Here is a 144179-nt window from a genome sequence, read left to right as displayed (position 1 = left end):
ACAATAGTATTGGGGGGAAATGATGAAGTTATGCCCCAAAGAAGTTCAAGAAATCCTCGGAAGAAAGGGTGGGGAGGCAAAGAAAAACCACGGTCGACGTGGGTGGCGAGGAGCACACACTCACCCTCCTGCGGCTGCGGCTCGGTCTCGTCCTCCGGGAGCCGCACTGACTTGTGGGGAATCAGTCCTCCCTCGACCAGATCATCGATGTCGTCTTGTCGGATCGTCGACCGAATCCAATCTCCCTGGATCCAGCCGCGCGGCAGGCCGGATCTCGACGAGGATCCGCCCCGGCTGGTCTGATTCCCCCTTGCCTTCTTCGTGCGCTCCAAGGCCGTCGTCTTCTCCTTACCCATTGCAGCGAATGGAGCTCGAGAGGACCGGCAGCGCCGAGAGCAGAGGTGGATGCGGTGGAGAAACAGAGGAGGAAGGGAGAGAATGGGGTGCACTATGTAGAAATCCCCAGCCACGTCGCCTTATATGAGGTCTTTTCCCGAGTGGCTGACTTGTGGTTCCAAGTAATCCCATCAAATCCCACAACAGTCGCGTGCGCAGTACGTGGCGAAAAAGGTGGTGCAGGAATCGAGGCGCCCCTGCCTAATCTTCTCCGATTATTGTGGCCTCCTCCTCCCCATGCGCTTCCCGAAATTCGAATCCCATAGGGTCCGCAAGCAGCAGAGAAACCTGTCAGACAGAAGATTTTTTCCATATCAACACTCGAAGCTTTTCAATAAAAGTTCACTCGACAAACTAAGAATGGATCAAGGCGACTGAAAAAGAAGTTGAAGTCATCGTGATTGGTCATTTGATCTCAGTAAGATGCTTCCGAAGCGCAAGAATTGAGTCGGAGGTATTTTCAACTCCTTCTCCACTCAAACCCTGAACCATTCGGGGGCTAATGATGAAGCTATGTACCTAGGGTAGGGTCATAGGCCTGACCTAGACACCCTCCACTAGGACATCACCCTAAATCTAGAAGTATTAAAGGGATACCATCATCCACTCGACCAGAAATGTTCCACTCGAAAGACTCAGTGTCACTCGACCATGACAATGATCACTCGACGATTAGAAGACCTAAAGCCACTCTGTATAGCAATGGTCGAACGTTTACCCTATAGACTTAATGGTCATTTATGTCACTTTATTGCTGGCGTTACCAGAAATGCCCTGTCTTTATGCACCTTAAACCCTGTGTAACTGAGGGATGGAGGGGTCTGCCGAACTCTATATAAGCCACCCCCCTCCTCAGGGACAAGGGTTCGCATCCCTGTAATACCACACTCATATAATCCAGTCGACCGCCTCTGGGCATCGAGACGTAGGGCTTTTACTTCCACCAAGAAGGGTCTGAACTCGTAAATCTTGTGTGTACAACTTCACCATAGCTGGGATCTTGCCTCCTCATACCTACCCCCATTCTACTGTCAGTTTTAGAACCATGACATCACTAAAGTAAGCGAGCATGCATAATAGGTAATCGTATGCGCTGGCCTAATTAGGTGGGCGGGTCGCTCCAGTTCTCCCCGCTAATTAGTTAGTTGAGGGTAAAACTGGGTGAAGAAATAGTAACAGAATTAATTTGGTTACCATAGTATGTGCTAGTCCACGTAGGCCTCGCTAATTAGTAAGTTGAGGATAAAACTGCTTGAACAAATAGTAACAGGATTAATTCGCTTACCATCATATGCGTTGGTCCATGTACACCCTATGCGTTGGTCCATGTACACCCTGCTTCTAAAGTCACTAATTACTGGCAGTAAATAGATAGAATAGGTAGTAATGGAAGGAAATACTTTACCAAGCAAAAAGGTAAAGGTGGTTCGGTCTGTTTGCTCTTAAACCTAGTAAAACCATGCTAATATCTAATAACGAATTATTACATGTACATTGATCACAAAGTTGGTAGTAAAAAGGATGAAGCAGATGGTAATGAAAGAAAATGCTTTACTAATCAATAAATTTCCTAGTAAAACCATGCTAATATCTAGTACCAAATTAACATGTGGGAACTCTAAAGGCTCGTATTTTCATTTGTAAAATGGAAAAAGGACAGAGTAAATGGTAATGGAAGAAAATGCTTTACTGATTTGATATATTCACTCCATGACTCATATTAATAACCATGGTAAAAGGCTATTGGTTTCTTATACTACATGCTAGTAAAAAGACATGTTAAATAAAGTAACAAAATTAAATGAGTTACCATCAGGAGGCAACGTCTCCTTCCCACATTCTCATTACTCATGCTAGTAAAAGAACTTGGTAGATATAGTAACAGAACTAAAAAGGTTACTATCAACATGTAGTGTTCCCTGCTTTGCATTCTCAAACCTCATAGTGGTAAAAACATGGCAAATATAGTAACTGCATTACCATCTCCATGCACCGTCCCGTGTAGTATTTTAGTTTCCTACGGTAGTAAAAAAACTACTAAACATCGTAATGGAACTAAAGATTTACCATAAGCATGCAACCTCCTCTACCCTGCATTCTCGTGTCGCACCCCAGTAAAAAACATGGTAAATAAAGTAACCAAATTAAAAGATTTACCATCTGCATGACGTGGTGGGGTTAACTAGAGAATAGCGTAACTGTTGGAAATATGCCCTAGAGGCAATAATAAATTAGTTATTATTATATTTCCTTGTTCATTATAATCGTTTATTATCCATGCTAGAATTGTATTGATAGGAAACTCAGATACATGTGTGGATACATAGACAACACCATGTCCCTAGTAAGCCTCTAGTTGACTAGCTCGTTGATCAATAGATGGTTATGGTTTCCTGACCATGGAGATTGGATGTCGTTGATAACGGGATCACATCATTAGGAGAATGATGTGATGGACAAGACCCAATCCTAAGCCTAGCACAAGATCGTGTAGTTCGTATGCTAAAGCTTTTCTAATGTCAAGTATCATTTCCTTAGACCATGAGATTGTGTAGCTCCCGGATACCGTAGGAATGCTTTGGGTGTACCAAACGTCACAACGTAACTGGGTGGCTATAAAGGTGCACTGCGGGTATCTCCGAAAGTGTCTGTTGGGTTGGCACGAATCGAGACTGGGATTTGTCACTCCGTGTAACGGAGAGGTGTCTCTGGGCCCACTCGGTAGGACATCATCATAATCTGCACAATGTGACCAAGGAGTTGATCACGGGATGATGTGTTACAGAACGAGTAAAGAGACTTGCCGGTAACAAGATTGAATGAGGTATCGGGATACCGACGATCGAATCTCGGGCAAGTATCGTACCGATAGACAAAGGGAATTGAATACGAGATTGATTGAATCCTCGACATCGTGGTTCATCCGATAAGATCATCGTGGAACATGTGGGAGCCAACATGGGTATCCAGATCCTGCTGTTGGTTATTGGCCGTAGAGTTGTCTCGGTCATGTCTGCATGGTTCCCGAACCCGTAGGGTCTACACACTTAAGGTTCGGTGATGCTAGGGTTGTAGAGATATTAGTATGCGGTAAACCGAAAGTTTTTCGGAGTCCCGGATGAGATCCGGACGTCACGAGGAGTTCCGGAATGGTCCGAGGTAAAGATTTGTATATAGGAAGTCCAGTTTCGGCCACCGGGAAAGTTTCGGGGGTCATCGGTATTGTACCGGGACCACCGGAAGGGTCCCGGAGGTCCACCGGGTGGGGCCACCTATCCCGGAGGGCCCCATGGGCTGAAGGGACGTGGAAACCAGCCCCTGGTGGGCTGGTGCTCCCCCCTTGGGCCTCCCATGCGCCTAGGGTTGGAAACCCTAAGGGGTGGGGGCGCCTCCACTTGGCTTGGAGGCCAAGCCACCCCTAGGGCTGCCGCCCCCCTCCCTAGATGGGATCTACAAGGGGCCGGCACCCCCCTTAGGCCCCTATATATAGTGGAGGGGAGGGAGGGCAGCTGCACCTGAAGCCCTGGCACCTCCCTCCCTCCCGTGACACCTCTTCCTCCCCGCTTGTGCTTGGCGAAGCCCTGCCGGGATCCCGCTGCTTCCACCACCACGCCGTCGTGCTGCTGGATCTCCATCAACCTCTCCTTCCCTTGCTGGATCAAGAAGGAGGAGACGTCTCTCCCAACCATATGTGTGTTGAACGCGGAGGTGCCGTCCGGTCGGCGCTAGGATCATCGGTGATTTGGTTCACGACGAGTACGACTCCATCAACCCCGTTCACTTGAACGCTTCCGCTTAGCGATCTTCAAGGGTATGAAGATGCACTCCCTCTGTCTCGTTGCTAGATTACTCCATAGATTGATCTTGGTGATGCGTAGAAAATTTTAAATTTCTGCTACGATCCCCAACAGTGGTATCAGAGCTAGGTCTATGCGTGGCTTCTATGCACGAGTAGAACACAAGTTGTTGTGGGCGTCGATTTTGTCAATTTACTTGCTGTTACTAGTCTTATCTTGATTCGGCGGCATCGTGGGATGAAGCAGCCTGGACCGACCTTGCACGTACTCTTACGTGAGACAGGTTCCACCGACTGACATGCACTAGCTGCATAAGGTGGCTAGCGGGTGTCTGTCTCTCCCACTTTAGTCGGATCGGATTCGATGAAAAGGGTCCTTATGAAGGGTAAATAGCAATTGGCATATCACCGTTGTGGTTTTGCGTAGGTAAGAAACGTTCTTGCTAGAAACCCATAGCAGCCACATAAAACATGCAACAACAATTAGAGGACGTCTAAATTGTTTTTGTAGGGTATGCTATGTGATGTGATATGGCCAAAAGGATGTGATGAATGATATATGTGATGTATGAGATTGATCATGTTCTTGTAATAGGAATCACGACTTGCATGTCGATGAGTATGACAACCGGCAGGAGCCATAGGAGTTGTATTAATTTATTTATGACATGTGTGTCAATGAAAACGCCATGTAATTACTTTACTTTATTGCTAACCGTAAGCCATAGTAGTAGAAGTAATAGTTGGCGAGGCAACTTCATGAAGACACGATGATGGAGATCATGATTATGGAGATCATGGTGTCATGCCGGTGACGATGGTGTTCATGCCGCGCCTCGAAGATGGAGATCAAAGGCGCAAGATGATATTGGCCATATCATGTCACTTTATGATTTGCATGTGATGTTTGTCATGTTTACGTCTTATTTGCTTAGAACGACGGTAGCATAAATAAGATGATCCCTCGCAATAATTTCAAGAAAGTGTTCCCCCTAACTGTGCACCGTTGCTAAGGTCCGTTGTTCCGAAGCACCACGTGATGATCGGGTGTGATAGGTTCTAACATTCGGATACAATGGGTGTAAGCCAGATTTACACACGCAATACACTTAGGTTAACTTGACGAGCCTAGCATGTACAGACATGGCCTCGGAACACGGAAGACCGAAAGGTCGAACATGAGTCGTATAGTGGATACGATCAACATGAAGATGTTCAACGATGATGACTAGTTCGTCTCACGTGATGATTGGACACGGCCTAGTTGACTCGGATCATGTATCAGTTAGATGACTAGAGGGATGTCTATCTAAGTGAGAGTTCATTGAATAAATTGATTAGATGAACTTAATTATCATGAACATAGTCAAAAGGTCTTTGCAAATTATGTTGTAGCTCATGCTTTGGTTCTACTGTTTTAGATATGTTCCTAGAGAAAATTTAGTTAAGAGTTGACAGTAGCAATTATGCGGACTGGGTCTGTGAACTGAGGATTGTCCTCATTGCTGCACAGAAGGGTTATGTCCTTAATGCACCGCTCAGTGTGTTGAACCTCGAGCATCGTCTGTAGATGTTGGGAAACATCTAACATACACGTTTTGATGACTACATGATAGTTTAGTACGTAATACTAACGGTTTAGAATTGTGGCACCAAAGACGTTTTTGAAACATCGCAGAACATATGAGATGTTCCAAAGACTGAAATTGGAATTTCAGACTAGTGCCCACGTCAAGAGGTATGAGACCTCTGACAAGTTTCTTAAGCCTGCAAACTAAGGGAGAAAAAAACTCAATCGTTGAGCATGTGCTCAGATTGTCTGAGTACTGCAATCGCTTGAATTGAGTGGGAGTTAATCTTCCAGATGAGATAGTGATGGTTCTCCATAGTCACTGCCACCAAGCTATTGGAGCTTCGTGAAGAACAATAACATATTAGGGATAGACATTATGATCCTTGAGCAACTCGCGATGTTTGAGACTGCGAAAGTAGAAATCAAGTAGGAGCATCATTTGTTGATGGTTAAACCACTAGTTTCAAGAAGGGCAAGGGAAAGAAGGGATACTTCATGAGACGGCAAATCAGTTGCTGCTCTAGTGAAGAAACCCAAGGTTGAACCAAACCCGAGACTAAGTGCTTCTATAATGAGGGGAACGGTCACTGAAGCAAAACTACCCTAGATACTTGGTAGATGAGAAGGCTGGCAAGGTCGACAGAAGTATTTTGGATATATGTCATATTATTATGTACTTTACTAGTACTCCTAGTAGCACCAGGGTAATAAATACCGGTTCGGTTGCTAAGCGTTAGTAACTCGAAATAAAAGGTTGCGGAGACTAGCTAAAGGTGAGATGACGATATGTGTTGGAAGTGTTTCCAAGGTTGATGTGATCAAACATCGCACGCTCCCTCTACCATCGGGATTGGTGTTAAACCGAAATAATGGTTATTTGGTGTTTGCGTTGAGCATAGACATGATTGGATTATGTTTATCGCCACACGGTTATTCATTTAAGGAGAATAATGGTTACTCTATTTATTTGAATAATACCTTCAATGGTCTTGGACCTAAAATGAATGGTTTATTGAATCTCGATCGTAGTGATACACATGTTCATGCCAAAAGATATAAGATAGTAATGATAGTACCACGTACTTGTGGCACTGCCATTTGAGTCATGTTGGTATAAAACACATGAAGAAGCTCCATGTTGATGGATCTTTGGACTCACTCGTTTTTGAAAAGATTGAGACATGCGAACCATGTCTATTGGTAGATATGCATGAAGAAACTCCATGCAGATGGATCGTTTGGACTCACTTGATTTTGAATCACTTGAGACATGCAAATCATACCACATGGGCAAGATGACTGAAAGGCCTCGTTTTCAGTAAGATGGAACAAGAAAGCAACTTGTTGGAAGTAATACATTTTGATGTGTGCAGTCCAATGAGTGCTGAGGCACGCAGTGGATATCGTTATGTTCTTACTTCACATATGACTTGAGTAGATGCTGAGTATATTTACTTGATGAAACACAAGTCTGAATTATTGAAAGGTTTAAGTAATTTCAGAGTGAAGTTGAAGATCGTCGTGACAAGATGATAAAATGTCTATGATATGATCATAGAGATGAATATCTGAGTTACGAGTTTGGCACACAATTAAGACATTGTGGAAATTGTTTCACAACTAATACCGCCTGGACCACCATAGTGTGATGGTGTGTCCGAACATCACAACTGCACCCTATTGGATATGGTGCATACCATGATGTCTCTTATCGAATTACCACTATCATTTATGGGTTAGGCATTAGAGACAACCGCACTCACTTTAAATAGGGCACCACACAATTCCGTTGAGACGACGTCGTATGAACTATGGTTTAGAGAAACCTAAGATGTCGTTTCTTAAAAGTTTGGGGCTGCGATGCTTATGTGAAAAAGTTTCAGGCTGATAAGCTCGAACTCAAAGAGGATAAATGCATCTTCATACCCAAAAATAGTTGGGTATACCTCCTATTTCAGATCCGGAAGCAAAAGTGATTGTTTCTAGAAACGGGTCCTTTCTCGAGGAAAAGTTTCTCTCGAAAGAATTGAGTGGGAGGATGGTGGAGACTTGATGAGGTTATTGAACCGTCACTTCAACAAGTGTGTAGCAGGGAAAAGGAAGTTGTTCCTGTGGCACCTACACCAATTGAAGTGGAAGCTTATGATAGTGATCATGAAACTTCGGATCAAGTCACTACCAAACCTCATAGGTCGACAAGGATGCATACTACTTCAGAGTGGTACGTAATCCTGTCTTGGAAGTCATGTTGCTAGACAACAATGAACCTACGAGCTATGGAGAAGTGATGGTGGGCCCAGATTCCGAAGAATGGCTCGAGGCCATAAAATCTGAGAGAGGATCCATGTATAAAATAAAGTATAGACTTTGAAAGAACCACTTGATGGTTGTGAGGCTGTTGGGTGCAGATGGATTTTAAAAGGAAGACGAACAATGATGGTAAGTGTCACCATTAAGAAAGCTCGACTTGTCGTTAAGATGTTTTCCCACAAGTTCAAGGAGTTGACTACGATGAGACTTTCTCACTCGTAGCGATGCTAAGAGTCTATTGGAATTATGTTAGCAGTTACTGCATTATTTATGAAATCTTGCATATAGGATGTAAAAAAATTGTTTCCTCGACGTTTTTCCTGAGGAAAGGTTGTATGTGATACAACCAGAAGGTTTTGTCAATCCTGAAAGTTGCTAACAAGTATGCAAAGCTCCGGCAATCCTTCTAAGGACTGGAGTAAGCATCTCGGAATTGGAATATACGCTTTGATGAGATGATCAAAGATTTTGGGTTTATACAAAGTTTATGAGAAACTTGTATTTCCAAAGAAGTGAGTGGGAGCACTATAGAATTTTTGATGAGTATATGTTGTTAACATATTGTTGATCAGAAATGATGTAGAATTTCTAGAAAGCATGCAGGGTTATTTGAAAAGTGTTTTTCAATGGAAAATCTGGATTAAGCTACTTGAACATTGAGCATCAAGATCTATAAGGATAGATCAAAAACGCTTAATAGTACTTTCGAATGAATACATACCGTGACAAGATTTTGAAGGAGTTCAAAATAGATCAGCAAAGAAGGAGTTCTTAGCTATGTTACAAGGTGTGAATATTGAGTAAGACTCAAGACCTAACCACGGCAGAAGAGAGAGAAAGGACGAAGGTCGTCCCCTATGCTTTAGACACAGGCTCTATAGTATGCTATGTTGTGTACCGCACCTGAAATGTGCCTTGCCATGAGTCAGTCAAGGGGTACAAGAGTGATCCAGGAATGGATCACAGGACAACGGTCAAGGTTATCCTTAGTAACTAGTAGACTAAGGAATTTTCTCGATTATGGAGGTGGTAAAAGAGTTCGTCATAAAGGGTTATGCCGATGCAATCTTTGACACTAATCTGGATAATTCTGAGTAGTAAAGCGGATTCGTATAGTAGAACAGTTATTTGGAATAGCTCCAAATAGAGTGTGGTAGATGCATCTACAAGATTACATAGAGATTTGTAAAGCACACACGGATCTGAAAGGTTCAGACCCGTTGACTATAACATCTCTCACAAGCATAACATGATCAAACCCAGAACTCATTGAGTGTTAATCACATGGTAATGTGAACTAGATTATTGACTCTAGTAAACTCTTTGGGTGTTAGTCACATGGGGATGTGACCTTGAGTGTTAATCACATAGCGATGTGAATGGATTATTGACTTTAGTGCAAGTGGGAGACTGTTGGAAATATGCCCTAGAGGCAATAATAAATTAGTTATTATTATATTTCCTTGTTCATGATAATCGTTTATTATCCATGCTAGAATTGTATTGATAGGAAACTCTACATGTCTGGATACATAGACAACGCTATGTCCCTAGTAAGCCTCTAGTTGACTAGCTCGTTGATCAATAGATGGTTACGGTTTCCTGACCATGGACATTGGATGTCGTTGATAACGGGATCACATCATTAGGAAAATGATGTGATGGACAAGACCCAATCCTAAGCCTAGCACAAGATCATGTAGTTCGTATGCTAAAGCTTTTCTAATGTCAAGTATCATTTCCTTAGACCATGAGATTGTGCAGCTCCCGGATACCTTAGGAATGCTTTGGGTGTACCAAACGTCACAACGTAACTGGGTGGCTATAAAGGTGCACTGTGGGTATCTCCAAAAGTGTCTGTTGGGTTGGCACGAATCTAGACTGGGATTTGTCACTCCGTGTAACGGAGAGGTATCTCTGGGCCCACTCGGTAGGACATCATCATAATGTGCACAATGTGACCAAGGAGTTGATCACGGGATGATGTGTTATAGAACGAGTAAAGAGACTTGCCGGTAACGAGATTGAATGAGGTATCGGGATACCGATGATCGAATCTCGGGCAAGTATCGTACCGATAGACAAAGGGAATTGAATACGGGATTGATTGAATCCTCGACATCGTGGTTCATCCGATGAGATCATCGTGGAACATGTGGGATCCAACATGGGTATCCAGATCCCGCTATTGGTTATTGGCCGGAGAGTTGTCTCGATCATGTATGCATGGTTCCCGAACCCGTAGGGTCTACACACTTAAGGTTCGGTGATGCTAGGGTTGGAGAGATATTAGTATGCGGTAAACCAAAAGTTGTTCGGAGTCCCGGATGAGATCCCGGACGTCACGAGGAGTTCCGGAATGGTCCGGAGGTAAAGATTTGTATATATGAAGTCCAGTTTCGGTCACCGGGAAAGTTTCGAGGGTCATCGGTATTGTACCGGGACCACCGGAAGGGTCCCGGGGGTCCACCAGGTGGGGCCACCTATCCCGGAGGGCCCCATGGGCTGAAGGGACGTGGGAACCAGCCCCTGGTGGGCTGGTGCGCCCCCCTTGGGCCTCCCATGCGCCTAGGGTTGGAAACCCTAAGGGGTGGGGCGCCTCCACTTGGCTTGGAGGCCAAGCCACCCCTAGGGCTGCCGCCCCCCTCCCTTGATGGGATCTACAAGGGGCCGGCGCCCCCCATAGGCCCCTATATATAGTGGAGGGGAGGGAGGGCAGCCGCACCTGAAGCCCTGGCGCCTCCCTCCCTCCCGTGACACCTCTTCCTCCCCGCTTGTGCTTGGCGAAGCCTTGCCGGGATCCCGCTGCTTCCACCACCACGCCGTCGTGCTGCTGGATCTCCATCAACCTCTCCTTCCCTTGCTGGATCAAGAAGGAGGAGACGTTTCTCCCAACCGTACGTGTGTTGAACGCGGAGGTGCCGTCCGTTCGGCGCTAGGATCATCGGTGATTTGGATCACGACGAGTACGACTCCATCAACCCCGTTCACTTGAACGCTTCCGCTTAGCGATCTTCAAGGGTATGAAGATGCACTCCCTCTCTCTCGTTGCTAGATTACTCCATAGATTTATCTTGGTGATGCGTAGAAAATTTTAAATTTCTGCTACGATCCCCAACAGTAACTAAGCGGGCAACTGGGTGCACTCGATGGGCCGGAGCGTAGGATAAACTACAATGCGCTTTGGCTCACTTTAACGACCCTATATATATAGAACAGCACTATTCTAATCCATAGTTATTTGGATCACAACATCCCTTATAAGTGCCCGAGAGGGTTCCTCCCGAACTCGCGAGCTGGTACCGAATAGGAAAAAAGCCCACCTATATCCTCCCAGATCCCGAACTCCCTAACCGATCCCCATGACGGCCTCCAACCGGCGTCTCCGTCGTCGCCCGGAACGCGCCACCGCTCCAAACTGGCACCGCCATCGACGCACGGAACGCGCCACCACGCCCAGCCGGCGCCGCCACTGTCCCTCGCCGCGGATCGCTCCACCACCATCGTTCCTCGCCCAGAATCGGGCCGCCTCCACCATCCCACAATGTGGATCGCGCCACCGCAATCGCCACCAACCCACCTCCCGTTGCCGGAAACCTGCCGATGCGCGAACTTGCTCCACTTGCCGCCACGACTTTCCTCGAACTGCCACCACAATCTTCTTCCCTCCCGCAGCTGTCGGAGCCCTGCCACACAGAGCACCTCCAACCGCCGGCCCACTGCCCCCAGCCTCCCGTGCTGGAACTCCGCCGCCAAGTCACTCCCGTGGTCGGACCGCACAACGGCCTCTCCTACTACTCAACGGCAGCCATGGCCACTGTTTGCCACCTCGCGATGGTGCCGGCTAATGTCATCGCGTGCACTCACTGCATGGATGGAGATGGAGTGGGGGAGAGCTTGGGACCGAATAGCGGCTGGCGAACTTAGCGGGGACGGGAGCACACCCCATGTCTTCGGCCACACGTGCGTGTTCCATGCTTTGGTTGTTGTGTGGTGTTTGTTGAGATGCAAGTGGGATGCCTGCATCCACGGTGATGCTGCAGACTAAACTGGTTACTAATATTATTATTCACTCGGAGACAGTACTGATCCAACCATCAATAGTCATAGCATTCTCTAAATCACAGTATGTAGTATCAAATGCTCTTGTACTGCTCTGCATGTCAATCGCCCTTAATTACCATATGCATTCGATGATTGGGTTGATGGCAAGCCTCCATGCCAACTCAAAAATAACACATCAGTGGTGATATAGTTCCATTGTAGTAGCAGCAGCAATCTCAATTTTCGTAGTAGTACAAGATAAAGAGGGCCACCATATATGTGTGTGCATCTTCGGGAGACAACTGGTAGCAGTACAGTATTGAGGAGATGCACGCGCAGGGCATCCCTGATGCATTGACCAAAAAAGTTGGATGGCCTTAAAGCCCATATACCCCTGATGCATTGGCCACTGTGTTCCCGGCCACCGAGCTCGCCCTAGCCTGCCGCCTCATCCAAAACAAATTCCCATGGCCATGGTCTGCCATTCCAATCTTTGTTTTAGTTGAACTTCTCGGGAGGTCGCCTCGACCTTCTTCAATGACAGAAAGTGTTGTTTGACCTACCTGACTGCCAACTACGGATTTTAGCAAACAAAAAAGGATGTTTGTAACTTCATATATTGAATTTTTTAGTGAAGTATGTTCAGGAAACAACGCTAGGTTTTTACTGAATCCTACATTTAGTGAAAAGCATTTTTGGTGTTGTGTGACGAAGAACAGAGAGCACAAAAACATGAAACATGGATGAAGTTCATATATATATATACGACAGCAGTTCAAGGGGATATATTATGGCGCTAATTATTGTATTCCACCAACAAAAAGTTCTGGAAGTGTACAAGAAAGAAATGGCACTGAAAATATGGGAACCATGAATCGATTATATGTTCATGTGAGAATGTATTTTGTCTACGCGACAAAATTTATGTGTTGGTTTTCATTTGTCGCAACTTATCTTTTTGGGATTTTTGTATGTATAGATTATCGTTCAAAAAAGATAATAGACTTTCCTCGTTTCTAAAAAAACCTAGAAGTTCAAATTTAAATAAGAAGACAGTTAGATGTTTATTACATCACTAGGATTGCTCACCATTAATAAATAAAAAACCAAGAAATTTGAATTAAAAAACCATAGGAGTTACAAAATTTATAAAAAAACTGGATTTTTGTTGTTTCTAAAAAAACCTAGAGGTTCAAATTAAAGAAAACAGAAGAAGTGCAACGTTCATTACAATCCGAGGAAGGTCTAACTAAAAAAAGCATCTCAACACAAATTTATTAAAAATGGATATTCTCCGCTCAAAAATCCCTAGAAGTATCAAATCTAAAAACCGAAACGGCTCGATATTTAATAAAAAACTAGGATTTTTATTCCCAAACTAGGAATTTTCTATTACTAAGAGAAATAAAACTTGTGCCTGTGCTAAACACAAGTAGGTCGATGTTAAAAAAATGAAGTTTTTAATATCTAAAAGACAAATTTGGAAGGTCAAAATTTGAGCAAGAAGTTCAAATGAAAAAAGGTACTTCAAAATCGTTACAACGGATTTTCCCCTTTTGTAAAAAAATCAGAGAAGTCCAAATTAAAAAAGAGGAGCATTTCAAAAGATTTTGTAAAAACATATTTCCCCCATTATATAAAAATTAGAAGTTCAAATTAAAATAACGGTGCGGTTTCATTGTCTATATAAAAAAACTTTTTCCCCGTTACTAACCAATAGACTAAGGAGTTCAAGTTTAAAAAATGGTGAACTTCGATGTCTATAAAAAATTCAGATTTTTCACCTTATTAAAAATAAAAACAAGAAGTTCAAAATTTTAAAACAAGGAAGTTCAAAAAACTTGATTTTCCTCGTTACTAAAGAATAAAACTATGAAGTTTAAATTAAAATAACTGAGAACTTCAAAGTTTGTAAAAATCTCACATTCTCGTTACAAAAGAATCAAACTAATTAGTTTGAATTAAAATAAGGGAACAACTAAAAAGTTTAAAAAGATTATCCCCATTTTTTGAAAACTGGGATTTCCCCCGATACTAAAGATTAAACCATGAAGTTCAAAAAAAGAAAAAAGACAAATTCGATGTTTATTTTAAAATCATACACCATTCTTTACTCAAAAAATAAAATATGTGAAGTTCAAATTAAAATAACCGAGAAGTTCAAAGTATATTAAATCCCAGGATTTATAAGCTCAAAAAACAAAAAAAAACAATGTCATTTTGGGCATTTTTTCCCCAATACTAAAGATTAAAATCAAGAAGTTCAATTCCAAAAAACGGAGTAGTTAAATGTATGTAAAAAGACTCGGGTTTTCTATTTATTAGAGAATAAAACCAAGAAGTTCAATTGGAAAACGCGGAAAAGTTTGATATTTATTTGAAAAATTAGATTTTTCTAGTTACTAAAGAATAAAACCAATAAGTTCAATTCCAAATAACGAAGAAGTTTGATGTTTCTAAAAAACCTCCAATTTTCACATTTCTAAAAATACACAATGAAGTTCAAAATAAAAAAGGTAGAGCGGTTCGATGTCTATAAAAAACTCAGATATTTTCATTTAATCGAGAGAAGTTCGGATTGATAATTGCAAGAAGTTCAAGTACTACATTATGTGCATTTTGTATGAAAAAAGAATGAAAAAGCGAAGGCTAAAAGTTTTGTTGCTAGAAGTTCAAGTGCTCGGCCCGAGAAAGTTCAAAAATTCTTGTGAGAGAGATTGAACAAAAATACGAGACAGAAGTTTAAGGGGGAAACAACGGGAAGTTCAACTACTACACATAATGAGATTTAGGTGAGAATAAAAGAATGTAAAACTAAAAGCCTAAAACGTTTGTTGCAAGAAGTTCACGTAATCCTCCAAGTGAAGTTCAAGAACTCTAGTGCGAGACATCCCGCCTTCAATTACATGTAGAAAATAGGCAAAAACAATGTTGTTTTAGCCATTTTTAAAACTGCTCTCAAACGACAACGAATTTGTAACGCCTGTCTACATAAAAAGATGGTCCTATTCATAAGCTTTCCAATGATATATTATATGCTATATTCCGATGAATGGTTTAAAAGTTTTTTATGTATACTGTTTAAAACACGTTTTTGTGTGTTCAAAAAATTCTTTTGAACCATCACAAGTATGAAAAATTGATCAACACAGGAAAGTTGCGAGTTTTCAACAGTGGTTTGGGAGTTACGGGTAAAAACAGCACGTCAAAAACAGAGTGAAGTTCAAACAGACATGCCCGAGAAGTTCAACTACTTCACGCAGTGCATTTCTGTTCGTGATGAACGCAGAAATCATGATCTCGCCATTTTCTAATTTACTTCAAAATGGCAGGAATATCATTTGTGTAAGTTCAAGTCCTCGGTCGGAGAATGTTAAAAAAATTATTGTGAGAGAGGTTTATACAGAAGGAATATCATTTGTGTAACACTGAAGAATGGATGAGAAAATTACAAATAAAAATACGTCATAGAAGTTCAACGTAAAAACAGCAGGAAGTTCAACTACTATGCTGAATGAATTTCGGATGAAAAACTTTTAAAGTCGTTGTGAGTACGAAAAAATAATCAACACGGGAAAGTTACGTGTTTACGGCAGCTTTCCATCGGTATATCACTTGCTCAATTTCGGTGAGTGGATGGAGATATACGAGCAAAAAAAGCACGTGAAAAACAGAGTGAAGTTTAAGTAGACATGCCAAGAAGTTCAGGTTCTTTACGTGGTGCATTTTTGAAGAATTTGTTTCGCGATAAAAGCAGAATGAATGATCTTGCCATTTTCGAAATTACTTGAAAACGGTTAGGAATCACAGAAAACCATCAACATAAAAAAGTTCCGCATTTTCCTTAGCTTTTCAACGGTATATTATTTGCCCCATTCTGATAAAGTTTCTAAAAATTACGACAAAAATACGTTTTTAGCCATTTTTAAAATTAACTTAAAATAATAAGGAATTGGGAGAAACAATATATACCAAAAAGTTTCGCATTTCTTCAAGCTTTCCAACACCGTATCATTTGCTGCATTCGGACGTATGGTTAAAAAATAGATCGAAAATACGAACTCAGTGGAACTTGTATCGTTTTCTAAATTACTATTAAACCGTTCAAAATTAGAAAAAAAACTTTCTACATGAAAAAGTAGCGCATTGTCATAAGCTTTCCAACGCCATATCATTTGCCTCAATTGGATTAGCCGTTTAGAAATGATATCAAAATACGAACTCGGCTATTCGGTTTGCGAAATTTTATGATTTTCCAAATTACTCTTTAACCGTATGGAATTAGAGAAAACTTTCAACATGTGGAAGGAGCGGTTTTGCAGCAGCTTTCCAATGCCATATTATTTGCCTCGTTCCAATAAACGGTTTAGAAATGCGACCGAAAATATGATTCACTTTTTTGTATCAAGAAAAAATGGTTTTCAAAATTGCTCTTAAACCGCTTACATTTTGCCAAAAAAATTATTTGGGTCATGATACTGGTGTCCATAGCTTTCCAACAGTGTATCGCAAACCCCATTTGGGTAATGTTGGCGGAAGTTCAACCTAGCACTGTGAGAAGTTGAGGTCGAACAACTCAGGCAGTAAAATTGCAAAAAACGCAACTTCGTCATGACCCGGGAGCAAAATCCGCCAACGAGCGAGATTCCTATTTAAAACCGGTATTTAGTTGCTTAAAAATATTTCTAAATTACACTAACATCATATAGAACATGGCTAACAAGAATAATTCGCGGGGGAAGCCACGATTGCGAAGATAGCCCGAAGGTCGAGTTCGTACAGAGGGAAGTTCAGGCGCATTACTTAGGCAGTTCAGGTTGTGATCAGAATATTATTCTGATCCCGTGATCAGAATAGTGTTTATGTGTTTATATATATATAAGTAGGGGCTCTCCTTTTGACCCCTTTACTTGTGCACGGGCAGTCAGAGCCACGCGCCGCGGCCACACTTAGCAGGGCAGAGGAGGGCAAGACCAGAAGCACAGGAGGGCAAGAGGGTGAGGTGGACTCCCTCAGCAAGATCCTTGCCGAGGCGGCCCCCCGCAGCCCCGACAAGAGCCTTGCCGGGGCAACTTGCCCAACACCAACAGAGCAAGCCACCCTTGAGCCCACAGGCTCTGACCCAATCAACTACATTCGAGCCAAGGCTCGGGAGGCGCCTCTGTGGTGGCATGCAAATCTTCGTCAAGATCATAAACATATCAGTTCAGATGAGGACCAGAAGACGGCGACCCTCGGCAGGATCCTAGCCGAGGAAATACACAAGACCCCCGACAAGACTCTTGCCAGGGATGACAGCAACGCCACGGCAAGACCCTTGCCGAGGGCATCAGCAGGGCCACTGCCAGGCCTGCGCCAGCCAAGACTCCACCGTCGTCCCCATGCAGCTGCCAGCTCAACCAGTTGAGCAGGCGCCTGCGTGGCCACGTGCGGCCTCTACACCAACCCAGCAAGCTCATGCGTGGTGGCATGCAAGTCTTTCTGAAGGCTCCACCACCGCGCCAGCCCAGCAGCCAGCCAACGTGGCGCCACGACGCCCCGTCAGCTCGGACGCGTGTCAAGGCCAGGCGAGGTGGCGACAGCTGGGACGTGCTTCCCTGGTATCCCCGATAAAGCAAGAGGGGCACATCAGCAGCGTATTAAATGTGTTTGTCCGACGGTCCCAGAGGATAGGCTCATCGACTGTAGACCTTTCCACATCCTGTGTGCCGCTGTGGTGATGACCCACAAGTATAGGGGATCTATCGTAGTCCTTTCGATAAGTAAGAGTGTCGAACCCAACGATGAGCAGATGGAAATGATAAGCGGTTTTCAGCAAGGTATTCTCTGCAAGTACTGAAATAAGTGGTAACAGATAGTTTTTTGATAGGATAAATTGTAACGAGCAACAAGTAACAAAAGTAAATAAAGTGCAGCAAGGTGGCCCAATCCTTTTTTAGCAAAGGACAAGCCAGAACAAACTCTTATAATAGGAAAAGCGCTCCCGAGGACACATGGGAATATCGTCAAGCTAGTTTTCATCACGTTCATATGATTCGCGTTCGATACTTTGATAATTTGATATGTGGGTGGACCGGTGCTTGGGTGTTGTTCTTAGTTGAACAAGCATCCCACTTATGATTAACCTCTATTGCAAGCATCCGCAACTACGACAAAAGTATTAAGGTAAACCTAACCATAGCATGAAACATGTGGATCCAAATCAGCCCCTTACGAAGCAACGCATAAACTAGGGTTTAACCTTCTGTCACTCTAGCAACCCATCATCTACTTATTACTTCCCAATGCCTTTAGGCCCAAATAATGGTAAAGTGTTATGTAGTCAACATTCACATAACACCACTAGAGGCTAGACAACATACATCTTATCAAAATATCAAATGAATACCAAATTCACATGACTACTAATAGCAAGACTTCCCCCTTGTCCTCAAGAACGAACGTAATTACTCACAAAGCATATTCATGTTCATAATCAGAGGGGTAATAATATATAGGATCTGAACATATGATCTTCCACCAAATAAACCAACTAGCATCAACTACAAGGAGTAATCAACACTACTAGCAACCTACTAGCGCCAATTCCAGACTTTGAGACAAGAATTGGATACAAGAGATGAACTAGGGTTTGGAGATGAGATGGTGCTGGTGAAGATGTTGATGGAGATTGCCCTCTCCCGATGAGAGGAGCGTTGGTGATGATGATGGTGATGATTTCCCCCTCCCGGAGGGAAGTTTCCCTGGCAGAACAGCTCTGGCGGAGCTCTAGATTGGATCCTCCAAGGTTTCGCCTCGTGGCGGCGGAGTCTCGTCCCGAAAAGTTCCTTCTTATTTTTTTCTCATCGAAAGACTTCATATAGGAGAAGATGGGTGTCGAAGAGCCACCAGGGGGCCCACGAGGTAGGGGGGCGCGTCCTGGGGGGGCCCACCCTCGTGAGCAGGGTGTGGTCCCCCTGGCCTTCATCTTTGGCGAGGATTTTTCTTTATTTATTTTAAGACGTTCCGTGGAGTTTTAGGACTTTTGGAGTTGCGCAGAATAGGTCTCTAATATTTGCCCCTTTTCCAGCCCAGAATTCCAGCTGCCGGCATTCTGCCTCCTTATGTAAACCTTGTAAAATAAGAGAGAATAGACATAAGTATTGTGACATAAAGTGAAATAACACTCCATAATGCGATAAATATCGATATAAAAGCATGATGCAAAATGGACGTATCATGTGGCGACCCCTTTTTGACTATAAAAGGAGGCCCGAGGTGACCAGGAGGGGGATTCGGCTCTTTTGGGCAAGTTGCACCCCGCAGCTAGCTCAAGAACACAAGAACACTCAAATACATCCACCAAAGCAGAACTAGGGTATTACACATCTTCGCGGCCCGAACCTGGGTAAACGATCCGTGTGCTCCCTGTCAGACCCGCTCTTCTCACAACCCCACGCCCGCCTACCGTAGAAGGGATCCCAGTGACCCCATAGGTATCGTTCCCATCGACATCTCTGGCACGTCAGGTAGGGGGCGCGGTTGTGAAAATCTAGTCTGGCAGTCAGCCTAGCAGTTTTTGATCGTCATGGCTCCCAAGAAGAAGAAGGCCATGGCGGCCGGTTCATCGGGAGCCGGACGGCCCGTACCAGTGCGGGCGAGCAGCAGGCCGGACGCGGACAGAACCCGAGGTGCGAAGGGCGAGCACCAACATCGCTCTGGCAGTCAGACTCTGGCGAGCGGCGTTGTTCATGCGCAAGGCAACGGGCCGTACGCCGCGAAATCCAGAGACGGAGTTGGCCCCCCGCAGACGGCGCGGGACCCTCCGGGGGCGTCGCCGTACCACCCGCGGGCGGTGTGGCAATCTCCAAGACGCCCACTCCGGCACCCATAGCGCGCTCTTCTTAGGTTGTGCGCGACGAGCAGCGTCACCACACCGGTGACCCTGGACGCCGCCGTGGGAAGAGTCATGTGTGTCATCCGCGGGACGAAGGAGGCCATCATGCCTGCTGAAGTGCTGGCGAAGATGGCGCACAGCCGCTGGGCCGTGAAAGAGCTCCTTCTAACGTGGTTAGAAGTCGAAGCGCACCACGGTCCATGCAGCTTTCGCTGCCACCCACGCCAGCAGAAGCCTTGGCGCGTGTGCAGCTGCTCCTCAACTTCCCTCCCGCTGCGGAGAAGCTCGACAAGTGGAGAGCCACTATCCGGAGCCCCGTCGGCGTCGCCAACAAAGACGAGCCACGGCCGGTGGGGCCCTCAGGCCGGTGCTCCATCGAGCCACTGCATGCCGGCGGTGGAGGGGCCGGAGGCACCGTGGCCATGGTGCACTCTCCTCCTCCATGCCAACCACCGCGGATGTCGGTCCGTCATGATGACGCCTGCGATGAAATTTCCATAGCGTCGTCCGACCCACAGACCCACCACGACCAACGCCGGGTTCTTTGGGAGCGAGCCCATGAAGACGCTCGAACCACCATCGAGCGCCGGCGCGATACGCGCCACCAGTCAGACAGGTGGGCGGGGCCCGCTATGGACCACCCAGCACCGGGAGGCTCTGACGCCCTACCTTACGAGGTGGGTTGCCCAGCCTTTACCCGTGAGCTGCGGCAGTTCCAGTGGCCGTCCCACCGCACGTTCAAGCCCGACGTCGACGAGAAGTACAACAGCAAGACCCACCCGTCAGAGTTCCTCAGCATCTACACCATCACGATGCGAGCCGCTGGAGCTCGTGACAGCAAGGTGCTTGCCAATTACTTCCCGTTGGCCCTGAAACCCAATGTCATGTCTTGGTTGATGCACTTGCCAGCGGATTCCATTTCTTCTTGGTCAGATCTGTGCCACGAGTTCGTTGGTGCCTTCACTGGAGGCCACCAGGCTCATGGCCAGGCGAGTGATTTGCATATCATTCCCCAGAAGGAAGGTGAAAACCTGCGCAAGTACATACAGAGGTTCAGCCGAGTGCAATACAACATCCTAGATGTTCATCCTACCGCCGCGATTAGCGCATTCCATCAGAATGTGCATAACCGCAAGATGCGTGAAGAGCTGGCAATGAACAAGGTCAAGGGCGTGGCCGAACTTTACGTTCTGGCCGATAGATGCGCCCGGGCTGAAGAGGGAAGGAAGTACCCCAGCGAAGACGCCGGTGCGAAAACCGAGTCTACCGACGAAGACACCGCCGCCCTGACAAAGAAGGGCCGGTGTCGCAATAGGAAACGCAAGGACAAGACCGTGCTTGCCATCGAGGGATCCGGCGACACCAGCGTCGCCAAGAAGGCCAAGGCAGACGACCCCGGCAAGGACATTGTCGGGTGCGCCGCTTGCCGGGCCTTGGCGGCTGCCGATAAGCCAGGGGGCTCCGACAAGCAGTACTGCAAGATCCACCGCACCAAGGGCCACGACCTCCAGAACTACCGACAAGTTGAGCCGCTTGCTGAAAAGCAAAAGGCCGAATATGAGAGGCGTGACAAGGAGAAGGGTCAGGATGGTGCCGAAGGATCCGGCAAGAAGCGTGGCGGCCAAGGAGGTCGCCGCGACAAGGATAACCAGCAAGAGAGGCCCGCTCGGGGCCGCGACAAGAAACAGGAAGACGATGATCATGACGAGGATGACGAGTCCGGTGAGCATGAGTTCCAGAAGGCTACGGAGGCCATGTGCGTAGATGGTGGTGCCTCGCTGCATACTTTTCACCGCCAGCTCAAACAGTGGGCGCGTGAGGTCAGAGCAGCGAAGCCCTCGTTCGACGCTCAGAGGCCACTGAAGTGTTCCAGCACGCCTCTCATATTTTACGCTGAGGACCACCCTGACCACACAACTGCGGTCGGTTGTTTGCCGTTGTTTGTCTCACCAACGATACGCAACCTCAAGGTGAACAAGATGCTGGTTGACGGCAGAGCCGATCTGAACTTGATCTCACCCGTTGTGATCAAAAGGCTGCAAATTCCTGATGGAGACCTTGAGGAAATGGTCACGTTTCAAGGGGTCAACCCGGGAAGGAGCCAGCCAAAGGGGAAGATCACGCTGCCTATGACGTTTGGAGGCGAGCTGAACTACAGGACGGAGAAGATTGTCTTCGATGTAGCCGAGATTCCCTTGCCCTACAATGGGATCCTCGGCCGCCCGGCACTAGCCAAGTTCATGGCGGCGTCGCACTACGCCTACAACACGTTGAAGATGCCTGGGCCGATGACCATCATCACCGTCCCCTCCGACAAGAAGGACGCGATGATCTGCACTGACCAACTCTACCGAGAAGTAGTTGCAGCAGCTACCGCTAAGGCACTTGCTCCTGCCACTGAAGCCCCGGGAGGGAAGAAGAAGACCGGCAAGACCTCTCGCACCCACTCCGGCAAGCGCACCTCTTCGGAGTGTTGTGCTACCGTCGAGGACGTGCCAGAGAGCTCCTCCGACAAGGGCAAGAAATCCAGAGCTGCACCACCAGAGACCAAGAGGGTTTCCGTCAAGGAGGATGGCACGGGAGGAGCTTTCACCATAAGCTCCACCCTCGACAGCAAATAGGAAAGCGCGTTCGTCACTTTCCTACGCGCGAATGTCGATGTGCTTGCATGGAAAGCATCCGACATCCCCGGCGTTCCCAGGGAAGTGATTGAGCACCACCTTGCTATCTGTTCCCATGCACGTCCCGTCAAGCAGAAGGTCAGGAAGCAAGCTTTGGAATGGCAGGAATTCATCACAGAGGAGATCAGGAAATTGGAAGCGGCGGGCTTGGTGAGAGGAGTGCTCCATCCGACGTGGTTGGCCAATCCGACGGTGGTGCGCAAGGCGAACGGGAAGTGGAGGTTGTGTATTGATTACACAGATATCAATAAGGCTTGTCCTAAGGACCCCTTCCTATTGTCGCGCATTGACCAGATTGTTGACTCCATGGCCGGGTGCGATATGTTATCATTCCTCGACGCCTACTCGGGCTACCACCAGATCTTCATGGCAAAGGAAGACGAAGAGAAGATAGTGTTCATCACCCCATGTGGTACGTATTGCTTTTTACGCAAGCCTTTCGGGTTGAAGAGTGCTGGCTCGACATTCGCAAGGGTGGTCCAAATTGGTTTTGAGCCCCAGCTACATAGAAATATGGAAGCTTATATGGATGACATAGTGGTCAAAACCAAGGACAAGACAACCATTGTAAAAGACTTAGAAGAGACATTTGCCAACCTACGCAAGATCAACCTCAAGCTGAGCCCTGAGAAGTGTGTGTTCGGTGTTCCGTCCAACAAACTTCTCGGGTTCTTTGTGTCGCAGCATGGGATCGAGGCAAACCCGGACAAGATCAAGGCTTTTGAGCAGATTGAGGCACCCAAGCAGATCAAGGATGTGCGTCGGCTCACTGGCTGCATTGCCACCATGAGCAGATTCATCTCCAAGTCCGCTGAGCGTGCCCTTCCCTTTTTCAAGATCTTGAAGAAGGCGGGCCCAATGGAGTGGACCCCAGAAGCCGAGGCAGCATTGCAGGATCTGAAGAAATACCTTTCCTCCACACCAATATTGGTTGCGCCTAAACCACAAGAGCCGTTGCTGCTGTATCTGGCGGCGACGAATCAAGTGGTCAGTGCCGCGCTAGTGGTGCAGAGGGAGGTCGGTGAAGAGGCAGTGGAGGTGGCGGGACTGGAGGATGGCGAGCCAGAGATTCCCCTGGCAGGGCCCGATGCCGGCAAGGCAAGGCCCCCGGCGGAGTCTGACACCATCAGGACAGACCCCATGCAATCAAGTGAGGCGGTGCAGAAGAAGAAGAAGAAGATGATGCAGCACACGGTTTACTTTGTCAGCTCCCTCCTGCAGGGGGCTCGGTCAAGGTACTCTGGTGTGCAGAAATTGCTCTTTGGCCTCCTTATGGCCTCGAGGAAGCCGCGTCACTACTTCCAAGCACACGAAATCACCGTCGTCACCCGCCTCCTGTTACAACGGATACTGCACAACCCAGACGCAACCAAAAGGATTGTGGAGTGGGCCTTGGAGCTTTTGAGCTTTGGTTTGAAGTTTAAAAGTACTTCGACAATCCAGAGTAGAGTCTTGGCGGAATTCATTGCAGAATAGACCTCAATGCCTGACGAAGAGATCCAGGAGACCACCCTCCCCGGCAAGGAAGAAAGTCGCAACTGGATCATGTACTTTGATGGGGCTTTCTCGCTGCAAGGCGCCGGTGCTGGTGTGCTGCTCGTCGCGCCCACTTGAGAGCACATCAAGTATGTAATCCAGATGCACTTTCCCAGGGAGAAGTCCACCAACAACACTGTTGAGTACGAGGGGTTGCTTGCCGGCCTCAGGATCGCGGCAGACCTCGGGGTCAAGAAGCTCATCGTCAGGGGCGATTTACAGCTTGTCGTCAGGCAAGTTAACAAAGATTATCAGAGCTCGTTGATGAAGGCCTACGTAGATGAGGTGAGGAAGCTGGAGGAGCGCTTTGACGGTATACAAGCGGAGCACGTTCCCCGAGTGGAGAACAACTTGCCGATTACCTGTCAAAGCACGCTGCATTCAAGTTACCTGTGGAACCAGGTACTTTTTTGCTTCGGTTAACTCAACCATCCATCGAACCATCAACGGAGCAGAACAAACGGAGGAAATCAGGCCCTGGGAAGTACTTTCCCACTGAGCCCCAGGGGGGCCACCGGCGAGGGTGTTGCCGCGGATTCTGAGCCTGTCGAGGAGCGGCTGATTCCGGTGGGCCGTCAAGCCCTAGTCGTACAGATGGCCACTCCCATGGCAGAAGAAATGCCTTTGGCCCTTCCCGTTGAGCCCCAGGCTCCGGCATGGGCATAGCATACCGTATGATTCCTCCAAACAGGGGAGCTTCCTGAGGAGCAGGAAGAAGCGGAGAAAGTAGCCTGTCGGTCTGCCATGTATCAGTTCGTCGATGACGTCCTGTACAGGAAGCGACCGAACGGCGTGAAATTGAAGTGCATTCCCCGGGAGGAATGACTGGGGTTGTTGGCAGAGATACACGGAGGCATATGTGGCTCCCACATAGGGTCGAGGGCCCTTGCCGGCAAATCGTTCCGGCAAGGTTTCTTCTGGCCCACTGCCCTCCAGGATGCAACGGCGCTAGTAACCAAGTGTGAAGCGTGTCGGTTCCATTCAAAGAAGCTTCATCAACCAGCTCAAGCCCTTCAAACAATCCCCCTCTCCTGGCCATTTTCGGTCTGGAGGCTCGACATACTGGGCCCCTTCCCCCGTGTTGTCGGCGGCTTTGAGTACTTGTACGTTGCAATCGACAAGTTCACAAAGTGGCCGGAGGTGGAAGCAGTGAGGAAGGTGACAGCACAGTCAGCCGTCAAATTCTTCAAGGGACTAGTTTACCGTTTTGGTGTGCCAAACAGAGTCATCACCAAGAACGGCACGCAGTTCACAAGTCACACCTTCATGCAGTACACCCAAGGCCTCGGCAGCAAGGTCTGTTTCGCTTCCGTGGCTCACCCACGGAGTAACGGCCAGGCGGAGAGGGCAAATGCTGAAGTATTGTGAGGCCTGAGAACAAAGACTTTTGACAAGCTGCACAAAAGCGGAAGGTGCTGGATTGATGAGTTGCCGAAGGTTCTTTGGTCGATCAGAACGACGCCAAATCGAGCCACTGGCCAGACACTATTTGCCCTAGTATATGGGGCAGAAGCAGTTCTCCCCACGGAACTCATATACGGGCCACCTCGAGTGCTCGCTTATGACGAGCTTGAGAAAGAGCGATTGCGGCAAGATGACGCAACGCTCCTTGAGGAAGATCGTCTTCGGGCGGCTGTGGGAGCAGCACGCTACCAGCAAGCCTTGCGCCGCTACCATAGCCACAAGGTTCATGCCCGAAGCTTTGAGGAAGGCAAACTTGTTCTTCGGCGCGTTCAGTCGGCCAAGAATTCCAACAAGTTGACGCCAAAGTGGGAAGGCCCTTATCGGGTAATACGAGTCACCAGGCCCGGCGCAGTCTGCCTGGAGACCAAAGATGCTATTCCAGTGAGCAACTCCTGAAATATTGAACATCTTCGCAAGTTTTACCCATAAGGCGCGGTTGCCGGGCCCCCCGACAACCCACCTTTTGTACAAGCCTTGCCGGCAAGGCATGTAACCCTCTGTACAAAGCCAGGCGCAGACCCTGAGCATAAATAAACAAAGCGCTGGCGCCCTAAGTTTTAGGATGCATGCTAGGTTAAGTCTCTCCCTCGGTTTGGGTTGATAGTGTGTAGTGGCGACTAACCCCTAGCCTAGAGGTCGAGTATGCGTTTTTCTGTCTTTTGGTTCGCATGGCACATGGACACTTCTGCTGAGCCGCTTGGAAGAAAGAAAACGAATCGGCGCTCCGGCCCCGGCAAGCCGAGACTGCCGGGGGCTGAAGACACAAGGATCTAACCACGGCAAGCCAAAGTTGCCGGGGGCTGCGGATTCAGATAAGTCCTTCATCCCCTGTTATGCATTTCCGTATAGAACTAGGACAAATGAAACCTCGTTTTTCTCCAAGACCACTGTGCTCCCCCTTCTTCTTGTACCCAAGTCCCTGGGACAAAACCGGGTCGTAGACGCGGTGACAAGGAAATAAACGGAGGGCCTAACTCTACTTCACCCCTGCCTCCACCGACGGCGTGAGAATGGTCGACCGAACTCAGGGAACAGCAAGGCCTATTGCCGAGCGACAATGTTTATCTTAAAAATAACAAGGATTCGTTCCTTGGCATGGGCCTCACTCACGCACAGATAACCTGGCAAGCACCCTTTTTCATTAAAAACATCCCATACAGGTACAATTCATACGGAATTAAAAACATGAGCAAGGGGATAACAAGTCTTAAAATTAACAAGTGCCCGTAGGCTTACAAACTAAAAAAAGATAAGATGCCCGTAATCCCTTTCTTGCCCCTCTCCTCAGAAGGTGGAATAAGAGGGCAGGAGGGCGAAAAGAGCACCTAGGCGAGGTGCGAGGAGCAGAAGGCACCAAGAGAACGTCCCGGGTGCTGGGAGGGGAGCTGGAAGATGAGGCAGCGGGCCGGCAATACGCGACGAAGGCGTCGGTGCCCGCATACTCCGACTTGACGGCCGCCACCCGCCTTCTTTGCCTTCTCCGGCCCTCCTATGCCAGCCACCCAAGGAGACGACGGGGAGCGCCCCGATGGAGAGCTTGGCGAGGAAGGCCCTCGGCAGGCCGCGCGACGTAGGGCGGGGCGACGCGGTCAGTCGGAGACGAGGTCGATGTGACCCCGCTCGACGCTCTCGTCATCGCTGTCGCTGCCCTCCTCATGACTCCCGCTTGAAGAGGAATCTTCATCGTCTGAGGAGCTCTCCACGCAGCACGTCAAGCGAGTTCCGAGATCTCCAAAGACCTTGATGGAGAGGAGGCTTCCCTCCATTAACTTGAAGTAGAGGACAAGCCCCGCCGTCAGGCTGTGGATGCGAGTGAACGTCTTCCATCCGCGACGGAGATACATGACGTGAGGAGCGGGGAAGTCGACATCGACCCGCGTGCCGCCGTTCCCGCAGCCCCTCATGTGCAACCAGAGGGTCTGGGGTGGATCAAGCCCCATCTCCCGAGATGCAGTAGGGAGACGGAGGTGGCGACACGGTGGCCGGCGCAGCCTGATGAAGAACTCGCGGGGTTGGTCCCCGACATGGCCCTTCGTCGGGGGAGGCATCTCTGGCGGAGGCGAGGCCGATGCGCCGCCCCGTCCTCCTCTCCCCCGAGCGCCGTGACGACCTCGGCCTCGCCCCCTCCCCCTTCCTCTCGTGTCCGGTTCCGCCGCCACGAGCTCTTGGGGAGGAGGAACGCGCTGACGAGAAGCAACCCTCGCCGCCACTGTCGAAGGGCCAGCGCTTCCTCTCGCCATGGCATATGGAAGAAAGAAGCGGAGGTGGAAGGAGACGGATGATGGAAGAATGTGGAATGCCTCCCCCTCCCCTTCTTATAAAGGGGCGGAGTCGGGGCTCGGCCGCCCCACTCGACCAATCCGGTCATCGGGGGCGTAGGGAATCAGGACCGGCCCGCTGCCCCAATCAGCGACGGTCTGGTTTCCCGCCTCCACCTCCTGCCACCTGCATGAGGGACACATGGCGAGCGAGCAGCATTAAAGGGACGGGCGAAGCAGCCGCTCCCCACCCCGTGATCGTGGCGCGCGGGCGCCTTGAAGACCACGACCCGAGTCCACCCAAGTAAATGGGCCATGCCTCTACACCTTCCTCCTTTTATGCGGAAGGCGTGAGCCGCCTCTTTACCACGATGTGATGCATGCGTGCGTGAACCTCCCCACGCATGACCCCCATGTCACGCACGACCCTCCACGTCGCGTGTTCAATGCAGGTCATGGGGAAGCGCAGTGCACCAGAAGTTAGTACGGTAAAATCCGCCCCACCTGCCCGCGCACCGTTCTGGGCCCAGCCCAACAACGCGTCACGCTTATGTGTGGCTCAGGCCCGGGGGCTACTGTCGGTGTACAAAAGTAGGAGCTCTCCTTTTGACCCCTTTACTTGTGCATGGGCAGTCAGAGCCACGCGCTGCGGCCACACTTAGCAGGGCAGAGGAGGGCAAGACCAGAAGCACAGGAGGGCAAGAAGGCGAGGTGGACTCCCTCGGCAAGATCCTTGCCGAGGCGGCCCCCCGCAGCCCCGACAAGAGCCTTGCCGGGGCAACTTGCCCAACACCAGCAGAGCGATCCACCCTTGAGCCCACGGGCTCCGACCCAATCAACTACATTGGAGCCAAGGCTCGGGAGGCGCCTCTGTGGTGGCATGCAAATCTTCGTCAAGATCACAAATATATGAGTTCAGATGAGGACCAAAAGACAGCGACCCTCGGCAGGATCCTAGCCGAGGAAATCCACAAGACCCCCGACAAGACTCTTGCCAGGGATGACAGCAACGCCACAGCAAGACCCTTGCCGAGGGCATCAGTAGGGCCACTGCCAGGCCTGCGCCAGCCAAGACTCCACCGTCGTCCCCATGCAACTGCCAGTTGAGCTGGCGCCTGCGTGGCGACGTGCGGCCTCTACACCAACCCAGCAAGCTCCTGCGTGGTGGCATGCAAGTCTTCCTGAAGGCTCCACCACCGCGCCAGCCCAGCAGCCAGCCAACGTGGCGCCACGACGTCCCGTCAGCTCGGACGCGTGTCAAGGCCAGGCGAGGCGGCGACAGCTGGGATGTGCTTCCCTGGCGTCCCCGATAAAGCAAGGGGGGCACGTCGGCAGCGCATTAAATGCGTTTGTCCGACGGTCCCAGAGGATAGGCTCATCGACTATAGACCTTCCCACCTCCTGTGTGCCGCTGTGGCGACCCTTTTTGCCTATAAAAGGAGGCCCAAGGCGACCAGGAGGGGGATTCGGCTCTTTTGGGCAAGTTGCACCCCGCAGCTAGCTCAAGAACACAAGAACACTCAAATACATCCACCAAAGCAGGACTAGGGTATTACGCATCTTCGTGGCCCGAATCTGGGTAAACGATCCGTGTGCTCCCTGTCAGACCCGCTCTTCTCACAACCCCGCGCCCGCCTACCGTAGAAGGGATCCCAGTGACCCTATAGGTGTCATTCCCACCGATATATATATATATATATATATATATTATATAACATGTACAATATGATCGGTTCTACGAGAAATTCTATTTATATATATGCATAACGTGTACAATATGTAGTATCGTAAAATACCAGCAAACGAAAAAGAATTAAATGGAAAACATAAAATTAAAGGAAAACGAAATCATGAACCCAAAACCCCCCATACCTTTTAGTACCGGTTGGTGTTACCAACCGATACTAAAGGGCTCCCCGCCTCCGGCGCTGGCTCGTGCCACGTGGTGGCCCTTTAGCGGCAGTTCGTGCAGAACCGATACTAAAAGGAGGGGACCTTTAGTCCCCACCCTTTAGTGTCGGTTACGTAACCGGCACTAAAGAGCCTTACGAATCGGTGCTATAGCCCAGTTCTGCACTAGTGTGCCGGCAGTCTAGATAGATTTATTATATTAATTAACTTCAACCCTTCAAAATCATCGGCAATGTTAAGTAAACATCACATGCCGACTATTCAGTATTAGTCACAACGTCGTGCAAGATGAATTGTTGCATGTAGCCCTGTACACTACCCAGATCAAATTAGCTAGGCACCAGAATGTATGGACGTAACTAACACATATCTTTCTTTCAAACTGTGAATATACTTTTAGACTTACTAGCACATATGCCTGTGCGTTGCAACGGGAGAAAAAAATAATATGCATTTAAAGTTAATGAGAATTATATCTACAAGCAAAACTATGTGTCCACGTGAAAAAGGAATATTTAGCTTCTCAGTTTCGCCGGTGTGAAGTAATCAATCCACTATTTTTTCCATTTATTGATCGAGGAAATTTAAGAGTTTTGTTACGTCATCATACGCCAGAGAAGGCCCATGAATTATTTGATCCACTTTTCCTTTCAACCAAGGGCATTTTAATGTATGAAGTTTATGAATATTGTAGGAAACATGAATCATTATTTAAATTCTGAACAGGTTATTGAAAATTATGTACACTTTCAGAAAAAACACGAACTAAATTTGAAACAGGAACATCTTTTAAAATTCACAACATTTTAAGAAAAAACCAACCTTTTTTTGTAAAAACATGGACACTATTTGAATTTGTGAACATTTTTTAAAAATGTTTATCTTTTATACACGAATATTATTTTGAATTTTGAAAATTTCACTAAACCAAGAATATTTTAAAAATTGCATATTTTTAATGCCATTTTCTTTTTATAAATCTCAAAACTTTTTAGAATTTTTTTTAAAATTGGGAAACTTCTTTCAAGTTAACAATATTTTTAAAAATAGCAACAAAATTTTGTAATTCTAAAGATTTTCCAAATTTGATTTTTTTGAAATTATGGAGATTTTTTAGAAAATTAAATTTATGAAATAAATTTTGTAAGAAAATGAACTTGAGAGGGACAAATGAGATAGAGAAAGGAGAATAAAAATAAAAGTAAAACAAATAAAATTGAGCCAGCCCATTATTGGTTGTCCTGTGCGAAGATCCGAGTATTTGCCCGCCTTTGCGGAAAATAGAATTTTCTCAGCTGTGTGGGCAGAAAAATAAGTGGGCTGGCTTTGCTGTGGCACAGCAGGCGGCCCACGTATGAAATTCTTAAAACCTTTTTTCCTAGCAGACGAACGCATAAAATTTAGTACCACCTCCAATAGAAAAAAAAATTGACGAAACTCACCTTGCATTAATAGGTATATAATAGATAGATATAGATGTCCGTTCATTATTACGAGAGTCTTTTCTCAATTCCTCCTTGATTACAGTTGCTTTGCGGTCATCTTTATACGAGGTCTAAATTTAGTAAGAATGGAGGTTCGGTAACATGTAATCAGTCAATATAGAAAATTGAAATCGTCCATCTATGTTGTGTGGTGCCTGGTGCTGCCCAGCAGTCTCTTTTACAGTGAAACACTAAAGATATAGTGATTATGCAGTAATTACATGGAGTACACCGAACCTGAATCCCGCGTATTTGCGATTCTGATTTGTTAATCTTATTTGTTTCATATACTATTGTTTTTCTTTTTTCTGGTCGTGCAGTGTCAGGACACCACAATAGTTGTCTTCACATTTTGGACAACGTGATGTATTCACTTTAATTTATCTTTCAGAGTGAAGCACGAAATACATTCAAAAAAGATTTGGTCTGTACCCTAGCTCGAGCAGGGTTCATGGTTCTGTGGCAACCACTGCAGAACAGTCGAGCGAGGCTTCAAAACAGCATGCTGCTCCAGGGCTCACTGAGATCTTACTATGTGACGCCAACTGCGATCTCATGCGACACTGCCGACAGACGACGAACCCAGCGGTTGCCGATGCACAGCGACGGTGCTCCTACAGCCTAGAAAGGTACGTGTTTCTTTTCTTTCTAACCTCCGGTTTTAGCTGGTGACAATAGGTCTGGATTCTACATCGATGGATGTAATATTGCAAGGAATCGTTACACTGTACTATATATAGATCATCTGTGCATCACAACAGTGAAGATATTACTCCCTCCAGTCCTTTTTACTTCGCGTATTCGATTACTGTCAAGTCAAACTCAACCAAGTTTGACCAAATTTATATTAAAAAATATGAACATTCACAATACCAACTATATATACTATGAAACTACATTTCATAATGATTCTAAAAATATTGATTTGGTATTGTGAATGTTGATACTCTTTTCTATAAGTTTGGTCAAAGTAAAGATACTTGAACTTCGGACAAATCTTATATCCAAACTAAAAAGGACCGAAGGGAGTACTACAAGTGAGTATCTCTGAAAAATAAACATAGTACCTGTAAAGAGCAAAATCATATAATTGATATGTAAACCATGAACTTCCTGGAGGATATAAAGAATTGACTACTGTTAGTGAGTACGACAATTGCCCGGAGTAAAAAAAAGGATAAAAGAGACACAAACAAAATGTGACCCTTGCACAAAGAGATGACTCCTGTAAGGAGCTCCACAAGTGTTAGCAAAGGATCGTCCGCTCACACCCTTTGCCAGCAATTAACATGCACATACTATTTATCAACTCACGATCAAGCTGTTATTTGGGAAATTGATCTTATAATGTACAAAACTATGTCGGTGGTGTTATGTGTTGACAAATGACATAATTATGAGAGATACAATCATAGTATCATCAAATCATCAATTAGTACCATGCACCAGATCACTAATATGGCTAATGTAATCATCTCTCTCTCTCTCTCTCTCTCCAAGTTGGATGGAATCAATATGTATGATTAAACTTCTTGAGAATTTGTATGTCATTTACTCAAATGGAACCTATAAGTTGGTGAGGTTTTTAGCTTGATGGTCACTATAACCAGAATGGTTCGAGAAACAATATCGTTTATCGGACAAACTATATACTTCACAGGCAATAAAATAAGAAAATTCCTTTGTAGCTTAAGAAAGTGTGGTCAAAGTGGACGCTCTTCAGTAATTACGAATTGTAAAATCTCTTTCAGTTGTGCTTCCTGTCATTTCATAGAAACTGATGAACATCCTTCTTCTTTGGATCTAAAACCCTTTGCTAAATCAAAATGATGTATATCATTTGCGTTGTTCCATAAAGATGAGAATTTATTACAAGGAAAATATAGTGATTAGGTAAAGATGATACCAACCAATAATTTGTGACCTTGCAATTTAGAAGTTTTGAGTATTACTTACGAAAGATTTACATGCATGCATGAGGAAACGAGCACTTATGAAATTTCATAGACCTCGAAATTGAGAGCAGAGATGAAGCATCGAACAATGGAGATCATAAGCTTCATGTTGGAGGCGCGATGATTGTTAGCTTAAGAACAAGGTGGTACATGTTGTTATCACAAAAAGAGGGTTGCCTTCCAAACATCCTTATTTCTTATGTGGTTGCATTCCAGTGATGGTCTGTCAAGTACTATAAGATAGTAGAGACAATATCCATGTAATAAGACTCGAGAGTTGATGAGGACCAAAAGGTGGCATATTTAGCATGTTACCTGATATTGTTTGAATTTTTGAAAAAAGGAAAAAAAACGAGACTGAAATGTAAACGAGTTAAAGTCTTATGTAATGTTCTTCCATCTCCTATATAAACTATGAAAGAACAAGTACTGAAATATGTATGTTCTTCTATATGTTAAGCTTCATGCAGTAGCCAACGCAACTAAAAGTTTTAACGGATGGAAAGCGCTAGGCAATCCACATATACACCTCAACACCCCCTCTCACACGTGAAGCAGAAATTCAACACGTGGATAGACTCAAAGGTATGGACTTGAACTCAAGACCTTAGCTCCGATACCATGTTAAGCTCCATACACTTGCCAACGCAACCAAAAGTTCCACATATACACTTCAACACTATATACATTTTCATTTTCCTGCCATGCTATCCTTTACGAAATCACAAAAAATGTGCCATATATTATAAGTTAGTACAGATTCTGTCCACATAATAGGATCGAAATTGATGTGGACCATAAAAGGGCGGATTTGGGATGCTACTTGATATCATTTGGTTTTCCGAAACAAAACAAAAAGGTGATTTAAAACATGAACGCCTTAAAATTCTTATGTCACTTCAATTTTCCTGTGTAATATAAATAATGAACACAATTTTTAAAATATCTCCGCAGTTCTACATACATTTCAAATTTTCTGCCATGTTATCATTTAAGTGATTATAAACATGTTACTGTGAAGCATGATGAAAAAACGTCATTAATCTACTTTTGCTTCTTTTATTACTTGATGCCTCTAATCGCTCTTGAGTCCCCCTTCATGACTTTTTTTTTGCGGGGAGAAAGAGAACTTATATTTACTTTGGGTGGGATGTCGCTCATACACAACTTCATAGTCTCCTCCGTACCCAGGCCTAGCCGCACCGTCGTATGTGGCGTACTACGTCCATAAGACGCAAGGCTATGACTAACTTTATTTTGCGAGCGACTAACTAAGCTTAATACAACCTCTCCTTCAGACATCAGGATTGAATCTCACACAATTCAGCCATATATCTTGAACGTTCAGCTTGCTGCGACTTCAAGTACCATTATGGCTCTTCACCAGGGATACTACGTGCTCGACAAAATATCAACATGGACTTTCACATATGAATTAAGATTTATGACATAGGGTGGCAACAATAAAAGCAAATATGCATTTTGCCTCATTATTTATTCTTTCCAGGTTGCCAGCAGTTTGCCAGCTAGTAATTCAAGAAAGTGGTTTTCTTCCATGTTTTTCTAATTTATGCGATACCATTAGAAGAATTCTTAATTTAAGATGATCCCCGCGGAAGGACTGATGAACCTCTGTCGTTCGGTACATAGTAGTTTGTGCACATTTTAAAGAGAAGTATCGTGCACAATTTTTTTTCTATTAAAAGTGTGCAAAACGTTATACCAAACGTTCTTTACTTGAAAATATGAGCCAACTTCATCATCCTTAGTGCATGTATCTTAAATTAACTAAAAAATTATCATGCAAACAAATACCTAATATGACAGTGTTAATAGATATATATCGTCTATAAAGGCACACTAACTTCATATAGCTAACTTTTTTTAAAAAACACTTACAGTAGAAATCACTAAAACAGAAAAAAATATGTCAATCTTGCACAACGTTAGCGAATATACATATGCATATATGATAACAATAAGGTCTATTAAATTTGTGTTTAAAGGAAAATAGTACAATGCAACATGATAAAACTGCAAGAATAATGATACAAATATAAATTGCACAAAACCACTGATTATAAAAATACAGTTAGTCTGACAGAAATAATGAGACGTTAAACGATAAACAAATAACATTTAAAAATCAATCATACATAAGAAATAAATAAATAAGCAGAGGTCTTATATTATAAAAATGTCATAACATTTGGCTCCAGTATTTCTTTGCACAAATCAAATTATATGGTCTCATTATTATACTTTATGAAATTCTAGCCCGCGCATCGAGCGGGCCACTTTGCTAGTTATTCTAAATAGCAGCAGGCAAATACAAATAAAAGAAAATGATGCTCCAAGCAAAACACATATGATGTGTCGAATAAAAATATAGCTTCAAGTGAGGTTACCGATAATGTTGGAGATGAAAGAGGGGATACCTTCTAGGGCATCCCCAAGCTTAGTTGCTTGGATCTTCCTTAAATATTACCTTTGGTGCCTTGGGCATCCCCAAGCTTAGGGTCTCGCCACTCCTTATTCTCCTCATATCGATATCTCATCTAGGGGGGAGGCCAAGGAAGAAGAAGAAGAAGAAGAAGAAGGAGGGGTGCTCTCTCTCCCCTCTCTCCTGGTGGCGCCAGAGTGCCGCTGGGGCAATCATCGTGATGGCGATCTACATCAACAATCTCACTGCCGTCAACACGAACTCTCTCCCCCTCTATGCAGCAGTGTAACATCTCTTCTCCCCACTGTGATCTCTACTTAAACATGGTGCTCAACGCTATATATTATTTCCCAACGATCTATGGCTATTTTATGATGTTTGAGTAGATCCATTTTGTCCTATGGGCTAATCAACGACCGTGGTTGATATGAGTGCATATTTTATTATGGTGTTGTCCTATGGTTCCCCCTGTGTCGCGCAAATGTGAGGGATCCCCGCTGTAGGGTGTTGTAATACGTTCATAATTCGCTTATAGTGGGTGGCGTGAGTGATAGAATACACAGGCCCGAGTAAGTGGGCTATTGTGTATGGGAGTAAAGAGGACTTGATACTTAATGTTATGGTTGGATTTTACCTTAATGATCTTTGGTGGTTGCGGATGCTTGCTAGGGTTCCAATCATAAGTGCATATGATCCAAGTAGAGAAAGTATGTTAGCTCATGCCTCTCCCTCATATAAAATTGCAAGAATGATAACCAACAGCGGAACCTGGATGTTCATATTGGCTCCCACATATTCTACGAAGATCTTTATCGGTCAAACCGCATAACAACATACGTTGTTCCCTTTGTCATCGGTATGTTACTTGCCCGAGATTCGATCGTCGGTATCCTCATACCTAGTTCAATCTCCTTACCGACAAGTCTCTTTACTCGTTCCATAATGCATCATCCCGCAACTAAATCATTAGTCACAATGCTTGCGAGGCTTAGAGTGATGTGCATTACCGAGAGGGCCCAGAGATACCTCTCCCATACACGGAGTGACAAATCCTAATCTTGATCTATGCCAACTCAACAAACACCATCAGAGACACCTGCAGAGCATCTTTATAGTCACCCAGTTACATTATGACATTTGATAGCACACAAGGTGTTCCCCGGTATTCGGGAGTTGCATAATCGCATAGTCAGAGGAACATGTATAAGTCATGAAGAAAGTAGTAGCAATAAAACTGAACAATCATTATGCTAAGATAACAGATGGGTCTTGTCCATCACATCATTCTCTAATGATGTGATCCCATTCATCAAATGACAACACATGTCCATGGCTAGGAAACTTAACCATCTTTGATTAACAATCTAGTCAAGTAGAGGCATACTAGGGACACTCTGTTTGTCTATGTATTCACACATGTACTAAGTTTCTGGTTAATACAATTCTAGCATGAATAATAAACATTTATCATGATATAAGGAAATATAAATAACAACTTTATTATTGCCTCTAGGGCATATTTCCTTCAGTCTCCCACTTGCACTAGAGTCAATAATCTAGTTCGCATCATCATGTGATTTAACACCAATAGTTCACATCTTTATGTGATTAGTTCACATCTCCATGTGACTAACACCCAAAGGGTTTACTAGAGTCAATAATCTAGTTCACATCGCTATATGATTAACACACAAAGAGTGATCATGTTTTGCTTGTGAGAGAAATTTAGTCAACGGGTCTGCCACATTCAGAGCAGTGTGTACTTTGCAAATTTTCTATGTGTACAATGCTTTGCATGGAGCTACTCTAGTAAACCCTTTGGGTGTTAGTCAACGGGTCTGCCACATTCAGAGCAGTGTGTATTGATCCCACTTTCAATATGTATCTAGATCGAGACTTAGAGTCATCCAAATCGGTGCCAAAGCTTGCATCGACGTAACTCTTTACGATGAACTCTTTGTCACCTCCATAACCGAGAAACATTTCCTTATTCCACTAAGGATATTTTTGACCGTTGTCCAGTGATCCACTCCTGGATCACTATTGTACCCTCTTGCCAAACTTATGGTGAGGTACACAATAGGTCTGGTAGACAACATAGCATATTTTATAGAACATATGACTGAGGCATAGGGAATGACTTTTCATTCTCTTTCTATTTTCTGCCGTGGTTGGGTTTTGAGTCTTTACTCAGCTTCACACCTTGCAACACAGGCAAGAACTCCTTCTTTTGATTTTTCCATTTTGAACTACTTCAAAATCTTGTCAAGGTATGTAATCATTGAAAATATATCAAGCGTCTTGATCTATCTCTATAGATCTTGATGCCCAATATGTAAGTAGCTTCATCGAGGTCTTTCTTTGAAAAACTCTTTTCAAACACTCCATTATGCTTTCCACAAAATTCTACATTATTTCCGATCAACAATATTGTCACATCCCTACTTATGGTCTGCTCTGGGTTAGCTAGTCTTGTGTTGCATCATGTTTAAATTTCTCTTAAACCTGAAATGGGGATCAATAAACCCGAGCACCCCCCCTGAAAATACCAGGTTCAACTGAAAAACATTTCAATGAATCCAAAATGCCCTTCACAAAAGTTCATCATTTTTGAATTGGTCTAGAACCTCTCCCAAAAATGGTGCACATTTTCTAGGCCATTCTGGATTTTTGAATTAAATATATAGTATTTGCATTTGGGCATTTAATTGCTAATAATATTTTAAATGCTCAAATAATCACAAACTGAAATGTTTGCTGTTGGAAATATTCCAAACAGTGACATGGAGCAGTTTCATGATTTTTGGAGATACCCCGTCATTTTTAATAAATCCAAACACAATTACAGAAAATAGAAAACATAAAAGGAATGATAGAGAGAGGAGAAAACCTTACCTGGCGCTTACCTCCTGGAAGCCCACCTGGCCCAACTCCAGCTGGCCCAGCCCACCGCAGTCGCCACCGTCTTCAACCTCCTGCCAGTAGGCAGGAGGGCGTGTGCGCGACGCGTGCCAGCACGCGCGCGCCACCTCCTGCTTGCTGCCGCCTTCCCGACGTCGCCCCGGAGATGCCACGCACCTCTCTGCCTCTCTCTCGCTCTCTGGTTCTCTCCCCCCTCGCTCCTCTGCTTTCCCTCCCCATGGCCGAGCATGCCCACCGCCACCCACGCCGTTCGCCGCAGCCAGAGCCATTGCCCCGCCTCTCCGTCGTGTCTAGAAGAACCGCCCCGTCGCCCTACTCCTCCTCGCCGAGCCGCACAGGTCGGGAAGCCCTGCTTCTTCCTGAACACCACCGTCTTCTTCCGCGGGATCCGGCGATCGCCGTCGTCGCTCCGTCGTCTACAAGCCTTCCCCGAGCCCGACGAGTACTTCAATTGACGCGCTGTGAGCCTCCGGTCACTTTCCCCCTAACGCCGCGTCCTTTTGCACACCGTAGCCGTCATGTTCATCGAGGCCGAAGCTCACCTCCGCCCGAGCTCGTCGCTGGCATCAGTCCGGTGACCCTTTGATCATGCTAGCATGCCCAACAGCCTCGTTAGCAGGTGCAGCTGCCGTAGATGCCAAGCAACGCACGCCTTGCTCACCGTAGCGACGAATCCGTCGACGCCCGAGCTCCGGTCGCTGCTGACCTCGACGCCATCGTCGTTTCCGGCCGCCCCGGCAGGTGCTGCTTGCACCGTTGGATGCGCGCGTTCTCCAGCAACGCGTAGATGCCCTCTTCCGCGGGTTTGGTCGCCCGTGGGCGAAACCCGAGCCGTTCCGCCGTCACTGACCTCGCCGGCGGCTAACTCCGGCTGTGTTGACGTGGCACAGCCATTAGCAGCTAATTGCGCCATTAATTAACCTCCGGTGAAACTGACAGCCGGGCCCCACATCCTAACTAACTGGCTAACTAAACTAGATTAAGTTTAATCTAATTGCCCTAGACCCACGCATCAGCATTGACTGTGCTGACGTGTCCGTTGACCAGGTCCCACCTGTCATTGACACTAAATACCACTGTGTCACTGACCAGTGGACCCCACTGGTCAGGTTTGACCTGGACCATGCCCCGTTGACCTGCTGACGTCATGATGATGTCAGGCTGACGCAGTAATCTGTTTTCTGGATTATAAATAAATCACAAATGATTTATTTATTTCAGAAAATATCCTAAACTTCTAAAAATCATATAAAATCAACCGTAACTCCAAATGAAATAATTTATATATGAAAAATTATCAGAAAAATTCAAGGAATCTGTTTATGGCATTTTCATGCATGTTAGAACAACTTATGGCTGCTGTTTAGGCCCAATTCATATAAATGGAATTTAAACTCTCACATATGGAGTTTGAATTTGAACCTAGGGTTCAAACCAACTCCATTTAACATGTTGCTAGTTGCATTAGCTCAAACCACAACATATTGACATGTCATGATCATGCATCATATTGTGCATTGCATTGATTGTGTTTCTTTCTCTGTTGCCGGTATTTGTCCCCTCTCGATAGACGTGGTTTCGACGATGAGATCGATGACACCGATGAAGAACTATGTTATCTTCAGGAGTGCCAGGCAAGCAAAACCCCCTTGTTCATTCCGATACAGTCCCACTCTCTCGCTCTTGCTCTCTTTTACTGCATTAGGACAACACCGTTTCAACTGTTACATGCTGCGGTAGCTGAACCCCTTTCCTCTGCATGACCTGTCATTGCCACAGTAAATAGATGAAACCCACTAGCATGAGTAGGAATTGTTTGAGCCCTGATGTGCCTACTCATTCATGCTTGTTGTCATGCCTGCTACTGCTTAGAGTTGAGTCAGGTCTGATTCATCGGGAATGAATTGGAACGTGGTGAACATGTCCTACCGTTGAGAGCTAAGTGTGTGAACACGATTTGGTAAAGGTAGCGGTGAGAGGCCATGTAGGAGTACATGGTGGGTTGTCTCATTGCAGCCGTTCTCAGGAACTGAGTTCTGTGTTTGTGATCCATGAACAATTTCTACCACACATTGGGTTCCAATAACTCGGCCCCTCTCGGCTTATTAATCAACTCGATCTCTGTCCAGGAGTTGCAACTAGTTTCTACTGTTTGTACGTAGTGTTAGTAGTCTACCAAGTGGCACCCGGTACAGGTGGGCTTGGGACAGACTAGGCACAGTGGCACGGTGTACCAAGTGGCACACGGATGGTGGGCTTGGGAACCCTGCTCACATCGTTTGGGGCCGTGTGCGACACGCCGGCCGGATCTCCTTGCGGATGGAACCCGAATAGGCGATAAACCTGGACTAGATACTTGTTGGTTAGTCAGGTCGTGGCCGACTCCCTCGCCTGGCTTCCGCTTGAAGGTTGCCGAGGTACATGACGTGTACAGGGCGATAAGTGGCGAGAGCATGTGTGAAGAAGTACACCCCTGCAGGGTTATCATTATCTATTCGAATAGCCGGATTCCTCGGATATGGAAACTTGGACCCCTTGCATAGTTCATAGACAAGTGGAAGTGGATACTCTAAAATGCGCAAGATAAGCGTGAGTGCTATGGATGGCGTTCTCGTAGGGAGACGGGAGCGGATCCATAGTGGTGTATTGGTATGGTGAATATGTGGACTCGTGTGCGCCACCTCAAAAGAGTTACTTGCAGTCGTAGTTCAGGATAGCCACCGAGTCAAAGCTGGCTTGCTGCAGTTAAACTCCACCACGCCTTTGTTGATACCGATGCATATGTAGATAGTTCTGATGTAAGTCTTGCTGGGTACATTTGTACTCACGTTTTCCTATTTTATGTTTTGCAGAGACGTCAGTCTCGCTAGTAGTTCCGTGTGGACTTCGACGTTTAGCTTGATACATCAGCTACGATCTTGTTCCCTCGGCAGGATCTGGTAGATAGTCAGGCTTCTCAGCCTTTTTCATTTATAGATGTCTGTACTCAGACATGTTAAGCTTCCGCATGTGCTTTGATTGTATGCTATGATTGTTGGGTCATGAGACCCATGTTTGTAATATCTCGCTCCTCGGAGCCTCATGAATAAATACTTTGAGTCATAGAGTTATGTTGTGATGCCATGTTGTATTTGCACATATCGAGCATATTGTGTGGATGATTGAAATGCTTGGTATGTGTGGGATCCGACAATCTAGTTGTTTATCCTTGGCAGCCTCTCTTATGGGGAAATGTAGTCTAGTGCTTCCATGAGCCATAGTAGTCCGCTACAGCCCGGTTCACCGGAGTCCTGCTAGCCCAGCACTACTGCTCAGGACACTTGACTGGCCGGCATGTGATTCACTTCGTTCCTGTGTCTGTCCCTTCGGGGAAATGTCACGCGGTGACATCCAGAGTCCTGCCTAGCCTGCTATAGCCTGGGTTCCCGGAGTCCTGTTAGCCCAGTGCTACAGCCCGGATTCGCACGCTGCTGACCGACATGCTCGATGTTGATTCATGTATGCCTGTCCCCGTAAGTTAGTGCCACTTTGGGTTCACGACTAGTCATGTCGGCCCGGGTTCTCTATCATATGGATGCTAGCGACACTATCATATACGTGAGCCAAAAGGCGCAAACGGTCCCGGGCAATGGTAAGGCGACACCCGTGGGACTACCGTGCGTGAGGCCGCAAAGTGATATGAGGTGTTACAGGCTAGATCGGTGTGACTTAGAATCGGGGTCCTGACAGCTTTGGTATCAGAGCCTGACTGCCTATAGGATTATCAAGCCAAACTGGTCGAAGTTGAGTCTAGAAATGCTTTAGTTATATAAGGGAGTTGATTGTGGAAGGGAACGTAAGGCTCTTTTTACTCCTTTATCCTCATGACCTTCTGATCTGAGTCATCTTATATTTCTACGGGGTTAAGAACTAGGCTTCTCTTCTATCTTTCAGGATGATGTGTTACTAAACCGTAGTTGCCTAGGATTGTTGAGTTCAAGCCCCAGTTCAGTTTCTACTACCTCCGTGTGATGACAGTTGATCTCAGAATCTTGATATTGTGATGTTGAGTGGTTATGCCACCATTTTGCAGGATGTCTCAAATCATTTTGAGCATTTACAGCCGTTATGCTGTCCGAGTCATCCCAGGTTTCTAAATAGTCTGATGCATTTGCAACTCCCTTCTTTCTGTTCCCGATGTTCCTTTGGACCAGATTAACCACACTAACCGGTGCGTTGAGGTACTCTATTGCCTCGGTATATATGTTGGGGCTATTATTATGACCCTAGATGTTTTAGGGAGTCACCTAGTAATCTAGCCATGTTTTGTGTTCCCGGTGTGATGATTCTGGCCACCATTCTCGAAAGCATCCCGTGATGCCATTTAGTAGTAGGTATTCTACTCCTGGGTTCTTGACCCAAGATTCACTCTACTTACCTCGTGTTGATAGTGTTGCTCGTACCTTTAGGATATTAGTAACCTTTGCGGTAGTCCTCGAGGTCCGTGGTATTTCCTTCTTCCAAATACCATGAACCATTAAGGCAGAAGTTCTTTGAACCAAAAGCTCACAATCGGAGTACTCTTGAGGAGTTCTCCATCCATAATTGTGATTCTGCCAGTTCTACCTTTCTGCATGGGTTATCTGGAAGAAACCTGTTGAACTTGGTTCGGCATATTAATCTACGCATCCGCAACTCAGAAAGATATATGTTCCCTTGAGTTGTCCCTCTTCATTTGTATTCCGACCATCATCTATCAATTGATAGTCAAGAGTATGCGTGCATTCGTTCATCGGTGCCTATCATTCTTGTGGTTCGTCAAGCCATTCTATTCCGGAATGACTAGGAGAAACAAACTCCAGTACCTTATCCATTTCTAGGATTGGGTCAAAGCAGATGTAATTCGCAGATCCAAATGCCAATCTAGCTTTTTCTCTGTTCTACCGTGGAGTGTCACCTTCTCTCTTATCAAGAATATCATGAGAATTGCACCACCTCTTATGAATTCTTGATTTAGTGATACTTCCTGCCATCATTGTTCATTTCTCGGTTCCGTGTTGTTGTAACCAGAATGCCGACAAGTGAATTGTGATGTGTGAAATCAATACTCCGAGCAACTCGTTGCTTTGTAGTAAATGGACAATATTCTCATTCTTAGCATGTTGGTTATTGAATCATCATCCTAAGATTGATCGTGCTACCTAGTCCATATTTCTGGTGCACACTTCGATCAATGGGTTGGGATTGTGCCAACTCCTCGCTTATTTGATCATATTGTCTTGCCCTGAAAAGCAAGATTATTCTCGAGCTTAATAACATATCGGTGGTTCGTGATTTTCTGATTATCTTCTCGGAAGTATCACCAGGTTGTCCCCTGACTGTTATGTTGAGCTTGTGATTAAGTTGGTTTCTTGCAAACCACCCCTTCTCCAAGAATCTGTGTTGGATACCCCCTGAGCTAGTTGGATAAGCTAAACAACAACTTGGAGAGTTGGAAGATAAAGCTTTGTCTGACTTAGTTCATCTCTAAGGGATATATTTGGTGTGTGTGTTGAAGAAAGATGATATCTTCATCGATTGGTCCTCGTGATCAGTTATTGGATCTATTGTCTTGTCCAAACTTTGATTTGAGTGTGGGCTATCCTCAAATCAAATCAGAACCAACGATGTTCATAATGTTGTCTTACTCGTGGTTGATCCCTCGAGCATACACCATTACATCCTTTGGTCTGACCAATGCTATCACCATGTTCACTTAATTGTGGAATTCCATCTATATGGAAGCCTGGATGGTTTGTTGTTGAGCCCATTGACAACATTTTCATCATGTCCATGATTCATGTTGAACATCTAAGTTAGTGTTGGAAACTTTTGAAAGCATTTTCTTCATGCTAGCTCATGAAGTTTATGTTTGATGGAAGAAGTGACTTCCTCTAATTCATGTGCACATGATGTAAGTTGCCGCCGTGAACTTGAGAAAGTTTGTTTCGCTTCCTCTGGAATTATCCCAAGTTAGTCATGCATATGTGTGAAGTATTCTGTGGTCTGGAGACTTGCAACCTTCATTCTATATGAATCCCTAGCACACCAAGCCACTGATTGACTTGTTCAAGGCAAAGAAGTCTATGCTTGGGATCTAATCCATGGACTTGCGTAAGACTTCAAAATCCTTGATGATGGTTCCCCACCTGAACTCGATAGTGTTTTACTATAAGACTACTACGTGGTCATGCTCGTCTTGGATAGCGTGTTCACAGGTTTGTAGCAGAACCAGCTCATGTTTTGGAGCTTGCTATCGCAGTTCATTCCCCGAGAATCTCGCAACGTCATCTCATCAAATTGTGTTGCAAACTCTCATTTCCTTTCTAGACTAGATGGGTCTGGAATATCCTAACACCAACCAGATCTGAATCTCAGGCAGATATGATGGTTGGAACGTACTCCAAGAACTATAATGTTGGTCTCTCTGTAACCGGTAACGTGGATGTCGTGGCCAACACACCTAGCCGGAAGGCCTATTATTGTAGTATCTTGGTTGAAGAAGTTGGTCACCTCCCCATAAGGATCTCGCAGGATCTGCCTCTGTAGTTATTCCTTATGGATTCTTGAGCTTTCGAAGTCCGACCTTTTACTTGATGTTCTAGATATCAAACCATATCTATGAATGGATTAGCTAGCACATCAAGGAGAACATTAGAAGCGGAGTGCTAAATGTCTCTCGGTCGATCGCCCAGATTCTGTTCCCTTAGCCTCGCTAAGGGAAGATCTGAGAAGGTGTTATCTTACTTTGTATCCGCATCATCCATCACTAGTCATCATGGTAGTATGTCGTGTTGCCAGGATCCTTGCCACGGATGTTGGTAGAACCTTGATGAATATGGAAATGCTCAAGTTCTTGAGAGCACGCGCAAGCAAAATCATCCCTTGCGTTGTCTTCAACAAGGTAGTCCACATCATCCATCCTAGTCCGAGTATGCCATTTCTTCGAGCTATCTCAAACGATCAATTGTAAATTGCCTTAAGCTGGTATGAAGAGTTTCAATGATTTATGGATCAAAAGTAATTCTTTTTGCCACTTAAGGGAACAGTTCAATGAGTCACCTTCTCCGAGGTGCCCTGTTATGGGTTCATGACAATTATCTCCTCGCAACTTTGAAACCTTGCACCACCTTACTCAAGCGTGGAATTGCTACCTACCAACTTGAATCCTCGTCGTCTGATTTCCATCACCCTGATGTGAACTTTGTGTCTCAATTGGAGAGATGTTCCTATGTCTCACTCCATGAGTTGATCCTGAGTTGTTCGATCTTTGAGAAGATCGATCCTTCTAGAGTTTTCCCTTCCCTCTCGTTGTCATGTTGGTTGGAGTTCTCAGAGTAAGACATCGAGACAAAGATGGTGATCAAATCAACGTTCTTATGAAGTGCAAATTGGATCGTGAAGATTGGGTTAAGTTTGCGTCCCCCTTCATCTTACCCTACGCTTGAATCTCGGGACGAGATTCTTATTTAGTGGGGGTGAGTTGTCACATCCCTACTTCTGGTCTGCTCCGGGTTAGCTAGTCTTGTGTTGCATCATGTTTAAATTTCTCTTAAACCTGAAATGGGGATCAATAAACCCCAGCACCCCCCCTGAAAATACCAGGTTCAACTGAAAAACATTTCAATGAATCCAAAATGCCCTTCACAAAAGTTCATCATTTTTGAATTGGTCTAGAACCTCTCCCAAAAATGGTGCACATTTTCTAGGCCATTCTAGATTTTTGAATTAAATTATATAGTATTTGCATTTGGGCATTTAATTGCTAATAATATTTTAAATGCTCAAATAATCACAAACTGAAATGTTTGCTGTTGGAAATATTCCAAACAGTGACATGGAGCAGTTTCATGATTTTTGGAGATACCCTGTCATTTTTAACAAAGCCAAACACAATTACAGAAAATAGAAAACATAAAAGGAATGATAGAGAGAGGAGAAAACCTTACCTGGCGCTTACCTCCTGGCAGCCCACCTGGCCCAACTCCAGCTGGCCCAGCCCACCGCAGTTGCCACCGTCTTCAACCTCCTGCCAGTAGGCAGGAGGGCGTGTGCCCGATGCGCGCCAGCACGCGCGCGCCACCTCCTGCTTGTTGCCACCTTCCCGACGTCGCCCTGGACATGCCACGCACCTCTCTGCCTCTCTCTCGCTCTCTGGTTCTCTCCCCCCTCGCTCCTCTGCTTTCCCTCCCCATGGCCGAGCATGCCCACCGCCACCGACGCTGTTTGCTGCGGCCAGAGCCACTGCCCCGCCTCTCCATTGTTCTAGAAGAACCGCCCCATCGCCCTACTCCTCCTCGCCGAACCGTGCGGGTCGGGAAGCCCTGCTTCTTCCTGAACGCCGCCGTCTTCTTCCGCGGGATCCGGCGATCGCCGTCATCGCTCCGTCGTCTGCAAGCCTTCCCCGAGCCCGACGAGTACTTCAATTGACGCGCTGTGAGCCTCCGGTCACTTTCCCCCTAACGTCGCGTCCTTTTGCTCACCGTAGCCGTCGTGTTCATCGAGGCCGAAGCTCACCTCCGCCCGAGCTCGTCGCCGACGTCAGTCCGGTGACCCTTTGGTCATGCTAGCATGCCCAACAGCCTCGTTAGCACGTGCAGCTGCCGTAGATGCCAAGCAACGAATGCCTTGCTCACCATAGCGACGAATCCGTTGACGCCCGAGCTCCGGTCGCCGCTGACCTCGACGCCGTCGTCGTTTCAGGCCACCCCAGCAGGTGCTGCTTGCACCGTTGGATGCGCGCGTTCTCCAGCAATGCGTAGATGCCCTTTGCCTCGGGTTTGGTCGCCCGTGGGCGAAACCTGAGCCGTTCCGCCGTCACTGACCTCGCCGGCGGCTAACTCCGGCTGTGCTGACGTGGCACAGCCATTAGCAGCTAATTGCGCCATTAATTAACCTCCGGTGAAACTGACAGCCGGGCCCCACATCCTAACTAACTGGCTAACTAAACTAGATTAAGTTTAATCTAATTGCCCTAGACCCACGCATCAGCATTGACTGTGCTGACGTGTCCGTTGACCAGGTCCCACCTGTCATTGACACTAAATACCACTGTGTCACTGACCAGTGGACCCCACTGGTCAGGTTTGACCTGGACCATGCCCCGTTGACCTGCTGACGTCATGATGATGTCAGGCTGACGCAGTAATCTGTTTTCTGGATTATAAATAAATCACAAATGATTTATTTATTTTAGAAAATATCCTAAACTTCTAAAAATCATATAAAATCAACCGTAACTCCAAATGAAATAATTTATATATGAAAAATTATCAGAAAAATTCAAGGAATCTGTTTATGGCATTTTCATGCATGTTAGAACAACTTATGGATGCTGTTTAGGCCAATTCATATAAATGGAATTTAAACTCTCACATATGGAGTTTGAATTTGAACCTAGGGTTCAAACCAACTCCATTTAACATGTTGCTAGTTGCATTAGCTCAAACCACAACATATTGACATGTCATGATCATGCATCATATTGTGCATTGCATTGATTGTGTTTCTTCTCTGTTGCCGGTGGTTGTCCCCTCTCGATAGACGTGTTCCGACGATGAGTTCGATGACACCGATGAAGAGCTATACTATCTTCAGAAGTGCCAGGCAAGCAAAACCCCCTTGTTCAGTCCGATACAATCCCACTCTCTCGCTCCTGCTCTCTTTTACTGCATTAGGACAACAACGTTTCAACTGTTACATGCTGCGGTAGCTGAACCCCTTTCCTCTGCATGACCTGTCATTGGCACAGTAAATAGATGAAACCCACTAGCATGAGTAGGAGTTGTTTGAGCCCTGATGTGCCTACTCATTCATGCTTGTTGTCATGCCTGCTACTGCTTAGAGTTGTCAGGTCTGATTCATGCGGGAATGAATTGGAATGTGGTGAACATAGTCCTATCCGTTGAGAGGCTAAGTGTGTGAACAGATTTGGTAAAGGTAGCGGTGAGAGGCCATGTAGGAGTACATGGTGGGTTGTCTCATTGCAGCCGTTCCTCAGGAACTGAGTTCTGTGTTTGTGATCCATGAAAGTTTCTACCACACATTGGGTTCCAATAACTCGGCCCCTCTCGGCTTATTAATCAACTCGATCTCTGTCCAGGAGTTGCAACTAGTTTCTACTGTTTGTATGTAGTGTTAGTAGTCTACCAAGTGGCACCCGGTACAGGTGGGCTTGGGACAGACTAGGCACAGTGGCATGGTGTACCAAGTGGCACCCGGATGGTGGGCTTGGGAACCCTGCGCACATCGTTTTGGGCCGTGAGCGACACGCCGGCCGGATCTCCTTGCGGATGGAACCCGAATAGGCGATAAACCTGGACTAGAGACTTGTTGGTTAGTCAGGTCGTGGCCGACTCCCTCGCCCGGCTTCCGCTTGAAGGTTGCCGAGGTACATGACGTGTATAGGGCGATAAGTGGCGAGAGCATGTGTGAAGAAGTACACCTCTGCAGGGTTATCATTATCTATTCGAATAGCCGGATTCCTCGGATATGGAAACTTGGACCCCTTGCATAGTTCATAGACAAGTGGAAGTGGATACTCTAAAATGCGCAAGATAAGCGTGAGTGCCATGGATGGCGTTCTCGTAGGGAGACGGGAGTGGATCCATAGTGGTGTATTGGTATGGTGAATATATGGACTCGTGTGCGCCACCTCAAAAGAGTTACTTGCAGTCGTAGTTCAGGATAGCCACCGAGTCAAAGCTGGCTTGCTGCAGTTAAACTCCACCACCCCTTTGTTGATACCGATGCATATGTAGATAGTTCTGATGTAAGTCTTGCTGGGTACATTTGTACTCACGTTTGCCTATTTTATGTTTTGCAGAGACGTCAGTCTTGAGTAGTTCCGTGTGGACTTCGACGTTTAGCTTGATACCTCAGCTACGATCTTGTGCCCTCGGCAGGGTCTGGTAGATAGTCAGGCTTCTCAGCCTTTTTCATTTATAGATGTCTGTACTCAGACATGTTAAGCTTCCGCATGTGCTTTGATTGTATGCTATGATTGTTGGGTCATGAGACCCATGTTTGTAATATCTCGCTCCTCGGAGCCTAATGAATAAATACTTTGAGTTGTAGAGTTATGTTGTGATGCCATGTTGTATTTGCACATATCGAGCATATTGTGTGTATGATTGAAATGCTTGGTATGTGTGGGATCCGACAATCTAGTTGTTTATCCTTGGCAGCCTCTCTTATGGGGAAATGTAGTCTAGTGCTTCCATGAGCCATAGTAGTCCGCTACAGCCCGGTTCACCGGAGTCCTGCTAGCCCAGCACTACTGCTCAGGACACTTGACTGACCGGCATGTGATTCACTTCGTTCCTGTGTCTGTCCCTTCGGGGAAATATCACGCGGTGACGCCCGGAGTCCTGCCTAGCCTGCTACAGCCCGGGTTCCCGGAGTCCTGTTAGCCCAGTGCTACAGCCCGAATTTGCACGCTGCTGACCGACATGCTTGATGTTGATTCATGTATGCCTGTCCCCGTAAGTTAGTGCCACTTTGGGTTCACGACTAGTCATGTCGGCCCGGGTTCTCTGTCATATGGATGCTAGCGACACTATCATATACGTGAGCCAAAAGGCGCAAACGGTCCCGGGCAATGGTAAGGCGATACCCGTGGGAATACCGTGCGTGAGGCCGCAAAGTGATATGAGGTGTTACACGCTAGATCGGTGTGACTTAGAATCGGGGTCCTGGCAAATATGTCATTCACATATACTTATCAGAAATGTTGTAGTGCTCCCACTTACTTTCTTGTAAATACAGGCTTCACCGCAAGTCTGTATAAAACCATATGCTTTGATCACTTTATCAAAGCATGTATTCCAACTCCGAGATGCTTGCACCAGTCCATAGATGGATCGCTGGAGCTTGCTCACTTTGTTAGCACCTTTAGGATCAACAAAACCTTCTGGTTGCATCATATACAACTCTTCTTTAAGAAATCCATTAAGGAATGCAGTTTTGACATCCATTTGCCAGATTTCCTAAAATGCGGCAACTGCTAACATGATTCGGACTGACTTTTAAGCATCAATACGAGTGAGAAAATCTCATCGTATTCAACACCTTGAACTTGTCAAAAACATTTTGCGACAATTCGAGCTTTGTAGATAGTAACACTACTATCAGCGTCCGTCTTTCTCTTGAAGATCCATTCATTCTTAATGACTCATCGATCATCGGGCAAGTCAATAAAAGTCCATACTTTGTTCTCATACATGGATCCCATCTCAGATTTCATGGCCTCAAGTCATTTTGCGGAATCTGGGCTCATCATTGCTTCCTCATAGTGCGTAGGTTCATCATAGTCTAGTAACATGACTTCCAGAACAAGATTACCGTACCACTCTGGTGCGAAAGTACTCTGGTTGACCTATGAGGTTCAGTAGTAACTTGATCTGAAGTTTCATGATCATCATCATTAGCTTCCTCACTAATTGGTGTAGGAATCACTGGAACTGATTTCTGCGATGAACTACTTTCCAATTCGGGAGAAGGTACAATTACCTCATCACGTTCTACTTTCCTCCCACTCACTTCTTTCGAGAGAAACTCTTTCTCTAGAAAGGATCCATTCTTAGCAACAAAATAACTTGCCTTCGGATCTGTGATAGAAGGTGTACCCAACAGTCTCCTTTGGGTATCCTATGAAGACACATTTCTCTGATTTGGGTTCTAGCTTATCAGGTTGAAGCTTCTTCACATAAGCATCGCAGCCCCAAACTTTAAGAAATGACAACTTGGGTTTCTTGCCAAACCACAGTTCATAAGGTGTCGTCTCAACGGATTTAGATGGTGCCCTATTTAACGTGAATGCAGCCGTATCTAAAGCATAACCCCAAAACGATAGCGGTAAATCAGTAAGAGACATCATAGATCGCACCATATCTAGTAAAGTACGATTACGACGTTCGGACACACCATTACGCTATGGTGTTTCGGGTGGCGTGAGTTGCGAAACTATTCCGCATTGTTTCAAATGAAGACCAAACTCGTAACTCAAATATTCTCCCCCATGATCAGATCGTAGAAACATTATTTTCTTGTTACAATGATTTTCCACTTCACTCTGAAATTCTTTGAACTTTTCAAATGTTTCAGACTTATGTTTTGTTAAGTAGATATACCCATATCTGCTCAAATCATCTATGAAGGTGAGAAAATAACAATATCCGCCGTGAGCCTCAATGTTCATTGGACCACATACATTAGTATGTATGATTTCCAATAACTCTGTTGCTCGCTCCGTTGTTCCGGAGAACGGAGTTTTAATCATCTTGCCCATGAGGCATGGTTCGCAAGCATCAAATGATTCATAATCAAGTGATTCCAAAAGCCCGTCAGCATGGAGTTTCTTCATGCGCTTTACACCAATATGACCTAAACGACAGTGCCACATATAAGTTGCACTATCATTATTAACTTTTCATCTTTTGGCTTCAATATTATGAATATGTGTATCACTACGATTGAGATTCAATAAAACATTTATATTGAGTGTATGACCATTGAAGGTTTTATTCATGTAAATAGAACAACAATTATTCCTTGACTTAAATGAATAACCGTATTGCAATAAACATGATCCAATCATATTCATGCTCAACGAAAACAACAAATAACATTTATTTTAGGTTCAACACTAATCCCGAAGGTAAAGGGAGTGTGCGATGGTGATCTTATCAACCTTGGAATCACTTCCAACACACATCATCACCTCGCCCTTAACTAGTCTTTGTTTATTTTGCAACTCCTGTTTCGAGTTACTACTCTTAGCAACTGAACCAGTATCAAATACCGAGGGGTTTCTATAAACACTAGTAAAGTACACATCAATAAAATGTATATCCAATATACCTTTGTTCACTATGCCATCCTTATTATCCGCCAATAATCTAGGGTAGTTCCACTTCCAATGACCATTTCCTTTGCAGTAGAAGCACTCAGTTTCAGGCTTGGGTCTAGCTTTGGGCTTCTTTATGGGAGTGGCAACTTGCTTGCCATTCTTCTTGCAGTTCCCTTTCTTTCCCTTGCCCTTTTACTTGAGACTAGTGGTTTTTTCAACCATCAACATTTGATGCTTTTCTTGATTTCTACCTTCGTCGATTTCAGCATCACGAAGAGCTCGGGAATCGTTTTCGTCATCCCTTGCATATTATACTTCATCACGAAGTTCCAGTAAATTGGTGATAGTGACTAGAGAATTCTATCAATCACCTTTTTATCTAGAAGATTAACTGCCACTTGATTCAAACGATTGTAGTACTCAGACAATCTGAGCACATGCTCACTGGCTGAGCTATTCTCCTCCATCTTGTAGGCAAAGTAATTGTCAGAGGTCTCATACCTCTCGACTCGGGCATGAGTCTGAAATACAAATTTCAGCTCTTAGAACATCTTATATGCTCTGTGGCGTTCAAAATGGTTTTGAAGTCCTGGTTCTAAGCTGTAAAGCATGGTGCACTAAACTACCAAGTAGTCATCATACCGAGCTTTACCAAACGTTCATAACGTCTATATCTGCTCCTGCAATAGGTCCGTCACCTAGCGGTGCATCAAGGACATAATTCTCCTGTGCAGCAATGAGGATAATCCTCAGATCACGGATCTAGTCCGCATCATTGCTACTATCATCTTTCAACATAGTTTTTCTCTAGGAACATATCAAAAATAAATGAGGAGCTACATCATGAGCTATTGATCTACAACATAGTTATGCAAATACTATCGGGACTAAGTTCATGATAAATTAAAGTCCAATTAATCATATTACTTAAGAACTCCCACTTAGATAGACATCCCTCTAGTCATCTAAATGATCACGTGAGATGGAGTAGTTTTCAATGGTGAACATCACTATGTTGATCATATCTACTATATGATTCACGCTCGACCTTCGGTCTTCCGTGTTCCGAGGCCATATCTGCATATGCTAGGCTCGTCAAGTTTAACCCGAGTATTCCGCGTGTGCAAAACTGGCTTGCACCCGTTGTATGTGAACGTAGAGCTTATCACACCCGATCATCACGTGGTGTGTCGGCACGAGGAACTGTTGCAACGGTGCATACTCAGGGAGAACACTTATACCTTGAAATTTAGTGAGAGATCATCTTATAATGCTACCGCCGAACTAGGCAAAATAAGATACATAAAGGATAAACATCACATGCAATCAAAATATGTGACATGACATGGCCATCATCATCTTGTGCCTTTGATCTCCATCTCCAAAACACCGTCATTATCTCTATCGTCACCGGCATGGCACCATGATCTCCATCATCTTGATCTCTATCAACGTGTCATCACATGGTCGTCTCACCAACTATTGCTTTTGCAACTATTGCTATCGCATAGAGATTAAAGCAATTATATGGCGCTTGCATCTTATGCAATGAAAAGATAACCATAAGGCTCCTGCCAGTTGCCGATAACTTCAACAAAACATGATCATCTCATACAACAATTTATATCTCATCACGTCTTGACCATATCACATCACAACATGCCCTGCAAAAACAAGTTAGATGTCCTCTACTTTGTTGTTGCAAGTTTTACGTGGCTGCTACGGGCTAAGAAAGAACCGTTCTTACCTACACATCAAAAACCACAACGCGGTATAGTGATTGCTTTTTGATCTTCAGAAAGAACCCTGTTCATTGAATCCGATTCAACTAAAGTTGCAGAAACAGACACCCGCCAACCACCTATGTGCAAAGCACGCTAGTAGAACCAGTCTCATGAACGCGGTCATGTAATGTCGGTCCGGGCCGCTTCATACAACAATACCGCCGAATCAAGAAACAACTAGTGACGGCAAGCAATATGTATATCCCACGCCCACAACTCCTTTGTGTTCTACTCGTGCATATAACATCTACGCATAGACCTGGCTCGGATGCCACAATTGAGGAATGTAGTATTTCAAAAAAATTCCTACGCACACGCAAGATCATGGTGATGCATAGCAACGAGAGGGGAGAGTGTTGTCTACGTACCCTCGTAGACCATAAGCGGAAGCGTTATGACAACGCGGTTGATGCAGTCATACGTCTTCACGATCGACCGATCCTAGTACCGAAAGTACGGCACCTCCGCGATCTGCACACGTTCGGCTCGGTGACGTCCCATGAACTCACGATCCAGCAGAGTGTCAAGGGAGAGCTTCATCAGCACGACGATGTGATGGCGGTGATGATGATGCTACCGGAACAGGACTTCGCCTAAGCACCGCTACGATATGACCGAGGTGGATTATGGTGGAGTGCCCCCCCCCCCCGTATATAAAGGAGTGGAGGAGGGGGGAGGGCCGGCCTCCTAGGCGCGCCCAAGGGGGGAGTCCTACTCCCGGTGGGAGTAAGATTCCCCCTTTCCTAGTTGGAGTAGGAGAGGGAAGGAAGGGGGAGAAGGAGAGAAGGAAAGGGGGGCCGCCCCCCTCCCAATTCGGATTGGGCTTGGGGGGGGCGCCTTGGCCGCCTCCTCCTCCTTTCCACTATGGCCCATTAAGTCCCATTGACTCCCTGGGGGGTTCCGGTAACCCCCGGTACTCTGGTATATGCCCGAACTCTCTCGAAACCTTTCCGATGTCCAAACATAGTCATCCAATATATCGATCTTTATGTCTTGACCAATTCGAGACTACTCGTCATGTCCGTGATCACATCTGGGCCTCCGAACTACCTTCGGTACATCAAAACACAAAAACTCATAATACCGATCGTCACTGAACGTTAAGCGTGCGGACCCTACGTGTTCGAGAACTTGTAGACATGACCGAGACACGTCTCTAGTCGATAACCAATAGTGGAACCTGGATGTTCATATTGGCTCCCACATATTCTACAAAGATCTTTTTCGGTCAAATTGCATAACAACATACGTTGTTCCCTTTGTCATCGGTATGTTACTTGCCCGAGATTCGATCATCGGTATCCTCATACCTAGTTCCATCTCGTTACCGACAAGTCTCTTTACTCGTTCCATAATGCATCATCCCGCAACTAAATCATTAGTCACAATGCTTGCAAGGCTTAGAGTGATGTGCATTACCGAGAGGGCCCAGAGATACCTCTCCGATACACATAGTGACAAATCCTAATCTCGATCTATGCCAACTCAACAAACACCATCGGAGACACCTGTAGAGCATCTTTATAATCACCCAATTATGTTGTGACGTTTGATAGCACACAAGGTGTTCCTCCGGTATTCGGGAGTTGCATAATCTCATAGTCAGAGGAACATGTATAAGTCATGAAGAAAGCAGTAGCAATAAAACTAAACGATCATTATGTTAAGCTAACGGATGGGTCTTGTCCATCACATCATTCTCTAATGATGTGATCCCGTTCATCAAATGACAACACATGTCCATGGCTAGGAAACTTAACCATCTTTGATTAACGAGCTAGTCAAGTAGAGGCATACTAGGGACACTCTATTTGTCTATGTATTCACACATGTACTAAGTTTCTGGTTAAAACAATTCTAGCATGAATAATAAACATTTATCATGATATAAGGAAATATAAATAACAACTTTATTATTTCCTCTAGGGCATATTTCCTTCACTCCCACATGAAGCAAGGTTGCGGTTCTCGTATCTGAAAAGTAAAACGCAATTGTGTTTCTCTGAAAAAGTGAAGCACATGTGTGCTTCCGCGTGAATCACAGTTATGCTTCTCGCATGTGCAAAGTGAAGCACAATTGTGCTTCTCTAATAAAGTGAAGTACAGTTGTGCTTCATGCACTATGCTTCTAAAAAAAGAGAAAGTGAAGCACATTTAGTATAGTTTGAAGCACATTTTATTTTTGAAGCACACAAAAAAGTTCGTCAAAACCTTTCAATATGAGATCTAGTTTTAAAGACTACGATGCGAGAAACGCAACCGTAAAAATTGTTCATGATTTGGACGCACGGTTCGTGAGATAAATCATCTTGAAAAGACAAATCCAAGAAAAAGAACAAACAGACAACCTCTCATCCTCTACACATGTAGTGCGAAAATCTATCAAAACTCTCTAACTGCCACAAGTTGTGTCTATGTGGTGCCTCAGTTCTCATCACCAGAATGTGCGAGGACCTTTGAAACGGGTACCCTAATTAGTGATTTTTTATGTGTGTGTGTGTGTGTGGGGTGGGGGGCGATCAGCAAACACACACACTCCATGAGAGTTGTCTCCTCAGCCCCATTTTCATTTTGTGTTTTACCATGTATTGAGTTCCACCCGTTATGGGAAGGTTCTAGAACCTTCCATGAATCGGGTTCCCTTCTTCTTTTTCTAGTTTTTGGTACTTTCATTTTTTTGTTTTTATTTTTCTAATTCTTTTTATTTGGATTTCATTTTTATCTTTTGCATTTTTTAGCACAAAACATCTTTCAAAGTTGTAATTTTTAAATAGATGATTTTTTTATTTACGTGAGATATCAAATATGTGATTTAAAAAAATTAAAATGTTTTTGGAATAAATGATTTTTCCTGAAATCATGAACACTTTTTGAAATTCAATATGTTTTTAAATCTGTGAAAATTATTGAAATCTGAGAAGTTTTTAAAATTCATGAATAGTTTTTGGATTGAATTTTTTTACATTGCAAATATTTTTCTGAATTCAAGGTTCCATTAAAAACATGGTGGCATTTTTCAATATCATGAACATTTTTCAGAATTGTGTATAGTTTTTAAAATAGGGAAACATATCTAAATATGTGAATAGATTTTGAAAAAAAAAACAGGAAAGATTTTTTAAATCTGGCAACATTTTTAGATTCCGGATCATTTTTAATACCACGAACAACGCCTGAAATCACAATTTTTTATAAAATAATATATATATATATATTATATATATTCAAAATTCAAGATTTTTCTATTTGAGATCAACTCTTAAAAAAATGAAATTTTCTTGCAATTCACGAACCCGTTTGGTCGCTATCCAATGTACAGCTCGGCCGCGCGGTTCCTATTTGGCGCGTCGGGCGTTGGATAGCGACCAAACGGGTTCCCATGCGGTCCCTACATTATTGTTGGGCCAGCTCAATCAGGCTTCTACGACAGACTCCTTGTCAAATCATCAGGTCATAGAAGACCTTCCCTGGGCTTCAACAACCTTCTTTATTTGATTTTTTCACTGTTTTTCCTTTATTTTTTGTATTTTATTTTTAGTTGATTTTCTCTATTTGATTTATTTCATTTTCATTTTCGTTTTTTCATAATTATTTCTCTTATACCTTTTCATTTTTGCAACAATCTTTCAAATATATAAATATTTTTTTTGAAGCCATGAGAAGTTTTTTTAAATCATGAATATCATTCAAATTCACAGATATTTTCAGAATTCGTGACAATTTTATACAAATTCACGAACATATTTTGAACTGTGAAATTATTTTTGGATCGGCTAACATTTTTCAAAATTTTGGTTTAATTTTTGAAGTTCACGAACATTTTTGTCCTTATGACGAGCATGTTTTAAAAGTCATGATTTCTTTTAGAATGAATGAATTTTTCGAATCAGAGAACATTTTTCGAAACAGAGAACATTTTTTGAATCGATGAACTTGTAATAAAATTTGGTAATAATTTCTTAAATTTTCAGTCTCATGAATACTTTTCAGATATGTGAACCTTTTTTAAAAATGATGATAATTTTTTATTTCTTAAACAGTTGTTTTAAAATGGAGAATATTTTTTAAATTTACAAAAAATTACAACATTATGAACATTTTTTGAATCCACAAAAATTTTACCATTTCATGAATATTTTCAAAATTAAGAACATTTTGTCAATTCAGATATGTTTTGTGATATCTCCAAAAAAATGAAACTCACTATTTTATGTTTTTTAAATCCCAAATTATTTTGAAGAAGAAAATGGGAAAAGGAAAACAAATTATCAGGATTTGAATAGGCGGTACCCGCGAATAGGTTGGCTCAATTGCAGCAACCACAAGCGAGCGAAACACATTGTACTGTATCTCTACTCTTATAAAAAAATCGAGTTGGTGATGATGGTGTGCTTGCCATCCTGCAATATAGACCATTCGATCTATATCTGGCGGATAGAAAGCAAACTATGACAATTTTGCAAAAAGATACCCACACGCTTCTCCATATTTACAGATAAGGTCTTCTTCATCTTCATCTTCCACAAAATAAACAACTCGTATAAATGCATCTTGATATTCCATGCAACGCATGAGCCTCTTGCTAGTAAATCTTAAAAATGAGGGCGCCTACTAGGGGTTGTACTCGTGACATGTTGCTGCTGAATACCTGATGCTTGCCAGCTAGGCTAGTTATCCTTGGTGTTAGCTGAACAATGCGAAACTATGGAAGGTTGAATATGCTTTGTTTTAGGAAGATCAAAATGGTGTAGTAACGAACACGCAAATCGGACCGGGTGCTTTAGCTACCGGACCAGGTATAGCAGCGAAACAACTAGGTACTATAGAGATTTTAAAAACTCTATTTTAAAAAAACATGAACCTTTTCGAAAAGCATGAACATTTTTTTGGAAATTCTAAAAATATTGGTAAATACTAACAAACAATGAAAAAAGTCAACCATTTGTTTTAAAAAGAATTTTTTAAAAGTTTTAACATTTTTGGGAATAAATAAATTTTGAATCCACCCACATGTTTCAATTTTTTTGAGTATTTATTGAATTATTGAACTATTTTTTAAAAACAGGAACATTTTGTGAAATTTCAACCAAATTTGGAAACTATGAACAGTTTTTGAATTTTTCAATAATTTCTATGCATTTTTGGAAACATGCACATATTTTAAAATTCCTAAAAATTTTATGAATTTGTCAACAAATTTTGAAAGGAATAACATTTTTGGAAATTCCATACAAAATTTGAAATTATGAACTTGGAAAATACAAATATTTTTAAAATTTCCACATTACTTTTATAATTCCATTTTTTGAAAAAGATCGGAACATTATTTTTCTAAATTCTGAACAGTTTTATAAATATAAAAATAAACTTGAAAAAGGAAAAAGGAAACGAAAATTAAAATAATAGACAGAAAAAGCCCAATATTTATTCGAAAAGAAAACTAGCAAAAAGAACAGAAAAAAGAAAACCTGTTTTTGCCTGCGTCTAGATCAACAGTGAACATTACAGCCCATTTACCCCCGTCCGCCCGCAAGCAGCTTAATGAGCCGCGAACAATATGGACCATTGGAAAATGTACCACTTTTTTATTTTCTACTAAATTTTAACAGAAATACATTTATCATAACATGTATTAATTTATTTTACTTTTACTTGGAATACTTAAATGTTAAGTTACTTTAACGAAATATTCATATATTATTAGAAAGTGTTGATGATATTTAGAAAAGTGTTCATGTATTTTTGTGATATTACCATATTTCTAAGAAAATGGTCAGGAAATTTATAAGCAGTCAAAAAATTGATAAGTTGTTAATGCAATTCGAAAGAATTCACACACATTAAGATTGTGTTCATGTGATTAAAACATATTCACATATTTCAAAAAAATATTGACGCATTTTAATGCAAATAATATATTTTTAAAGATGTTAATATTTTGTAATTGATTTGTGTGTTTATTGATTACTTTATATACTGTTGTTTTAGAAATATTTAACAAAAACAGGAAAGAGAGAAAACTTAGAAGAAGAAAAAGAAATAAACAAAAGGAAAAACATGGAAGGGATAAAATGAAGGAACAAAAGAATGAAAAGAAAAACTAAACCCCCAAAAAGGAAAACCGAAAAAATAAAAGGGAAAATAGGGAAGATAAATTTTAAACCGTAAAAAAGAAAAATTGAACGACCTCATAAGACCAATGAAATCACAAAAATTAACTGATGCCAAACAAAACTGAAGAAAAAACACCACTCCCGCGCCTCACTACTAGGCTAATGTATTACACGCCCACCTATAACTCAATCAACTAAGATTTGACGAAATCTCGGTCGACTGCATGTGTGCTGGATATTGGATTGCTTGTGCTCCCGACATAACATAAGCAAAAGTAAATTAGTTTTGTTGCATATACAGTATTGTGTTGACTGGGTACCACGCCCATGGGCTTGAATAAGACAATTGTTTTATTAACAAGGCTTAACACATAAATCGAACACTAACACCACTATAGGAGAAACTTTTGTACCCTCACCTTTGGCTTTCATCTTGGCCCCAAGAGGAGGGGGCCTTGAATCTTCAAGAAGTTTGTAGTACTCGTCAAAAACTAGTAGTGACTGTGATGTTTCTCTAATTCTTTGTAGCACTACCATGGAGACAAAGAGATAGGTATTTGTAAAGCCGGTTATTTGACTCTGATGAGTTTATGTTATTGTGTCATGTTATTTTTGTTTGTTTGATTCTTTGTGGAGTTGGAATCATCGACATTGTGTTTCGACGCCCTGTGCAAGGACATTCATCGGCCCCGGATTCAAGGGGCTTTCAAAAACCTTTATTAGTAATCAACTTCGAGCTGGTGATCGAGTGGCAGTACCGTTGCTTCAGTCCAATCACGGTCTATTTATCGAAGTCTTGGCAACATTTTGGCTTGCAAATATTGATACCACTAAGAAGTTGTTTTCAAGAGGTTTCGTTATACTACTTTGTAATTTCTTGTCTAAAGTATACAAAATCAAATGCACATAGCATGAAAATATATTGCATAAATAACTCATGAGACCAATTTAGTTTTCTTTAATTCTTCTTCAGTTTTGCTGAAATGTAAATAAATTTGACTTGGGATAAAAACAGAACTTCAACTAATTTTGAATGGAGGTGGTACTTTTGAGACTACATCGTTAACATACAGTTTTGATATCCCGGGAGCTGATCGAAATTGTGGAGTGTGAGAGTGGGAGCAGCCTGTGCTAGTGCGCGTGCCACCCGCCGTGCGTCACTCTGACGCCGGCGTCCACCCTCCCTTCGTCTGCCACTCCAGCGGCGGCGGTCACCCCCCTCCTGTCGTCTGCCACCCTGGCGGCGGAGCCTCCCCCTTCATTTACTTTGCGTCGCCCTCCTTCCCCCTGTTGTGAGCCATGGCGGCAAGCCCTCACTCGGTCACTATTAGGGAACGTAGTATTTCAAAAAAATTCCTACGATCACTCAAGATCTATCTAGGAGAAGCATATCAACGAGAAGGGAGAGTGTGTCCACACACCCTCGTAGACCGAAAGTGGAAGCGTTTAATAACGCGGTTGATGCAGTCGAACGTCTTCGCGATCCAACCTATCCAAGTACCGAACGTACGGCACCTCCACGTTCAGTACACGTTCAGCTCGATGACATCCCTCAAGCTCTTGATCTAGTTGAGGCCGAGGGAGAGTTCCGTCAGCACGACGGGGTGGTGACGGAGATGATGAAGTTATCGACGCAGGGCTTCGCCTAAGCACTACGACGATATGACCGAGGTGTGTAACTGTGGAGGAGGCACCGCACACGGCTAAGAGAAACTTGTGTGTCCTTTGGGGTGCCCCCTCCCACGTATATAAAGGGGGGAGGAGGAGGAGGCCGGCCTAGAGGGGGCACGCGCCATGGGGAGTCCAACTAGGATTTCCAATCCTAGTTGGAGTCCCCTTCCATCCAAGAGAGGGAGAAGGAGGGAAGGAGGAAGAGGGGAGAAGGAAAGAGGCCCCCCCTCCCTAGTCCAATTCGGACTGGCCATGGTGGGTCAGCCTTGTGGCCCTCCTCTCCTTTACACTAGGGCCCATGAAGGCCCATGAACTTCCCGGGAGGGGGCGGGGGGGGGGGGGGTTCCGGTAACCCCCGGTACTCCGAAACTTATCCGAAACGACCGGAACAATTCCGGTGTATATGCATCTTTATGTCTCGACCATTTTGAGACTCCTCGTCATGTCCGTGATCTCATGGGGGACTCCGAACAAACTTTGGTTCATCAAAACATGAAACTCATAAAACAAATTGTCATCGAACATTAAGCGTGCGGACCCTACGGGTTCGAGAACTATGTAGAAATGACCGAGACATATCTCCGGTCAATAACCAATAGCGGAACCTGGATGCTCATATTGGTTCCTACATATTCTACGAAGATCTTTATCAGTCAAACCACATAACAACATATGTTGTTCCCTTTGTCATCGGTATGTTACTTGCCCGAGATTTGATCATCGGTATCATCATACCTAGTTCAATCTCGTCACCGGCAAGTCTCTTTACTCGTTCCATAATGCATCATCCCGTGACTAACTCATTAGTCACGTTGCTTGCAAGGCTCATAGTGATGTGCATTACCGAGAGGGCCCAGAGATACCTCTCCGATACATGGAGTGAAAATCCTAATCTCGATCTATGCCAACTCAACAAACACCATTGGAGACACCTGTAGAGCATCTTTATAATCACCCAGTTACGTTGTGATGTTTGATAGCACATAAGGTGTTCCTCCGGTATTCGGGAGTTGCATAATCTCATAGTCTGAGAAACATGTATTAGTTATGAAGAAAGCAATAGCAGAAAAATTAAACGATCATTATGCTAAGCTAACGGATGGGTCTTGTTCATAACATCATTCTCTAATGATGTGATCCCGTTCATCAAATGACAACACATGTCCACGGCTAGGAAACTTAACCATCTTTGATTAACGAGCTAGTTAAGTAGAAGCATACTATGGACACTCTATTTGTCTTTATATCCACACATGTACTATTTTTTCGGTTAATATAATTCTAGCATGAATAATAAACATTTATCATGATATAAGGAAATATAAATAAAAACTTCATTATTGCCTCTAGGGCATATTTCTTAATACCCAACTTCATTTATCATGAACATGCTCAATTAAGAACTTGCATAAATACCCAAACCTGCCACAAATGGGATAAAAAGTTTACCACAGCATGTTGACGCCACTCCATGATAGCATGCCAAGTTTCATGAATTTCAGACGGGTTTTGGTTTTACTAGAATTTAAAAACCAGGCATCTCAATGTTTTGTCGGCAATCAACGGTGCCCTGGTGTTTGAAATTCATTCCCATTTCTTGCATGTGACCTAAGCATGCACCCAAGGACACAAATTTGATTTTTCAACCAATTTATATGCACTGGAGCATGTGCATGTAGTTAAAATTTGAATTGTGCACATAAATGCATTGAAAACTCAGTTAATGCATAAAAATGTCCAAACGAACCCTGAAAAATCACAAAAAATGACACAACACTCCTGTTGTTCTATGTTCACACGAGAATTTTTTTGGAAGAAATAAGAGGCAGTGGATATTGTTTCGTCCCCAAAGGTGGGACGTTCCCTACCGAAACCATGATGCTTGTTGTGAGAAGCTCTGGTTTGTGAGAAGCATATACCCAAATCTGCCCCAAACGGGACAACATTTTTACCACGACATGTTGATGCCGCTCCATGAAAGCATGCCAAGTTTCATGAATTTCAAACGAGTTTTGGATTTACTAGAATTTAAAAATGAGGCATCTCAATGTTTTGTCGCCAATCAACGGTGCCCTGGTGTTTGAAATTCATTCCCATTTCTTGCATGGGACCTAAGCATGCACCCAAGGACACAGATTTGTTTTTTCATCCAATTTATATACACTGGAGCATGTGCATGTAGTTCAAATTTGAATTATGCACATAAATGCATTGAAAACTCAGTTAATGCATAAAAATGTCCAAACGAACCCCCCAAAATCACAAAAATCCACACAACACTCCTGTTGTTCTAATGGATATCGTTTCGTCCCCAAAGGTGGGACGTTCCCTGCCGAAAACCATCATGATTTTTGTGAGAAGCTCCGGTTTGTGAGAAGCATATACCAAAACCTGCCCCAAATGGGATAAATTTTTTACCACGGCATGTTGATGCCGCTCCATGAGAGCATGCCAAGTTTCATGAATTTCAGACGAGTTTTGGATTTACTAGAATTTAAAAACCAGGCATCTCAATGTTTTGCCGACAATCAACGGTGCCCTGGTGTTTGAAATTCATTCCCATTTCTTGCATGGGACCTAAGCCTGCACCCAAGGACACATATTTGATTTTTCAACCAATTTATATGCACTGGAGCATGTGCATGTAGTTCAAATTTGAATTATGCACCTGAAATGGCTAGAAAACCAATTTAATGTATAAAATATCCAAACGAACTTTGAATAATTCCAATTCTTTTACGACACACATATAGTTGCATGTTCACTCCAGATAAAAGGTCTAGCAATTCAAACACCGTACATTGCCGCGGTGATCCCATTATGTAATTCAAATCAAGATGAAAAATCATGTAGATCGCACATAGTTTATTAGCAGCAACCGTGTGAGATGTAGCACAAAATATCCTAGAGCACCGTCGGTGTATAGTACACCTATGGCTTACGCGAGAAGGTGCGCCGGCTACAGTCCACAGCCGGCATCTCAAGCACACTAGCTCGCTCCCCAAATATCATTTCACTGTTCAATCATCGTCGGTGAAAGATGGGCACGTGGACCCGCGTCATGAGGGCAACTTCGGTAGCCCACTCCGGCAAGAGCGCGGCAGTAGCCGCCATCCGTGTGCTAACAAGGTGCATGAGCGTGGCTGCAATCTGTGACCGGGCAGCAAAGGCATCCCAATTGGCCGCTGTTGCTTCTCAGGTGGTGGCAGCAACATCTGCCTCAGGGATAGCAACTGGCGAGAGCGGCGCAGCAGTTGTCCATTCCGCAGCGGCGGCCTTAGCCCTGATGGAGGACGCCCACGACCATGCCGAGGTCGCCCACGCCCAGCTCCTGGCGGTCACCGCACAAATCGAACGAAGCTTCTCCGACAATGGTCGGCAACCCACGGCCGAAGAGCTAGCAATCGCCGAGAGCGTTCGGGCAGCCGTCCGTTCCTCCACCGCATACCTTGCGACGACGGATCCTGTCCAAGCCCATATCGCGTCCGCCCACGCCCAGCTCGTGGTGGCCTTTTCCAAATAGATGGCGGACGCAGATGGCGAGATGCTTGCCGAGTATGGTGCGATGGAGGCCATGGAGCCCCTTCCCCAGGAGACCGTCGGGCGCGAGCTGGACATGGAGGCAGCAGCGGAGATCGACGGGCACGAGCCGTAGTAGTACTCTTTGTTTTTTTAATTAAGAGCGCCGGTCTTTAATTTGTTAGAGTAATGTTTAGGTCAGTTAGCTCTGTTTAATTGCTGAACTTGCTCGATTAAGAAGTGTAGGTGTGTTGTAGTCTCCTTTGTGTACCCAAATTATGTAATGACGTGGATGACCACTGTAACCATGGAAATTCGAACCAAAACTTTTGACGTTCAAACTCATCACACACGGGTGAAGCTATCTGAATCATTTGTGATGTACACATATCGTACACAGTTCTGAATAAGGGACCGTGTCTGATGACACTTTGCGCGCCAGTTTTTTGGCTGAAGCGATTCCAAATTTTTGGCTTCCGCGAAAATATCTACCTCCCCGCCCCTCCCCCTTACAAAAAGCCACATTTCCCCTCTTTCCGGCTTACTTTTCAAGTTGAAACCTTCACTCCTTGCTTGCAGTGCTGCCTCCTCGTCGGCGACCCTCCTTCATGCTGCTCGACCTCGTCTATCCAGGCAGGTAATCCACACCCGACCCCCATCCTCCTCCTCCTTCCACATCCCACATGCCCCGACCGCTAGCGCGAGCGTGAAACCTTCCACCCAAATCACCGACCCCTCCACCAAATAAGCGCCGCCCTAAGCCATGGTGCACGCAGTATAGCCAGGATCTCAAGGAGCATTTGGCAGCGGAGAAGCAAATTGCGGCCGCATGCGCGGATGAGGATGCAATGGCTGCCATTCGTGTCGACCCCCAGATCTTGGAGGAGCACCTTGCCATTTGCTAGCTACGCCGGTTAAGCATGCTCGGTTTATCCGTTGTGTGTGCTGCTCCTGCCTTTCCTTCACAAATTCTAGTGAATTGTGCTATCTAATTTTACCATGCAATCTGTTGCTCTAGTGTATATGTTCTATATGTCATGCAGTATGGTGCTCACTTATTAACTGTTTTATTAATTAGCTGTCGTCTTCAGTTAATTGTTTGGTTCAATTCTACAAATGTGATGTTCAATTCTTCAGGCTGCAATTTTGTATTGTCTTCCATGTGAGAAATAAATTGAGTTTATCTTTACAAAATACATGAGAAACGAATACAATTGCTATATTTCCAAGTTGTCAAGCATGCTTGATTTGGTTATACATTGTGCAATGTGGTGCTCAGTTAACATTTGGTTTATTTGTGTAGTGATGTTTAGTTAACTGTTTGGTTCAATTCTGCAATGCGATGTTCAATAGTTGTGGGTGCATTTTGTTATTGTATACCATGTGAGGAATAAATTGAATTTGGCTGTAGTAAATACATAAGAAACAAATACAATTGCTACAATTGGCTGTAGTTAATTGTTTGGTTAACTGTCTGATCTTCTATTAGGAGTATGTTATATTGTGCAATGTGGTGCTCAGTTAATGTTTGGTTCATTTGTTGTGGTGTTTAGTTAACTGCTTGGTTCAATTCTGCAATGTGATGTCCAATTGTCGTGGGTAGAATTGTGTATTGTTGTGCATGTGAGGAATAAATCGAATTTGGCTGCACTTAATACATGAGAAACATATGCAAGTGCTATATTTCCTAGTTCTTAATCATGCTTGGTTTGGGTAAATGGGTTTTCCGTGTGGCTTGAATTAATCTGATGAATCTGCAATGTGCTTATTTTTCATCAACATATTTTACTGATAGCATGCGAACCCATACTTAACCTGATGACTAACTACCTTATATGTGTTGCAGGAAAACAATGGGAAGCACTGAGGTTTAAAATCGAGGTTAGCACGTGCATGGTTCGCTCTCTAATAGCACATTATTGTGCAATTGCAGGAACCATTCTAATATTTTGGTTTTTAACAATTTGGTCTTGCACATGTAGGTCCTGATGTCAGAGGTTTTGACCCACTGTTCGACCCTTTTTGCATATGCGGAAATGAGTTGTCCATGAATATCAATCAAATGAAGAAACTTAGAAAGATTGTTAGGATAAAGAAATTAACGACAAAAAACAACAAGATCTTTGTCTGCACAATGAACAAGACATCAGTTCACTACAAGATGGTACTAACTATTATACCTTGCCTTTTTTTATTCCTTTGCCCCATTTCCAGTATAGAGAAGATATTTATGCACATCCTTGTTTTCTGGCCTTTCCAAAGCAGTTCACTAATGATTACCTCTCAAACCACCTCTATGGTCAGGAGGTGAGGAAGGTATTCATACAACACCCATGGTTCAATATTGAAGTGTTCCTTAAGAGGACGAAGGACAGACGGTCAATCATCCACAGGCACTGGCCTAAAGTTGCAAAGACCTTCAACATGAATGAAGGCTCAATATTCGCCTTCCGCTTCAGCAGTTTTCCAGATGAGATGCATATGTCTATATATCGTCTACGATGCTAATTTTGAAAGGCTCTATATGTTGCATGTGGAACTTGCTGCTGTTGCAGTTGTGTAATGGGGTAGCTGAGTGCTGAAGCTATATCATGTTGTACTCTGATGTATTTCAATTATAAAATTCTGCTTCCTTAATATGGAAATGAAATATATTGTGCGCCTAATATGAAATGTCAATTAGATTAATAAATGGATTATGAATAATCGGATAATTAGCCTGCTAATGGCGAATTAGCCTGCTAATTGGGTTTTGCTATTCCAAACGGTTGTTGAAAAAATACCGTGGGCAATGACCTCAGGCAACGCACACAGTTCCTAGGAATAAACCGTGTTGGATCAATGAACAATCACACACGACTTTCTCTTGAAAACTCTTTGTGTTAGGCCACCTTGCGCAAACATTTACCACATAAAAACTGTGTGTGATGGACAGCCTTTGCCACACAGTTTCTTCTACGGACCGTGTGTGATACATTCAATAACGCAAACGATTTAACGGGAAAAATTGTGTGTGATGTACCTGTGAACGAAAACGTTTTCCTTGGAGCGACTGTGTGGGATGTACATACGAACGGAAACGTTTAGCGGGGACTGACTGTGTGGGATGTACTTTCGACCGGAAACAATTTCGCTGTATAATTGTATTTTTTAGCTCTACTGTACGTATTTCCGTATTTGAGCACTCGCCGGTCGCACATGTTCTCATTTTGCCGAGCGTGCATGCCAGGAGGGCATATCCCCGACGGTTTCTGGGTCGTGTGGGAAGGACCCCCTATCGCCCACACTCATTTGGCGATGGTTCCAAATGCCGTCGCGAAAAGGGGTTAAAAACGTTTGTTTAGGACCGACGTGCACCAGTGAGAGACTTGCCGGTAACGAGATTGAACTAGGTATGATGATACCAACAATTGAATCTCGGGCAAGTAACATACCGATGACAAAGGGAACAACGTATGTTGTTGTGCGGTTTGACCGATAAAGATCTTCGTAGAATATGCAGGAACCAATATGAGCATCCAGGTTCCGCTATTGGTTATTGACCGGAGATGTGTATCGGCCATGTCTACATAGTTCTCGAACCCGTAGGGTCCGCACGCTTAACGTTCGATGACGATATGTATTATGAGTTATGTGATTTGATGTACCAAAGGTTGTTCAGAGTCCCATATGAGATCACAGACACGATGAGGAGTCTCGAAATGGTCAAGACATAAAAATTCATATATTGGAAGGCTAGATTCGGACACCGGAATGGTTCGGGTCGTTTCGGATAAGTTTGAGAGTACCGGGGGTTACCAGAACACCCCCCCCCTGAGAAGCTAGGGCCTCATGGGCCTTATTGGAGAAGAGAGAGGGCTGGCCAGGAGGTGGCTTGTGTCCCCCTTGCCCCAATCCGAATTAGACAAGGGGAGGGGGCGGCGCCCCCCTCCTTCCTTCTCTCCTCCCCCCCCTTCCCCCCCTCCCCTACTTGGACTAGGAAAAGGGGGAAACCTACTCCTACTAGGAGTAGGAATCCCCCCCATGGGCGCGCCCCTTGTGGCCGGCCCTCCTCCTCCCCTCCTTTATATACGGGGGAGGGGGCACCCCATAGACACACAAGTTGATCTTTAGCCGTGTGCGGTGCCCACCTCCACAGTTTTCCACCTCGGTCATATTGTCGTAGTGCTTAGGCGAAGCCCTGCGTCGGTAAATTCATCATCACCGTCAACACGCCATCATGCTGACGCAACTCACCCTCGGCCTCAACTGGATCAAGAGTACGAGGGACGTCACCGAGCTGAACGTGTGCAGATCGTGGAGGTGCCGTGCGTTCGGTACTTGACCGGTTGGACCACGAAGACGTTCGACTACATCAACTACGTTACTAAACGCTTCTGCTTTCGGTCTACGAGGGTACATAGACACACTCTCCCCCCTCATTGCTATGCATCTCCTAGATAGATCTTGCGTGATCATATTAATTTTTTTGAAATACTACGTTCCCCAACAGTGGCATCCGAGCCAGGTCTATGCGTAGATGTTATATGCACGAGTAGAACACACAGAGTTGTGGGCGATAATAGTCATACTGCTTACCAGCATGTCATAGTTTGATTTAGCGGTATTGTTGGATGAAGTGGCCCAGACTGACATTACATGACCGCGTTCATGAGATTGGTTCTACCGAGGTGCTTCGCACACAGCTGGCTAGTGGATGTCTATTTCTCCAGCTTTAGTTGAATCAAGTGTGACTACGTCCGGTCCTTGTTGAAGGTTAAAACAACACACTTGACGAAAAATCATTGTGGTTTTTGATGCGTAGGTAAGAACAGTTCTTGCTAAACCCATAGCAGGCACGCAAAACTTACAACAACAAAGTAGAGGACGTATAACTTGTTTTTGTAGGGCATGTTGTGATGTGATATGGTAAAGACGTGTTGAGATATAAATTGTTGTATGAGATGATCATGTTTTGTTAAAGTTATCGGCAACTAGCAGGAGCCTTATGGTTGTCTCTTTATTGCATAAGATGCTAGTGCCATATAATTGCTTTACTTTATCGCTATGCGATAGCAATAGTTGCAAAAGCAATAACTGGCGAGACGACCATGTGGCGTCACGTTGATAAAGATCAAGATGATGGAGATCATGGTGTCATGCTGGTGACGATGGAGATCATGACGGTACTTTGGAGATGAAGATCAAAGCACAAGATGATGATGGCCATATCATGTCACATATTTTGATTGCATGTGATGTTTATCTTTTATGCATCTTATTTTGCTTAGTACGACGGTAGCATTATAAGATGATCTCTCACTAAATTTCAAGGTATAAGTGTTCTCCCTGAGTATGCACTATTGCTATAGTTCGTCGTGCCGAGACACCACGTGATGATCGGGTGTGATAAGCTCTACGTTCACATACAATGGGTGCAAGCCAGTTTTGCACAAGCAGAATACTCAGGTTAAACTTGACGAGCCTAGCATATGCAGATATGGCCTCGGAACACTGAGACCGAAGAATCATATAGTAGATATGATTAACATAGAGATGTTCACCATTGAAAACTACTACATCTCATGTGATGATCGGACATGGTTTAGTTGATATGGATCACGTGATCATTTAGATGACTAGAGGGATGTCTATCTAAGTGGGGGTTCTTTAGTAATATGATTAATTGAACTTTAATTTATCATGAACTTAGTCTTGATAGTATTTGCATATCTATGTTGTAGATCAATTACTCATGTATAGCTTCCCCGTTTTATTTATGATATTTTCCTAGAGAAAACTATGTTGAAAGATGTTAGTAGCAATGATGCGGACTAGCTCTGTGATATGAGGATTATCCTCATTGCTGCATAGATGAATTATGTCATTGATGCACCACTAGGTGACAGAACTATTGCAGGAGCAAATGCAGACATTATGAACGTTTGACAAGCTCGGTATGATGACTACTTGATAGTTTAGTGCACCATGCTTTACGGCTTAGAACCGGGACTTCAAAAACGTTTTGAACACCACAGAGCATATAAGATGCTCCAAGAGCTAAAATTGGTATTTCAGACTCATGCCCGAGTCGAGAGGTGTGAGACCTCTCACAAGTACTTTGCCTACAAGATGGAGGAGAATAGCTCAACCAGTGAGCATGTGCTCAGAATGTCTGAGTACTACGATCGCTTGAATCAAGTCGGAGTTAATCTTCTAGATAAGATAGTGATTGAAAGAGTTCTCTAGTCACTATCGCCAAGTTAATGGAACTTCGCGATGAACTATAATATGCAAGGGATGATGAAAACGATTCCCGAGCTCTTCGTGATGCTGAAATCAATGATGGTAGAAATCAAGAAAAGCATCAAATGTTGATGGTTTACAAGACCACTAGTTTCAAGTAAAAGGGCAAGGGAGAGAAAGGGAACTTCAAGAAGAATGGCAAGCAAGTTGTCACTCCCGTGAAGAATCCCAAAGCTAGACCTAAGCCTGAAACTGAGTGCGTCTACTGCAAAGGGAATGGTCACTGGAAGCGGAACTACCCCAAACATTTGGCGGATAAGAAGGATGGCAAAGAGAACAAAGGTATAGTTGATATACAGATTATTGATGTGTACTTTACTAGTGTTCATAGTAACCCCTAGGTATTTGATATCGGTTCAGTTGCTAAGATTAGTAACTCGAAACAGGAGTTGCAAAATGAACAGAGACTAGTTAAGCGTGAGGTGACGATGTGTGTTGGAAATGATTCCAAGGTTGATAAGATCACCATCGCACACTCCTTTTACCTTCGGGATTAGTGTGGAACCTAAAATAAATGTTATTTGGTGTTTTGCGTTGAGCATGAATATGATTGGATCATGTTTATTGCAATACGATTATTCATTTAAGTCAAAGAATAATTGTTATTCTGTTTACATGAATAAAACCTTCTATGGTCATACACCCAATGTGAATGGTCTATTGAATCTCGATCGTGGTGATACACATATTCAAAATATTGATGCCAAAAGATGCAAAGTTGGTAATGATAGTGCAATATATTTGTGGCACTGCCGTTTAGGTCATATTTGTGTAAAGCGCATGAAGAAACTCCATGCTGATGGGCTTTTGGAATCACTTGATGCTTGCGAACCATGCCTCATGGGCAAGATGACTAAGACTCCATTCTCCGGAACAATGGAGCGAGCAACAGACTTATTGGAAATAATACATACTGATGTATGCGGTCCGATGAGTGTTGATGCTCATGGCGGGTAGCGTTATTTTCTGACCTTCACAGATGATTTGAGCAGATATGGGTATATCTACTTGATGAAACATAAGTCTGAAACATTTGAAAAGTTCAAAGAATTTCAGAGTGAAGTGGAAAATCATCATAACAAGAAAATTAAGTTTCTACGATCTGATCGTGGAGGTGAATATTTGAGTTATGAGTTTGGTCTTCATTTAAAACAATGTGGAATAGTTTCACAACTCACGCCACCTGGAACACCACAGTGTAATGGTGTGTCCAAACATCGTAACCATACTTTATTAGATATGGTGCAATCTATGATGTCTCTTACCGATTTACGACTATCGTTTTGGGGTTATGCATTAGAGGCAGCTGCATTCACATTAAATAGGGCACCGTCTAAAAAATCCGTTGAGATGACACCGTATGAACTGTGTTTTAGCAACAAACCTAAGCTATCGTTTCTTAAAGTTTGGGGTTGCGATGCTTATGCAAAAAAGTTTCAGCCTGATAAGCTCAAACCCAAATGGGAGAAGTGCGTCTTCATGGGATACCCAAAAGAAATTATTGGGTACACCTTCTATCATAGATCCGAAGGCAAGATCTTTGTTGCTAAGAGTGGATCCTTTCTAGAGAAGGAGTTTCTCTCGAAAGAAGTGAGTGGGAGGAAAGTAGAACTTGATGAGGTAATTGTACCTTCTCCTAAATTGGAAAGTAGTTCATCACAGAAATCAGTTCCAGTGATGGCTACACCAATTAGTGAGGAAGTTAATGATGATGATCATGAAACTTCAGATCAAGTTACTACCGAACCTTGTAGGTCAACCTGAGTACATTCCGCACCAGAGTGGTATGGTAATCCTGTTCTAGAAGTCATGTTACTAGACCATGACAAACCTACGAACTATGAGGAAGCGATGATGAGCCCAGATTCCGCCAAATAGCTTAAGGCCATGAAATCTGAGATGGGATCCATGTATGAGAACAAAGTATGGACTTTGATTGACTTGCCCGATGATTGGTTAGCCATTGAGAATAAATAGATCTTCAAGAGGAAGACGGACGCTGATAGTAGTGTTACTATCTACAAAGCTCGACTTGTCGAAAAGGGTTTTTTGACAAATTGAAGATGTTGACTACGATGAGATTTTCTCACTCGCGTCGATGCTTAAAGTCTGTCCGAATCATGTTAGCAATTGCCACATCTTATGAAATATGACAAATGGATATCAAAACTGCATTCCTTAATGGATTTATTAAAGAAGAGTTGTATATGATACAACCAAAAGGTTTTGTCAATCCTAAAGGTGCTAACCAAATGTGCAAGCTCCAGCGATCCATCTATGGACTGGTGCAAGCATCTCAGAGTTGGAATATATGCTTTGATAAGTTGATCAAAGCATATAGTTTTATACAGACTTGCGGTGAAGTCTGTATTTAGAAAAAAGTGAGTGGGAGCACTACAACCTTTCTGATAAGTATATGTGAATGACATATTGTTGATTGGAAATGATGTGTAATTTTCTGGAAAGCATAAAGGAGTGTTTGAAAGGATTTTTTCAAAGAAAGACCCCGGTGAAGCTGCTTACATATTGGGCATCAAGATCTATAGAGATAGATCAAGATGCTTGATAAATTTTTCAATGAGTACATACCTTGACAAGTTTTTGAAGTAGTTCAAAATGGAACAGTCAAAGAAGGAGTTCTTGCATGTGTTGCAAGATGTGAAGTTGAGTAAAGGCTCAAAACCCGACCACGGCAGAAAATAGAAAGAGAACGAAAAATCATTCCCAATGCCGCAGTCATAGTTTCTATAAAGTATGTTATGCTGTGTACCAGACCTATTGTATACCTTAGCATGATTTTGGCAAGGGAGTACAATAGTGATCTAGGAGTAGATCACTGGACAACGGTGAAAATTATCCTTAGAGGACTAAGGAAAGATTTCTCGATTATGGAGGTGATAAAAGAGTTCGTTGTAAAGAGTTACGTCGATGCAAGCTTTTGACACCAATCTAGATGAATCTAAGTCTCCATCTAGATACATATTGAAATTGGGAGCAATTAGCTAGAGTAGCTCTGTGTAGAGTATTGTAGACATAGAAATTTGCAAAATACATACGGATCTAAATGTTGCAGGCCCGTGGACTAAACTTCTGTCACAAGCAAAACATGATCACTCTTTGGATGTTAATCACATAGCGATGTGAACTAGATTATTGAGTCTAGTAAACCTTTTGCGTATTAGTCACATGAAGATGTGAACTAATCACATAAAGATGTGAACTATTGGTGTGAAATGACAAGACAATGTGAACTAGATTATTGACTCTAGTGCAAGTGGGAGACCGAAGGAAATGTGCCCTAGAGGCAATAATAAAGTTGTTATTTATATTTCCTTATATCATGATAAATGTTTATTATTCATGCTAGAATTGTATTAACCGAAAACTTAGTACATGTGTGAATACATAGACAAACAGAGTGTCCCTAGCATGCCTCTACTTGACTAGCTCGTTAATCAAAGATGGTTAAGTTTCCTAGCCATGGACATGTGTTGTCATTTGATGAACAGGATCACATCATTAGAGAATGATGTGATGGACTAGACCCATCCATTAGCTTAGCACTATGATCGTTTAGTTTATTGCTATTGCTTTCTTCATGACTTATAGATGTTCCTATGACTATGAGATTATACAACTCCCGAATACCGGAGGAACACCTTGTGTGCTATCAAACTGTCAGGACCCTGATCCTAAGTCACACTGATCTAGCATGTAACACATGATATCACTTTGCGGCCTCACGCACGATATTCCATGGGTGCCACCTTACCTGGCCCGGGACCGTTTGCGCCTTTTGGCTCACGTATATGATAGTGCCGTTAGCATCCATATGACAGAGAACCCGGGCCGACATGACTAGTCGTGAACCCAAAGTGGCACTAACTTACGGGGATAGGCATACATGAACCAGCATCGAACGTGTCGGTCATCAGCGTGTGAATCTAGGCTATAGCAGTTGGGCTAACAGGACTCCGGGAACCCGGGCTGTAGCAGGCTAGCAGGACTCCGAAAGTCATCGCATGACATTTCCCCGAAGGGACAGACACAGGAACGAAGTGGATCACATGCCGGCCAGTCTAAGTGTTCCGGAGCAGTAGTGTTGGGCTAGCAGGACTCCGGTAAACTGGGCTGTAGCGAACTACCAAGGCTCAGTGGAAGCACCAGACTACATTTCCCCATAAGAGAGGCTACCAAGGATAAACAACTAGATTGTCGGATCCCACACATACCAAGCATTTCAATCATACACACAATATGCCCGATATGTGTAAATACAACATGGCTTCACAACATGACTCTACAACTCAAGTATTTATTCAACAGGCTCCGAGGAGCAAGATATTACAAACATGGGTCTCATGACCCAACATTCAGAGCATACAAGTCAAAGCACACGCGGAAGCTTAACATGTCTGAGTACAGACATCTACAAATGAAAAAGGCTGAGAAGCCTGACTATCTACCAGATCCTGCCAAGGGCACAAGATCGTAGCTGAGGTATCAAGCTAAACGTCGAAGTCCACACAGAACTACTAGTGAGACTAAAGTCTCTCTGCAAAAACATAAATTAAGCAAACATGAGTGCGAATGTACCCAACAAGATTTAAATCAGAACTAACTACATATGCATCGGTATCAACAAAGAGGTGGTGGAGTTAAACTGCAGCAAGCTAGCTTTGACTCGGTGGCTATCCTAAACTACGACTGCAAGTAACTCTTTTGAGGTGGCGCACACGAGTCCACATATTCACCAATCAATACACTACTATGGATCCGCTCTCGTCTCCCTACAAGAACGCCATCCATAGCACTCACTCTTATCTTGCGCATTTTAGAGTATCCACTTTCACTTGTCTATGAACTGTATAGGAAACCTAGAAGTCCTTTATCGCGGACACGGCTATTCGAATAGATGATGTTAACCCTGCAGGGGTGTACTTCTTCACACACGCTCTCGCCACTTACCACCATGTACACGTCGTGTATCTCGGCAACCCTCAAGCGGAAGCGTGGCGAGGGAGTCGGCCACGACCTGACTAACCACACAAGTCTCTAGTCCAGGTTTATCGCCTATTCAGGTTCCATCCGCGAGGAGATCCGGCCGGGGTTTCTCTCACAGCCCCAAACGATGTGTGCAGGGTTCCCGAGACACCAAACGGGCGCCCGGTACACCGTGGCATGGTGTATCTACCGCATCATAGCCCACCCCTAGGGTCAGCGCTATGCACGGCCTCCAACACATATCCTACAAACACCAGAAACTAGTTGCAACTCCTGGACAGAGATCAAGGCGGTTAATAAGTCTTGAGGGTCAATTAAGGATCCCAATGAGTGGTAGTAGCTGTTCATGGATCACAAACACAGAGTTCAGTTCCTAAGGATGGCTTCAATGAGACAACCCACCATGTACTCCTACATGGCCTCTCACCGCTACCTTTACCAAATCGTGTTCACACACTTAGCTTACACAGTAGGACATGTTCATCACCATTCCAATTCATCCTCGATGAATCAGACCTGACTCAACTCTAAGCAGTAGCAGGCATGACAAACAAGCATGATGAGTAGGCACATCAGGGCTCAAACAACTCCTACTCATGCTAGTGGGTTTCATCTATTTACTGTGGCAATGACAGGTCATGCAGAGGAAGAGGGCTTCAACTACCACATCATGTAACAGTTGAATCATTGTTGTCCAAATGCAGTAAAAGAGAACAAGAGCGAGAGAGTGGGATTGTTTCGGAATGAACAAGGGGTTTTTGCTTTCCTGGCACTTCTGAAGATAGTATAGCTCTTCATCGGTGTGATCGAACTCATCATCAGAACACGTCTATCGAGAGGGACAACCACCGGCAACAAAGAAGGAACACAATCAATGCAATGCGATAATATGATGCATGAATATGACATGGCAATATGCTGCGATTTGGACTAATGCAACTAGTAACAATTTGAGTGAAGCTGATTTGAACACAAGATTCAAATTCAAACTCCATGTAAGGCATTTCAAATGCCATTTATTCAAATTGTCATATACAGTGGTTGTAAGTTGTGCAAACATGCATGAGAATGCCATAAACAGATTCTTCGTATTTTTCTGATAATTTTTCATATATAATTTATTTCATTTGGATTTATAGATTAATTTCTATGAATTTTTGAAGTTTAGGGTATTTTCTGAAAATAAATAAATCATTTAGATTTATTTGAATTATAGAAAAGGTTTTACTGCATCAGCACTAGGTCATGCTGACCTCAGCAGGTCAACATGCCCGGTCCAGGTCAAACCCGACCTGTGGAACCCGCATGTCAATGTCAGAAATAACTAACTGTGCCTGTTAGTGCTAATTAGGTGATTAACTAAACTAATCTAGGGCTAGGCCCACATGTCAGTGTCTAACTAACTAACTTAGGTTAATTAGCACTAAACCAGGTTAGTTAGCGAGGTGGCCCCCACACGTCAGTGACTCAGGCGGTCAAACCTGGTCAAGAAGGGGTCAACCTCGCCGGTCAAACCGGTCAACCCGCCGGCGTTTAGCCGCCGGCGAGGCCAGACGCGGCAGAGCGCGTCGAGATCCACCTACAGGGGCCCTTTTGGTGCGTAGAGAGCAGCTACGGGAAGAGGGCGGAGTGGCGCATCCAACGGTGGTGGTGGCGGGAGCTGGGGTGGCCGGGAGCAGCGCCGACGACGAGGTTTGCGGCGGCTGGAGTCGGCAGCGAGCGAGGACGTGGTTGTAGTGGCTGTGGGGATGTGCGCTTAGCACCTATGACATCTACGTGGTGCGGTGAGTACAATGGACGCATGCCTGGGACCAAATGGTCACTGGAGCATCACCGGCGACGAGCACGGGCGGTGGCGCGTTCGGTTGGAGGCGAGGCGACGGCTACGGTGCATGAGGGGGAAAATGGAGAGGGGGAGCAGGAGCAGGAGCTCACGGCAGGTGCGACGAGATGCTCAGCGGGCTCGAGGATGCGCTGAGGTCGACGGGGCATCGAAGGCGATCTCCGGTGGCCGGAGGTGAAGACGTCGGCGATGGCGGCTCTCCAGGGCTTCCCACGTCACGTGGCTTGACGAAGAGGCGTAGGCGACGGTGGCAGGGCTCGTGGACAGGTCAGTGAGGTGAGGAGGAGGCATTGGCCATGGTGAACGGCGACGGTGGTGGGGAACCCCCTAGCGAGCAGATGGGCAAGGGGACGCGCGGGGCACGTCGAAGCAGGAGGTGGCGCGGCTGCGGCATGCCAGGCATGCAACTGCTCCTACTGGCAGGAGCTAGAAGACAGCGTTGCCCCTGGTGGGCTGGGCTGCTTCTGCTACCTAAGGCCCAGGTAAACTCTTTCTCTCTCTTTCCTTTATTCTAGTTCATGTTTTCTATTGTTTGCCTCTGTTTGAACTTGGTTTGCTAACTAAATTATTTTGTTGCTTCTAAAAATTGTTGTGGGAGCTAAAAGGATTAAACCAAAGCTCCACAAAATATTTCAGAATTATTGGACATATATTTATTTAATAGTAGATAGATATAAATCCAATTCAAATAGCTATTGATTTAATTCAAAGGCCCAAAATAAATATCTCTGAGTCTCCAAAAATATTGGTTTGAATTTTACCTCTTGCCAATATTTTTATAGAATAACAGGAACATTTTCTTGGACTCATTTGAAAAGATTTTAATGTCGATTATTTCTGAAGTAATTTCTGAGGGTTTCAACTAACCTCAATTCAACTTTCAGAATTTAGACATGATGCATGATGCTCTCAAATGCAACTAATTACAAACAAATTCTAGGGCTGTGACAACTCACCCCCACTAAACAAGAATCTCGTCCCGAGATTCAAGACGTGAGGCAAGAAGACAGAGGGGACACGGAGCTAGCACAAACTCCAAAATCCATTGCATTCTTGAAGATGTTGATTCATTGCATCATATTGATCTTGGCGTCTTTGCCTTCGAGATCTTTGTCCAACACGATGATGACGGAAAGAAACTCTATAGGAATCGATCTTCTTAAAGATCGATCAACTCACGGAATGAGACGTTGAACATCTCTTGAGTTGAGACACAGCACTCACATCAGGGTGATGGAAGTTAGATGGCGAAGATTCAAGTTGGTAGACAACAATTCCACGCTTGAGTAAGATGGTGCAAGGTTTCAAAGTAGCAAGGAAATAATTGCCATGATCCCATACTAGGGCACCTTCGAGGAGGTGTGACTCGTAAAATTATTCCCCTAAGTGGCAAAAAGAATTACTTTTGATATCTAGATCATAGAAACTCTCTATACCAGCCTAAGGGAAATCACAATGGTCGTTTGACGAAGTTCAAAAGAATGGCATACTCAGACTAGAATGGATGATGTGGACTACCTTGTTGAAGACAACGCAAGGGATGATTTTGCTTGCGCGTGCTCTCAAGAACTTGAGCATTTCCATACTCATCAAGGTCTTACCAACATTTGTGTCGGGGATCCTGGCAACACAACATACTACCATGATGAATAGTGGTGGAGGATGCAGAAGCAAAGAAAGATAACACTTTCTTAGATTCACCTTAGCGAGGCCAAGGGATCAAAATCTGGATGATCGACCGAGAGACATTTAGCACTCCGCTTCTAATGTTCTCCTTGATGTTCTAGCGTAACCCATTTATTGATATGGTTTGGTATCTAGAACATCAAGTAAAAGGTCGGACTTCAGGAACACAAAAATCCATAAGGAACAACTACTGGAATAAATTCTACGAGACCCTTATGGGGAGGTGGCCAACTTCTTCAAGCAAGATACTACAATAATAGGTCTTCCGGTTGGGTGTGTTGGCCACGACATCCACTCCACCGGTTACCGCGAGACCAATATTATAGCTCTTGGGAAACGTTCCAACCATCACATCTGCCTGAGATTCAGATCTGGTTGGTGTCAGGATATTCCAGACTCATCGAGTCTAGAAAGAAAAATGAAAGTTTGCAACACAAATCGACGAGATGACATTGCGAGATTCTCGGGAAAATGAACTACGATAGCAAGCTCCAAAACATGAGCTGGCTCTGCTACACTCCTGTGAACACATTGTCCTAGACAAGCATGACCACATGGTAGTCTTATAATAAAACACTACCGAGTTCTGGTTGGGAACCATCATCGAGGATAACTGAATCTTGTACAAATCCGTCTAGTATCTTCAGGACTAGCACTTAGAACTTATTATCTTTGAACAAATCAATCAGTGGCTTGGTGTGCTAGGGATACATATAGAATGAAGGTTGTAAGTCTCCAAACCACAGAATACTTCGCACGTATGCATGAGCGATTTGGGATGACTCCAGAGAAAGCAACCTTGACTTTCTTGAATTCACGGTGGCAACTTGCATCAAATGCACATGAATTAGAGGAAGTCACTTCTTTCATCTGAACATATGCTTCATGAACGGAACATGAAGATAATGCTTATAAAGTTTCCAATACTAGCTGGATGTTCAACACGAATCATGGAGAAGGTAGCAGTGTTGCTGATGGGCTCAACAACAATTCATCCAGGTTTCCATGGAGATGGAATTCCATAATTATGTGAACAAGTGATAGCATTGGTCAGACCCAAAAGATATAATGGTGTATGCTCGAGGGATCAACCACGAGTAAGATAACATTATAAACATCGTTGGTTCTGATTTGATTTGATGATAGCCCATATTCAAATCAAAGTTTTGATATGACAATGGGTCCAACAACTGATCACGAAGACCAATCGATGAAGATATCATCTTTCTTCAACACACCCACAAGAAAAAGATATCCCTTAACATGAACTAAGTCAGACAAGCTTTTATCTTCCAACTCTCCAAGTTGTTGTTTGGCTTGACCAACTAGCTCAAGGTATCCAACACAGATTCTTGGAGAAAGAGTGGTTTACAAGAAACCAGCTTGATCACGAGCTCAACATAACGGTCAGAGGACAACCTGGTGATACTTCCGAGAAGATATTCGGAAAATCACGAACCACCGATATGTCCCTAAGCTCGAGAACAATATTGGTTTTCAAGGCAAGACGACATGATCATAAGAGCAAGGGATTCCATCCTAACTCAAAGATTGAAGAGTGCACCAGAAATAAGGACAAGGTAGCACGATCAATCCTAGTATAGTAATTCAATAACCAACACGCTAAGAATGATATTAATGTCCATTAACTACCAAGAAACATGGTTGCTAGGAGTATTGATTTCACACATCATGGTTCACTTGTCGGCATTCCGATTGTGACAACACGGAACCGAGGAATGAAAAATGATGGCAAGAAGTATCACTGCATCAAGAATTCATGAGAGATGGTGCAATTCTCATGACAATCCTGACATAAAGGGGGTAATACTCCGAGGTAGAACAGAGCAAAAGCTGGATTGGCATTTTGATCTGCGAAATACAACTACTTTGACCAGTCCAAGAAATGGATGAGGTGCTGGAGTTTGTTTCTCCTAGTCATTCCGGAATAGAATGGCTTGTCAGACCATAAGAATAATAGGCATCGATAACACGAATGCACGACTACCCCTGACTACAAATTGATAGTCGGAGGACAAAAAACAACTAATGAGGGTGTAACGCCCTCGATGCGGCTATAGCTCCCACGTGTCGAGGCACGAGTTAGAGACATAACCGCATTGAAAGCAATGTCGCAAGTTGGGCAATCTTCACAACATCCCATGTAATATAAACAATAAAGGGGAGATACATAGTTGGCTTACACTCGCCACGTCAATCAAGTACATAAATAGCATTACAGCATTCAAACACTCATGGCCCGACTACGGCGCCAAAATAAAAGGACAACCCAACATGCGACACGGTCCCGATCTCCCCAACCGGGCACCACTACTGATCATCAGGGAAAGACACGTAGTATCATTGAGAGTCCTCGTCGAACTCCCACTTGAGCTCAAGCGCGCCATCTGGAGCGGAATCATCAGGCCCTGCATCTGGTTTGGAAGTAATCTGTGAGCCACAGGGACTCTCAGCCAATCTCGCACCCTCGCGGATCAAGACTATTTAAGCTCTTAATAGGTAAGGCAAGGAAAATATGTGAGCTGCCAGCAAGCGACTAGCATATATGGTGGCTATCCTGTTCGCAAAAGAGAGCGAGAAAGAGAGGCAAAGCGCGAGCGAGCAACTAGAGGTCATCCTGCGGGCAAGCATTACTCCAACACCGTGTTCACTTCCCGGATTCCGCCCGAGAAGAGACCATCACGTAACTCACTCAGTTGATTCATTTTTAATTAAGTTAAGTTCAGTTATCTACAACCAGACATTAACAAATTCCCATCTTCCATAACCGCGGGCACGCTTTCGAAAGTTCAAATCCCTGCAGGGGAGTCCCAACTTAGCCCATGACAAGCTCTCACGGTCAACGAAGGAATAGACCTCCTCCCGAGACGTTCCGATCAGACTCGGTATCTCGGTTCTTCAAGACACTCCAACAGGTTAAAACAAATCCAGCAATACCGCCCGAATGTGCCGACAAATCCCGATAGGATCTGCACATATCTCGTTCTCAGGGCACACTCAGATGAGCGCTCCATACAACTAAAACAAAACCTCGAGTTTCCCCGAGGGGGCGCTGCACAGGACTCTAGTTTGGACCAACACTCAGAGGAGCACTGGCCCAGGGGGGTTTAAAATAAGATGACCCTCGGGCTCCAGAAACCCAAGGGAAAAAGAGGCTAGGTGGCAAATGGTAAAACCAAGGTTGGGCATTGCTGGAAAAGCTTTAATCAAGGCGAACTATCAAGGGGTTCCCATTATCACCCAACCGCGTAAGGAACGCAAAATCCGGGAACATAACACCGATATGACGGAAACTAGGGCGGCAAGAGTGGAACAAAACACTAGGCGGGAGGCTGAGCCTTCCACCATTTACCAAGTATATAGATGCATTAAGATAACATGGCAATATAATGATATCCCAACAAGTAAATAATGTTCCAACAAGGAACGGTCTCCAATCTTCACCTGCAACTAGCAACGCTATAAGAGGGGCTGAGCAAAGCGGTAACATAGTCAATAAACGGTTTGCTAGGACATGGTGGGTTAGAGGTTTGACATGGCAATTTGGGAGACATGATAAGCAAGTGGTAGGCATCGTAGCATAGGCATAGCAAAAGAGCGAGCATCTAGCAAAGCAAAGATAGTAGTGATTTCGAGGGTATGATCATCTTGCCTGCAAAGTTGTCAGAGTTGACTGGATCCTCGAAAGCAAACTCAACGGGATCCTCGTTAGCGAACTCGTCTCCCGGCTCTACCCAAACAAGACAAACAAGCAAACGGAACGCAATCAACCACGTGCAAACTCAAACAACATGATGCAAGGATGGTATGCTATGCGGGATGCGATATGTGATGCATATGCAAGATTTGACAAGGAAAGAATGAATCTGGCCTCAACATGGAAATCCAAGTGTGCCACTGGAAATATGAGATGAAATCGCTTGAAAACGATATAAAAAACGCCGGAATCGGAGTTACGGTTTGGAAATGGCAAGCAATTTAAATATGACCACGTTTTGCGATTTATAGCAAGTAGCCATCTAAATGCAACAAGATGAACATGCTACAACACCCAAACATGGCATCAAAATACATGGCAGGAATCCATTCATGAAGCTTAACAAAAGTCTAGCACTGAGCTACGGCCAATTCATCCATTAACAGGTTCAAACAAGCATGGCAAAAATGCATTTGGTAAACAGATTTCAGACTTAGTGAAATTAACACTTGTCTGGAATTTCAGATCAGATAGCACTCTTTGGAGCATGAAAACAATATGCTACAGGACCTGAACATGGCAAAGTAAAGCATGGCATGGAGCTACTCATAGAGCTTAACAAAAGTCCCTTAGTGACCTTGAGCCAAAAGGGATTAGAAAATACATTTGCAAGCATGTGAACATGGCAACAACATAATCAGTTTTCAGACTTTGTGAAAACTGGAACATGCTGAAACAGATATCAAGTAGGCATGTTTACGAGCTCGATGCACTCACTACAGAGCAAGTCATGACAAACTAAGCATACACCCATCAATAATACACAAAATACAATCTAGACATGGCAAGAACAATACCATAGCATGCACGGATCAACTACAACATCCTCGGCAAAATCGCTAACAAGTAGACAATCTGCCCAGATTCACGAAATGACAAAAGTAGAGCTCGATTGACTCAAGCTAGGGTGCTCCATAATTGCAAACAAAGACATGGATGGATAAAGCACTACAATATTAACAAAACATCCTTACTTATCATCCTCAAAAGAGGCACGGATCACTAGGAAACAACATGAACATATGGCATATTGAGATGAACAGCTCAAGGACTTAGTGGAAATGCTAAGTCCCTGAAATCAGCATTAACGAATGCTCCACTTTGCAAGCTTGTGCTAGTCACCACACACATCACAAAAATACATGGGTTGCACCTCTGGATAGATGGCAAATCATATAACAAAACTCATGAAGAGCTCAGGGGCATATCATGCACACATTAATCATGGCAAAAATGACAAATATCTAATTGGAGCAGCAGATCTGACAATTATCTCAAATAGCATTCTTCTAACACCATTTCGGACATCAAGATGAACTCAAATGAAAATGATGCAATGAGATGAAATGATGTACTCTCTGAGACGAACATTTTGATATGCTAAACACCCAAAACGGAGCTACGGATGAGGAGATACGACATGATTAACATAGGCAAAAAATTAGGGTTAGGGACGGAAAAAGGGGTCAACCCGATCCGATCCAGATCCAGATCCGGGCGACTACTGTAGCAGCTCGCGAAGCCCGAGGTTCGTCGGCCGGAGATGGAGGTCGCTGGACTTGGCGCGTTGGCGGTCGAGGACGGCAGGGCGACGAAGTGCGGCTCCGGCACGGTCGATGGGCCGAGGGGCCGGTGACGGGCCCCGCGGGCCGCGGCTTGGTGCGGACGAAGATGTGGGGCGCCGGTCGCCACATGGCGTGCCCCGGTTGGCGGCGGAGGTGGCGGACATTGTCCGGCGCAGGCCAGACACGTCCGGTGCGGCGGATCTGGGATTTTTAGGGTTTCGAGAAGGGGATCCGAGATTTGGAATGAGGGGTCTATATATAGGCATAGGGGGAGCTAGGAGAGTCCAAATGAGGTGCGGTTTTCGGCCACGCGATCGTGATCGAACGCTCTAGATGATGGAGAGGGTTTTGGTGGGTTTTGGGCCAAAATGGAGGGGTGTTGGGCTGCAACACACACGAGGCTTTTTCGGTCCCTCGGTTAACCGGTGGAGTATCAAACGAAGTCCAAATGGTACGAAACTTGACAGGCGGTCTACCGGTTAGTAAACCAAGGCCGCTTGGCAAGTCTCGGTCCATTCCGGAAATGTTTAATCCCCACACACAAAAGAAAGCTAGAAATGCCCTCCGGAGGAGAACGAAGTGCCGGAATGCAAAACGGACAACGGGGAAAAAGCTTGAATGCATGAGATGAACACGTATGCAAATGCAATGCACATGATGACATGATATGAGATGCATGACAACGACAACAACACACGGAGACAAAAACCCGAACCCGAGAAAATAAAATAAGTTAACGCCGGAAATGGCAAGAGTTGGAGTACAAATTGGGAAAGTTACATCCGGGGTGTTACAACACTCCACCACTACGAAAGGATCTCGTCCCGAGATCTAGGACTGAAAGAATGCCGGGTACTCAGAACGGAGGTGATCCTCGCGTTCCCAGGTAGCTTCACGGTCGGAATGGTGTGACCACTTGACTTTGTGGAATTTGATTGAGTTATTGCGAGTCTTGCGTTCAGTCTCTTCTAGAATAGCAACTGGGTGCTCACGATAGGAAAGATCTTCTTGGAGCTCAATGTCCTCGAAGTTGACGGTGCAGTCAGGAGTCTTGAAGCACTTTCGGAGCTGAGAGACATGGAACACATCATGAACATTTGCAAAGTTTGAAGGAAGCTCAAGTTGATAGGCGAGATCGCCTCTCTTGCTGACAATCTTGAAAGGTCCCACGTATGTGGGGGCAAGCTTCCCTTTGATACCGAAGCGACGAGTACCTTTCATAGGAGAGACGCGGAGGTAAACATGATCTCCGATCTCGAAAGCCAAATCACGGTGCTTACTATCATAGTAGCTCTTTTGGCGGGATTGGGCTGCTTTGAGGTTATCTCGAATGACTTTGCACATTTCCTCTGCCTCTGTGATTAAGTCATTACCCAAAAGCTGATGTTCACCGGTTTCAGACCAGTTAAGAGGGGTACGGCACTTCCCTCCATATAGAATTTCAAATGGGGCCTTGCCTGAACTTGCTTGAAAACTGTTGTTGTAGGAGAATTCAGCATAAGGAAGACAATCCTCCCACTTCATGCCGAAGGAGATCACACAAGCCCTGAGCATATCTTCAAGAATCTAGTTGACACGCTCGACTTGACCGCTAGTTTGAGGATGGAAAGTTGTGCTGAAGCGGTTGTTGGTGCCCATGGCCTTCTGAAAAGAAGCCCAAAACTTGGAGGTAAAGATGCTGCCACGGTTTGAAGAGATCACTTGTGGAATACCGTGCAGAGAAACAATCCGAGAGGTATAGAGTTCCGCCAATTGAGCTGCAGTGATCGACTCTTTAATAGGCAGAAAGTGAGCCACTTTAGTGAGTTTGTCGATGACAACGAATATAGCATCATTGCCACGCTTGGACTTTGGAAACCCAGTCACGAAGTCTATCTCAATGTGGTCAAACTTCCATTCTGGAATGGCAAGAGGTTGGAGGAGACCAGCTGGCCTTTGGTGTTCTGCCTTCACTCTTCTGCAGACATCACATTCATTCACGAACTGAGCAATCTCGCACTTCATTCGAGTCCACCAATAAGCCTGCTTGAGGTCCTGATACATCTTCGTGCTCCCAGGGTGGATGGAAAGGAGAGAATTGTGAGCCTCGTTCATGATCACTTTACGGAGGTCACCTTTGGGCACAACAATACGATCCTCGAAGAAGAGAGTGTCCTTGTCGTCAAGGCGGTAGCACTTGTACTTGGGTTGACTCTTGGCAATCCCAATCTTCACCTTTTTCACCATAGCATCAAGAAGCTGAGCTTGGAGAATCTGGTCTTCCAAGGTAGGAGAGACTTGAAGGTTGGCGAGGAAACCTTGAGGAACAACTTGCAGATTAAGTTTGCGGAAAGCTTCACAAAGCTCGGGTTGATAAGGCTTGAGAATCAGACTGTTGCAATAAGCCTTTCTGCTCGAAGCGTCAGCAATCACATTAGCCTTACCTGGAGTATACTCGATACTTGGATTATACTCTTGAATCATTTCGACCCATCGAGTTTGCCTGAGGTTGAGATTAGGCTGAGTGAAGATGTAATTGAGACTCTTGTGATCAGTGAAAATGTCCACCTTTCTTCCCAATAAGAGATGTCTCCAAGTCAAAAGAGCATGCACAACTGCCGCCAACTCAAGATCATGAGTGGGGTAGTTCTTCTCGTTAGGCTTCAACTGGCGAGAGGTATAAGCCACAACTTTCTTCTCTTGCATCAACACTGCGCCAAGACCTTGGAGAGAGGCATCACAAAAGACCTCGTACGGCTTGGATTCATCAGGCGGAGTCAGAACTGGAGCGGTGACCAATTTCTCTTTCAAAGTGTTGAAAGCAATGTCACACTCCGGAGACCAAACGTACTTGACGTGCTTCTGGAGAAGATTTGAGAGAGGCTTCGCGATCTTAGAAAAGTTTTCAACGAATCTTCGACAATAGCTTGCGAGACCGAGGAAGCTACGGAGTTGCTTCACATTCTGAGGAGGTTCCCAACTCACAATTGCAGACACCTTCTCAGGATTCACGGCAATTCCCTTGGCAGAGATGATATGACCAAGATAAAGAACCTCATCGAGCCAAAATTCACACTTGGAGAACTTAGCGTAGAACTGATGTTCTCTGAGCTTATCGAGCACCAAACGCAAGTGTTTGGCATGATCTTCCTTCTTCTTCGAGAAAACCAGAATGTCGTCGAGATAGACCAAAACGAAGTCATTGGTGTAGGCGTTGAAGATGAAGTTCATCATGCGAGAGAAAGTCGGAGGAGCGTTGACGAGGCCAAAAGACATGACAGTGTATTCATATGAACCATAGCTTGTCCTGAAAGCCGTCTTGGGAATATCTTGCTCACGGATTCGAATCTGATGATAACCCATACGGAGATCAAGCTTGGAGAATACTTGTGCACCTTTGAGTTGTTCGAACAGCTCGTTGATGTTGGGAAGTGGGTATTTGTTCTTGATGGTCTTCTTGTTCAATGGACGGTAATCAACACAAAGTCGGTCCGTTCCATCCTTCTTCTTCTTCACAAAAAGAACACCACAACCCCATGGAGAAGAACTAGGTCATATGAGGCCCATTCTCTCTTGAATATCGAGTTGCTTCTTCAGCTCCTTCAACTCTTCAGGTCCGAGCTTGTAAGGACGCTTGCACACTGGTTCCGTGCCGGGCTCAAGATCAATGACGAATTCAACTGGCCGGTGCGGAGGCATTCCTGGAAGCTCTTCTAGAAAGACGTCTTGGTACTCGCAAACGACTGGAATCTACGAGATAGCATCCAGTTCACCCTTCTCATTGAGAGAAAACAGACGGATGGTATCATCACGAGCGGCAAAGACAATTACATCCTCAGACGAATGAGTCAATTGAATCTGCCTGGCTGCACAATCAAGATGCGCCTTGTGCTTAGAAAGCCAATCCATTCCGAGAATAAGATCAATATCCGAATTGCCTAGAACAATAGGAGATGATAGAAATTTGTAGTCGCCCAACGTGATTGTAACATCCGGGACGCAGGTGTTAGCTGTCATCTGCTTGCCTGGTGACACAATTTGCAAGGAACTTTGCAGATACTGATAATCGCACTCATACTTCGATGCAAAAGGTTTGGAAATGAAACAATGCGATGCACCAGTGTCAAAAAGAACTTTTGTAGGAATATCATTAACAAGAAGGTTACCCATGATGACATCTGACGAATCCTCTGCCTGAGTTGCATTCATCAAGTTGACCTTGGCGTGCTTGGGGTTATGCTTGACCACAGCTGGACTTGCCGATCTCATAGGAGGAGGAGGAGGAAGACGCCTCTGGTTGAAACACTTGTTGGCATAGTGACCCTTCTGTTGGCACTTGTTGCACGTGACCTCTGAAAGCGGACGGTGATACGGAGCACTCGATCTTGGAGGTTGAGACGAAGTCTTGTTCGGAAAGCCAGGGTTGGGTGGGTGGGAGGATCCACTACCACCTTTGCTCTTCTGCTGATACGGCTGACGGAACGGAGGAGGAGGAAGCCAATACTTCTGCTGCTTGGCCACTTGAGTAGAGGAAGAAGGAGTAGTGTCTCTGACTCGCTTCTTGGAAGCATCACACCTCAGTTGAGCGGCCTCTTGCTTCAATGCCATGTTGTAGAACTCATCATACCTCAAGGGCTCAAAGAGAACAAGAGCTAGCTGAATTTCTTCTCTGAGACCACCCCTGAACTGGTATATCATGCTCTTCTCATCAGGGACGTCCTGCTTGGCAAAGCGGGCGAGCTTCTGAAACAACTTGTTGTAGTCATAGACAGACAAAGAGCCTTGCTTCAGGTTGCGGAATTCCTCACACTTGCTTTCAACCACACTCTGAGGAATATGATGAGCTTTGAAGTCTTGGCGGAATTCCTCCCAGGTAATAACACATCCACCTCTGGAGTCCTTGTACTGCTGGAACCATTCTGCAGCTTGATCTTTGAGTTGGAAGGAAGCGAACTTGACAAAGTCCTCAGGCCTGACGTTACTGCACTCGAAATGCTTGCACAGATCCATGAGCCAATCGTCAGCATCAGTTGCCTCAACACAATTGCTGAAAGTCTTTGGCCCGTTAGCAAGGAACTGGTTGAGTGTAGCAAAGTGATTCTGATTGTTGCCTTGGTTGCCTTGGTTCGCTTGATTGTGCTCTTGAAGAATTTGCATGATCAACTGTGTGTTTGCATTGGTTGCGGCGAAGGAGGAGGAGGTGGTGGCGGATCTTGATTCTGATTCTGATTGGTGCTCTTAGTGGGAGCCATCCTGAAGAGGTTGACCACCGTTAGCACATTGACAGATAAAATGAAGCTGAACCAAACGGAATGAAAATTGCAACATATAGTCTTCACATCCGAACAAAATGAACGAATGCATTCCTCTTGAAATGGTCACATATCCATAAATTGAGAAGCCACTTAGAATTTAGGTAGAGAAATAAATCAACAAGATACGGATCAAGAACGAATACTCGGTAAGAAATCCCAATCTCAAACCAAATATCCGTGGAAGAAGAACTAGAGCTACAAGAATTCCCACCTATGAAACTCCCGAACCTTTCCGGTTATGCAATTAGGTGCTGGGGATACAGGGGAAGCATAATATCTCACCCAAATCTAGGAAATCCTACATCCAGCTGTATCCATCCTTCAACACATAACCGAGAAAAAATTTCGGAAACCATCTACCTCAACCTTCGAAAAGCATCTGTTATACAAGTTATGGCGATACTCCCGAACTCCCGCCCCAGTACTGGGTGGCGTCGAGGTTATCTCACCAACAAACTGCATAAAAGAGATTTTCGATGTCGGCGTACTAAACTCAGGTATTCCAGAACTGCAACAATAAAATTGTGACAACAAAACCTCAGAGCTCAACTCCCCGGGACACTGCCACAAAACCCCTGACAGGAGGCACCAAGACAATGTTCTCGTCACAAAACCATCGGAACGATTCCAAGATACCCGCGTGATCCTAAATTTTTTTAGTGAAATTTGAGAAGAGTAGAGTCAAAACTCTATGTCAGGATGCCTTACCAGAGTGATGAGGGGACTGGGAAGTAAAAAGAATTCCTAACTCTCCGATATATAATTCCTAATTGACTCAAAACATTTTTCTAGACACAAACTCGGCTGCTAAAAACGATCAAGCAGTGTGGCTCCTAAGGTCGGGGAAGGCTCTGATTACCAACTTGTAACGCCCTCGATGCGGCTATAGCTCCCACGTGTCGAGGCACGACTTAGAGACATAACCGCATTGAAAGCAATGTCGCAAGTTAGGCAATCTTCACAACATCCCATGTAATATAAAACAATAAAGGGGAGATACATAGTTGGCTTACACTTGCCACGTCAATCAAGTACATAAATAGCATTACAACATTCAAACACTCATGGCCCGACTACGGCGCCAAAATAAAAGGACAACCCAACATGCGACACGGTCCCGATCTCCCCAACTAGGCACCACTACTGATCATCAGGGAAAGACACGTAGTATCATTGAGAGTCCTCGTCGAACTCCCACTTGAGCTCAAGCGCGCCATCTGGAGCGGAATCATCAGGCCCTGCATCTGGTTTGGAAGTAATCTGTGAGCCACAGGGACTCAGCAATCTCGCACCCTCGCGATCAAGACTATTTAAGCTTAATAGGTAAGGCAAGGAAAATATGTGGAGCTGCAGCAAGCGACTAGCATATATGGTGGCTATCCTGTTCGCAAAAGAGAGCGAGAAGAGGAGGCAAAGCGCGAGCGAGCAACTAGAGGTCATCCTGCGGCAAGCATTACTCCAACACCGTGTTCACTTCCCGGATTCCGCCGAGAAGAGACCATCACGGTAACTCACTCAGTTGATTCATTTTAATTAAGTTAAGGTTCAAGTTATCTACAACCGGACATTAACAAATTCCCATCTTCCCATAACCGCGGGCACGGCTTTCGAAAGTTCAAATCCCTGCAGGGGAGTCCCAACTTAGCCCATGACAAGCTCTCACGGTCAACGAAGGAATAGACCTCCTCCCGAGACGTTCCGATCAGACTCGGTATCTCGGTTCTTCAAGACACTCCGACAGGTTAAAACAAATCCATCAACACCGCCCGAATGTGCCGACAAATCCCGATAGGAGCTGCACATATCTCGTTCTCAGGGCACACTCAGATGAGCGCTCCATACAACTAAAACCAAACCTCGAGTTTCCCCGAGGGGGCGCTGCACAGGACTCTAGTTTGGACCAACACTCAGAGGAGCACTGGCCCAGGGGGGTTTAAAATAAGATGACCCTCGGGCTCCAGAAACCCAAGGGAAAAAGAGGCTAGGTGGCAAATGGTAAAACCAAGGTTGGGCATTGCTGGAAAAGCTTTAATCAAGAGGCGAACTATCAAGGGGTTCCCATTATACCCAACCGCGTAAGGAACGCAAAATCCGGGAACATAACACCGATATGACGGAAACTAGGGCGGCAAGAGTGGAACAAAACACTAGGCGAGAGGCCGAGCCTTCCACCCTTTACCAAGTATATAGATGCATTAAGATAACATGGCAATATAATGATATCCCAACAAGTAAATAATGTTCCAACAAGGAACGGCCTCCAATCTTCACCTGCAACTAGCAACGCTATAAGAGGGGCTGAGCAAAGCGGTAACATAGTCAATCAACGGTTTGCTAGGACATGGTGGGTTAGAGGTTTGACATGGCAATTTGGGAAGGCATGATAAGCAAGTGGTAGGCATCGTAGCATAGGCATAGCAAAAGAGCGAGCATCTAGCAAAGCAAAGATAGTAGTGATTTCGAGGGTATGATCATCTTGCCTGCAAAGTTGTCAGAGTTGACTGGATCCTCGAAAGCAAACTCAACGGGCTCCTCGTTAGCGAACTCGTCTCCCGGCTCTACCCAAACAAGACAAACAAGCAACAAGGACACAATCAACCACGTGCAAACTCAAACAACATGATGCAAAGATGGTATGCTATGCGGGATGCAATATGTGATGCATATGCAAGATTTGACAAGGAATGAATGAACCTGGCCTCAACTTGGAAATCCAAGTGTGCCACTGGAAATATGAGATGAAATCGCTTGAAAACGATATAAAGAACGCCGGAATCGGAGTTACGGTTTGGAAATGGCAAGCAATTCAAATATGACCACGTTCTGCGATTTACAGCAAGTAGCCATCTAAATGCAACAAGATGAACATGCTACAACACCAAACATGGCATCAAAATACATGGAAGGAATCCATTCATGAAGCTTAACAAAAGTCTAGCACTGAGCTACGGCCAATTCATCCATTAACAGGTTCAAACAAGCATGGCAAAAATGCATTTGGAACAAAGATTTCAGACTTAGTGAAATTAACACTTGTCTGGAATTTTCAGATCAGGTAGCACTCTTTGGAGCATGAAAACAATGCTACAGGACCTTAACATGGCAAAGTAAAGCATGGCATGGAGCTACTCATAGAGCTTAACAAAAGTCCCTTAGTGACCTTGAGCCAAAAGGGATTAGAAAATACATTTGCAAGCATGTGAACATGGCAACAACATAATCAGTTTTCACACATGACACTAGCGGAGTCAAGAGATGAGGAAGACCGGTTCCACCCACTCCCCGACGATCGCCACCACCTCCGGTGATCTCCTCCCCTAGCCACCAAAATTCCTCTTCTCTCCACTAGATCTCTCCGGCGCACTGAGATCTACCTTCTAATACCCATCTCCATGGGTTCCGATGTTGGATCCACTCTTGGCTTGGATTTCTCCAAGGGCTTGGTTTTTGCGGATAAGGTTTTTCAATCTACTGGTTTTACGGTACATCCCATGGATGACACGGGCTTCTTCACCATGGTAATCTCTTTTGGGCGGCATGTTTTTCGTTTGCATGAAGATTCAGTGGCAGCAGCAATTGAGGCGGCCATTGGGGGTTCTGCAATTGAGTTTATGGTTTTTCAGCTCAAGGATAAGGTTTTTGGCTTTCAAGTTTCCTGTAAGGCTGTGGCTATGATCGTTCTTCAGCTCTGTTCTTATTCTTGTGATCATTTTAAATGTTACTTCCATCTTTGGGGTAATGGGGGCCCAAATTGGGGCCGTGAGTTCAAGCTTTGGAAGTTGGAATGTGATGCAGAATGGATACTTGTTAGTCCTTCCAAACGTCGAGCTTCCCTTGGCATGCTAGCCATGCATTCCAAGCCCCAAAAGTCCTCGGTAAGATCTACTCATGCCCAAGCCAAGAAGCTTTCTTTTTCAACGTTCCAGAGTTATCCTGCTTGCCGTGGTTATCGTTATCCAGCCACACAGGACTGTATTCAAACTATTGAAGATGCGGGGTATACTCTCCCGGATCATGAAAGGGTGGTCATCCATCCCCCGCCGCCGGCTGAACTCCGGTGGACGTCAACCTCTCCATCCATATATTTTGGTACGGTTGGGAACCTCCCTCCTAATGCGACTCGGACGCCGTCTATCTCGGGCGGGAATTATGATTCTTCGAATGTGGACGTGTCCTCCCATGTTGGGCCGTCATCTACACATGCCACAGATCAAGTTGGGCTGGTGTTACCTTCTGGGCCTTCCACTATTCCTTCCTCTCAACAAGCTGCAGTTGAGTTTGATAATTTGGTTTCAGATATGGTGGATGAAATCCTAACGTGTCAAAAATGTTTGCGCAAGGGCCATTTTGCTACGGCGTGCACGTCCGGGTTGCACTGTAACTCTTGTCTGCGGGTGGGGCATGTTGCCAAAGATTGCAACCGGTTTGCACAGATCTTGGGGTTGGTTTGGAAACCGAAACCCGGTAACGTTGCAACTTCCGAGGATCCCTCAGCTCCCACCGAGAATATCTCTCTGACGCAACTTTTGCCAAACTTGGACTCCCCTTGCACTTTTGCATTAACTCATTCGCCCCGTTCCATCAGCCCTGGTCCCAAAACACCATCGACTGCACCGCCTGAAACCCCACCTCCGCCGGAGTCCTCGCCGTCTGCTGCAAGCTCGGGGCGTGCCTCTCCGATGGCCAACTTCCACCTTGACCCTCTGCTCTATGTGCCGGCGGGGCACCACATTGTGGATGGCGGTGAGGCTCGGGTGCCGCGAACCTTCATGACGCCACATACCCCAATTGTGCGTCGCCATGAGGAATTCATGTTGGCCGAGGTAATGCCCATCCCCCTCCTGATCAGATTGGGGTTGCTAGGGAGGAAGTTTTCCAATGGCTACAAGCTCATGGGATTTTGGTGAGGTCTGCTCAACCTTGGATTAGATCGGTGGGTCTTTTTGAGCTACGGGATGCTGCTGTTAGATTTTCACTTCTTCAGATGCCGCCTCAGCCCCTGGGTAATGATCGTTTTGTTCGGTTTATGAAGCATGATGAGGGGGAATCTTTTAGAGGTGTTCAGGGTTTCCGACAGGGTTTGTTTATGTTTTTGGGGATTCCGCTTGATCTTTGCAATGAGAATGGTCTTCGGGCAGCAGTTAACACCTTTGGGAAGTTTCATCATTGGATTAGTGAGGACCCATATCTGGTGCGCTCCTTGGTCTTTGCATCTTTCCCGGAGGATATTCTTGTGCCCCGGGACATGGTGTTCATGGAGTATGCAGCCTGGGGTGGTGCCAGAGTGTCTTGGACGGCGCCATTGTATATTCTGGGTGCCAATTTCGCCGAACAAATGCCCCAAGATGAGGACTGGATGCCCATCAATGGCAACCCTCATCCGCTGCCTGGTGTGCCCTTTCTAGAAATGCCGCCTTTTATCCTGCCTCCATTCCCTGCTTTGGGGTGGAACGATACGCCACCACCGCCGCCTGCTCCTGCCCATGATCAAGAGGACAACTGGGGCAACTGGGATGAGCCTGCTGTGGAACCAGTTGTGGAGGACCAAGAGTCCATGGTTTTCAATGATTCGGCACAACAAAGCTCTACTCAGCCAAGTTCAGACGTGCAGCTCTAGGAGCCACCTGCAGTTAATCTAGTTGGTGGAACTGCAACGGAAACCCGAAGTGACCCGGAGAACATTGCCAAGGACGTGGAAGATGCTAGCAATTGGGCGATCGTGGTTTATCAACCCCCAGTTATTGATGTTGTGGCCCTTGCTCAACCTGTAATTAAGGTCCCTTTTGGACCCCCTCTGCCCCCTGAAATGATATGGAGGCGTTCTTTTGAGAATTTGCTGAATGCACCAGTGGTGTTTGAGGTACCGCAACCTCTAATGCCCAAACCTTTGTCGCCAGTCAAGAGAAGATGGAGCCTTGCTTTTCAGCCTGATGATCTTCCTTTACTGTCATGGAACGAGCCGGATCCGGTTAGACCTGTGGCAAGAGCTCTTTTTGTAGATGACGCGGATGAAGCTACGCCTGCTTTTGTCCCCTCTCCACCTATGTGCGCAAGACCAAGGAGGCCTCGTAAAACTCTGGCGCCAACACCTCTGGTTGAAACGTCTGTTCGCAGATGTACCAGAAGCTCGGCCCAGCGTGATGGGTTTAAGCCCACTTTTCATGAGCTGGTTCTACAGCCCAAGAAGAAGAAGCCCAAGGCTAAGCCCATTGCTGCCGAGAGGCCCAGCACCACTGCATATGGAGATGTCCCTCCTCCCACTCCTGTCGGTCATCTGCAAGCTATTGGCAAGGAGTTGGACATTGATGCAGCTCTGCTCACTGAGGATGCACTTATGGTGGACCCTTCTGCCGCAACCAACCAAGCCTCCAATGAATAGTGTGCTATCCAAATGCTGGGTTTTGCAAGCCCCAAAATTTGCTCCCTGCATGTCTTTACTTTCTGAACTTTGGATATGTAATAATGTTGGTTCAGACCTTAATGTGGCTTTTGGACATATGGCATTGTGTGCTGTGTGGTTTGGGGACCTGTTTATGATCTTTATCTATGAATTCTCAATGTAAAAGCTGGAATGTCCTGTGCTGGAATGTCAGGGGTTTAAACTCTGAAACTAGGCAAAGAGCTGTCAGGCAAAAGATTGATGAGAGTCACTGTGCAATTGCATGGTTGCAGGAAACTAAATGTGCTTCTTTTGACTCTAGATCAGTTAAAAGTTTTTGTCCTAAAAGATTTGACAGTTTTGCTTTTGCTCCTTCTTTGGGGGCCTCTGGTGGAATCATAGTTGTTTGGAAATCCTCTGTTTTTGAGGGGACCTTATTAGAAATCCAACAATTTGCAGTAGTGATTGAGTTTGTTTCCAGACAAAATAATGAGAGGTGGACTCTTGTTGCTGTTTATGGTCCTTGTCAGGGGGAAGCTAGGGATAATTTTGTTACTTGGTTATACCACCTGAATATCCCAGTGGATGAAAATTGGCTGCTCCTGGGGGATTTCAATTTTCTGCGCTCGCTGGATAACATAAATTTCCCTGGAGGGGACCTGAATGACATGTTTATCTTCAATGAGATTATAGGGCACTTGGGCCTTTTCGAATTGCCCATCAAAGGCAGATCATACACTTGGTCTAATATGCAGGATAATCCCCTCCTTGAGTAGCTAGATTGGTTTTTCACTTCTGTTGATTGGATATCTGACTATCCCATGATTGAGGTGACGCCCCTCGCAAAAACTGCATCTGACCATGTGCCATGTGTGGTTTCAATCAAAACTTCTATTCCCAAGTCTAACATTTTTAGATTTGAGAACTATTGGTTAGAGCTCGAGGGTTTTATGGACTGTGTTGACTCTTCATGGCAAAGAACTTCTAGAAAGGGACATATCACAGCTAGAATAGCTGACAAGTTCAAATCCCTGCGAATGTGTCTCAAAAGATGGCAGATGAACATCTCCAAACTGAAAATGCTTGTCTGTAAATGTAATAAGGTTATTCTGTTACTAGATGAACTTGAGGAGCTCAGACCATTGTACAGGCATGAATCTAATTTTCGAAGAGTGGTTAAGAATCATGTGGAAAAGTTGCTTCACCTTCAATGGCTTTATTGGAAAAAGAGATGTACTATCAGATATATAAAAGTGGGTGGAGAAAACACTAAGTTCTTTCATGCTATGGCTACTGAGAGGCATAGAAGGAATTCTATTGCTAGCTTAAAACTACCTGATGGCACTGTGGTATCTGACCACTCTCAAATGGAGGGTATTATATGGAATTGTTTTAAAAATAGAATGGGCTCTTCAAGGGGTATCCACATGGGCTTTCATCTCTCCTCTTTAATTGTTCCAGTGGAGGGTTTGGATGTTCTCACTAAGCCCTTTGAGAAAGAGGAAATGGACAAGATTGTCAAACATATGCCAGTTGATAAAGCCCCAGGTCTAGATGGTTTTAATGGTCATTTCTTCAAAAGGTGCTGGCACATTATCTCTCCAGATTTTTATGAACTGGCACAGGCTTTTTATGATGGTACTGCTCATCTAGAGAACATCAATGATTCATATATCACTTTGGTGCCTAAGAAACATTCACCTGAGGAGGTGGGGGACTTCAGACCTATTTCTTTAACAGGAATGGGTCTTAAGTTCCTTTCCAAAATGGCAGCCAATAGGTTCCAAGAGGTAATAATGCAGTGTATCCACAAGAACCAGTATGGGTTTATAAAAAGCAGAACTATTCAGGACTGTATTGGATGGACTTTTGAGTATTTACACCAGTGTCATCAGTCCAAGAGGCCAATTGTCATACTTAAATTGGATTTTGAGAAGGCCTTTGATTCTCTTGAGCATGAGGCAATTGTCCAAATCTTGAGATATAAGGGTTTCAATGAAAAGTGGATTCTTTGGATGAAACAGCTTTTGTCTACAGGTACCTCATCTGTTCTGCTGAATGGTGTTCCTAGTAGGAAATTCATATGCAAAAAGGGTGTTAGGCAGGGAGATCCAGTCTCTCCCCTGCTCTTTGTCTTAGCAGCTGACCTATTGCAGACTGTAATTAATGACATGTTCAGAAGGGGCATACTTCATCTCCCAATACCTTGTCATGACCAGGATTATCCTGTGATTCAGTATGTTGATGATACCTTGATTATCTTGCCTGCTGACAAGGTACAATTAATTGCTTTGAAGGACATGTTGAAGGTCTTCTCTGTGTCTACTGGGCTTGATGTGAATTATCATAAATCCTTTATCATTCCCATCAATGTGGACACTGCTGTCATGACAGATTTAGCTGCTGCTTTTGGATGTCAAATTGGGAAAATGCCTTTCACATACCTTGGGCTGCCAGTAGGTACTACTAGGCCTAAAATGGTGGACTTCATGCCTCTGGTGGACTACATGGAGAGAAGAATGACAGCTAGCTCCTCTTTTTTAAATCAGGGGGAGAGATTACAGTTTCTGAACTCTGCATTGTCTTCTATGCCTATCTTCTTTCTTTGTAGTTTGGCTGTCCCTGCTGGCATTCTAAAGCAATTGGAGAGAATTCAGAGACAATGCCTCTGGAGGAAAAATAGGGGTGAACCTGCTCCTTCTCTGGCTGCTTGGGACCTTATTTGCAGGCCAAAAAACAAGGTAGGCCTTGGTATTCTCAACCTGGGTGTTCAGAATGTGGCGCTACTGCTCAAACATGCCAATAACTTCCTCAATAAAAAGGATATACCTTGGGTGTCCTTAATTTGGGACTCTTACTATCATGGCAGAGTACCCCAAGGAACTTCTGATTGTGGCTCCTTCTGGTGGAAGGATATATGCAAGGTCTTGCAAAACTTTAGGGACTGTGCTTGGGTTCAGATAAATGAAGGAGACACTGCACTCATGTGGTCAGACACTTGGAAGCTTGATGATCAGGACTCTAAGCTTCAATTCAGATTTCCCAGGCTTTTTTCATATGTTAAAGATCCCTGGATTTCTGTTAAGGATTTCTTGGACTCTCAGGACATGTATCACCACTTCCATCTTCCTTTGTCTAGCCAGGCCTTTGATGAGTTGATTATTCTTCAATCTCTGTTGGAAAGCCATGATAGAGTCACTGGGTCCAAAGATATTTGGCTTTGGAATGGCACTGCCAAGGGATACTCTCCGAAGCTTTTTTACTCCCATGTGTTTGTGTCACAATCTTTCAACCCCCTGACAGCTTGGATCTGGAAGTCCTCTTGCACTATGAAAATAAAGGTTTTTGCTTGGATGCTCATTATGGATAGGCTGAATACCAAAGATATGGTGGAACAGAGGCATTGGCATTTGGAGGATGGAGTAAATTGTGTTCTCTGCCCTTTGCAGACTAGGGAAACAAGAGATCATCTGTTCTTCAATTGCAATTTTAGTGTCAGGGTTTGGAACTATTTGCAAATTGATTGGTCATCAGGTGACTCGATGAAGGAGCTGGTCATCAATGCAAACAGGAGTTTTAGGAAACCTTTCTTCACTGAAGTGGTCTTTATAGCTTGCTGGAATATATGGATTGTCAGAAATGCTAAGGTCTTTAGGCATGAGAGAGCTGGATTTAATAAATGGAGAACAGCTTTTCTTCATGATATTGCTCTAATGCAATATAGGATTAAGCATGCTTATAAGGATGATCTCCTTAAATGGATCTCTTTTCTTCCACCTTGAGCCTGTTTGTTGTTTTTCCTCCTTTATTTAGGTTAGCTTGATTACCCCTTGTAATCCCCCTTGTACTTGTACTTGTCTTGCCTTTTAATAAAGTTTTGATATGCTGTGGGGGTTTTTCCCTACAGTCCCCAGTCAAAAAAACATAATCAGTTTTCAGACTTAGTGAAAACTGGAACATGCTGAAACAGATATCAAGTAGGCATGTTTACGAGCTCGATGCACTCACTACAGAGCAAGTCATGACAAACTAAGCATACACCCATCAAGAATACACAAAATAAAAACTAGACATGGCAAGAACAATACCATAGCATGCACGGATCAACTACAACATCCTCGGCAAAATCGCTAACAAGTAGACAATCTGCCCAGCTTCATGAAATGACAAAAGTAGAGCTCGATTGACTCAAGCTAGGGTGCTCCATAATTGCAAACAAAGACATGGATGGATAGAGCACTACAAGAGTAACAAAACATCCTTACTGATCATCCTCAAAAGAGGCACGGATCACTAGGAAACAACATGAACATATGGCATATTGAGATGAACAGCTCAAGGACTTAGTGGAAATGCTAAGTCCCTGAAATCAGCATTAACGAATGCTCCACTTTGCAAGCTTGTGCTAGTCACCACACACATCATAAAAATACATGGGTTGCACCTCTGGATAGATGTCAAAGCATATAACAAAACTCATGAAGAGCTCAGGGGCATATCATGCACACATTAATCATGGCAAAAATGACAAATATCTAATTGGAGCAGCAGATCTGACAATTATCTCAAATAGCATTCTTCTAACACCATTTCGGACATCAAGATGAACTCAAATGAAAATGATGCAATGAGATGAAATGATATACTATCTGAGACGAACATTTTGATATGCAAAACGGAGCTATGGATGAGGAGATACGACATGATTAACATAGGCAAAAAATTAGGGTTAGGGACGGAAAAAGGGGTCAACCCGATCCGATCCAGATCCAGATCCGGGCGACTACTGTAGCAGCTCGCGAAGCCCGAGGTTCGTCGGCCGGAGATGGAGGTCGCTGGACTTGGCGCGTTGGCGGTCGAGGACGGCAGGGCGACGAAGTGCGGCTCCGGCACGGTCGATGGGCCGAGGGGCCGGTGACGGGCCCCGCGGGCCGCGGCGGTGCGGACGAAGATGTGGGGCGCCGGTCGCCACATGGCGTGCACCCCGGTTGGCGGCGGAGGCGGCGGACATTGTCCGGCGCAGGCCAGACACGTCCGGTGCAGCGGATCTGGGATTTTTAGGGTTTCGAGAGGGGATCCGAGATTTGGAATGCGGGGTCTATATATAGGCATAGGGGGAGCTAGGAGAGTCCAAATGAGGTGCGGTTTTCGGCCACGCGATCGTGATCGAACGCTCTAGATGATGGAGAGGGTTTTGGTGGGTTTTGGGCCAAAATGGAGGGGTGTTGGGATGCAACACACGCGAGGCTTTTCGGTCCCCTCGGTTAACCGTTGGAGTATCAAACGAAGTCCAAATGGTACGAAACTTGACAGGCGGTCTACCGGTAGTAAACCAAGGCCGCTTGGCAAGTCTTGGTCCAATCCGGAAATGTTTAATCCCCACACATGAAAGAAAGTTAGAAATGACCACCGGAGGAGAACGAAGCGCCGGAATGCAAAACAGACAACGGGGAAAATGATCGAATGCATGAGACGAACACTTATGCAAATGCAATGCACATGATGACATGATAGGGAGATGCATGACAACGACAACAACACACGGAGACAAAAACCCGAACCCGAGAAAATAAAATAACTTAAGGCCGGAAACGGCAAGAGTTGGAGTACATATTGGGTAAATCATATCCGGGGTGTTACAGAGGGACAACTCAAAGAACATATGATTTTCTGAGTTATGGATGCATGGATTAGCATGTCAAAGGAGTTCAACATATTTCTTCTGGATAACCCATGCAGAAAGGTTGAACTGGCAGAGTCATAATATAGAATGGAGAACTCATCGAGAGCACTCCTGTTGTCATCCTTTGATCCAACAAACTTCTGCCATAAGTGGTTCATAGTATTTGGAAGAAGGAAATACCACAGACCTCGAGGATTAATGCAACGGTTACTAATAACCTAAAGGAACGAGCAAACACTATCAACATGAAGTAAGTAGGGTGAATCTCGGGTTCAAGAACCCAGAAATAGAATACCTACACACTAAATGGCATCACAGGATGCTTTCGAGAATGATGGCCAGAATGATCACACTGGGAACACAAAACATGCTAGATTACTAGATGATACTCTAGACACCTAGGGTCATAATAATAGCTCCAACATAAATGCCAAGGCAGTAAAGTACCTCAACACACTAAATAGTGTGGTTGATCTGGCACAAAGGAACTTCGGAACGGTAGGAAGGAATTTGCAAATGCATCAGACTATTTAGAAACTTGGGATGACTCAGACAACATAACGGCTGTAAATGCTCAGAAAAAGATTTGAGACATTCACAAGGATTTGCATAGTCACTCAACAACATCATATCAAGGTTCTAGTTCAGTTGACAACATACTAAAGTAGTAGAAACTGAACTGAGGCCTGGAACCAACAATCTTAAGATTCTACGGATTAGTAACACGTGATCCTGATAGACAGATGAGAGAGCCTAGTTCTTAATCCCCGTAGAAAAGAGGAGGATGACTCAGATCAGAAAGACATAAGGTAAAGAAGTAAAAAGAGCCTTACATTCCCTTCCACAATCAATTCTCTTACATAACTAAAGCATTTCTAGACACAACTTTGACCAGTTTGGCTTGGTAATCCTACAGGCAGTTAGGCTCTGATACCAAAGCTGTCAGGACCCCGATCCTAAGTCACACCGATGTAGCATGTAACACATCATATCACTTTGCGGCCTCACGCACGGTATTCCACGGGTGCCACCTTACCTGGCTCGGAATCGTTTGTGCCTTTTGGCTCACGTATATGATAGTGTCGCTAGCATCCATATGACAGAGAACCCGGGCCGACATGACTAGTCGTGAACCCAAAGTGGCACTAACTTACGGGGATAGGCATACATGAACCAGCATCGAACGTGTCGGTCATCAGCGTGTGAATCTAGGCTATAGCAGTTGGGCTAACAGGACTCCGGGAACCCGGGCTGTAGCAGGCTAGCAGGACTCCGGAAGTCATCGCATGACATTTCCCCGAAGGGACAGACACAGGAACGAAGTGGATCACATGCCGGCCAGTCTAAGTGTTCCGGAGCAGTAGTGTTGGGCTAGCAGGACTCCGGTAAACTGGGCTGTAGCGAACTACCAAGGCTCAGTGGAAGCACCAGACTACATTTCCCCATAAGAGAGGCTACCAAGGATAAACAACTAGATTGTCGGATCCCACACATACCAAGCATTTCAATCATACACACAATATGCCCGATATGTGTAAATACAACATGGCTTCACAACATGACTCTACAACTCAAGTATTTATTCAACAGGCTCCGAGGAGCAAGATATTACAAACATGGGTCTCATGACCCAACATTCAGAGCATACAAGTCAAAGCACACGCGGAAGCTTAACATGTCTGAGTACAGACATCTACAAATGAAAAAGGCTGAGAAGCCTGACTATCTACCAGATCCTGCCAAGGGCACAAGATCGTAGCTGAGGTATCAAGCTAAACGTCGAAGTCCATGCGGAACTACTAGTGAGACTGAAGTCTCTCTGCAAAAACATAAGTTAAGCAACTGTGAGTACAAATGTACCCAGCAAGACTTACATCAGAACTAACTACATATGCATCGGTATCAACAAAGAGGTGGTGGAGTTAAACTGCAGCAAGCTAGCTTTGACTCGGTGGCTATCCAAAACTATGACTTTAAGTAACTCTTTTGAGGTGGCGCACATGAGTCCACATATTCACCAATCAATACACTACTATGGATCCGCTCACGTCTCCCTACGAGAATGCCATCCATAACACTCACGCTTATCTTGCGCATTTTAGAGTATCCACTTTCACTTGTCTATGAACTGTACAGGCCACCCAGAAGTCCTTTACCGTGGACATGGCTATTCGAATAGATGATGTTAACCCTGCAGGGGTGTACTTCTTCACACACGCTCTCGCCACTTACCACCATGTACACGTCATGTATCTCGGCAACCTTCAAGCGGAAGCCTGGCAAGGGAGTCAACCATGACCTGACTAACCAAACAAGTCTCTAGTCCAGGTTTATCGCCTATTCGGGTTCCATCCACGAGGAGATCCGGCCGGGGTTTCGCTCACAGCCCCAAACAATGTGTGCAGGGTTCCCGAGACACCAAACGGGCGCCCAGTACACCGTGCCACAGTGTATCTACCGCAACATAGCGCACCCCTAGGGTCAGCGCTACGCACGGCCTCCAACACATATCCTACAAACACCAGAAACTAGTTGCAACTCCTGGACAGAGATCAAGGCGGTTAATAAGTCTTGAGGGTCAATTAAGGATCCCAATGAGTGGTAGTAGCTGTTCATGGATCACAAACACAGAACTCAGTTCCTGAGGACGGCTTCAATGAGACAACCCACCATGTACTCCTACATGGCCTCTCACCGCTACCTTTACCAAATCGTGTTCACACACAGTAGGACATGTTCATCACCATTCCAATTCTTCCCCGATGAATCAGACCTGACTCAACTCTAAGCAGTAGCAGGCATGACAAACAAGCATGAATGAGTAGGCACATCAGGGCTCAAACAACTCCTACTCATGCTAGTGGGTTTCATCTATTTACTGTGGCAATGACAGGTCATGTAGAGGAAGAGGGGTTTCAACTACCGGAGCATGTAACAGTTGAATCGTTGTTGTCCAAATGCAGTAAAAGAGAACAGGAGCGAGAGAGTGGGATTGTATCGGAATGAACAAGGGGGTTTTGCTTTCCTGGCACTTTTGAAGATAGTATAGCTCTTCATCAGTGTCGTCGAACGCATCGTTGGAACACGTCTATCGAGAGGGACAACCACCGGCAACAGAGAAGGAACACAATCAATGCAATGCGACAATATGATGCATGAATATGACATGGCAATATGCTGTGATTTGGACTAATGCAACTAGTAACAATTTGAGTGAAGCTGATTTGAACATAAGATTCAAATTCAAACTCCATGTAAGGCATTTGAAATGCCATTTATTCAAATTGTCATATACAGTGGCTGTAAGTTGTTCAAACATGCATGAGAATGCCATAAACAGATTGTTCATATTTTTCTGATAATTTTTCATATATAATTTATTTCATTTGGAGTTATAGATTAATTTCGATGAATTTTTGAAGTTTAGGGTATTTTCTGAAAATAAATAAATCATTTAGATTTATTTGAATTACAGAAAAGGTTTTATTGCATCAGCACTAGGTCATGTTGACCTCAGCAGGTCAACAGGCCCGGTCCAGGTCAAACCCGACCTATGGAACCCGCGTGTCAGTGTCACATCTAACTAACTGTGCCTGTTAGTGCTAATTAGGTGATTAACTAAACTAATCTAGGGCTGGGCCCACATGTCAGTGTCTAACTAACTAACTTAGGTTAATTAGCACTAAACTAGGTTAGTTAGCAAGGTGGCCCCCACACGTCAGTGACTCAGGCGGTCAAACCTGGTCAAGAAGGGGTCACCCTCGCCGGTCACCCCGCCGGCGTTTAGCCGCCGGCGAGGCCAGACGCGGCAGAGCGCGTCGGGATCCACCTACAGGGGCCCTTTTGGCGCGCAGAGAGCAGCTACGGGAAGAGGGCGGAGTGGCGCATCCAACGGTGGCGGTGGCGGGAGCTGAGGTGGCTGGGAGCAGCGCCGACGATGAGGTTTGCGGCGGCCGGAGTCGGCAGCGAGCGGGGACGTGGTTGCAGTGGCCGTGGCGATGTGCGTTTAGCACCTACGGCATCTACGTGGTGCGGTGAGTACGATGGGCGCATGCCCGGGACCAAATGGTCACCGGAGCATCACCGGCGACGAGCACGGGCGGCGGCGCGTTCGGTTGCAGGTGAGGCGACGGCTACGGTGCACGAGGGGGAAAATGGAGAGGGGGAGCAGGAGCAGGAGCTCACGGCGGGTGCGACAAGATGCTCAGCGGGCTCGGGGATGCGCTGAGGTCGACGGGGCATCGAAGGCGATCTCCGGCGGCCGGAGGTGAAGACGTTGGCGATGGCGGCTCTCCAGGGCTTCCCGCGTCACGTGGCTCGACTAAGAGGCGTAGGCGACAGTGGCGGGGCTCGTGGACAGGTCAGTGAGGCGAGGGGGAGGCGATGGCCATGGTGAACGGCGACTGTGGCGACGAGCTCCGCTCGGTGGTGTGCGCGAGAACGAAAGAAACAGGGGAGGAGAAGGGCCAGAGAGAGAGGGATGAGTGAGAGCAGGTCGCGGGGAACCCCCTAGCGAGCGGATGGGCAAGGGGACGCGCGGGGCACGTCGAAGCAGGAGGTGGCGCGGCTGTGGCATGCCAGGCACGCAGCTGCTCCTACTGGCAGGAGCTAGAAGACAGTGTTGCCCCTGGTGGGCTGGGCTGCTTCTGCTAGGTAAGGCCCAGGTAAACTTTTTCTCTCTCTTTCCTTTATTCTAGTTTCTATTTTCTATTGTTTGCCTCTGTTTGAGCTTGGTTAGCTAACCAAATTATTTTGTTGCTTCTGAAAATTGTTGTGGGAGCTACAAGGATTAATCCAAAGCTCCACAAAATATTTCAGAACTATTGGACATATATTTATTTAATAGTAGATCTAAATCCAATTCAAATAGCTATTGATTTAATTCAAAGGCCCAAAATAAATATCTCCGAGTCTCCAAAAATATTGGTTTGAATTTTACCTCTTGTCAATATTTTTATAGAATAACATGAACTTTTTCTTGGACTCATTTGAAAAGATTTTAATGTTGATTATTTCTGAAGTGATTTCTGAGGGTTTCAACTAACCTCAATTTAACTTTCAGAATTTAGACAAGATGCATGATGCTCTCAAATGCAACTAATTACAAACAAATTCTAGGGTTGTGATACAAACGTCACAATGTAACTGGGTGATTATAAAGATGCTCTACAGGTGTCTCCGATGGTGTTTGTTGAGTTGGCATAGATCGAGAGGTATCTCTGGGCCCTCTTGGTAATGCACATCACTATGAGCCTTGCAAGCAATGTGGCTAATGAGTTAGTCACGGGATGATGCATTACGGAACGAGTAAAGAGACTTGCCGGTAACGAGATTGATGACCCACAAGTGTAGGGGATCTATCGTAGCCTTTTCGATAAGTAAGAGTGTCGAACCCAACGAGGAGCAGAAGGAAATGATAAGCAGTTTTTAGTAAGGTATTTGCTACGTCTTGAGCTTGCGTTGGTTTTCCCCGAAGAGGAAGGAATGATGCAGCAGAGTAGTGTAAGTATTTCCCTCGGTTTTTGAGAACCAAGGTATCAATCCAGTAGGAGCCCACGCTCAAGTCCCTCGTACCTGCACAAAGCGATAGCTACTCGCAACCAACGCGATTAGGGGTTGTGTAATGCCCTCGATGCGGCTATAGCTCCCACGTGTCGAGGCACGACTTAGAGACATAACCGCATTGAAAGCAATGTCGCAAGTCAGGCAATCATTACAACATCCCATGTAATATATAATAAAAGGGGGAGATACATAGTTGGCTTACACTCGCCACATCACATCAAAGTACATAAATAACATCCATCATACAAACACTCATGGCCCGGCTACGGCGCCAAAATAGAAAAGAACCCAACATGCGACAAGGCCCTGAATCGAACCCCAACTAGGCACCACTACTGATCATCAGGAAAAGACACGTCGTATCACTGAGAGTCCTCGTCGAACTCCCACTTGAGCTCGTACTCGTCACCTGGAGCGGAATCACCTGGACCTGCATCTGGAGTTATAGTATCTATGAGCCACAGGGACTCAGCAATCTCGCACCCTCGCGATCAAGACTATTTAAGCTTATAGGAAGGGGTAAGGCAAATATATATGGAGCTGCAACAAGCGACTAGCATATGTGGTGGCTATCTTATTCGCAAAAGAGAGCGAGAAGAGGAGGCAAAGCACGAGCGAGAAGCTAGAAGGCAGCCTGCGCAAACATTACTCCAACACCGTGTCCACTTCCCGGACTCCGCCGAGAAGAGGCCATCACGGTAACACACTCAGTTGATTCATTTTAATTCATTAAGGTTCAAGTTATCTACAACCGGACATTAACAAATTCCCATCTGCCCATAACCGCGGGCACGACTTTCGAAAGTTCAGTCCCTGCAGGGGAGTCCCAACTTAGCCCACGACAAGCTCTCACGGTCAACGAAGGAATAGACCTCCTCCCAAGACATTCCGATCAGACTCGGTATCTCGGTAACTCAAGACACTTCGACAGGTTAAAACAAGACCAGCAACACCGCCCGAATGTGCCGACAAATCCCGATAGGAGCTGCACATATCTCTTACTCAGGGCACACTCAAATAAGCAATCCGTACAACTAAAACCAGCCCTCGAGTTTCCCCGAGGTGGCGCTGCAAGGGGCTCTAGTTTGGACCAACACTCAGAGGAGCACTGGCCCGGGGGGTAAAATAAGATGACCCTTGAGTCTGCAGAACCCAAGGGAAAGAAAAGGCTAGGTGGCAAATGGTAAAACCAATGTTGGGCATTGCTGGACAAGCTTTAATCAAGGCGAAATATCAAGGGGTTCCCATTATAACCCAACCGCGTAAGGAACGCAAAATCCGGGAACATAACACCGATATGACGGAAACTAGGGCGGCAAGAGTGGAACAAAACACTAGGCGAGAGGCCGTGCCTTCCACCCTTAACCAAGTATATAGATGCATTAAGATAACATAGCAATATAATGATATCCCAACAAGTAAATAAAAGATGTTCCAACAAGGAACAGCCTCCAATCTTCACCTGCAACTGCAACGCTATAAGAGGGGCTGAGCAAAGCGGTAACATAGCCAATCAACGGTTTGCTAGGACATGGTGGGTTAGAGGTTTGACATGGCAATTGGGAGGCTGACAAGCAAAAGGTAGGCATCGTAGCATTGGCATAGCAAGAGCGAGCAAACTAGCATAGCAAAGATAGTAGTGATTTCGAGGGTATGATCATCTTGCCTTCACAGTTGTCAGAGTTGACTGGATCCTCACAAGCAAACTCAACGGGCTCCTCGGTAGCGAACTTGCCTCCCGGCTCTACCCAAACAAGACAAACAAGCAACAAGGATACAATCAACCACGTGCAAGAACAAGCAATATGACGAAATGATGATATGCTATGCGGGATGCGATGCGGGATGCAAAATGCAAGATATGACAGGGAATGCATGAAACTGGCCTCAACTTGGAATTCCAAGGGTGCCACTGGAAAGATGAGATGAAATCGCTTGAAAACGATATAAAGATCATCGGAATCGGAGTTACGGTTTGGAAATGGCAAGCGTTTTAAGAATGACACCGGTCTGCGATTTACAGCAAGTAGGCGTCTAAATGCAACGAAATGAACATGCTACAGCCACCAAACATGACAAAAAAATAAATGGCACGGATGAACACAAGATGCTTAACAAAAGACTAGCACTGAGCTATGGCCAATTCATCCATTAAGAGGTTCAAACAAGCATGGCAAAAATGCAAATGCAAAACAGATTCCAGACTTTGTGAAATTAACACTTGTCTGAAATTTCAGATCACGAAGCCCTCTTCGGAGCAGCAAAACAACATGATACATGACCTGATTAAGACAAGTAAGAACATGTCATGGAGCTACTCAACAAGCTTAACAAAAGTCCCAAAGTGACCTGGGGCCAAAAGGGAACACAAAATATACTAACGGGCACACGAACATAGCAAAAACACAATCAGTTTTCAGACTTAATGAAAACTGAGACATGCTGAAATATAACTCACGAAGGCATGTAAACGAGCTCGATGCACTCACCACGGTGCAAGTCATGTCAAGGCAAGCATACATTCATTAAGAAGGCACAAAATTCTAGCTAGAAATGGCAAGAACAATGACATAGCATGCACGGATCAACTACAATAACATCGGCAAAATCGCAAACGAGTTGACGATCTGCCCAGATTCACCACGAAGCAAAAGTAGAGCTCGATTGACTCAAGCTAGGGTACTCCAAAATTTCAAACAAAGACATGGATGGATAGAGCATAACATGATTAACAAAAATCCTTTACTGATCATCCTCAAAAGAGGCATGGATCACTAGGAAACAAGCTGAACATATGGCATCATGAACTAAATAATCCCAGACTTAGTGAAAACAACTAAGTCCCTGAAAACAGATTTCCCGGGTGCCTCACTTTGCAAGCTCGCACAAGTCACCACACACATCCTAAAAATGCATGGGTTGCACCTCTGGAAAGAAGACAAAATCCTTAACAAAACATATGAAGGACTCACAGGCATAGCATGCACACAGTAATCATGGCAAAAATGACAAAAGTCTAAGATGAACTAGCAGATCTGACAATTAACTCACGAAGCCTCCTTCTAACAGCATTTTGGGAATCAAGATGAGCTCAAATGAAAATGATGCAATGGAATGAAATGATGTACTCGTCGAGGCGAACATTCTGATATATTATATGCCCAAAACGGAGCTACGGATGCGGAGATACGGCCGGTCAAAGTATGCATAAAAAATTAGGGTTTCGGGAGGAGAAAGTCAACCGTCCAATTTCCAGATCTAGATCCAGATCGGGCATGGGAACCGAGGTCGCCGGATTTACTGTAGCTGCTCACCGGATCCGACGGGGAAGAAGGCCGGGGTCGGTGGAGAGGACCGGGCGGCGGTGGAGCTTGCACCGGCCCGGCGGAGGGGGTGGCCCGCGGCGGCGCGGCGTGCTCCGGGCGGCGGCGGTGGGGCGGCGCCGGCCCGGCGAGGCGGCGAGCGGTGGCGGGGCGGCGGCCGGCGTCGGAGGAGAAGGGCGGCGGTGCGGGCGTCTCCTCTGGCCCGCGGAGGCGGCGTCGAGGGCCGGCTACGGGCCTTCGGGCCCGGCGACGGCGGGTGTGGTCGGTGCCACGTGGCAGCGTCCGGTTGGGTGCGGGGCGGCAGCGGACGTGTCCGGCTAGGCTCCGGACATGTCCGTCGGCGCGAGATGTTTTTTTTAGGGTTGGACGGGGAGAGATCCGAGATCCGAAAACCGGGGGGGGGGGTCTATTTATAGGCATAAGTGGAGCTAGGAGAGTCCAAATGAGGTGTGGTTTTCGTCCACGCGATCGTGATCGAACGCTCTAGGACATGGAGCAGAGTTTGGTGGGTTTTGGGCCAAATTGGAGGGGTGTTGGGCTGCAACACACACGAGGCCTTTTCGGTCCCTCGGTTAACCGTTGGAGTATCAAACGAAGTCCAAATGGCACGAAACTTGACAGGCGGTCTACCGGTAGTAAACCAAGGCCGCATGACAAGTCTTGGTCCAATCCGGAAATGTTTAATCCCCACACACGAAAGAAAGCTAGAAATGACCACCGGAGAAGAACGAAGCGCCGGAATGCAAAACGGACAACGGGGAAAAAGCTCGAATGCATGAGACGAACACGTATGCAAATGCAATGCACATGATGACATGCTATGAGATGCATGACAACGACCACAACACACGGAGACAAAAACCCGAACCCGAGAAATAAATTTAACTTAACGCCGGAAACGGTAAGAGTTGGAGTACAAATAGGGAAAGTTACATCCGGGGTGTTACAGGTTGTCAAGCCCTTCACGGTCACTTACGAGAGTGAGATCTGATAGATAGAATATTTTTGGTATTTTTGATATAAAGATGCAAAGTAAAAAGTAAAGGCAAAGTAAATAGAAAAACAATATAAAAGTGATGGAGATTGATATGATGAGAATAGACCCGGGGGCCATAGGTTTCACTAGTGGCTTCTCTCAAGAGCATAAGTATTCTATGGTGGGTGAACAAATTACTGTTGAGCAATTGATAGAATTGAGCATAATTATGAGAATATCTAGGCATGATCATGTATATAGGCATCACATCCGTGACAAGTAGATCGAAATGATTCTGCATCTACTACTATTACTCCACTCATCGACCGCTATCCAGCATGCATCTAGAGTATTAAGTTAAAAATAGAGTAACGCCTTAAGCAAGATGACATGATGTAGAGAGTTAAATTCATGCAATATGAAATAAACCCCATCTTCTTATCCTCGATGGCAACGATACAATACGTGCCTTGCTGCCCCTTCTGTCACTGGGTAAGGACACCGCAAGATCAAACCCAAAGCTAAGCACTTCTCCCATGGCAAGAACTACCAATCTAGTTGGCCAAACCAAACGGATAATTCGAAGAGACTTGAAAGATAACCAATCATGCATAAAAGAATACAGAGAAGATTCAAATATTATTCATAGATAGACTTGATCATAAACCCACAATTCATCGTCTCAACAAACACACCGCAAAAAGAAGATTACATCGAATAGATCTCCACAAGAGAGGGGGAGAACTTTGTATTGAGATTAGAAGAGAGAGAGAAGAAGCCATCTAGCTACTAACTATGGACCCGAAGGTCTGAGGTAAACTACTCACACTTCATTGGAGGGGCTAGGATGATGTAGAAGCCCTCCGTGATGACGGCCCTCTTCCGGCGGAGCTCCGGAACAGGCCCCAAGATGGGATCTCATGGATACAGAAAGTTGCGGCGGTGGAATTAGGTTTTTGGCTCCTGTTCTGATCGTTTGGGGGTACGTGTGTATATATAGGAGGAAGGAGTACGTCGGTGGAGCACCGAGGGGCCCATGAGGCAGGGGGCGCGCCCAAGGGGGGGCCACCCTCGTGACCACCTCTTTGATCCCTTGCAGTAGGGTCCGTCCAAGTCTCCTTGATCACGTTCTTTGAGAAAATCACGTTTCCGAAGATTTTATTCCGTTTGGACTCCGTTTGATATTCTGTTTATACGAAACACTGAAATAGGCAAAAAACAGCAATTCTGGGCTGGGCCTCCGGTTAATAGGTTAGTCCCAAAAATAATATAAAAGTGGAAAATAAAACCCAATATAGTCCAAAACAGTAGATAATATAGCATGGAGCAATCAAAAATTATAGATACATTGGAGACGTATCAGGCATCCCCAAGATTAATTCCTACTCGTCCTCGAGTAGGTAAATGATAAAAAGAGAATTTTTGATGTGGAGTGCTACTTGGCATAATTTCAATGCAAATCTTCTTAATTGTGGTATGAATATTCAGATTAGAAAGATTCAAGACAAAAGTTTATATTGACATAGAAAATAATAATACTTCAAGCATACTAACAAAGCAATTATGTCTTCTCAAAATAACATGGCCAAAGAAAGTTATCCCTACAAAATCATATAGTCTGGCTATGCTCCATCTTCCCCACACAAAGTATTTAAATCATGCACAACCCCGATGACAAGCCAAGCAATTGTTTCATACTCTAACTTTTTCAAAACTTTTTCAATCTTCACGCAATACATGAGCGTGAGCCATGGATATAGCACTATAGGTGGAATAGAATGATGGTTGTGGAGAAGACAAAAAAGGAGAAGATAGTCTCACATCGACTAGGCGTATCAACGGGCTATGGAGATGCCCATCAATAGATATCAATGTGAGTGAGTAGGGATTGCCATGCAACGGATGAACTAGAGCTATAAATGTATGAAAGCTCAACAAAAGAAACTAGTGGGTGTGCATCCAACTTGCTTGCTCATGAAGACCTAGGGCAATTTGAGGAAGCCCATCATTGGAATATACAAGCCAAGCTCTATAACGTAAAATTCCCACTAGTATATGAAAGTGACAACATATGAGACTCTCTATATGAGGAACATGGTGCTACTTTGAAGCACAATATATGAGACTTGCTATATCATGGTGCTACTTTGAAGCCCAAGTGTGGAAAAAAAGGATAGTTACATTGCCCTTTTTTGGGCCTTCTTTTTTTTTCTTTGGCCTTTCCCTTTTTTTGGGACAATGCTTTATTGAATGATGATCATCACACTTCTATTTATTTACAACTCAATGATTACAACTCGATACTGAAACAAAGTATGACTCTATATGAATGCCTCCGGCGGTGTACCGGGATATGCAATGAATCACGAGTGACAAGTATGAAAGAATTATGAACGGTGGCTTTGCCACAAATACTATGTCAACTACATGATCATGCTAAGCAATATGACAATGATGGATATGTCATGATGAACTAGATGGTGGAAAGTTGCATGGCAATTTATCTTGGAATGGCTATGGAAATGCCATAATAGGTAGGTATGGTGGCTGTTTTGAGGAAGGTATATGGTAGGTGTATGATACCAGCGAAAGTTGCGCGGTATTAGAGAGGCTAGCAAGGGTGGAAGGGTGGGAGTGCCTATAATCCATGGACTCAACATCAGTCATAAAGAACTCATATACTTATTGCAAAAATTTAGAAGTTATCAAAGCAAAGTATTATGCGCATGCTCCTAGGGGGATAGATTGGTAGGAAAAGACCATCGCTCGTCCCCGACCGCCACTCATAAGGAAGACAATCAATAAATAAATCATGCTCCGACTTCATCACATAACGGTTCACCATACGTGCATGCTACGGGAATCACAAACTTCAACAAAAATATTCTTTAAATTCACAACTACTCAACTAGCATGACTTTAATATTATCACCTCCATATCTCAAAACAATTATCATGCTTCAATCTTTTCTTAGTATTCAACACACTCAAAAGAAAGTTTCACAAATCTTGAATACCAAGCATATTATTATTAGGCAAATTACCATGCTATTAAGAGACTCTCAAATTAATTTAAGTGAAGCATGAGAGATCAATAGTTTCTTTAAAACGAATCCACCACCGTGCTCTAAAAGATCTAAGTGAAGCACATAGAGCAAAATTATCTAGCTTAAAAGGATATAAGTGAAGCACATAGAGCAAAATTATCTAGCTCAAAAGATATAAGTGAAGCACATAGAGAAAAATTATCTAGCTCAAAGGATATAAGTGAAGAACATAGAGCAAAATTATCTAGCTCAAAGGATATAAGTGAAGCACATAGAGCAAAATAATCTAGCTCAAAGGATATAAGTGAAACACATAGAGCATTCTATGAAATTTTAATTCATGTATGGCTCTCTCAAAAGGTGTGTACAGCAAGGATGATTGTGGCATACTAACAAACAAAGACACAAATAATACAAGACGCTCCAAGCAAAACACATATCATGTTGGTGAATAAAAATATAGCTCCAAGTAAATTACCGATGGAAGTGGACGAAAGAGGGGATGCTTTCCGGGGCATCCCCAAGCTTTGACTTTTTGGTGTCCTTGGATTATCTTTGGGGTGCCATGGGCATCCCCAAGATTAGGCTCTTGACACTCCTTGTTCCATAATCCATTAAATTCTTACCCAAAACTTGAAAACTTCACAACACAAAACTCAAAATAGAAAACTCGTGAGCTCCGTTAGCGAAAGAAAACAAAAGACCACTTCAAGGTACTGTAATGAACTCATTATTTATTTATATTGGTGTTAAACCTACTGTATTCCAACTTCTCTATGTATTATAAACTATTTTACTAGCCATAGATTCATCAAAATAAGCAAACAACACACGAAAAACAGAATCTGTCAAAAACAGAACAGTCTGTAGTAATCTGTAGCTAGCGCAAGATCTGGAACCCCAAAAATTCTAAAATAAAATGATGGACGTGAGGAATTTATCTATTAATCATCTGAAATAAGAATTAACTAAATATAACTCTTCAAATAAAAATGACAGCAGTTCTCGTGAGCGCTAAAGTTTCTGTTTTTTACAGCAAGTTCAACAAGACTTTCCCCAAGTCTTCCCAACGGTTCTACTTGGCACAAACACTAATTAAACACAAAAAACACAACAAAAACAGAGGCTAAATAATTTATTTATTGAATAACAGCAAAGATAAAAATTGGGTTGACTCCCAACAAGAGCTTTTCTTTAAAGCCATATAGCTAGGCATTGATAATTTTAATGATGCTCACATGAAAGACAAGAATTGAAGCATAAAGAGGGCATCATAAAACATGTGACAAACACATGTAAGTCTAACATACTTACTATGCATAGGCATCTTATAGGCAAACAAATTGTCAAGGCAAGCAAAAACTAGCAGATGCAAGGAAGCGGAAAGAAACAATAGCAATCTCAACATAACGAGAGGTAATTTAGTAACATGAAGATTTCTACAACCATATTTTCCTCTCTCATAGTAACTACATGTAGGATCATAAGAAAATTAAACAAAATAGCTATCACATAAAATATTTTCAACATGATCCACATGCATGAAAAGTTGACACTCTTCCAAAATAGTGGGCTTAATATTAACTAAAGTCATGACTTCTCCAAACCCACTTTTATCAAGATTTTCATAAGATTGAACATTCTCCAAATATGTGAGATCTAAAGTTGACACTCTTCCAAACCCACTTTCAATAATATTGCAAACACTATTGTCAATCTCATATTCATCATGGGGTTTAAATAAATTTCCAAGATCATAAGAAGAATCACCCCAATCATAATCATTGCAACAAGTAGTAGACATAGCAAAACTAGCATCCCCAAGCTTAGGGTTTTGCATCTTATTAGCACAATTGACATCAAGATAATTTATAATAAAATCATTGCAATCATGCTTTTTATTCAAAGATCTATCATGAGTCACTTCATAAAGCACTTCATCACGATTTTCAGATTTATGGATTTCAGGCGAAAGCTTATAAAGATAATCTAGTGCATCCAAATCACTAGGAATTGGTTCATCATAATTGGATCCCTTAAAAAGATTCACAAGCGGATGAGGATCCATAGATCTTAAGTTCTCTATTTAGTAATAAATAAACAACTATTCCAACCATACGAGCAAACAAGAAACGGGCAAAAAGAGGCAAATAGAGAGGGAGGATAGAGAGAGAGAGATAGAGGGCGAATAAAATGGCAAGGGTGAAGTGGGGGAGAGGAAAACGAGAGGCAAATGGCAAATAATGTAATGCGAGAGATAGAGATTGTGATGGGTACTTCGTATGTTGAATTTTTGCGTAGACTCCCCGGCAACGGCGCCAGAAATCCTTCTTGCTACGTCTTGAGCTTGCGTTGGTTTTCCACGAAGAGGAAGGGATGATGCAGCAGAGTAGCGTAAGTATTTCCCTCAGTTTTTGAGAACCAAGGTATCAATCTAGTAGGAGCCCACGCTCAAGTCCCTCGTACCTGCACAAAGCGATAGCTACTCACAACCAACGCGATTAGGGGTTGTCAAGCCCTTCACGGTCACTTACGAGAGTGAGATCTGATAGATAGAATATTTTTGGTATTTTTGATATAAAGATGCAAAGTAAAAAAGTAAAGGCAAAGTAAATAGCAAAACAATATAAAAGTGATGGAGATTGATATGATGAGAATAGACCCGGGGGCCATAGGTTTCACTAGTGGCTTCTCTCAAGAGCATAAGTATTCTACGGTGGGTGAACAAATTACTGTTGAGCAATTGATAGAATTGAGCATAATTATGAGAATATCTAGGCATGATCATGTATATAGGCATCACGTCCGTGACAAGTAGACCGAAACGATTCTGCATCTACTACTATTACTCCACTCATCGACCGCTATCCAGCATGCATCTAGAGTATTAAGTTAAAAATAGAGTAACGCCTTAAGCAAGATGACATGATGTAGAGAGATAAATTCATGCAATATGAAATAAACCCCATCTTGTTATCCTCGATGGCAACGATACAATACGTGCCTTGCTGCCCCTGTTCTGTCACTGGGTGTAAGGTGTCGCAATTGTGTGTGGATGTGTGTGGTGTTCGGTGCTTATTGGAGAGCACAGCCTGAAGTGGCTTTGTACAACAACTGACCATTGGTCTCGGTGATATCTTAGCGAAGTAATGCGGTCCGACGTTGGCAATAAGCGTGTGTACTAGTAGCTTTATGGAGGTCTCATAGAACGGAAATGGAATGGGGGGTTAATACCGGCTATATTCCGTACTGTTGGGAAAGTCTTGACAAGATAGTCTTCTGGCGCGATGAGGGCAGTAGAGGGCGTAGCTGTTGAATAGTTTGTCCTCTCTTGTTTAGTGTGTTGTGTTTAAAGGTGTTACACGGCACTCGATAGTAGACAGGCTGGGGTCCTTCTGTCCTACCGAATTGATTACGGATGTATGACACGCTTACAGAGAGTCGAACACACACGCAAGGCCTTCTTCTCACACAGTCACGCACACGAACTCATTAGGTTAGCGCGGGTTGGTACTCGAGCTTTCTGTTCATAGGTACCGATATCGAAGCTAAGCACCTCTCCAATGGGTCAAGAACTACCAATATAGCCAAACCAAACGGATAATTCGAAGAGACTTGCAAAGATAACCAATCATACATAAAAGAATTCAGAGAAGATTCAAATATTATTCATAGATAGACTTGATCATAAACCCACAATTCATCGGTCTCAACAAACACACCGCAAAAAGAAGATTACATCGAATAGATCTCCACAAGAGAGGGGGAGAACTTTGTATTGAGATTCAAAGAGAGAGAAGAAGCCATCTAGCTACTAACTATGGACCCGAAGGTCTGAGGTAAACTACTCACACTTCATCGGAGGGGCTAGGATGATGTAGAAGCCCTCCGTGATGACGGCCCTCTTCCGGCGGAGCTCCGGAACAGGCCCCAAGATGGGATCTCATGGATACAGAAAGTTGCGGCGGTGGAATTAGGTTTTTGGCTCCTGTTCTGATCGTTTGGGGGTACGTGTGTATATACAGGAGGAAGGAGTACGTCGTTGGAGCACCAAGGGGCCCACGAGGCAGGGGGGCGCGCCCCCCACCCTCGTGACCACCTCTTTGATCCCTTGTAGTAGGGTCCAAGTCTCCTGGATCACGTTCGGTGAGAAAATCACGTTTCCAAAGATTTTATTCCTTTTGGACTCCGTTTGATATTTTGTTTATCCGAAACACTGAAATAGGCAAAAAAACAGCAATTCTGGGCTGGGCCTCCGGTTAATAGGTTAGTCTCCAAAATAATATAAAAGTGGAAAATAAAGCCCAATATAGTCCAAAAAATTAGATAATATAGCATGGAGCAATCAAAAATTATAGATACGTTGGAGACGTATCAGTATTCTCTGCAAGCACTGAAATTATCGGTAATAGATAGTTTTGTGATAAGATAATTTGTAACGAGTAGCAAGTAATAAAAGTAAATAAGGTGCAACAAGATGGCCCAATCCTTTTTGTAGCAAAGGACAAGCCTCGACAAACTCTTATATAAAGGAAAGCGCTCCCGAGGACACATGGGAATTATCGTCAAGCTAGTTTTCATCACGTTCATATGATTCACGTTCGGTACTTTGATAATTTGATATGTGGGTGGACCGGTGCTTGGGTACTATCCTTACTTGGACAAGCATCCCATTTATGGTAACCCCTATTGCAAGCATCCGCAACTACAACAGAAGTATTAAGGTAAACCTAACCATAGCATGAAACATATGGATCCAAATCAGCCCCTTACGAAGCAACGCATAAACTAGGGTTTAAGCTTCTGTCACTCTAGCAACCCATCATCTACTTATTACTTCCCAATGCCTCCCTCTAGGCCCAAACAATGGTGAAGTGTCATGTGGTCAACGTTCACATGACACCACTAGAGGGATGGCAACATACATCTCATCAAAATATCGAACGAATACCAAATTCACATGACTACTTATAGCAAGACTTCTCCCATTGTAACACCCCGGATGTAACTTTCCCAATTTGTACTCCAACTCTTGAGGTTTCCGGCGTTAAGTTATTTTATTTTCTCGGGTTCGGGTTTTTGTCTCCGTGTGTTGTTGTTGTTGTCATGCATCTCATATCATGTCATCATGTGCATTGCATTTGCATACGTGTTCATCTCATGCATTCGAGCTTTTTCCCCGTTGTCCGTTTTGCATTCCGGCGCTTCGTTCTCCTCCGAGTGGCATTTCTAGCTTTCTTTCGTGTGTGGGGATTAAACATTTCCGGATTGGACCGAGACTTTCCAAGCGGCCTTGGTTTACTACCCGTAGACCGCCTGTCAAGTTTCGTATCATTTGGACTTCGTTTGATACTCCAACGGTTAACCGAGGGACCGAAAAGGCCTCGTGTGTGTTGCAGCCCAACACCCCTCCATTTTGGCCCCAAACCCACCTAAACCTGCCCCATCATCTAGAGCGTTCGATCACGATCGGGTGGACGAAAACCGCACCTCATTTGGACTCTCCTAGCTCCCTCTATGCCTATTTATACCTCCCCCATTTCCAAATCCGGATCTCTCCCCGTCCAACCCCTAAAAAAAGGATCTCCGCCGCCGCCGGACAACGTCCGCGCCGAGCCGGAAGTGTCCGGATCCGCCGCCGCCTACCGCCGCCTGCCACGTGGCCATCGCCTGTCCCCGCCGCCGCCGCGGCCCGGGAGCCCGAGGCCGGCCCCCGCGGCCCACATCGCCGCCCACCGCCGCCTCGCACCAGCTCCGCCATTCCGCCCGGCGCCGCCCCTATCCTCCGTCTCCGGCAGCCCGCGCCGCACCGCGCCCCTCGCCGGCGTCCGCCGCTCCGCCGCGCCGACGTCGCCTCGCCGTCGCCCGCTCCGCCCTGGCCCGCGCGCCTCGCCGGCCGCCGCCTCCATCGCGCCGCCCCGCGCCGGCCGAGTCCCCGGAGAGCACCACCACCAACTCCGGCGAGCTCCAAGCCCCTCCGGCCGTCCTCGAAGTCCGTGCATGAACAGTACCCGCGAGATCCCGATCCGGATCTGAAAATATCTCAGGGTTGACTTTTGCCCGAAACCCTAATCCATGTGCTCCTGTTCATCGCATCATAACTTTGCAGCCGTAGCTCCGTTTTTGGCATATAGCATATCAAAATGTTCATCTCAGAGAGTACATCATTTTATTCCATTGCATCATTTTCATTTGAGCTCATCTTGATGCCCTAAATGCTGTTAGAAGAGGACTACTTGAGATAATTGTCAGATCTGCTACTCCATTTGCATATTTGTCATTTTTGCCATGATTATTGTGTGCATGATATGCCCATGAGCTCTACATATGTTTTATTAAGGGTTTTGCCATCTTTCCATAGGTGCAACCCATGTTTTGTTAAGACTCGCAATAACTCAATCAAATTCCACAAAGTCAAGTGGTCACACCATTCCGACCGTGAAGCTACCTGGGAACGCGAGGATCACCTCCGTTCTGAGTACCCGGCATTCTTTCAGTCCTAGATCTCGGGACGAGATCCTTTCGTAGTGGTGGAGTGTTGTAACACCCCGGATGTAACTTTCCCAATTTGTACTCCAACTCTTGCCGTTTCCGGCGTTAACTTATTTTATTTTCTCGGGTTCGGGTTTTTGTCTCCGTGTGTTGTTTGTCGTTGTCATTGCATCTCATATCATGTCATCAATGGCATTGCATTTGCAATACGTGTTCATCTCATGCATCAAGCTTTTTCCCCGTTTGTCCCGTTTTGGCATTCCGGCGCTCGTTCTCCTCCGGAGGCATTTCTAGCTTTCTTTGTGTGTGGGATTAAACATTTCCGGAATGGATCGAGACTTTTGCCAAGCGGCCTTGGTTTACTACCCGTAGACCGCCTGTCAAGTTTCGTATCATTTGGACTTCGTTTGATACTCCAACGGTTAACCGAGGGACCGAAAAGGCCTCGTGTGTGTTGCAGCCCAACACCCCTCCAATTTGGCCCAAAACCCACCTAAACCTGCTCCATCATCTAGAGCGTTCGATCACGATCGCGTGGCCGAAAACCGCACCTCATTTGGACTCTCCTAGCTCCCTCTATGCCTATTTATACCTCCCCCATTTCCAAATCCGGATCTCTCCCCGTCCAACCCCTAAAAAAAAAGATCTCCGCCGCCGCCGGACAACGTCCGCGCCGAGCCGTACGTGTCTAGATCCGCCACCGCCTACCGCCGCCTGCCACGTGGCCATCGCCTGTCCCCGCCGCCCCGGGCCGGGAGCCCGAGGCCGGCCCCCGCGGCCCCACATCGCCGCCCGCGCCGCCTCGCACCAGCTTCCGCCACTTCCGCCCGGCGCCGCCCTCTCTCCTCTCCGCAGGGCCCGCGCCGCACCGCGCCCCTCGCTGGTCCGCCCGCTCCGCCCCGTTCCCGCGCCAGCCACACCGGCCGCCGCCGCCTCCATCGGTGCCCCCACGCTGGCCCGAGGTCCCCGGAGAGCAACCACCACCAACTCCGCGAGCCTCCCAAGCCCCTCCGTTCCGTCCTCCGAAGTCCGTGCATGAACAGTACCCGCGAGATCCCGATCTAGATCTGAAAAATCTAAGGGTTGACTTTTGCCCCGAAACCCTAATCCATGTGCTCCTGTTCATCGCATCATAAACTTGCCATCCGTAGCTCCGTTTTTTGGCATAATAGCATATCAAAATGTTCATCTCAGAGAGTACATCATTTTATTCCATGCAATCATTTTCATTTGAGCTCATCTGATGCCCTAAATGCTGTTAGAAGAGGACTACTTGAGATAATTGTCAGATCTGCTACTCTCCATTTTTGCATATTTGTCATTTTTGCCATGATTATTGTGTGCATGATATGCCCATGAGCTCTACATATGTTTTCTTAAGGGTTTTGCCATCTTTCCAGAGGTGTAACCCATGTATTTTTGTGATGTGTGTGGTGACTAGCACAAGCTTGCGAAGTGAGGCACTTGGTAGTGCTGATTTCAGGGACTTAGCAATTCCACTAAGTCCTTGGGCTGTTTATTTCATATGGCCATATGTTCTTGTTGTTTCCGGGTGATCCGTGCCTCTTTTGAGGATGATCAGTAAGGATGTTTTGTTAATCTTGTAGTGCTCTATCCATCTATGTCTTTGTTTGCAATTATGGAGCATCCTAACTTGAATCAATCGAGCTCTACTTTTGCTACTTTGTGAATCTGGGCAGATTGTCAACTTGTTTGCAATTTTGCCGATGATGTTGTAGTTGACCCGTGCATGCTATGCTATTGTTCTTGCCATGTCTAGCTTGCATTTTGTGTGTTCTTCATATATGTATGCTTAGCTTTTCATGTCTTGCTCCGTAGTGAGTGCATCGAGCTCGTAAACATGCCTACTTGATACCTTTTTTCAGCATGCTCCAGTTTTCACTAAGTCTGAAATCTGTTTGCCATATGCATTTTTGCCATGATTGTTTGAACCTGTTAATGGATGCATTGGCCATAGCTCAGTGCTAGAATTTTGTTAAGAATCATGAATGCATCCCTTCCATGTATTTTTTTGTCATGTTTGAGTTTGCTCTCGAGGATCCGGTCAACTCTGACAACTTTGCAGGCAAGATGATCATACCCTCGAAATCACTACTATCTTTGCTATGCTAGATTGCTCGCTCTTTTGCTATGCCATTGCTACGATGCCTACAACTTGCTTTCAAGCCTCCCAAATTGCCATGACAAACCTCTAACCCACCATGTCCTAGCAAACCGTTGATTGGCTATGTTACCGCTTTGCTCAGCCCCTCTTATAGCATTGCTAGTTGCAGGTGAAGATTGGAGGCCGTTCCTTGTTGGAACATTTATTTACTTGTTGGGATATCATTATATTATCTTGTTATCTTAATGCATCTATATACTTGGTAAAGGGTGGAAGGCTCGGCCTCTCGCCTAGTGTTTTGTTCTACTCTTGCCGCCCTAGTTTCCGTCATATCGGTGTTATGTTCCCGGATTTTGCGTTCCTTACGCGGTTGGGTTATAATGGGAACCCCTTGACAGTCCGCCTTGAATAAAACTCCTCCAGCAGTGCCCAACCTTGGTTTTACCATTTGCCACCTAGCCTTTTCCCTTGGGTTTCGCGGACTCAAGGGTCATCTTATTTAACACCCCCCGGGCCAGTGCTCCTCTGAGTGTTGGTCCAACCTAGAGCACCGTGCGGGGCCGTCCCTTGGCAACTTGGGTTACGTTGGCTCCCGTACGCTTAGCTTATCCGGTGTGCCCTGAGAACGAGATATGTGCAGCTCCTATCGGGATTTGTCGGCACAGCGGGTGGTGTTGCTGGACTTGTTTTACCATTGTCGGAGTTGTCTTGAAGAACCGAGATACCGAGTCTGATCGGAACGTCTTGGGAGGAGGTCTATTCCTTCGTTGACCGTGAGAGCTTGTCATGGGCTAAGTTGGGACTCCCCTGCAGGGATTTGAACTTTCGAAAGCCGTGCCCGCGGTTATGGGCAGATGGGAATTTGTTAATGTCCGGTTGTAGATAACTTGAACCTTAACTTAACTAAAATGAATCAACTGAGTGTGTTACCGGGATGGCCTCTTCTCGGCGGAGTCCGGGAAGTGGACACGGTGTTGGAGTAATGCTTGCGCAGGTTGCTCTCTAGTTTCTTGCTCGCGCTTTGCCTCCTCTTCTCGCTCTCTTTTGTGAACAGGTTAGCCACCATATCTGCTAGTCGCTTGCTGCTGCTCCACTTATATTTACCTTGCCTTACCTATAAGCTTAAATAGTCTTGATCGCGAGGGTGCGAGATTGCTGAGTCCCTGTGGCTCACAGATTACTATTACACCAGATGCAGGGCCTGATGTTTCCGCTCCAGGTGACGCACTCGAGCTCAAGTGGGAGTTCGACGAGGACTCTCAACGTTATTATGTTTCTTTTCCTGATGATCAGTAGTGGTGCCCAGTTGGGGGTGATCGGGACCATGTCACATGTTGGTTTATCTTTTATTTTGGCGCCGTAGTCGGGCCATGAGTGTTTTGAATGATGTAATGTTATTTATGTAACTTGATTGATGTGGCGATTGTAAACCAACTATGTTCTCGCCCCTTTATTATTATATTACATGGGATGTGTAAAGATTACCTTACTTGCGACATATGCCTTCAATGCGATTATGTCTCTAAGTCGTGCCTCGACATGTGGGAGCTATAGTCGCATCGAGGGTGTTACACCCATGTCCTCAGGAACAAACATAACTACTCGCAAAGAATATTCATGTTCATAATCAGAGGGGTATTAATATGCATAATGGATCTGAACATATGATCTTCCACCAAGTAAACCAACTAGCATCAACTACAAGGAGTAATCAACACTACTAGCAACCCACAGGTACCAATCTGAGGTTTGGATACAAATATTGGATACAAGATATGAACTCGGGTTTGAGATGAGATGGTGTTGGTCAAGATGTTGATGGAGATTAACCCCCACCCAATGAGAGGATCGTTGGTGATGACGATGGTGATGATTTCCCCCTCCCGGAGGGAAGTTTCCTCGGCAGAACAGCTCCGCCGGAGCCCTAGATTGGTTCCACCAAGGTTCCGCCTCATGGCGGCGGAGTTTCGTCCTGTGAGCTTGCTTATGATTTTTTCCTTGATGAAAGACTCAATATAGCCAAAGATGGGCATCGGAGGACCACCAGGGGTCCACGAGGCAGGGGGCGCGCCCAGGGGGTAGGGCACGCCCCCCACCCTCGTGGACGGTAGGTGGCCCCCCTCTGGTACTTCTTTTGCCCAATGTTTTATATATATATTCTGAAACGTGCTCCCGTGAAGTTTCAGGACTTTTGGAGATGAGCAGAATAGGTCTCTAATATTTGCTCCTTTTCCAACCAAGAATTCCAGCTGCCGCCATTCCCCCTCATCATGTAAACCTTGTAAAATATGAGAGAATAGGCATAAGTATTGTGACATAACGTGTAATAACAGCCCATAATGCAATAAATATCGATATAAAAGCATGATGCAAAATGGATGTATCAACTCCCCCAAGCTTAGACCTCGCTTGTCCTTAAGCGAAAGCTGAAATCAAAAAATATGTCCACATGTTTAGAGATAGAGGTGTCGATAAAAATAAAATACGGACATGACGGCATCATGATCATTCTTGGAACACAACACACACACACACACACACACATATATATATATATTGTTATATGATCTCTTATGCTAAAGTAACAATTCATTCACATACTCAAGTATGAATCAGAAACTTCGTTGAAAATTAACAAACTATAATCTCAGTCATTGAAGCAATTGCAATTTATCATAACATAGGAAAGAGTCAATATAAGAGCTTTTCAGCAAGTCCACATACCCAACCATCATTTAGTCTTTCACAATTGCTAACACTCACGCGTTATTTATGGTTATGAAGTTTTAATCAGACACAGAGAAAGATAGGGTCTTATAGTTCACCTCCCAACTTTTTACCTCAAGGGTAATGTCAACAATAATAGTTCATGAAAACTCACATCCAATTAGCCATATATATCAGGATCCTTCCAACACATTGTGCTTGCCAAAGGATAAAATGTATAAAGGAAAGGTGAAGATCACCATGACTCTTTGCATGAAGTATAAGACAAGAATAAAAGATAGGCCCTTCGCAGAGGGAAGCAGAGGTTGTCATGTGCTTTTATGGTTGGATGCACGAAATCTTAATGCAAAAGAACATCACTTTACATTGCCACTTGTGATATGGACCTTTATTATGCAGTCTGTCACTTTTATTTCTTCCACACCACAAGATCGTATAAAGCTTATTTTCTCCACACTAATAAATTATACATATTTAGAAGGCAATTCTTATTGCTTGCAACGATGACAACTTACTTGATGGATCTTACTCAATCCATAGGTAGATATGGCGGACTCTCATGGCTAAACTGGGTTTAGGGATATTTGGAAGCACAAGTAGTATCTCTAATTGGTGCAAAGAAATTCAACATGTTGGATGATCCATGCCAATATAATTTATCTCAGATGTAAGAAAACATAACCATTACGTTGTCTTCCTTGTCCAACGTCAACTCTTTAGCATATCATACTTTAACCGAATCGGTCCTACCGAGTTGCATGTCAGTCCCACCGAAATTCCTAACGGTCACTAGGTTTACTATTTCGGTCAGACCGAGTTTTCTGATTCGGTCCCACCGAGATTGGTAAATTGTGTGTAACGGTTGGATTTTGTGTGGAGGCTATATATACCCCTCCACCTCTTTCTCATTCGGTGAGAGAGCCATTAGAACACACACATCATTCCAACTCATATGTTCTGAGAGAGAACCACCTACTCATGTGTTGAGACCAAGACATTCCATTCCTACCATATGAATCTTGATCTCTAGCCTTCCCAAGATGCTTTCAACTCAAACCCTCTTTCCACCAAATCCAAATCCTGTGAGAGAGAGTTGAGTGTTGGGGAGACTATCATTTGAAGCACAAGAGCAAGGTGTTCATTACCTACACACCATTTGTTACTTCTTGGAGAGTGGTGTCTCCTAGATTGGCTAGGTGTCACTTGGGAGCCTCCGACAAGATTGTGGAGTTGAACCAAGGAGTTTGTAAGGGCAAGGAGATCGCCTACTTCGTGAAGATCTACCGCTAGTGAGGCAAGTCCTATGTGGGCGATGGCCATGGTGGGATAGACAAGGTTGCTTCTTCGTGGACCCTTTGTGGGTGGTTGCTTCTTCATGGACCCTTCGTGGGTGGAGCCCTGTGTTGACTCGCGCAACCGTTGCCCTTGGGTGGAGCCCTGTGTGGACTCGCGCAACCGTTACCCTTCGTGGGTTGAAGTCTCCATCAACGTGGATGTAGGATAGCACCACCTATCCGAACCACGGGAAAAACATCCGTGTCTCCAATAGCGTTTGAATTCTCCAAACCCTTCCCTTTACATTCTCGCAAGTTGCATGCTTTACTTTCCGCTGCCTATATACTCTTTGCATGCTTGCTTGAATCATGTGATGATTTCTTGACTTGTCGTAAATTAGCTAAAATCTGCCAAGAACTAAAATTGGGAAAAGGTTAAGTTTTATTTGGTCAAGTAGTCTAATCACCCCCCCTCTAGACATACTTTCGATCCTACAACTTAGTTCTTTCGTAGTTCTTTTTCTTTTGTGTTGAGTCATAGGAACCACCGTACTGCTAAGTGGGGTCCAAGAGAACCAGTCAGAATGACTGATGTGATGCCTAATTCAAAACCGATGTCTTCGAGTGAAGACTATGAGAGCAAATCTTGTCCAGAGTCGGACAAGTCAGCTTTACTTGTAGCCCAAGTAAAGTTGTCGTGTGAGTTCGAAATCTGACCGTTGGAACACGTGTCAGTTCCTTAGTGACCCAGGGTCATTTCGGACAAATCAGGTCGGGTTGCCCAGTGGCTATAAATAGTCCACCCCCTACAACCATAAACGGTTGGCTGCTCAGATTTTAGTGCACGGCTTTTGTCGTTTGAGAGCAACCCACCTCAAAGCTTTTGAGAGAAAATTCCTAGCGAGGAGAAAAGCCCTAACCACCCAGAGCCAGAGAGAATTGGGCATCACTTAAGTCTTCTTGTCTGAGTGATCTGAAGAGTTATTACACTTGAGGACTGTGATCCTCTAGCCGGTTAGGCGTCGCGTTCTGAGCATCCAAGAGACATTGTGGATTGCCGGTGAACGAAGTCTGTGAAGGTTTGGGAGTCTACCTTGAAGACTTACCTGAGTGATTGGGCGAGGTCTGTGTGACCTTAGCTCAAGGGGAATACGGTGAGGACTGGGTGTCCTGAGCTGCGTGTTCAGGACTGGGTGTCCGGGACTGTGTGTCCTTTGGTTTAAATACCTAGCCGCCCTAACCAGACGTACAGTTGTCACAGCAACTGGAACTGGTCCAACAAATCATTGTCTTCAACGAGTCACTGGTTTCATCTTCACTTCCTTTTACTTACTGTACTCATTGTGAAGTCATTGCATGCTTGCTATATCTTCTGTCTTCACAACGTGACTGTATGATCTGTTTGGCTTCATAACTTCTTCCTACCTGATCCTTATTACACTGCAGCTATCTGTCACTGTGCGTATACTCTATTGAATACTTGACCATGGCTTGCCTAGTGTAATCTAACTTCCGCTGCATAGTGATAGGCATATCTCTACTGTTTGTCTTCATAACTTCCACGTTTTGAAGACTTTCATAAAAATCGCCTATTCACCCCCCCTCTAGTCGATATAACACACTTTCACCCCCAAGCTTGGAAGTTGCCAAGGGGAGTGACCATACCCATGTGATTATATCTCCTTCTTCGGGGGTGGTGATGTGATATTCTTGGCGATGATGCCCCTCAAGATACGATTCTCTTCTTCGAGCTTATTGACTTGCTGCTTGAGGTCCATTATTTCCTTACAGAGCTTGCCCGTGACGGCTAAAGCTCCCTTCACCCAAGGATGTTGCATAGCTGCGGGAGAACAAGTAACACTCCTTTTCATATTTTCATAAGAAAGAAATCTAACATCGGAAGGGGTGACTGAGTTTGGAATAGCCGAGCTCTGTAGTCCCCCCATAGTGAATCCTTCTCGGAAACGGGAAGTAACTTCTTCATCCTCCTCTATGGCATCTATCCTTTTCAAATCGGCCTCCATCTCTTCCTCAGTTGATGGCCCAAAGTGGTCAATATTGTTGTTTGCGCTTGGCCCCGGTGTCGGATGAGACACCCGACTCTCCCCGACTGACTCTTGAGAAGACATCTTGCTCTAAATCTATAGCAGAAATAGCTCGAAACAAAAACAAAGGATATTGCGTGATACGGAGGTCAAAACCTTCGGGAGATTATATAATGAATTTTTACCGACTAAAAGAAGTATCGTGCAAGAAAACAAAGTCCGGAGAGCGCACGAGGTGCCCACGAGGCAGGGGGCGCGCCCTCCACCCTCGTGGAAGCCTCGTGTCCTTCCTGGTCTACTTCTTATTTTCCTATTTTCTTAAATATTCCAAAACGGAGAAAAATTGCCATTAGAACTGTTTTGGAGTCAGTTTACTTACCGTACCACATACCTATTCTTTTCGGAGTTTGAAACGTTCTGGAAAGTGTCTCTTATGTATTCCTCCGGGGTTACGATTTCAATAACATTAGTTTCAAAATTTATGGGATTACCTGAGATATAATGTTTGATTCTTTATCCGTTCACCACTCTCGGATTTGTGCCTTCACAGTTGTTGATTTTTATGGCACCGGAACGATAGACCTACTAGATGATGTAAGGACCTTCCCATTTAGAGAGAAGTTTGCCTGCAAAAAATCTTAAATGAGAGTTGAATAGAAACGCATAATCACCTACATTAAACTCACGCTTTGTATCCTTTTGTCATGCCATCTTTTAACATTTTCTTTAAACAGTTTGCATTCTCATAGGCCTGGGTTCTCCATTCATCAAGTGAGCTAATGTCAAAAAACTTCTTCTCACCGGCAAGTTTGAGATCATAATTGATCTCTTTAATGGCCCAATATGCCTTATGTTCTAGTTCAAGAGGTAAGTGACATGCTTTACCATAAACCATTTTATACGGAGACATACCCATAGGATTTTCGTATGCAGTTCTATAAGCCCATAATGCATCATCAAGTTTCTTGGACCAATTCTTTCTAGATCTATTAACAGTCTTTTGCAAAATTAATTTAAGCTCTCTGTTACTCAATTCTGCTTGACCACTAGACTGTGGATGATATGGAGATGCAATTATAAGATTAACATCATACTTAGCAAGCATTTTACGAAAGGCACCATGAATAAAATGTGAACCACCATTAGTCATGAAGTATCTAGGGACTCCAAACCTAGGAAAAATAACTTCTTTAAGCATCTTAATAGAGGTGTTATGATCAGCACTACTAGTTGGAATAGCTTCTACCCACTTAGTAACGTAATCAACAACAACTAAAATATGTGTATACCCATTAGAGGAAGGAAAAGGTCCCATATAATCAAAGCCCCAAACATCAAATGGTCGATAACAAGTGAATAATTCATAGGCATTTCTTGACGTTTACTAATATTACCAATTCTTTGACATTCATCACAAGATAAGACAAACTTACGGGCATCCTTGAAGAGAGTAGGCCAATAAAATCGGATTGCAATACCTTATGTGCAGTTCTATCTCCAGCATGGTGTCCTCCATAAGCTTCGGAGTGACACTTGTGTAGGATCTGTTCATGTTCATGCTCAGGTATACAATGTCTAATAACACCATCTACTCCTTCTTTATAAAGGTGTGGGTCATCCCAGTAGTACTGTCTTAAATTATAGAAGAACTTTATCTTTTGCTGGTATGTGAAACTAGGTGGTATAAATTTAGCAACAATGTAATTAGCATAATCAGCATACCATGGAGCCATGCGAGAAGCATTTATGACAGCTAATTGTTCATCAGGAAAGCTATCATCAATAGGTAGTGGGTCGTCAAGAACATTCTCTAACCTAGACAAGTTGTCTGCAATGGGATTCTTAGCTCCCTTTCCATCAATAATATGCAAATCAAATTCTTGTAGCAGGAGAACCCATCTAATAAGTCTAGGTTTAGCATCTTTCTTTTCCATAAGATATTTAATAGCAGCATGATCAGTGTGAATAGTTATTTTAGAATCAACAATATAAGGTCTGAACTTATCACAAGCAAATACAACTGCTAAGAATTCCTTTTCAGTAGTAGCATAATTTCTCTGGGCATTGTCTAGAGTTTTACTAGCATATTGAATAACATTTAATTTTTTATCAACTCTTTGTCCTAGAACAGCACCTACAGCATAGTCACTAGCATAACACATGATTTCAAAGGGTAAATTCCAATCAGGTGGCTAAACAATAGGTGCAGAAATCAAGGCTTTCTTAAGTATTTCAAATGCTTCTACACAATCATCATCAAAGACAAAAGGAATATCTTTTTGTAATAGGTTAGTCAGAGGCCGGGAAATTTTTGAGAAGTCCTTAATGAACCTCCTATAAAAACCGGCGTGACCAAGGAAACTTCTTATACCTTTGATGTCCTTGGGACACGACATCTTTTCAATAGCATCAACTTTAGCTTTCTCAACTTCAATACCTCTTTCAGAAATTTTATGCCCCAAGACAATACCTTCATTAACCATAAAGTGGTACTTCTCACAATTCAAGACAAGGTTAGTTTCTTCACATCTCTGCAAAACTCGATCAAGGTTGCTCAAGCAATCATCAAAAGAGGATCCATAAACAGAGAAATCATACATGAAAACTTCACAAATCTTTTCACAAAAGTCACAGAATATAGCCATCATGCATCTTTGAAAGGTAGTAGGTGCATTACATAAACCAAAAGGCATACGTCTATAAGCAAAGGTACCGAAAGGGCAAGTAAAAGTAGTCTTTTCTTGATCATCAGCTAACACAAGTATTTGAGAGAAACCAGAATAACCATCTAGAAAGCAAAAATGTGTATGTTTGGATAACCTTTCTAGCATTTGATCAATGAAAGGCAAAGGGTAATGATCTTTTTAGTAGCTTTATTTAATTTGCGGAAATCAACGACCATCCTATAACCTATAATAATTATTTGCGGAATCAATTCATCTTTATCATTAGGAATGACAGTAATACCTCCCTTCTTAGGGACACAATGGACATGGCTTACCCACTGAATATCAGCAACAGGATAAATTATACCTGCTTCAAGGAGCTTTAATATTTCCTTTCTTGCCACTTCTTTCATCTTAGGATCTAGCCGTTGTTGGTGATCAATAACTGGTTTGGCGTCTTTCTGTAAATTTATTTTGTGTTGACATAGGGTGGGACTAATGCCCTTAAGATCATCAAGAGTATATCCAATAGCATCATGGTGCTTCTTCAGAGTTTTCAATAATTTCTCTTCTTCATGCTCTCAAAGGTTAGCACTAATAATAATAGGATATATCTTCTTTTCATCAAGATAAGCATATTTAAGAATATCAGGCAATGGTTTAAGCTTAAACACGGGATCACCCTTGGGTGGAGGAGGATCCCCTAGGATTTCAACAGGCAAGTTGTGTTTCAGAATAGGTCCCTGTTTAAAGAATACTTCATCTATTTCCCTTCTTTCATTCATGAACATATCATTTTCATGGTCTAGCAAATATTTTTCTAAAGGATCAGTAGGAGGCACGGCAATAGAAGCAAGACCAATAATTTCATCTTTACTAGGAAATTCTTTATCATGGGTCTGTCTACTAAATTTAGCAAAATTAAACTCATGAGACATATCACCCAAACCAATAGTAACAACATCCTTTTCGCAGTCTATCCTAGCATTAATAGTGTTCAAGAAGGGTCTACCAAATATAATGGGACAAAAGCTATCTTGTGGGGAACCAAGAACAAGAAAATCAGCAGGATATTTAACCTTCCCAGACAAGACTTCAACATCTCTAACAATCCCAACCGATGAAATAGTATCTCTATTGGCAAGTTTAATGGTAACATCGATATCTTCTATCTCAGCAGGTGCAATATCATGCATAATTTCTTCGTATAAGGAATGAGGTATTGCACTTGCACTAGCACCCATATCACATAAGCCATGATAACAATGATGTCCTATTTTAATGGAAATAACAGGCATGCCTACAACAGGTCTATGTTTATTTTTAGCATCGGGTCTAGCAATTCTAGCAGCTTCATTGCAAAAGTAAATAACATGCCCATCAATATTATCGGCCAAGAGATCTTTAACCATAGCAATTTTACGTTCAATTTTAACTTGCTCAGGGGGTTTGTGTGTCCTAATATTACTTTTTTGACTATAGTTGAAGCTTTAGCATGATCCTTTATTCTAACAGGGAAAGGTGGTTTCTCAATATAAGCAGTAGGAACAACAGGATCATTATAACTGATAGTCTTTTCTTCAACTTTAATAGGTGCAACTACTTTTACTTCAATGGGAGGATTATATTTAAACCACTTCTCCTTTGGGAGATCAACATGAGTACCAAAGGATTCACAGAAAGAAGCTACTATCTCACAGTCAAGCCCATATTTAGTGCTAAATTCACGAAAAGCATCGGTATCCATAGAAGATTTAACACAATCAAACTTAGGTGTTGTACCTAACTCCTTAACTTCGTCGAGGTCCCAATCTTCAGAGTTGCGTTTAATTCTCTCCAATAAATCCCATTTGAATTCAATAGTCTTCATCATAAAAGATCCAGTATAAGAATTATCGAGCATGGAGCGATTACTGAGAGAAAGCCGAGCATAAATTTTTTGAATAATCATTTCTTTTGAGAGCTCATGATTGGGGCATGAATATAACATTGACTTAAGCCTCCCCCAAGCTTGAGCGATGCTTTCTCCTTCACGGGGCCAAAAATTATATATATAATTACGATCACGATGAACAAGATGCATAGGATAAAACTTCTCATGAAATTCCAATTTCAATCGTTTATAGTTCCATGATCCCATATCATCACATAGCCTATACCATGTCAATGCCTCTCCCTTCAAAGATAAAGGGAAGACCTTATTCTTGATAACATCATCGGGCATACCTGCAAGCTTAAATAATCCACAAACTTCATCCACACAGATTAAGTGTAAATCGGGATGCAATGTTCCATCTCCTGCAAAAGGATTAGCTAGCAGTTTCTCTATCATACCCGAAGGAATTCCAAAGTAAAAAATTTCAGTAGGTTCAGTAGGTTGAGGAGCAACTCTTTGCTATACTGGTCGGGGTGAAGATACCTCGAACAAGCCCCTCAAAGGATTATGTTCCATAGTAACAAGTGACAGTAAATTTCAGCACACTATATAAATTTTTCCTTACCAAATTCCACCTACCAAAGGCGCTTCACTCCCCGGAAACGGCGCCAGAAAAGAGTCTTGATGGCACACAAGTGTAGGGGATCTATCGTAGCCTTTTCGAGAAGTAAGAGTGTCGAACCCAACGAGGAGCAGAAGGAAATGATAAGCAGTTTTCAGTAAGGTATTCTCTGCAAGCACTAAAATTATCGGTAACAGATAGTTTTGTGATAAGGTAATATGTAATGAGTAGCAAGTAATAAAAGTAAATAAGGTGTAGCAAGATGGCCCAATCCTTTTTGTAGCAAAGGACAAGCCTGGAAAAACTCTTATATAAAGGAAAGAGCTCCTGTGGACACATGGGAATTATCATCAAGCTAGTTTTCATCACGTTCATATGATTCACGTTCGGTACTTTGATAATTTGATATGTGTGTGCACCGGTGCTTGGGTAATGTCCTTACTTGGACAAGCATCCCACTTATGATTAACCCCTATTGCAAGCATCCGCAACTACAACAGAAGTATTAAGGTAAACCTAACCATAGCATGAAACATATGGATCCAAATCAGCCCCTTACGAAGCAACGCATAAACTAGGGTTTAAGCTTCTGTCACTCTAGCAACCCATCATCTACGTATTACTTCCCAATGCCTCCCTCTAGGCCCAAACAATGGTGAAGTGTCATGTGGTCAACGTTCACATGACACCACTAGAGGGATGGCAACATACATCTCATCAAAATATCGAAAGAATACCAAATTCAGATGACTACTTATAGCAAGACTTCTCCCATGTCCTCAGGAACAAACATAACTACTCACAAAGAATATTCATGTTCATAATCAGAGGGCTATTAATATGCATAATGGATCTGAACATATGATCTTCCACCAAGTAAACCAACTAGCATCAACTACAAGGAGTAATCAACACTACTAGCAACCCACAGGTACCAATCTGAGGTTTGGATACAAAGATTTGATACAAGAGATGAACTAGGGTTTGAGATGAGATGGTGCTGGTGAAGATGTTGATGGAGATTGACCCCCTCCCGATGAAAGTATCGTTGGTGATGATTTCCCCCTCCCGGAGGGAAGTTTCCCCGGCAGAACAGCTCCGCCGGAGCCCTAGATTGGTTCCGCCAAGGTTCTGCCTCGTGGCGGCGGAGTTTCGTCCCGTGAACTTGCTTATAATTTTTTTTCCTCGACAAAAGACTCCATATAGCCAAAGATGGGCATCAAAGGGCCACCAGGGGGCCCGCGAGGCAGGGGGCGCGCCCAGGGGGTAGGGCGCGCCCCCCACCCTCGTGGACGGTGGGTGGCCCCCTCTGGTACTTCTTTTGCCCAATATTTTTATATATTCTAAAACGTGCTCCCGTGAAGTTTTAGGACTTTTGGAGATGTGCAGAATAGGTCTCTAATATTTGCTCCTTTTCCAGCCCAGAATTCCAGGTGTCGGCATTCTCCCTCTTCATGTAAACCTTGTAAAATATGAGAGAATAGGCATAAGTATTGTGACATAATGTGTAATAACAGCCCATAATGCAATAAATATCGATATAAAAGCATGATGCAAAATGGACGTATCAGAGATTGAACTAGGTATGAGGATACCGATGATCGAATCTCAGGCAAGTAACATACCGATGACAAAGGGAACAACATATGTTGTTGTGCGGTTTGACCGATAAAGATCTTCGTAGAATATGTAGGAACCGATATTAGCATCCAGGTTCCACTATTGATTATTGACTGGATATGTGTCTCGGTCATGTCTACATAGTTCTGGAACCCGTAGGGTACGCATGCTGATGACCCACAAGTATAGAGGATCTATCATAGTCCTTTCGATAAGTAAGAGTGTCGAACCCAACGAGGAGCAGAAGGAAATGATAAGCGGTTTTCAGCAAGGTATTCTCTGCAAGCACTGAAATTGTCCGTAACAGATAGTTTTGTGATAAGGTAATTTGCAACGAGTAGCAAGTAATAAAAGTAAATAAGGTGCAGCAAGATGGCCCAATCCTTTTTGTAGCAAAGGACAAGCCTGGACAAACTCTTATATGAAGGAAAGCGCTCCCGAGGACACATGGGAATTATCGTCAAGCTAGTTTTCATCACAATCATATGAGTCGCGTTCGGTACTTTGATAATTTGATATGTGGGTGGACCGGTGCTTGGGTGTTGTCCTTACTTGGACAAGCATCCCACTTATTATTAACCCCCATTGCAAGCATCTGCAACTATAACAGAAATATTAAGGTAAACCTAACCATAGCATGAAACATATGGATCCAAATCAGCCCCTTACGAAGCAATGCATAAACTAGGGTTTAAGCTTCTGTCACTCTAGCAACCCATCATCTAATTATTACTTCCCAATGCCTCACTCTAGGCCCAAACAATGGTGAAGTGTCATGTAGTCGACGTTCACATCACACCACTAGAGGGATGACAACATACACCTCGTCAAAATATCGAACGAATACCAAATTCACATGACTACTAATAGCAAGACTTCTCCCATGTCCTCAGGAACAAACGTAACTACTCACAAAGCATATTCATGTTCATAATCAGAGGGGTATTAATATGCATAATGGATCTGAACATATGATCTTCCACCAAGTAAACCAACTAGAATCAACTACAAGGAGTAATCAACACTACTAGCAACCCACAGGTACCAATCTGAGGTTTGGATACAAAGATTGGATACAGGAGATGAACTAGGGTTTGAGATGAGATGATGTTGGTGAAGACGTTGATGGAGATTGAACCCCTCCCGATGAGAGGATCGTTGGTGATGACGATGGTGATGATTCCCCCCTCCCGGAGGGAAGTTTCCCCAGCAGAACAGCTCCACCGGAGCCCTAGGTTGGTTTCGTCAAGGTTCCGCCTCTTGGCGGTGGACTCTCGTCCCGAAAGCTTGCTTATGATTTTTTCCTCGACGAAAGACTCCATATAGCAGAAGATGGGCATTGGAGGGCCACCAGGGGGCCCACGAGGCAGGGGGGCGCTCCCAGGGGGTAGGGCGCGCCCCCCACCCTCGTGGCCAGGGTGTGGCCCCCCTCTGGAACTTCTTTCCCTCAGTATTTTTTATATATTCTGAAAATAGCTTCCGTGAAGTTTCAGGACTTTTGGTGCTGTGATGAATAGGTCTCTAATATTTGCTCCTTTTCCAGCCCGGATTCCTAGCTGCCGGCATTCTCCCTCTTCATGTAAACCTTGTAAAATAAGAGATAATAGGCATAAGTATTGTGACATAATGTGTAATAACAACCCATGATGCAATGAATATCGATATAAAAGCATGAAGCAAAATGGATGTATCAACTCCCCCAAGCTTAGACCTCGCTTGTCCTCAATCGAAAGTCGAAATCGAATAATATGTCCACATGTTTAGAGATAGAGATGTCGATAAAAATAAAATACGAACATGAGGGCATCATGATCATTCTTAGAACAACAACATATATATATATATATAGTGACACTATTCTAATCCCGGGATCAGAATAACTATTTGGATCACGGGGCCCTATATAGGTAGCGATGGGATGTTTCCTGATATCCTCCCGAACCTGCGGAGAGAGAAAAGGCCATGCCCACATCCACTCGTCCACCACCTCCTCCCCGATCCCCAACCTGCCCTTCCCCGATCCAGCGCTATGGAGCGCTCGCTCCTCTCCACAACTACTGGTGGCCCCTGGTGCCGGCGCACCTCCCATCACCGGCCACCCCGGTCCCGTCGCCGCTGCCACCCACCCCGACAGGCCTTCCGTCCCCGGCCGCTAAGCCCCATCGCCACCCTGACCCCAGCACACCTCTCGCCGCCGGCCGCTCGGCCCCGTCGCCGGCCCCAACCCCAACGCGCCTCCCACAGCCGGCCGCTCGGCCCCATTGCCGCCCCGACCCCAGCATGCCTCCCACAGCCGGCCGGTCTGTCCCATCACCGCCCCCGACCCCAGTGCGGCTCCCTCCGCTGGCTGCTCAGTCCAGGCACGCCTTCCGCCACCGACCCACCTGGCCCGACGCACCCCAAGCCGTTGGACCTCCACTGGCCACCGCAATCGACGACCACCGTCGCGCCCGCAGTAGTTGCCCCAGCTACCGGACATCCTCACCCCGCAACCCCCGCCATCCTCCTCTCCAAGCGTGGGCCGCTGCCTGCCTCCCGCCCGACACTTCTACCTGAACTTCCTACTGCATACCAGTTTCCTTCATCGAGACTCCTCTTGTCGATGGTGAGCATCCTTCTCCCATGCCTATACCGACTGAAAATATGGTCCAAAAACAGAAAATCACCATTTTGGGAGAAATTGCTTTCTACCTTAAACTGCTCTGTTCAATTATCCTCTCAACTTTTAATTACTTATGGTGCTTTCAGCCGTAATTAGTCATTTTTTTTGATTCGATGTATTTTCCAGTAGGAAACATATTTACTTTTTACATTTAAATGTTTATGTGCTCATTCATATGCTCAAATATGCCATTGCCTTGGAGTATTTCGTATTAAACCCATATTGATTCAGTTCAGAAATCTCTTATATCATGCTACACTAAAGCATTTTTGTCTTGAAATGTATGCCTCCAACTGCTTTTGTTTATATGCCACAAAAGTAAATTAGTATGGCTGCACACGGTTGACTATTCTTGACCATTTTCTACAGTAATTAGCATTGCTGCAGTTCACCGTGTTGATTTCAGCAGGCCAAATTGATTAATGCTAGTGCAACTCATTTTCCAGTGTCATGGCTAGTTGTCGTGCGTGTGCACACATCCTGAAAACATCTTACTTTCTGGTTGATATGACGCCATTACCTAATCAGTTGATTATTAGGTGTATCACCATTTCTGAAAAAAACCAGCGGATGGATAGGCTCGATGTGTGTGTTCAGCCGTCATCACACACACTCAAACATCGACAGCATGTACAACACCATCGGTGAGCTGAAGCACATCGTAGCCGTGGATATTTACCAAGGCAAGGTGATTGGGAGCTCTCTGCTTCCAAACCAATACCATTCGCTTGTACCATGTGATCACCTTCTTGTTATGTTTCAGTTTTGCAAATATCTTGGAGACCTTGTGTTGTTGTGGATATATCGAGCACCTTCTTGTTATGCTTTAGTTATTATTTTCACACATAATTTTGATTCTAGATTAGTACAAATGGCACATTCTCTTCTTTTGAAATAATGTTTGTGCACACGTGAACTAAATCATAGAACAACATGTATACATTATTTTGAAAATCATGTATGTTTATGGAATTTCAAACATGTTGTGGCTGGAGCCTTCCATATTTGGTTTAGTAGCAGTAGCCCCCTACTATTTGGTGCTTTTTTCTCTCATTTATGATCAAAAGTTTGTGTCTCCAGGATCCTCCGTGCCGCTCTGCTGCTCGCTACCCACATGAACAGCGGGAGGAAGAAGTTCACCACATGGCAGGGGAGAAGGTCACACATGAGGTGCAAGGGACAGGTGTGCCGCCATTCGGAAAGATGGTCTGAGTTCAGGAAGATGGTCGTCCTTCATGAGAATCAGTGTTGCTGTGATGCAGTGTTTCTTCTTGTGAGGCCACTTCCAGCCAATGTCCTCCTCTGTCGGGGCATCCTACTCTTCCTCGACGTTAAACTTCTCTGTCCATCCAGCAAAAAAATCTCTCTTCTATAGTTATTATGCATCTACTACAGAAAAATGGATTGGCCGTAGAAGTTCAGAAATAGTTGTAAAGGAACAACTATAGCTCTCTATGGACATGTTGTGTTTGGAGAGGCATGGTTTTCATTTTGATTTTGAGCTGGATATACGAGGTGTATGATGAAGGTCAAACAGTGAAATGAAGTCAATTTGTACATGTGAAATTCAGTGAGGCATAAGAAGGGAATCTGACCGTTAGTTATTTGGCCCCCATTTGTACATCATGTTGTCTACTTTCTTGTTTTGTACTTTTTCCTGAAGTTTAACAGTATGAGTTAATACAAAAAAATTGTGTTTTTAGTATGTTGGTTTCGATTAATAAAACTACAAAATACAGGGAAGCCTCGAGATTTTACCGTTATTAAAATACTCAAATGTCCCTTAGTATTGAAGAGTCAACCATGAAGTTCAAATTGAAAAAAAAGATTAAGAAATAAAACCAGGAAGTCCATATTAAAAAGATGGAGAAGTTCGATGATTATAGAAAACTCAGATTTTGCTCGTTATTAAAGAATGGAAACAAGAAGTTCAAAAATAAAATAACAAGAAGTTCAACTTTTAAAAATAGAGCGCTTCAAAATTTCATAAAAAAATATTAAGAATAAAACCAGGAAGTCCAAATTAAAAAGATGGAGAAGTTCGACGATTATAGAAAACTCAGATTTTCCTACGTTATTAAATAATGGAAACAAGAAGTTCAAAAATTAAATAACAAGAAGTTCAAATTTTAAAAATAGAGCGCTTCAAAATTTCATAAAAAAGATTAAGAAATAAAACCAGGAAGTCCAAATTAAAAAGATGGAGAAGTTCGATGATTATAGAAAACTCAGATTTTCCTCGTTATTAAAGAATGGAAACAAAAAATTCAACTTTTAAAAATAGAGCGCTCCAAAATTTCATAAAAAGATTAAGAAATAAAACCAGGAAATCCATATTAAAAAGATGCAGAAGTTCGATGATTATAGAAAACTCAAATTTCCCTCGTTATGAAACAATGGAAGCAAGAAGTTCAAAAATAAAATAACAAGAAGTTCAACTTTAAAAAATGGAGCGCTTCAAAATTCACAAAAAAAGGATTAAGAAATTCAGATTAATATTAATAAAAAACTTAGATATTTTCACGTAACCGAGAGAAGTTCAGGTTGATAAACTACCAGAAGTTCACGTTCTACACGGTGTGCATTTTGTATTAAAAAGGAATAAAAATGCAAAGGCTAAATTTGTTGTCATTATAAGTTCAAGTACTCCGTCGGAGAAAGTTAAAAAAATTATTGTGAGCGAGGTTTGTACAACAAGAATATCATTTGTGTAACACTGACGAATGGATGACAAAATTACAAACGAAAATATGTCACAGAAGTCCAACATGAAAACAGTATGAAGTTCAACTACTACGCTGAATGAATTTCAAATGAAAAACTTTTAAAATCATCACGAGTATGAAAAAACGATCAACACGGGAAAGTTATGTGCTTACAGCAGCTTTCCACTGGTATATCACTTGCTCAATTCCGGTGAGTGTATGGAGTTACGAGCAGTGGATGGAGACCTACAAGCAAAAAAATCACGTGAAAAACAGAGTGAAGTTCAGGTACATGCGCCGAGAAGTTCACGTTCTTCACGCGGTGCATTTTCAAAGAATTTGTTTCGCGATAAAGGCAGAACGCATGATCCCGCTGTTTTCAAAATTACTTGAAAACGGCTAGGAATCAGAGAAAACCATCAACATGAAAAAGTTTCGCATTTTCCCTAGCTTTTCAGCGGTATATTATTTGCCCCATTCCAATAGAGTTTGTAGAAATTACGGCGAAAATACGTTTTCCGCCATTTTCGAAACTGACTTAAAACCGTAAAGAATTGGGAGAAACAATACATACCAAAAAGTTTCGCATTTGTTCAAGTTTTCCAAAGCCATATCATTTGCTGCATTCGGACAAACGGTTAAAAATTAGCTCGAAAATACGAACTCGGTAAGACTTGGACCATTTTCTAAATTACTCTTACACCATTCAAAATTAGAAAAAAAACTTTCAAGATGAAAAAGTAGCGCATTTTCATAAGCTTTCCAACGCCGTATCATATACCTCCATTGGATTAGCCGTTTCGAAATGACATCAAAAAAACGAACTCAGCTGTTCGGTTTATGAAATTTTACGTTTTTTCAAATTACTCTTTAACCATAGGAAATTAGAGAAAACTTTCAACATGTGGAAGGAGCGGTTTTGCAGCAGCTTTCCAACGCCATATTATATGCCTCATTCTGATAAATGGTTTAGAAATGCGATCGAAAATATGATTCATGTTTTTTGTGCGAAGAAAAAACAGTTTTCAAAACTGCTCTTAAACCACTTATATTTTGCCAAAAATTTAAGTTGGGTCATGATATTGGTGTCCATAGATTTCCAATGGTATATCTCAAGCCCCATTTGGGCAATGTTGGCGGAAGTTCAACCTAGTTCACACGGAAGTTCAATGTACTACTAGCGGGGCAGGTCAGGTTGTGATCAGAATATTATTCTGATCCCGTGATCAGAATAGTGTTTATGTATAAGCATATGATCTCTTATGCTGAAGTAACAAATCAATCACAATTTCAAGTGTGAATCATAAACTTCATTGAGAACCAACAAACTCTAA

The sequence above is a fragment of the Triticum urartu genome, chromosome 6 (assembly GCF_003073215.2).
Source record: "Triticum urartu cultivar G1812 chromosome 6, Tu2.1, whole genome shotgun sequence".
Lineage (NCBI taxonomy): Eukaryota > Viridiplantae > Streptophyta > Magnoliopsida > Poales > Poaceae > Triticum > Triticum urartu.
The sequence above is the reverse complement of the archived record's forward strand: the minus strand, read 5'-3'. Positions refer to the sequence as shown.